General features: G+C 40.8%; 1 protein-coding gene across 1 annotated transcript; it reads right to left on the bottom strand.

The window, feature by feature from the left end:
- Positions 1 to 26,013: 26,013 nt before the first annotated feature.
- Positions 26,014 to 107,467, bottom strand: MOB3B (MOB kinase activator 3B; the record flags this gene model as incomplete). The annotated part of the gene is given in 9 exon segments (XM_082336228.1): positions 26,014 to 26,162; positions 28,604 to 28,672; positions 29,121 to 29,180; positions 30,120 to 30,203; positions 31,159 to 31,276; positions 43,001 to 43,108; positions 43,111 to 43,143; positions 69,586 to 69,788; positions 107,050 to 107,467. Coding segments are annotated over 9 exon segments (1,242 nt in total).
- Between the last annotated feature and the right edge of the window lie 9,619 nt (positions 107,468 to 117,086).

Raw genomic sequence — 117,086 nt, 5'->3', positions numbered from 1 at the left:
TACTGTCTGTTATCCAGTGCTGGAAAGCCTGATTTATGGCAGTAGGTGGCTTATAAAGGTTTTCACCTTAACCATTAGCAGGTTGTATGTTCTGCCTTCCATAGCACAATACATCTGATCCCATGTCCCCTCCTTCCCAAGTGTCTTCTATTTGTTTCTTTGCTGTCAAAAGCATAACACTACCAGTGTCAAACAGTTTTCCATTATTCCAAATACCCAACATCCTAACATTCTTTATACACCTCCACCTATTTACACCTGCTGACATCTATGCACAAGCTTACAGTATCACCACCCATTCCCCATGTTGTTTTTTGAAACCACAGCGTTAGTTTTCCCATATTTTCACACATAGTTATCAAGCTCATACTCATCACAAGTTTCTGGTTGTGAAAGAAATGAAGCATTTTAGACAAGTGGAGTTGGCCATGCTTTGAGGAACATGTGACGGAGAATGGCAGGTACACCGTGATTCTGTGATATCCCAGCTATACCGCGATGCTGTGAACTCTGCAAGATGGGGGAAGGGAACTGCAGAAAATAAGCAGAGGCCCAGATAAACAGCACAAGCAATTAAATTACAAGGGCATAGTTCAGCTGTGGCCAAACACAAGTTTTCCCTCTTGCTGCTAATTCCCTTCCTGTGCTGCTACACTACATTCCCTGCTCCCAACACACCATTTTGACTTTCCCCAAGTCACATGCTGGTCAGCCATTCCCACGTGCAAGGCAACTGGCTGGACACAGGGGAATGCCAATTAAACAACAGTTAGAACAAAGCAAGCCAAACTGTTCCAGGCTGTAAGTCAAAATCCTCAAATCAAGCCAACCTAGTGTGATGTTTCCTTATAATACTTCAGAGCTCTTTCACATATTCACTTAATAGCACAACATAAGACACAGGTGGTGATATTCCCACCGTAGGAGCTGATAGTTTCAGCAAGTCCCTCTGAAAACAGTGGAGGTCCAACCAGACCACACTAGCCTCTCACATCCCCAAAACATGAACTAAGCTTCCAGCTCCTGAAGATGCTGGGTCAGGTTTTACAGTAGCTAAGTCTATATCATAAATATATGTGGGAAAGAGAAAAGTATGCTTATGGCAGGCAGGAGCAGAGAGATGACAGAGATATGACTCAGTCACTGTTCCAATGATTAACTGCACCTATATTCACACCACCTTTCAGTTTTGGTGAAATTTCATTAATTCCAGCATCAGAAGACTGGTTTTTTTTGCTATTTTTACAAAAAATTATTTTGCTTATTGTACACAGTATTTTATCCGTTTGGTTTTAATAATTCAGTACTCAACTACAGGAAGTTAAGATGACAAGTCAGATGATGGAGTTCCTTAGATGGCCTATAGAGACTCAGAATTACCACTTTGATCACTGCTAATAGCTTGCTGGATGACTAACACAGGTTTCCATGCTAAGTAGAACACATTCTGCAGAGTAGACATTTATCTCTTTCCTTAAATTTACTCAAAGCCAAATAATAAAGGCAGTCTTCACTAAAAAGACCTACTTTCAAAGCTGGAACTATCCATGGGCAAGTCTATCCCCATTGTAAAGAACATGACAAAGACCCTTCTCCAAGCTGTAGCAGGGCCTGTATACAGGACTGTTCTATTAATATAGAAGTATTACCGATTTTTGAGTGAAGGAAAATCAGCTTCTTTTTTTTTTTGATAAAAAAATCCTGCAGATACAGGACAATAAATACAGAACGCTATTTCTAACTACAGCTATCACCTGTCAGTGTCTCAGAACAGGACACATCCCCCAGGTACCTAAATGCATAAGAAGCAGCTACAGTGATTTTTAACCTTCAATGCAGCTTTAGTCATGCAGTGTACTCATTCTTTGGGGCATATCTGTGAGAACTGAGAGATCTTTACACTACTGATCTTCTCTTACAGGGTCCTCAGTCAAGACAATTTTTCCTCACCACTCTCAGCTGTCTTTGACAAATCAGTGCAAAGCATAACTTCAGCTCAGAGCTAATGTTGTACAAAAAATGTGGCCCGTTCTTACATTTTCACTTCCTTCTGTCCTTCACACAAAAATAAGTGGCAACGGACTTGAAAATCCTCCTCTCTAAAGGCTGAATCCTATCTTAAGTGGGAGACAGGGAATTCCCTGTCTTAGAGTATAGTCCAATTTTAGCTGAAGCAGCGAACATATTTACTTCTTGAAATACTCTACCTTTTGGGAACACTTATAAGCCAGCTAAGTTTATTGGTTTTACAGTTCAAAAGCTTCCTACAGGCTCAACTTTTTTAACAGAGACCATCTTATTCTGCTCCAAAAGAGGTCATGTTCCTACCACCATGCAAATTATACTTTTCAGCTATACAGAGTAGTAAGGGTGATTACAGAAATAATACTCTTAACAGACCAGAAAAAAAGCATGGGCTTGCTATTTAACATAAGAATTTACTCTGTGCATCTTACTTGTATTTTGTGCATTTGTGTTTTCTCTTTCCTGTACATCTTAAGCTTCAGAAGTAGATACAGTCAAGTTGCCCCACTAGATTTTCCCATTGTCCTCTTTTTTACATCAGAAAAATAATTGGTATTGAAGCACTACAGAGCAGTGAGCCAAACTGAGGTTGATTCCCCCCCCCCCCAATCTTGTTCCTCCAAAGCCACAATAATCACCATTTTCGCCTTTTATTGTCCTCCTTGACCTTCCAAAGGATTAGTTCCATACAAGCAATTGCATCTTCCCTGGAATTATGACCATCAACTAGAGGAGAACAAAAAAAAAAATTAGAAGTGTCAGATTATGTATTTCTTTATAAAAGAATGGTAGCTTGGTTTATTAAGCTGAACAATTGTTGAGAATATTAAGACAACACTTGGTATTCAGACAGTTTTTGGTGCAACTTCTTGCTACCAGGATTCAAGGTAATAACCACATGCTTCTAGCAGTGCAGTACTGTCTGGCAATATTCAGTTTCTCACCACATCCTCCAGCTTCAGTATCCAATGGAGGCTGGATAAGTAACCTAGACTATCCAACATAATTGTCTTTGGAAAACCAGCCTCTCCAAGTCATGTACTTTCAAACCAGAAGTTGAAAGAGTAACAGATGACAAGTTGATTTTACAACTAGATGGTAAATTTCTACCCTGGTTAATTAAGGACAATCTACTTGCCCTGATCTACTGAAATGCTCCACAAAATCTGAACAGAATGGAGTTGAAGGATTTAAATTATATACTGTTATACATTTTTATTACATTTAGTCAAAGCTTAAAAAGTCAACAACTTACAAATTCACACAGGTTTTATACAATTCCCATAACTACAGAAAGTACAGTAGAAAGGTTTTAATGCATTCTGGCTGGAAAATAGTGGTAGTCATCCAAACAAGAAATGCATACAATCCTCTCATTAGTTGGCACTTAATGTAGGCATCAGAATACCCTTCCTAACACTGAGTCAACAGAAGAAAATGCTGGCTGCCAGGATAATGGTAGTTAACTACTGCAAGTTCTGAGCACTCCTTACTGAAAGCCAGAGCTGCATGTTGGGGCTTTCCTAGCAACTTTACATTAGGTGGAGAATAGACCTACTATATTCAGCCATCATCTTCATAAACAGAAATTTGACACAGGAACAAACTGTCACATTGAGTAATTTAAATATGTGTCCCTCAGTAAATCCTACATGAGCTGATCAAGGGAAATCTAAATCCTGTATGGTTTAAGTTATGTTAAACAAAGATACCATTTTGAGTACAGAAGTTTTAATAAAGGTACAGAAGATCTCAGATAAACAGCTTTGGGGCAGGAGCTGGTTATTCAGAAACCAAAAAAGTTGTGGAAGAAAAATCTGACAGCATACAGTTCAGCATTTTCATTTGAAGGTGGCAAAATCCCCTCCCCATTCTATGTTTCTGAGCTAGTGGCTCAAAAAGAAAAAGGTATTGCTTCTTTGCACTATAGCACTGCTCTGTCTACTGATTCCACAACTGCTTTGGGCAGCAGAGAACACCACAATGTACTAAGTTGATACTGGTGAGAAAAATAATTTTCTTAGATTTAATTGATGTTCCATTCCCCAATGTTCCATTCCCCAAAGAAGCAGAGGACTTAAGTGCTATCACAACAAAAGATGACTCAATAGTAAAAATACAAGCTTTAGCTGTCTCTTGTAAAACTTAAATGCCAGTGATTTGAGATCATTTTTCGTACGTAACAGCCTAGACTCAGAAGCAAAGATCTTCAGACATTTACACACATGTAGTTGCAATTCAGCTATCTACTGGCTTAAAGCAGTCTAGTATCTCCTTAAGTGTGGAAGCAGCTATACTTCCCTCTCAGGGAACACACAGTTTACACAGTCATGGTAGTCATATGCAACAGCATTAGTGTGTTAGATGAATGCTTTCACCAGTATATTTTATAAGAACTATCCCCACAATATCTATTTAGGTCGGACATATAAAGAGCTGTGGAAGCTAATGGAGAAGGGTCATAGCTTTTATCTGTGGCACAAAAGTTTATACCACATAGTAGACTCTACTATGTAAAGAATCAGAAGACAGCTGGTCATAACCTTGCAGGTTCTAGTTTTCTCCACTCCTAAATGTACCTTAAGAAATAAAACAGAACAGTTGGCAATAATCAAATAGAAACTATTTTGTCATTTGGCTAAGAAAATGGAGGTGATCCTCTGAGACTCCCCTCTACCCTTACTATCTTTTGTCAGAGAAAGTTCTAATTGTCATTTGCTTTCCAACCCATGAAGTAGTGCTCTGCCTTGCCGTTCCACCCTTCAGCTGCTGCTATTTTTAACTGCTCAAGGAAGTACAACCTGTATGAGACATGTTTTTCAAGTAGTCTGAAAAGGCTCAATTATTGAAACCATACTCATCTAGCTCTGTTATGTATCCTTCAATTTTTCAGTCGAATCAAGTATATGATGTATATACTGTAAGTCAAGCTACTGCAGCAGTTGCAGCTCTTGTAGCTTGGACACCAAAAATCCTGGAGTTGAGACCCTTTAAAATGCACTCCTAGTAAAATTCCAGTTTGAGATGGTCAAAAAAAAGGCAAAAAATCATTTAGATTTAGAGCAAGCTAAATCACCACAGACCTATTGCTTTCTGATAGCAAAAAGTGTTTCATTCTACTAATCCCCAGGTTTACAAAAAAAGCAAATCCAGACTCAAAGTTTATTATCTTTGTCTTGTACTAGCACAAAACTAACACAAACTAGCACAAAGCAGCAGCACAAACCAATATAAATATACGGAGTGGAAGTCATGCATTGGTTTTTTTTTTTTTCATTTTTTCTAGAAATGGCAGCTACCTAGCTCTATAGGTTAAGCTTGGATTTTAGCTCAGTGGTGATCAAGAAAGAACGATGAAATCTGAACTTAAGCAGAAGAGTCTGCTAAAGGCAGAGTTTTGGCTACCTGAGATAACCATCTTAAAGTCTGTAGAAATAACTTTTGACATTCCCCTTATTCCCAACACAGTGCTGTGCATCAGACTGTCAGAGCAAAGGAAGTCAGAGGACACTATAAGCTTTGAGATGCAGCATCCAGCTACTCCACCCGGTATCAAAGGCCATCGAGCTTTGCTCAGTGCGACCATTTATGTATTCCCTGGGCAATGAAGATATGTTAGCAGAATAGAATGTTATTTGTTTTCCAGAAGGCTTCACTGATAAAAGCAAATATTAATCTGCCCGTTGATTAGATACTCAATTTAATTTGTTCTAAGATCAGGTTAAAACCCGTAATTTAAAATGGCATGGTCAATGCAGAAATATCTGTTCAATGCAATGGTTTTTTAAGTATTACATGCACACCGTAGAATATATTTATTGATTTGTTTTTGACAGCCAGCCAAGAAATTTACTATAATTTTACTACTGAAAACCCCAGCTGAAGAGCTCTTGTATCAGCTTGAATAAGCATGTGAATCTTGAAATAGATGTTAGCCTCATCACACAACCTTCAGAATTTTAAGAATGCCCCTTCTACAAGTGAAAGAAACTGCAACACTTTTGTATGGCGAGCACTTCAACAAGCCAGCTGTACTGGGGGGAATAAGTGAGTGGCTGTGTGGTGCTTAATGCTGGCCAGGCTTAAACTACAACACCAACCATCCTATCCTGCAGGTATATCCTCTGCATTTATTATACTATTGAAGTAAAGGTATCCAAGACAAAGCTTTAAATGACAGCAACTGTATTACTACCTTTTCAGTTTTCTGGGTTATTCCTGTCTCCCATTTCATGATGCAATATACCAATTGCTTAACAAGAACCTGTGCTCTTACCATCATCTTGACAAATTCTCCTGAGGTAGTCAGCCATCAGACTTCTAAGTGCTCTTTTGTGAGGCAAACCTAGCCGATGAGGAAAAACTACTGACGTGTCCACTACTCTGTCATGAATCAGCTGGAAAAGAGCAGAGGCCACAGTAATGATTACACATCCAGTTACAGTCTTGCACCTCCTTTATTTATTACGGAAATCTCATCTAGCATCTAAACCATTTCCTTTCTCAATAATATGCCCAAACTAATCCTTGAGCCCTAAACGTTATGTCCTCTGTCCTGTGTTCCTCTATTCATTATAGAATGGCAAACTGTGTAGCAAGAACTGTGGAAAAATTGTGCTTCGCAGTGATTTCCATATGCTGTGTTGACACTTGTTCACTAGTTGTGTGTGTGTGTGTGTATATATATATATACACACACACACACAGTGAACATGATTAATTCTGTTTTTAGATAGCCAATACCATACTGCAAAGTCTCACTTGCTCATTTGCTTTGGCCTTTAGATATCACTAGCAGGGAAGCCTATCAAGGCTAAATTCTAATTCCTTCATTAGTAATAATCACAGAATAGTTCAGGTTGGATGGGACCTCTGGAAGTCATCTTGTCCAAACCCCCTGCTCAAGCAGGGCCACCTAGAGCCAGTTGCCTAGAAACATGTCCAGATAGCTTTTGAGCATCTCCAAGGTAGAAGGCTCCACATCCTCTCTGGACGACCTGTGACAGCGTTCAGTCACCCTCACAATGAAGAAGTGTTTTCTGATGTTCGGAGGGAACGTCCTGTGTTGCAGTCTGTGCCCACTGCCTCTTGTCCTGGCACTGGGCACCACAGGAAAGAGCCTGGCTCAGTCTTGTTCATACCCTTCCTTCAGGTATTTATATACATTGATAAGATCCCCCGGAGCCTTCCTGAGCAGATGGTTATGTTTCTTATGGGATATTGCTGTCTTTGATATTTAATAGCATAATCCATGCATGTCTGGTACCTAAGATAATTACCTGACAGCAACATAATTGTTTACAGAGATTCTAACAGCAATACCTTAGTACTACTTGAATTGTCACATCCTTTTATGCATTTGCCTGCCTGAGTTCAGCAAGATCAGAAAACATATAATTCTAGGTTTCTGTGAGTCCAGAAATAAAGACATTATTATTCAGTGGTGATGTATGGTTGCTAGAAGCACAGAACAGCAAAGCAGGAAGCCCAAATGTCAGAATCTTTACCATACTGTGTTTATATATACACATCTCTTCCTTCTCTGAATGTAGCATTATCTTCAATATTGCTATCATTTAACCATCAAGTACCTTTCATTCTTTTTTTCATACATGTTGATCTGCTGACAGGCAACGTTCTTTTCCTTTTTTGAAATTAATTAGAACACAGTAAACACAAGTAGTCACCTCTTAAAATTGGCTTCAAACAGGTTATTTTACCTTGAGAGCAAATAAGCCATTTTCTAAGCTGTGTCCAATTAAAATTGTATCTGCACTGAACAAGTTTAGCAGTATTGCCTGTACATCCCGAAGAGATGTTGTGGTATTCTTCAGATCATCCTCTGTGGCTCCAGAGAGTCTAAAGACAGATTTAGAAGAGCTTCATTAACAGAGACACTAAGAAATATCTAGAAGAACTAGGTTTACCGTGGTCATTCCCCAGCATCTCAAGTTAACACTAGCCAGCTTTAAAATCACATAATGCTGAAGTCAGCATAAGGGATTTTTTCATTCTCTTCCTTTTCACGTAGGTAGTGTAAGATAAACTAAGCTAGGTGATATTAACCTAGCTCTACCACTATAAGTGACTGAGGATGTTTTTTAAGCATGGACGAAAGACAGGGCTCTGAACAAATATTGCTGTTGAAGAAGTACAAACACATTACGCTGATCTTCCTCCAAGTTTTTTTACAGTGAGGCTCAAAACCTGTGTTTCTTCTCAAAGCAGTTGCAGGACTTCAAAGAACTAACAGGAATTGAAAATATGTCTTCCAGGTCTCAATGACAAAACCCAACAGGAAGACCAAATACAAGTGCTCTGCACTAAATACAGCCAAATATTGTTAAGCTGTACAGTCTGATGGCCTCAATGCATCGCTTAAGACTATACTGCTTTTCTGTGAGACAACATTTATAGATGAAATTTGCATTTGCTTCTATCCCCTTAGGGAATTTAGCAGGTTCTGGGAAGTTTAACTTGATTTTTTTGCAGGAAAGGGAGAAAAAGTCTTCAAATATGGAAAAAAGAAATTGAACTAGGCAAAGAGAAAAATCCTTCTTAATTGAGCCTGTAAGAACAAAAGCCTCATTCCTGATTGAAAGTCTTTGATTTATGTTACTAGGAATAGACATTTAAGAAAAGCATGTTTCTTCCTATACAGTTATCTGCCAATTTATTAAGTCTAATCCTGAAGTACTGTAGACTAATTCGCATACCTTGTATCGTAGTCTACAACTTTACCATCTGGTTTAACAAACGTATCATAGACAACCTGTAGCTTAGCATCGACCACTGTCACTCTAGTTAGTTCCAAGCCGTGGGTTGTATAACACTGAAGAAAAAAGTAAATTTAACAAGCATTTATGCAGCAATAACGTTTCCTTACATAATGTAAGTTGTACAGAAAGCAGAACTGGTTACCAATTCAACAAATCCAAATGATTTTGCTCACTGCATGTTCAACACTAAAGGTCTAGTCACGTAGAGTGACTCGTCAGACTGAAAGTCTAGTCATGCAGAGTGACTTGTCAGAGTTCCGCAGATCTCCGAGACATGAGTTCCAAACTACTACAGCTAGAAAATTGCTTCATAAACAGCAATACAGTTTTTTATTAACTGAACCAAACTTTTTAGGTTGCTCATACCGTCTCGCAGTCCAGAGCATATACACCATAGTTTCCATCAAAAGGTGGTGATTTAATTAATGTCTTCATGAAGCCTTCCAATTTCTCCCTTCTTCCATCATGAACATGAAACTGCAAAGTTTCCATTAGTATTTAAGTGCAAGTTTGTTAGATATATCTTACCCAAACTGCCAGACAATTTGTTTCTAACAGACTTGGAGCATATATATAATACTTCTTGTCAATATTTGGCACATAATTTACTAAATGCTAGGAAGTAAACACAAAAGGCTTATATCAAACTGTTCACAAAAAGCTATGACCCAGCTTTAAGTCAAAAGGACACAGAAAGCAAAACTCAGATACTGCATTACATAAACCTTTGAGAACATTATTCCTACCTTTGCAATCTGACATCCAGCAGACCCAACAATTCTATCACAACAGCTATAGTGTTTTTCCATGCCACCAGGAACTGCCAAAAAGAAAAGTTGAAAATTGAGCAGCTTTTGCAGCAACTAGCAGTGGCAAAAACAAATCAGTACCCTCACTCCTCCTCTCAAATTTATTTTCCATTTTCTCCTGAGACTGCACTATGGAAAGCAGCAAGTCCCACCTACAGGTCCCACCTATGCCGAGAAGACAAACTGTATATCATTCCCTCCTGAGACAAGGTTCTCATCAAAAAAAAGAAATACCAATGAATGGGAGAAAGTTATATAGTATGCTCTAGAAGGTTCTCCCTGAGGGAAATACTTAATGTAGCTTTTGAGTATTTAAGGCGTCTCTCAGAAAAGATGACAAGGTTCACTCAGAAGTCAGTGCAAGGCCACACAATCAACATTTTTCTACCTTCTTCCCACGTGGTTTTATTAACATCAGCTTTCCTAAAGTTATGGCATATTCAGCAGGCTTTAATAACTAGCCACATTCCCAAAGTACAGCAGAATATATCTCAGCTGAACCTTGTGCAAAAAAAGTTTCGTACTCTGATTTTTTTGAGTTTTTTTTAACAACTTTTAACAGTTTCCACAAAGATTGAATGTCAAGGATACCCACCTTTTTGTTCCAATACTCTACCAGAATGATAGTTGCATTCTTCTTCACGTGTATATCCTCCTGGAGAAGTAACAGCATACACTTCACCACACCTACAGCATACTCTTTTGAAACCTAAAAAAAATGATAACAGACTATATTTCCTAACTGGTTTGCCATAAAGTTAAAAAAATGCTTAATTGAAGTACAAAATAAGTTACATGAACAGTAATTGAGAGAGCAGAGTATCAATACATAAGCAGCCTCCCAAGATTAGCCATGTATTAAAAAAAAGTTCCTCTATAGCACTACAAGAAATTCAAGTTTACCTGCAACTTCTTCAATTACTATCTTGAAACAAAAATTAAAAAAGACCTATGAAGCTTCATGGTTTAGTTGTGAAAGTTTCAGAATTCACTTGTAGTCCCAGCACTAAATACAGAACACTGCTGTAATGTATAATTTTATACCCGTGTATTTTACTGTCCTGTGAACCACTGACTGAAATTCAATTTTGTTGCAGTCTAGTAGGCACTTACCATCATATCCAGCATTTTTTACAACCCCAGTAAGTACAGCACTACCATTTTTTTCAGGATTTGGTCGAGGGAAGTTATTTTCATTCAACTGTTCCTCAGTCAGAAGATAATCTTTTAGAAGTTCATACAGAGCACCACCTGTAAATGATAAAAAAACCAACCAAAAACGTAAAAGTAAACAAACCCAAAGCTTAAGCAATATTAGAGCAAATCTAAGTAGCACTTAAGTATCCTAGTACTTCCAAAATAAAACAAAACTGAAATTACAAGATGAGTACTATAGTTTACATGCAAAAAATACATGCTTGCACCTCAGAACAGTTAGAAACTATTAGAGGGGAAGCATTATTCAAAACAAAGACACTAAACAATATGGATGTTAATTCACTAGCCATCCCAGAAAGGCTAGGCATGCAATAGCAAAGAACATGCTCTTTTCAAACAAAAGTTCAATATTTTCCCCTTAAGAATGAGCCTTCAAATACAAATAGGGAATTGTGTTGGAAACCCTTGCAGTGGCTAACAGATAAAGCTTGACCAAGAACAGAGCAACATTTTCATGCTGAAATAAAGCCATTTATAGGTTAAAGGGGAGAAATGACATCTCCCTTTCCCTTTCTTTACCTTTCTCTTCCTCTGACTTTATGAATCCAGCACCACTGGAAGATCTGCTGTTACTAAGTTGCCCTGAATGTAAGAAAACATATTTTTAGCGTTTCTTCTCAATTTTAGATTTCCTGTTAATATTCTAAGCAAATACTTATAAATCAAAACACCAATTTATTTCAGTGACCTATTTCTACAAAAGGATTTAAATATGCAGAAATATCTTTAGTGAAGTTAAACTAAATAATCCTTTTAAGACATTTCTCTGATGTTCTTATTTCTACACTTACAACCCATTTAAAAAAAGTCTTCATTGAAAGCAAAACTACCATGATCTCTCAGCTTTTTGAGAGCCTTCACAGCAAAATTCAGGTACATTTTTTTACTGCCACAACGATCATAAACAGATTGCTCTTCTCTCAGGGCCTATATTTAAAAAAAAAGAAGAAGAGACTGAGTGTTAGTGGAATACTGTATGTTCTATAAAAAGCACTGCCATAACAGTGCATAAATGGTGCCTTCTAACTATCACTACAGCAACTACAATTCACAAGTTACAGCTATTAAGCAGAGGAAGAGAGAAAGCGGACAACTCATGAAGCTGAGAAATAACACAGTAGGAAGTTAAAGTGAAGGTAAAAGAAACATTACTTAGTAAGAATGAACAGTCAGGCATATGAAGGTATGCTGCATAATATAGAGAAGACACTGTAAATGGCAGAGTAGTAACATCTGATGTTTTACAAGCTTTCATTCAACGTATAATTAAATACACATACGGAGTCTTATCAGGACACCTCCATAAAGTCCTTTGATTTCCAGCATACAAGAAATTTAGATTACATAAAGGTTAAGCTCAGGATATTTGTGCCTGTCAGATCATATCTATTAGTTATAAGCCTGAGTAGCACTTGGTGTGGTGTAAACAGTAAATACAAGATGAAAGGCTCAAAATGATTGAGAGATTTATGACTGTTCTTTAAACATGTTTTCCTTCTGTCCTGAATAGATCTCAAAGTCATTATTACATTCCAGGAAGCCGCCAGTACTCACAAGATTTTTATTTTGCATTTGCAAAAGAAAGACTTTTCCTTTTTAATACTAAAACATGTCTTTTTGGAAGCTAATTAGCAGTGCCGAAGACAAATGTTTTTACTTGAAGAAAACTGAAACTGATTGATAACACTAGCAAGCTTGTGCACATTTTAACTTCTGCTTACTGAAAAGTCTGAAATATTTGTCTTAAAAAAATAATCAAAGAAAAAACCCCACCAACACTTTGTGCAAGATAAGACCTACTGACTTAATTCAGAAGAGGAACTTAAAGATCTACAAAACATTACAAACCTTGTCAATAGCTTCATTCACTGTGCCACAAATTTTGAAGCATTCTGCAAAAAAAACACTGACATATCGCTGTCTTGTCTCAAGTGGTACTTTGGATCCTGATTCTGGAACGGAGAGTCTTTTCTGAGTAGAAACCTTAAAAAAAAAAAAAAAACAAAAACACACCATACTAATGTGGTCAATATGTAACAAATATCCCAAGGAACTAAAACCAGCTCAGGCATTCTTTTGCCCATCCTTGGAGAAAATAAATAATCAAATATTGCTGAATAGCTATTCAGAAAACTGGAGTTGCAGTTCAGTTATGATTTAAGTCATGCGCTCCATCTGGCCTTTATTTCAGTCAGTACTTCACTCAGAGTGTAAACTAAGGACCCAATGAACTAGACTGTAAAAAAGAGTTTATTTTTAGGAACCTATAGCCTTTGTTAGACAATGCAATGTAGAGCTTTTGTTTAATCACAATGTGCTTATTTTAAGATCAAGCACATAAGTTAAAATCATCACATTCAAAAATCTGGTAGTAAGTTAGGTTAAACAGGGTCACACCCAAAAAGGTCCAAGCAGTTACAAAGATGATTTGTATGTATCAAACAAGGAGTAATATATCTATACCACATTTATTCACCAAGGAAGATCCTTTAAGAGCAGCATTTAAATATATGTGTTACTACCGAGGAGAAGGCAATTTTTGCACTAAGGGAACAAAGGCAATGTGTATCATTGACACAACCTAGTCTCACCATTATTGGGGCATGCAGTATTCTATTTAGGAAACAAGAAGGTACATATTGAAGATACAAAGCACGAAGGAATCAGTACTTCACATCCTAGAAAAATGTCAATAACCAAACTGACTGAAGCCATAACATTTGACACTTCTAATCAGAAAGCAAAACTCTGATCTTGTAATGTATCTGACCCCAGGAATTTTCAGTGACCTCTGCTTTAAAAAAAAAAAAAAAAAAGGCAAGGTTAGAGTACTTTTTCTGAGAAGAGAACCTGATGACACTCTGCCACTCAGAATTAAAAAGCAAAGTTGGTGCTAACAAACCAAAATACGCCTGCATTAATTTTTTGACAAGTTCCTTGAAAGCCCTTTAATTTATAAGGGTACCTCTGCTGAAGCCAAATAAAGACTTTCATCAGATATCATCTGTCACTATACATGGAAGGAAGTTTTAGGGGAAAATAACCAACACGCAAGCATGACCTGACTGAAAACAAACTAGTACTTAGTTCTCACAACCACTTTGATTAACAGTTCATACATTTAATTGCTTACATTTGTGTAGTGCTGGCTAGTACAATCAAGGAAAATGAAAATACAATTTGCATAGCAACTTGATTAAAGCACACAGGAAACAAAGTATTTTTTTTAAAAAAGCTATACTGGTAAGTCACATTACTGGGTTTACATTATAAAATAATGTTTGAAATTAATTGCAGTTTTTCCACTTCTGTTTCCATTCATGTATCCAAGTTCCACAGCAGTAACTCTACAGTACCTTGCATGGCACAAGAGTAGTCCTTTCGAATGAACTCATAGAAAGTCCACAGGGCATTGTTGCTACATTTCCTTCCAGTAGTATATGCAGTTGCCCACTGCTGGTTTCAATAGGCTGAACTTCAAGCAAATTCAAAGAGGCTGAAACACACAGAAGATACAGACTGAATCTAAACTCTAATGGTAAGCTTTATTATTTAAATTAAATTAATCTGGAACACAGGTATTTCACAGCTCCTTTGTTAAAGCAGGGGAGAAGTAAACTAATGCACGGAAGCAAACCTAGAATGTCAGAAAACACATTAAGACTTCATTTCTGCCAACAGATTTTATGCAACTTGTTCTCCCGTATTTTTGAGATCATATATCAGTTTGAAGATGTTAGAAAAAAGCAGCCACACAAGTCAAGTTAAAAGCTATTTTCAAGCTGTAATGGCTATGATTTTTAAACACCTACTTGCCTGCCCTCTGCGTCCCTTTGCCCTCCCCTGCAAAAAAGCATGATAGCAAGAAAAAAAGAAGAAAAAAAAATAAGGAAAACCACCATTCTGTCTTCATCTTCCAACGCAATCAGTAAGTGCCTTGAAGTATTGCTTTGCTTTTTTAAAGTCAGGAAAGACACAGATCTCAGAAATGAAAATTCGTCATGAGATTCTGGAGCCAAGGTATCAGCATTTGACTCGCCATTATCCTGCTTAACTTTACTTGCATCAGCACCTATTACACAGCAAGCCACATCTGTCCACCATGAGATACACTAATCCATTTTACTGTTATTCAGAAAGAATGCATACACTGGTAGAATGACTCAATTTTATGTGAAGATGTTTTATAGCATGTGTAATAAAGACACATGAATGAAACTAATAAGCAGTATTTTATTAATTTAATTGCTAGGTAGCTTACTTTGTAAGCGTATATTTAAAGTGACAGTAGAAGAACCGGAGGGGAAACACTGTAACTACTATCAAATGCTGAAAATAACTTCTACTCCAGGATTTTTTACACATGAAGGAGAATTTAAAGGAAGAACATACGATTTTTCACAAGATTTAACAAATTGTATCAGATGGTCTGAATGCTTCAGACTAGAAACTTAACAGTTGGTATCAGTAGTAAAAGGAAACTCACCAGATTTCTTTTTTTATTCTTTCAACTCATGTATCAAAAGACTTTCAACAAAACAAGTGTTTTTCAGGGTTTTTTGTCAAAACTGTATACACTCAAAGAACTTAGCACAAGGTACTTGTCCCCTACAGCTACCAAGACTTCAAATATAACCTTGTAGTTGGACAGGGCATCTACCTTCACAAGCTAAGTGCTCACCATCATTCAATTCACAGCTAGCATTCATCACAACAAAATGAACACATTCAAGCGATGCCTAACTGAAGCAAAACGAAGTTTAGTTTGTCAAAGCTACAGATCAAGCTGTCATACCCATTGGGCCAATGCTTTGAAACTGAGTAGCTGACAATCCAGATGCAGTTGTCTCCTGTTCAGAAGTTGTGGCAATAAAAGCTTGTCCCCTTTGAATTGCAGCTGCAAACTCCATTGCCTCCCAGTGTGCCTGCTGAATTTCTGCATCATCACCCTGCTGCCAAGGAGATGCTTTGAAAGGCACCGTTGCATTTTTCTCATGTACCTGAGAAGGACATACACAAAATGAGAGTTACCATTCAAGCAGTTCCAAATCACAGGAAGATGATGTTAAAGTTAACACATTGCTTCTTAAAACTGAATTTTGCTATCAGATTCAGAGCTCAGCATGCTGTACCTGGAAGAAAAACAGCAAGCTGAAAGAGCTCAGGGGTGGTAGAGCGGGCTTAAAGAATTATGCCTGCTATTAACATTGCCACCTAAAGCACTGTAAAAGCAGAGAAAGCAACAGCCACTTTGGGTTTCCAAGCACTGTATCTGTAATCTCACAGTACAAGCCTCCACTCCTAACTGACTTTTCAATATTCAGTAGCCTCAGCTGCCCTGGGCAGCAGCTTACTTCACCTGCATCAAGAACCAACTCTAAGTACCACAATATTTGCTACAACTTCCAATGGAAGAGTTGATGAGACATTTGTTGTAATTAATTTCAAAATATTTTTACAATTAGATTACATAACAGCCAACCTGAAGTTCAACATGAGTCTACAGATATGAAATAAAGCTATGTTGACCTTCAGCTTATTTAAAGATTACAACTCACATCAAATTTTGCCATGTATGCAATTTAAATATTAAAAGTAAGAACAGAGTATTCAGACAAACTTATGAAGCTCTAGTCTTCAGTAATATCCTTATGACCCACTCACTCCAATGTTTCAGGATATTCAGTCAAAAAAACTCACCAGGAAAATTACAATTCCATCAGTATTACACAGTTATTTTACATTCAGAACAGTTAAGGTACAGTGCTACATTCATTTACAAGAACAGGAGACTACTGAATACACAACTGCCTCTAAAACTGTGCTTATTGTAATAAAAGTAAAAATGGCTACCTCAAGGCAGCGAGTTGTTCAGAGCAATTTTCTACTTCAGAAAAAATACAGATAACTCATTGCCAAACTAGACAGTCATAAGTGTTCCTTATGACTTTGTCTACTAGTGTTGAAGGCTCAAATATTTAACCTTTACTAACACACATTTTTGAAAGAGTATTTGAACTTGATTATATATCACACCCCATACTCCTATGCTCAAAAAAAAATTCCAAGCACTAATAGGGAAACAAAATACCTGCTTATCAGCACCCTTCTTTTGTGCTTCTCTTTCAAACTCATCAAAAATTCTCCGACACTCCTCTAAAGGATCATCTGATTCAGAGAGCCCTGTGTCCTCCCCACTGGGTTCTGCTTCCTCAGCAGATGAACTCCACAGACCTACTTCACTTTCTTTCTTGTTTAAGTAAGAAGTTGTATATGGGTATGTATCTTCTAGGCTATTATTACCCCCATTTTCTTCTATGCTCTGACCTTCCTCTGTATTTATTATTTCCTTATAAGGTCTTTCAATTGTGGTTTCACCTTTTGACATGTGACCAGTACACAAGACAGACTGCGTTACTCTTCCGCTGCTCACACAGTCTTCATTAGTAGCATGCTCCTGAACAAATGTTTCAACCAGTATATTGGTTTCTGCATTCCCTTGCTTCAGAATTCCCTTCTGCATGTCCGCCTCAATAGAAGCAGTGGAAGATATAAGTTTCTCTGCAGTATAAGCAAGGGCACCTCTTTCCTCCAAAACATTCAATATATTAGTGTTTACATTAGGCAAATAAATCTCATTTGCTTTTGGAGAAATATTGCCTAGTTTTTCAGATTTATTTAAACCTTTGCCATTCTTCTGCAAAGTGATAATTTTCTCTGATTTTTCTTCTGCACACCCAAGAATGTCTGCTCCAGCGCTATCATGTAAATTTTCTGCACATACTACAGCAGCCAGTTCTTCGTCTGTGTTCCCACTTGTATAGTTCCTGCTTCTTCTTGGCTTTTTATTAACAGCTTGTGGTGGCACATCAATGACAAGATCACATTCATCATCAGATTCTTGAAGTTTTATTTCAAGTTTCACTGTGGAAGAGTTTCTTGACCTCTTTGTGAATACCTGTCTACTCCTAAATGAAGACATCTTTGAATTCCCATCCTGATTTTCACACGGAAATACTTCTGTTGGCTTACACTGCTGCTTAGCATTTTCATCCTCATTTGTTACAGATGACATAGAGAGACCTGCAAAATAATTTTGTAGAAAATTATATTCAAGAACAGTTGCTGGACAACTATAATCAACAATGTATTCTTGTAATTAAAAAACAACAGCCATTACCAGGAAACCGAAACGACATGCGTGTGCTAAAAAATGTACTACAATGGTTTCCTTAGGAGAAAGTATCTTACCTTAAGATCATTTCCAAGCGTTAAAGTGTTTATAATCATTTAATTGGGAAGACTGTACTGTGAGAGTTCCTTCTGTTCCTCAATTTCATTCTTGACTGAATGTACTGCTATTTTAATCCTTTTGGGTTTTTGTAAATTATCTGCCTCTCTTTCAGGAGTGACAGCTATGACCTTAAATTAAGTCATCCTAAACTGCAATCTACAGATTTCAGCTGAGGAAAAAGAAATAATCTATTCTATTAATTATGCACAAGACTACAAGTCTCATTATCCCACATACCCAGTAACATTTCAAGCCAGGCATATTTATAAAAGTCACATTTTGTTAGTGAATGGGATCCTTCCCAGGTTACTAAAAACCAAGTCATTTTGGCATTAACACAATAACAACACACTAAAACAGCGTGGTACCACAAAGCCTCACTTGTTATGGGTTAACCCTGCCTGGCAGCTGAGCCCCACACAGCCACTCTCTCACCTCCCCAGTGGGATGGGGCAGAGAATCATAAGGGCAAAAGCAAGAAAACTCATGGGTTGAGATAAAGACAGTTTAATAGGTAGAGCAAACCTGTGCACACAAGCAAAGCAAAATAAGGAATTAATGCACTACTTCCCATCAGCAGGCAGATGTTTAGCCACTTCCAGGAAAGCGGGGCTTCATTGTGCCTAACTATTCCTTCAAACGTCTCCCCTTTCTCCTTCTTTCCCCAGCTTTTATTGCCAAACCATCATACGGTTTGGAGTATCCCTTTGGTTAGCCTGGGTCAGCTGTCCCAGCTGTGTCCCTTCCCAACTTCTTGCCTATCCCCACACTACTAGCTGGCAGGGCAGCGTGAGAAACAGAGAAGCCCTTGAGGCTACGCAAACACTCTTCAGCAATAACTAAAACATAGGTGTGTTATCAGCATTGTTTTCATCAGAAACCCAAAACTTAGCATTATACAGAGCTACAAAGAAAACTTACTCCATTCCAGCCAAAACCAGTACACCTCTCTACCTCAAAGAAATACTCTGAGCCACTATGAGCTGGTACCTGTTCTTATCAGAAATAAAAATAGTCTGATAGAGGTAATGTATCCCCACCTTTTATATAGGAGAGATATCATTTAGACTATGTAGTAATCCATGTTAGAGGATTATTATTTGACTAACTAGAGCTTAAGCAAACCTTCAGGGTTCAAGCTCCTGCTAGAAATTGCAGAAGCCATTTAATGATGGATGTTGGTAACCTGAAAGGAAACACCTATGGACTCAGCCTTCGACAAGTCACATCATGCTGCACAGCTAAATCAGCAAGTGGAAGTCCGGAAGGGAATGACTCCATGCTGCTTTTTTTTTCTTCCCCCCGACTGCCACAGATCTTGGCAACCATCAAATTATCCCACTACTTTTTCCAGGCTGCAGTTCTTTACTCTCAAGCACAGAAATCTTTGAAAAAGAAATAAAACATTACCGTTCACAGGTAACTGTGAAAACCCAGGTACTTATTGTGGAAATGAAAGCTCCTGCTGCAAAGAAAGAGACTACATGCAGAGTGAGAACCTGTACTGTGACTGAAGTTTTGGCACTCCTGAGCTGTGAAGGCAGAAAATCAGTAGCATCTACTTAAAAAACAAAGACATGACAGGGTAACAGACACTTTGATGGCTCCCTGGATTACATACTTCTCAATCAACTCTTAAAACTATCAATGTAACCCACAGCAAACAATGTGGAAGAGACCAACCCAAGCTCAAGGTAATCAGAAAGCAGTTACTTGTTTTTAATTATAAGCTTTTCAAGTCCAGTTTGGAAGCAGGTTGCTTTTTTCATTAACATCGGCTGTTAGTATTGATAAGTTTTGTGGTTCCCATTTTAAAGTCATTTTAAAGTCCCATTTTAAAGTCATTTTAGTACTCTGCCCCTCGCTTTTCACACCCATTTGGCTTTATTGCCAACAGTTTGAACATGCTACTATTTCTGCCAATGAGATCTAGCTTACAGTTGCCTGAAAACACTTGGTCATAAGAGGAACATGACAAACATCAAAAAAAGCTAGTTACAAATCTTATTACTCATCACACTTAAGAAGAAAGTGGAGCACCATGGGAGAGCCATGCTGAAGTTTCAGTAGAAAATGCCAGTTATTCACTGGCAAGTGCCTTACAAAGATTAAAAGCAATTCATATCACAACTGCCACTCTTCATTACAACGGCTAAGGGTCACACACCACAAAGGAAAGGTGATACCCTCCTACCAAGAAAAAGAGAAGTCATCAGCTTTTATGATACTACCACACAGCAGTTTAGGCAATCCTCCCGAGTCAAGCTTCCTGAAGCCTAACCCCAGGCATAAACACCAGCTCATACTGCACACCTAGTATTGTCATCGCTGTTTGCCCAGGTGGGGGTATTTAATTAACATTTTGTTTTCTTCTAAGAGCAAGGACTGAACAAGACCGTAAAGACCTCCTATCGCGCCATTTCACTCTTCAGCCTCACACACGGCACGACAGCTCATTCTCAGACGGCAGGAACGCAGCCGTGCCCGCACCCCAGCGCCTCCCAGCAGCTGCCACCGCCGCCTCCGACGACGGCGTTGCCACCTGGAACGCACCCCCCCGTCCCCCCAGAGCTGGCGGGGCCCTGCTGCCTCAGCACGGCAGCCCCCGCCCGCCGCCCCTGAGGAGGCGCGGCAGGCCGGGCCAGGCCGGACCATCCTTCCCGCCATCCTCACCCTGGGAGCGGCCGGCGGCGGCAGGCGGCGGGGCGGATGAGGGCGGTTCCCCACGGCATGGCGCCTCGTGCCGGTACCGGCAACGCGGCCGCTGGCAGCCGCCGCCCGCGGGGCCGCGGAAGGGGCAGGGGCCGTCCCCGAAGCAGCGGGCGGGGCGCATCACCCACCCCCGGCGGCAGCAGCGACGGCGACGGGAAGGCGCGAAGGCAGCGCCTCAGCCCGCGGCCGCTCCCTTCACCGCTCCGCCGGCGGCGCGCGGGCCCAGCCGCCCAATGGGAGCGGAGGGGAGGGACGCCGAGGGGGCGGGGCTCACAGCCCACGGCCCCGCCCCTGCCGGGCGCTGCAGGTGGCGGGGTGGGGAAGGGCAGGCGCGGGCGCCGCTGCCGCCCTGCCCGGAGGGGACGCCGTCCGCGGCCGTTGGCGCTGGGAGCTGGCGAAGGCGGAGGGGCCCGGGGCCCGCCCACAGCCCTCACGGCGGGAACCCAGCCTGTGAGGAGACGTCTCGGCGAAGGGGATGAAGGCGTCAGTCAGCGTTTGCGGTGGCGGTGTGAGGAGCGAGCGTCCCGCTTCCACCGGGCACCAGCTGAGGGAAAAGGAAGGGGCTGCCGGGGGCGCCGTGCGGTTCAGCTGCCTCACACCCGCCTACTGAGAGGCCTCTCGGTCTCCGTGGGCTGTCATGACTGGATCCGCCTCATCCGGAGCGAGCAGCGCGGCCCCCAGCTCACCGCTGAGAGCAAACCTCAGGCTGAGTCGGCTTCATGGGTCCATCGGTCTCAGTGCTCCGCCTGCAGCAGAGGCCGGGAGCCGGGTGCCTCGGGAGCTGTAAAAACAGAGCAGGCACGCACGGGCCTTCCCTCGAGGCCTCTCCCTCGGGGGCTTGGTGAGCCTGCCTGTTGAGCAGCACGCGGTGCCTTCTCCAGTCTACTCACTACCCACTGCAAGGACGATGTCTGTTACGTACTTGGAACCTGGCTCCTGTGTGTTTCATTTGATGCTCCTTGCTTTTCTCACTGGAATGGACAGTCAGTTGCTATCTGTTTTATCTGTGGCACTCCATACTTAAAATAGACTCTCCCACCAACACATGCTCTTTACCAGCCTACTTTTATGTTGCTGTTGTGGAAGCAGTTCCATTCCTCCGATAATTCTTATCAACATACCTTGAAGCTTTGCTGGTTTTGTCTCTTGCTTTTAAGTGTAAGGGACCAGAATTGCACTCGGTGTTCACAATGTGAATTAACTGGGAATTTGTGGCACAGCACCGTCGTGTTTTATATGCTGTTCTATATTCTTTTCCTATTAGTTCTGGTAAGTTATTGACCCTGTCAACTCATACAGGTGGGTTGAGCTTGAGTACCACCCCTAAGGCAAAACTTTAATTTCAGATAGTCAAGGACAATTTCAAAACATGGAAAACATGAAAATAATAACAAGGAAAAGAATGACAAAACTAACTGAAAATGGACTGCTAATGTAACTCTCCCCTGCTGGCCAGTAACGTGGCTGGAGAAAGGAAATTTGCTCTGTCAGGTGCCGAAGAAGATAATAACTAAATACTAATACATAAGAAAGAATGAAGAAAAAGAAATCTTGCATTGCTGTCTTGTATTTCTGCATTGTGGGACAAATTATTTTCAAAACTTAAGTCTGTGCACAGGATCCTTAAACTTAATGGAAGGAGTCCATTGACCTGGCTTCAGAAGACCATGGCCAAGCAATTTTTCTAAATCGATTGCATTGCCTTGAAGACAATACATTTTGGCTGTAATCTGGAAACGTGGGTTTTCATGCTCCACTGTTTAAGATTTCTCTGTAGACCAGTCTCTACTTCTAACCTTGTGGTTCTCATTGCACTTTCCTTCCCCATGTTGGAGTAGTGTCAACTGAAGAATTGTTGCTACTGTCTGGGAGTGGCAAAGACAGGTATGATATTCTGGGTTTGGGGCAGAGCATTAAAAGCAGAGGAAAGAGAAAAATTGTGTTCTCTTAAGAGATCTACCAAGCGATTTTTTTTCTGTTAAAAATACCTGCCTTGCTGTTATTTGGGCTTGCGTGTTATTTTTTGTGTACAAACAGCATACAGGGCTATTATGTACACAAACATTCCAAAATCCACGTATGTTCATATAAGTGACAAAGTATTCTACAAGGGGTTGGCTGAAGTCTCACAATCTCTAGCCCTTGTTCTCATGGGAGACTTCAGCTTACCAGATATCTGCTGGAAATACAACACAGCAGAGAGAAAGCAGTCTCAGAGGTTCCTGGAGTGTGTGGGAGATAACTTGCTGACGCAGCTGGTGAGCAAGCCAACCAGGGGAGGTGCCCCAGTGGACCTGCTGTTTACAAACAGAGAAGGCCTGGTGGGCGATGTGGTGGTCGGAGGCCATCCTGGGCTCAGCGACCATGAAATGATAGAGTTTTCGATTCTTGGAGAAGTAAGGAAGGGGGTCAGCAAAACTGCTACCCTGAACTTTAGAAGGGCAGACTTTGGATTGCTTAGGAGTCTGGTTAACAGAGTCCCTTGGGAGGCAGTCCTGAAGGGCAAAGGAGCCCAGGAAGGCTGGATGTTATTCAAGAAGGAAGTCGTCAAGGTGCAGGAGCAGGCTGTCCTCATGTGCTGTAAGTCGAGCAAGCGGGGGAGAAGACCGGCCTGGCTGAACAGAGAGCTTTGGCTGGAACTCATGAAAAAAAGGAGAGCTTACCACCTTTGGAAGAAGGGGCAGACGACTCAGGAGGACTACAAGGATGTTGTGAGGTTATGCAGGCAGAAGATTAGAGAGGTGAAGGCCCAGCTAGAACTGAACTGGCCACCGCCATTAAAGAGAACAAAGAATGTTTTTACAAATATATCAACAACAAAAGGAGGGCCAGGGAGAATCTCCATCCTTCGTTGGATGCAGAGGGAAACATTGACATGAAGGATGAGGAGAAGGCTGAGGTACTTAATGCCTTCATTGCCTCAGTCTTTAATAGTCAGACTGGTCATCCTCAGGGTTTTCAGGCCCCTGAGCTGGGAGATGGAGATAATCCTATCAGATGGAGATGATCCTATCAGGCAGAATGAAGCCCCAGTTGTCGAAGATGTGGCAGTCACTGACCTGCTCCTCCACCCAAATGCTTACAAGTCCATGGGGCCAGACAGGATCCACCCGAGGATACTGATGGAGCTGGCAGAGGAGCTTGCCAAGCCAGTCTCCATTATTTATCAGCAGTCCTGGTGAACTGGGGAGGTCCCAGATGACTGGAAGTTAGCAAATGTGATGCCCCTCTACAAGAAGGGTTGGAAGGAGGATCTGGGGAACTACAGGCCTGTCAGCCTGACCTCGGTACCAGGAAGGGTCATGAGCAGATCATCTTGAGTGCCATTACGTGGCATGTGTGGGACAACCGGGGGATCAAGCTCAGCCAGCATGGGTTTATGAAAGGGAGGTCCTGCTTCACTAACCTGGTCTCCTTCTATGACAAGGTGACCCGCTTAGTGGACGAGGGGAAGGCTGTGGATGTTGTCTACCTGGACTTTAGTAAGGCCTTTGACACTGTCTCCCACAGCATTCTCCTGGAGAAGCTGGCTGCTCACGGCTTGGATAGGTGCACTCTGCGCTGGGTTAAAAGCTGGCTGGACGGCCGAGCCCAGAGAGGGGTGGTGAATGGAGTCAAATCCAGTTGGCGGCCGGTCACGAGTGGTGTTCCCCAGGGCTCAGTGTTGGGGCCAGTCCTGTTCAATATCTTCATTGATGATCTGGATGAGGGGACTGAGTGCATCCTCAGTAAGTTTGCAGATGACACCAAGCTGGGTGGAAGTGTTGATGTGCTGGAGGGTAGGAAGGCCCTACAGAGGGACCTGGACAGGCTGGATCATTGGGCCAGGGCCAACTGTAGGAGATTCAACAAGGCTAAGTACCAGGTCCTGCACTTGCTTCACAACAACCCCATGCAATGCTACAGGCTTGGGGAGGAGTGGTTGGAGAGCTGCCCGGTGGAAAAGGACCTGGGGGTGTTGGTTGACAGCTGCCTGAACATGAGCCATCAGTGTGCTCAGGTGGCCAAGAGGGCCAATGGCATCCTGGCTTGTATCAGGAATACTGGACCAGCAGGACCAGGGAGGTGATAGTGCCCCTGTACTGGGCACTGGTGAGGCCGCACCTCAAGTACTGTGTTCAGTTTTGGGCCCCTCACTACAAGAAGGACATTTTGGTGCTGGAGCGTGTCCAGAGGAGGGCAAGGAAGCTGGTGAAGGGTCTAGAGCACAAGTCTTATGAGGAGCAGCTGGGGGAACTGGGTTTGTTTAGCCTGGAGAAGAGGAGGCTGAGGGGCGACCTTATCACTCTCTACAAGTACCTGAAAGCAGGTTGTAGAGAGGTGGGGGTCGGTGTCTTCTCCCAAGTAACAAGTGATAGGATGAGAGGAAATGGCCTCAGGTTGCACCAGGAAAGGCTTAGATTGGATATTAGGAAAAATTACTTCACCAAAAGGGTTGTCAAGCATTGGAACAGGCTGCCCAGGGAAGTGGTTGAGTCTCCATCCCTGGAGGTATTTAAAAGATGGGTAGATGTGGTGCTTGAGGACATGCTTTAGTGGTGGACTTGGCAGTGCAAGGTTAACAGTTGGACTCAATGATCTTAAGGGTCTTTTCCAACCTTAACAATTCTATGATTCTATAACTTTCCCAAACAAAGGATATTTTAGAAAAAAAAGTTAGTTAATTTTTGCTCAGAACATCCTAATATAAAAAGTAATTCAGAGTAGTTCAGATATCCATTACTACATTCCTATTCAGTGCGTGCCACTAATGGTGGATTGCTTGACTTCATTTCAAGAAGTCGTTGTGTTTCAGCTGTTCCTTTTTAACTTGAGGAATAATATGGAGTTGTCTTCTGGCCATGGTTGTACCTCCTGACACTTGATTCTGAAGCAGTTAATGTTTGCATGCAAACCTTTGTGATCAAATTTTAATTACACATCACTGTATTATCAGAATGTAAAGTTTATTCTGTCCTGCCATGAAATTTCATGTTACAAATTTAGTGAATCAGAAGTACTATTTATATAAACATAGTTGCACATATACCAGCATCTCAGTTAGAGAGCTTTTCAGTCACTGTCAATGACATTCTGTTTAGCTCTGGTCTCCATTTAAGTCTTCATGCGAAGGAATACTGCTGAGACTTGATGCATGAGAAATGGGTGGTGTATCAGCTACAGAATTTATGACAGGTCATGTGTCTGATGCTGTTTTCTCACCCCACAGTCTGCTTTCTGCAGCTCTGGAAACTGAAGAATCAGGAACTCCCTTCAGAGGGTCAGAGTAAGATGCAGAGGCTGGTCTCTTGTTCATGTGAGCATCTGAATGTACAACAAAAATTCCTAAAACACAGAACAAAAATAATTATGTTATTCTAACCAGAGGAATCCAATATAAACTTAACAGATACCATTGAAGATGCGTAGTAAATTACTGAACTTTTCTTTTTTTTTAAGATTTGAACTGACAAAGGGGAGCATCTCAACTTACAAGGAAATGTTTAGTACATACACTCTTGGTAATAATATAATCTATTTTTTAATAATTTCTGCCTTCACTTTTCATTTGCAGGGGAAAAAGTAAGCAAATTAACTATATGTGTGCACAGCCTTTCTGAGCTTTTATCACATTTTTGCATACTCTTTAATCCTATGTTTGGAGTAGCACCTTACTTTACTATCCAAATAATAAAGCACAGTATGTGATTGGAAGACTTACCCTTTTTCCATAATGTACTTGATGAAAGCCATACAACAGCATATCATAAATATTAAGGAGCAGGCGAGAGTTGTACATGACACAGCAAGCATTACGTTTATTTTAAAACCTTCTCGGCTGGTTTCTTGAGCAGTGTTCCTTTGAAGCAAGTCAGCATTGTCTGACACTACAACAGTAAAGCACACCACACCGCTAGTATATACACTGGTCATGTCCTGGACAAATTGTCATATGTAGAAACGGATTATATCTATGTGATTTGCAAATAAAAACAAGCACTTCTTACTTAAAGGACTAGTTCTCTGAAAACCCAAATCCATTTAGTTGTTGATGAATTGGCCCAAAGCACATCTTCCAGTTTTTCTAGACGTGATTTGTATTCATCATAAAGAGTAATTCTGATAGAAGTTTAGCAGGTCCCAGGGACTGTGGAGATGCTACTACTCTGAGTTTATTAGGACCCATTTTTTCACCTATGAGGAGATAGGAGGGTCTTAAGCATCCGAGGAACCATCAATTCAACATGTTCCTAATTTACTGTGTGCAAAAGCCATCCAGACTGCTATACTGTATTCTTACTTGGCATTTCTCAGAAAAATATATTGCTTGGATGGTATCTGATGTCATTGAGATCAGGAACTTGATTATGTGCTCTTGTTTGATGATAAAAATATCTTTGATGCAATTAAAAAAATCCATTTCTTTTCCTCATTTCCATTTGTTATTTAAATACATAGCTAATTCTTTTGTTTCAAGAGAAACAAGTGGGATTATAAATAATTTGCAAGCAGTTGGTTGTTCTAGAAGGATTCAAAACAATTTGTGTGAGACTGCTATAACACACTTGATTGCGACATGGTTACTTCTCTTACCTGTGGAAAGGAATGAAACTCCAAGCTGTCTCCAGTGAGCTAGTCACTCTTGTCTTTTAATATTTTAATATTTTTTACTGCTTTTTGTAGCTATCTATATATCCTAGTTTTGCTATAGTTTGTATAAATCTAAAACCCCCTCAGTTTCTCCTAGATCTATTTAACTTTCCTAAGTGCAACTTGTTCTAATACGCAGTACCAATAATCAAATCTACTGCTTTTAGCACTATAGAGTTTTTAAATGGTGATTAATTCTCAGTCAAAAAAGGGTTCCGAACCAGTCATAAAGCTACTTTTACCTATCAAGGTGAAAGTCCCTGTTTGTGCACTTCTGTTACTTTCAGAGACATCCTTATTCATAAATTTGACTCTTGGATCTCAAAAATATAAGATATAGTAATACTCCAGTATTACACAAGGAAAACCTTACATTTAAGCAATAATTTTTTATTTCACCTTTTCTGACCCTATATACAAACTCACAAAAACCAGACAAACCTTTTAGGATAATTTCTTTCCTTACAGTTTGGTTTATAGAAATGCTTTTGCTTACTAGTGCTTTGTTAGAAAATAAAATGAGGTTCGCATATTTTTCCAGCTATTCCGAAATAGAAAAAAGCTAATTTATTTTGCCAGAGATGCAGAAAGCATACACTGCTGTGTCATTCATGAACCAATATGGATAAAAAACATACAATCTCAGAGGCCAAATTTTGCACACAAATGCATCTCTCCCATTCAGGTCAGTAGAAACTTAATTTCATCCATATATTTGTGAATATGTTTAACATTTTCCCTCAGTTGCAAAGTAGTAATAACATGTAACTGGAGGTAGGAGAACAAGAGATACACAAACTAAAGCATTCTTAAAGGTTTTAGGATAGAAGCATGTTTTCAGATTCAAAGTACTTATTTGCATAACTTTTTCTATAGCTTGCTAATACGGCCCATGCTGTTTCATTGTCTTGGGACTCTGGTTTGTTTACCTGCTAAGTGTGTGTCTCAAAGACAGGGTTTGCCTAACGATTTTTACTTCTATGATTCTCAGATGAAGATGTGACAAAGTTTCTTGATTTCAAGTTTCTTTTTCATTTCATTTTTGCCCACCAAATTTAGAATTGATGTTGTTCTTATACTGTTTAGTTAGAAGAATTGAACTTATATTTAATCTTTTGCTGAGTCCTCTACTGTACCATCCAAAGGTGGTTCTTCACTGTGGTTCTGTGTGACAGTGGTAAGGTAATGGGGTCCAAATCTGGATTCTGGAAAGAAAAAAGAACAGCTGCAAAGATTATTCGGCACATAAAGCAGAGAAAGAAAAATCAGAAAGTTCAACATCTGAGATGAAAGGGGAGGAGAGAAAGCATGCCTAGAAAACCTGATGCATTATTGTCAAAAGCCTAAAAGCTAGAAAAATCAGAAATTAATGTAGTTCACTAGCAAACATGATTGGAAAAGTGGCAAGAACTGCTTTATTTAGAAAAAAAAACCCTGTATGTTTTATTCTGTAGTACTTTGCAATTCTGCAGTGCTTAAAAAAATTGAGAACTTGAAATAGCTGTGTTATAAACTAACAAATAGCAAAACAGTATCTGCTCTTGAGGTCAGTGAAACTAGGAAAATCACGTCAGATCAGCATGTCAAAACACATTTTTTCAGTATGATGGTATAATACTTGAAACCTCAATGAAAATATCAATTAGCTGCTACCTGGTGCTTGCTCTTCCTGAGAGCTCTCCTGTTCCACTCCTTTGGTGGAGATGAATTTCACTGTAAGCAGTAATAATAAAGAAATGGAAGTTACACAGGGTGAATCTCTTAGAAGCAGAAACTAACGACTTACAAAAATCCCAATCTACATATAAATTTTAAGGCTGAGCTATTTTTGCAGAAGCATTTTCCAGATTCATATTTGAGTTTTGATGGCCATGTATGGAAGGCAATGTGTCATTTGTCCATGGTGTTCTGAATGGGTTAACAGTTTATATATGAAACAACCTTTTGTGCTTCTTGGCAGAGCTGATGAATGTAATAGCCAGCACCAGTATGTCACTTCCTATATACAGTTAGTCACTCAGCAAAAAAAAAATGTTACTATTATAGTCCATTTTCATAGTCCTCAATTGTTAAGTCTAAATTGTAACAGAAATATCTTAAAGGAATGATTCAGGCAGGACTGGAAAGAGAGTGTGTCCATCTGTACACAGTGCCATGTGTATTGACAGACACTGTGGCGTTACTTATTTTCTCTAATTAATTCAGATGTGGGCTCTCTTTAAATATGAACTGTCAGCTGTGTTGATGATCACAAAGGTCACCAGTGAGCAGTAGATAAGATAAGAGGATTCTTGAAACATAGTGAAATGAAGCAGGAACTAGTGGGATCTGATTACTCACGAGGCAAATTATGTCTATGAACGTATTTTGTTAAAAGGTGGGAGGGCAGCAGGACATTTGTTCTCCTTTCTCACCTGTCATTCTGTAACTTTGTTTAGTAGTTTGGAACTAATTTAGGATTTCTTCACCTAACCTCTCATTAATTTGTCTTGTTCTTAGAACAGTTGTATTGGTAACGAATGCAACACAAGATATAATTTGAGATGCATAGCTGCCTGATATGTGTGCCAGGCTCTTCTTTCTGCACCTTACTGCCACTTAAGCAGCTGTATATAGTTTCATACTGGTTAAGTGATATCTTCTGGTACTTACATTTCTCCTGCAAATTCTGCAGACTCTTCTTTAATAGATCCTCTCCATCATCAAGTTGGGACACAGGTGTCCTTGCAGAAATTTCTAAATGAATGCATATTAAGTTAAACTCCTATCTCTGTCATATAAGTCTGGCATTTTCCAAAGAGCACAATGGAAGTATTCACAAAAACAGTCACATGCAAGTGAGAGAGGTGGTTTTCAAACTACCTGGTTGTGCTTTAACTGATTAGTGGCTTATTAAATGCATTCATTTTTACAGGGAAACCAACCATTCGCTTCTTTGAAAATTTGAATTACACTATTCTGTAACTGCCTAAAGTGCAATTGAAATGAGTGTTCTGAAGGCCACATGTAATGTTTCTTCCTCTATTTTTCATACATAACCTTTTTTCTTTCCAGTCTACAACATGCTTATAAATGAATAGTACAAATTTTGAAGGTGCTCAATTCAAGGACTGAATGATGCAGTTCCTCTCTCCCATCTTCCCCTCCTGATGCATTAGAGGAAGAAACAATTAACTAAAATCTTTTCCTTACAGGGCTATTTTATAATTCCGTTCTTTAACATTATAATGCTCTGGTATTACAAATCTATGTATTTCAAATGTTGCCAGAAAAGGAGCCAAGCTGACTTCGTCCTTGAGATGTTCCATAGTCCGCTGTTTCCTCTGTCCCACCACAGACGGGCTTTTCATTTCTGTTCCATCTATAAGTACTAGGCATGCCATTGCGTGATCAAAGAACAGGGTTCTCTTTCAAGGACGTAGGTAACAGGATCCTAGATGCATTTATCCAGTCCTGTTACTACAAACTCCCCACTGAATTTGTGTGAATCTATAAGCCATTGAGTTGGTTTGTGTGGAGACAGCGACTCCATGAAACGGTATTATAATCAGGGATTGCAAACATTAAGTTCACATTCTGTAAAAGGGAGAATTCTACTTCACATAAAATTTTGAATACTTGATCCTGAAGTGACAGAATATCCATACTTTGCAACTTAATTTCATTTTACTAGTTTCTATACTCTTCTTACCAGGATTTTGTTCAACATTCGTGGTTTTTTCATCATCATCATCTTCTTCCTTCTCCTCTTCCAAATAATCTCCAGGTAGTGCTACTTTGGAGTAATCCAGAAAATACTTAGTTAATAACTGCTTAGTCAAATACATGTTTTTTTAAAAAACTGTATTTGCTGATGATTTGACAGGCTGCAAAATATGTTTGCTGCAACAAGTGACTAAAACCAGTTTAATAAATTGTAAGGCAATATTATTCACTTTTTTTGAAATGCTGTTATTATTTAATTAAGACCTCAATAGTCATACAATACTGTAATTCTAAATATGGCCTGTTTCCAACAGCCATGTACATACACTGACATTCAGGAACTGTCTCCTGCGTCAGGCTCCCACTTTACTCTAATCTGCAGCCTTCAGGGTACAGCATGCCAATCAGAATATTTCTCAGTCAGGACAAGAGTTATGTGTGCTAAGAAAATAATATTCTAGTCTTGGGCCTGGAGTGTAAGATAATGGCTGCAACAGTCAGGAAACCAACAGTCCTTTTTTTACCTTGTGAAACAATTTTTTTTCCCTTTCCCTCTGTGAAACAGTGAATCTGAGCTGGAGCCAGCCAGAAAATGGTAGAGAGTGTTTCAGTGTTACTATTTTGCAGTTCCTGATGACTGAACTCTGTCGTGTATCTGCAGGATTGACTGTCCCCACACCATTACAAAGCTCAGGGGCAAACCTTGTGCAATTCTCAATTCAACTCGTTTCTTTGTTCACAGCATTGTGAGCAGATGCTCTTCTCTCTGGTGTTATGAGCTCTAATGGTTGTGTTCTGACTGGATGCTCTGTGGTTGCTGGAGATGCTGGACAACCTCTATGCACTTTTGGCTCCTATGCGCTTTTGCACCTGCACACAGGCAGAACAAGTCAAACTGTAGAATGTTTTCAAAACAACAGTGCTACCACAGTGGAGGGGAATGGTCTTATTAAGCTCTCTGAGGAGAAACTTCATTTAACTAAAAAATAATGGAAGGAAGAAATACCTTCTGCCTTTTTTATATCTAGCAGAAGGTAAGATCTGTAATAATTTTTACTGGAATAAAGTTTTGATTAGAACATACCGTCAGGTGAAATAAACTTTCTGGTAGTCTCTGCGGAAGTTAGGAGGGATAAAAAGACAAGCAAAATGACTTGCATAGTGGAAACAGTGCTACTGCTCCAGATTATCCTGGTCTCTATGGCTGCTCTTCTTAGTCATGAGAAGTGGGATATGCCTTCAAAGGTGGGGCACTGTGACATCATTATCATGCTGAGAGCAGTCATAAGGCAGTTAGAGGACAAGGTAAGCCTGCCTGTCTAGAAAGTCCCAACAAATTACACTGGTGTAAAGAGGACACTTACTTAGGATAATACAATTATTCTTTACTCTTACAAATGGAGCTACAGAGGGCCCTATGGATGTAGAAGGACTGAACAGCTCCTCTCCCACGTAACTCCTCTCTGTTAAACCATGCTGTGGGTTCCTCAGGGGAGGAGATGCATTTAACACTGTCATTTGTAATAGATCCTATTTAAAAAAAAAAAAAAAAAAAAAAAAAAAAAGCCTTCTCCTGCTGAAGAGTCTTTATTGCAACATACATCCTGTGACCCGATCTACAAGCGTAAGATTCAACACAACTTTCAGTTCTCACCTATTATTTTTCCTTGACTGTAAGCTACAATGGTTTCAAATGCATGTTTCTGATTACAAAGTTTTTATCTAAACTCTTTAAAGACTTCATCGCTTCAAAATACAATGTTCTTTGTTTAGGTAATGCAAAATATAGGCTTCTAGTAATATCTGGCATGGTTCATTTTAAATGAAAAACCTAGGAAAGGTATCCTATTCTTGATCTGTAACACTTTGTCAGACTACCTGTGGGACTGCCACTGTGCCAGAGCCTTTTAAAGAAGCTTTAAGGCATGAGAATCATTCTAGCTTATGTGAACTGAAAAAAGGGTAAAAAAGATTCAAAGCACAAACCGCTAAGGTCTTACATAAGTAAGTGACATAGCTCCCTCTGCTGACTGCAGAAAGAAAAGTCAGGTTTTTAAAAGATAAGTGAAAAAAATATGCACTGAGAGGAAAGAGTGTTGCAGAACAGAAATATGAAGAAAAACCGAAGGCTGAGAACAATGTAATTATACTAGGATAATAGTCCATCGTTTGTAAATACTTATTTAATCAACAGTGACATAAGCTGTCTTACTGTTGACCCATGTTACTCACATAAGCAAGAATTTTGAAGTTGATGATAGAATAATTCAAAGATGAAAAGGAAGAGCATTTTTGGTGTGGCACATACAGATCCAGTCTGTACCTTTTGGCAGTTCAGTAAAATGGCTTTTGGCCGAGCAAAATGAACTGTGATCTTACAGCCATCGCCCTTCCTAGAGGCATTCAGTTTTCATTGTAACAGCCACTAGTTTTTCAAACAAATTCGGACATGAGCACTTGAACCCCTTTTGCTGTAAAACGTGACATGTTTTTTAACATCAGAGACAAGTGCATCTCTCTCTGGAGACAAAGAAAGGTTCAACCTCTGTCTGAGGTAGACTATATTCAAGTGGTAAATCCCTCACTACAGGGAGAGGAATAACGCAGAGGATACTTGCATGTGATAATTCCCTACACAGTCATTGCACATAGTCCACAGATCTGTCCACAAGGAATTTGAGTTAAACAGAATGGGAACCCTATGATTAAGCATAGCATAGTGGCACTAAAAATTAGGATTCGTATTCAAAGCAGCCTAGAAGTGGTTGATTGACTAGTTAATGAACAGGGACATAAAGCAACAATAAGAGCTACCAGGATGTTTGTGCTGCAAGACATGAACAAATGTGATTTTTGAGCAGAGAGGTTGAGTTAGCAGAACTGGACACATGGTAAAATGGAGGCAATGGAAAAAACCAGACATCTAAAACAACATTTTGGAAGATATTGGAGGGAGAGGACTGAGGTGAAGAAGTAGCAAGGAACTCTGGATGGCCATCAACAGTCTTTTACCCCAGGGTCCAATCATGTTGTATCACCAAACCGGAGGAGTACTCCTTATCCTTCTTGTATTGCTGCCATGAGGAGGATGAAACCTGAATGGAAGACAAAGAAGGTGATGATGAACATAGAGAAGTGGAAAAAAAGAGAAGGAAAAAAAAAAACCTTGCCAATGTTTAAACCAAAACCACTAGCTCCAAATTATTCTTCCCTTTTACACTGCAAGTTGCCTTGGAATCAGTGTGATGCTCTTTCAACACTTCAATTCAATGAGTGCAGCTAACAGAGGGAGCTCAGAGGTCCAGCAGCTTGCACAACCGTTTGTGCAGAAGGACCCGGGAATTCTGCTGAGAGGCATGCATCTGTGCTCAGTGACAGTGGTGATGCACCACCAGTCACAGTCCTGAGCACCCCCTGGAGCAACTGCTCCTGATCTTGACCTAGACGGGACTGCCATAGGAGGATGCAGGTCTCCAGGTGTGGGGCTGAATGCCGTGCAGAGGACCAGGGCCTTGCTGAGGCCAGGGTGGGGATGATGGTGCCCTTGCTCAGCCAGTGTGTGCTGTTGGAGGATCTCTGTTGCCATGTAAAGGAGCAGCAAGAGAAGGTCAACAGGCTGCATGGTCTCAGATCCATCAAGAAAGAGCTTCACTGGGTCATGTCCAAACAAGAGCCTGAACATCCAGCTGTCCCAAAGGAGGGGCAGGCAGAGTCTGTGCTTATCAAGCTGGGAAATGGAGACTCCCTTGATGGTGAAGGCTGGGAGCTGGTGACTTCTTGCACCAGGAGAACCACTCCTGCTCCACCTGTAGATCTTCAGCTACAGAGCAGGTTCAGTGTCCTAACAACATCTCCTCTCGGCTTGGAGCTGTGTCCGATGAAGCAGGCAAGCCAGCAGAGCCTGAGTCCTGCAGCAGCACCAGGAGGAAGTGTGAGAGACTCTCTGCCATCAGGACGGGTGCCCCATCTGCTGACCTGGCCTGTTGTAGGGGGGAGTTGCTCCTTGACAAGGGCTTGGACATTGTGGAGAGACTGCTGGTGCCTGTCCAGCCCCTGGGCTAGTATCCTCTATGTTCCTTCTCATGGGCACCAAGCGATGCTGCCAGGGAGGCCTGGAGTGTACCATCTGCAAATACATGGTAAAATATCTATATAAGCATCTTCATTGTTGTTTAAATTACTGACTTGCTGGAGAACACACATGGGCAATATTGCTATGCATCTGATCTGCCACAACTGAACCTAAAGTAACATGATTGTACTTCTTAGTGTAGTGTACTAATTATTACAGTAATGCTGTTGGAGTATTGAGGCCAGCCAAGCCAGAGTACCTGGCAAACAATGAATGACAGCATAGTAGTTACAAAGTGGATTCTGAGGCACTTTTTATTTTCTTGCAGAAGGTATTGATATCAAAAGTAGCAGACACATGATTTAGGTCTCTGCTTGAGGTAGCACAACAAGAGATTTAAATTGTCCCTTGATTAGGGATGCCCAAAATTCTTTTCAGAACTGACATTTGTTTATTTACATGGCCTAAACCACCTTCCAACTTTAACAACAGGACATGGAAATTATCCGGATTGGTTATGTAGGTGTTTTGCTTCCATACAGAGAAAATTAAGAGATATGTGTACATCTGTATTATACAGATAATCTAAAACAGGTTTAATTTCAGGATACTAGTTCTTAGCTGTCTTGCAATTGATCTACAACAACCTAACTGTCTTATTACTTGCTTTTCTCCTTTCACCATAGATCACAGATTCTCTTCCATTTTCATTTTTCAAGAATTAATTATACTGCCTGCCTTCTTAATGAATAAGCATTGCTCAAGGATCAAAGTTAATGAGATCTGTCTTATTAATTTCCTGTCATGGCCTTTGAAAATGCATTACTTTATACACATAAATATATATTCTATTTAGGACTATCTCTTCCTCTCTTTACCCTTGTTGAGTGCTCCAGAAGGGGACCAGTTGAGTGTTCACCTGAGCTGATAGTACCTCCTACCTGTTGAGGATGTTCTTTGGACAAATGATGTCATTTTCTATGATTTTCTTAGCTGGTATTTCCCAAAAACAAGTACCAGAGAAGGTACCTACAAAAAAACCCACAAACACACACACAAAAAAACCCCAACCAAAAATAAAAAAAAGAAGGAATCAAAAACCCAGAACACAGTATAATGTGAGTAACTTCATAGTAACCTATGAACTAATTTCTGCTCAGAAAACTCTTAGATCTACTTCATTCTGCCCATCAATCACAGAATTATATGTTTAGTTAAAATCTGCAAACATGGTATGTTGCATTTCACTTTGAAAGAAAATACAGCCTTTTCCATCTCAAAACTAAAAAGCTATATAGTGATTACACAGCAACTTTAAGCACTGGCAGCTCCTGTGCCATTTCTAGCATATTGATTCCTTGCAATATCTTTACTCTGAGCAGGATTTTAGGAATTTGCTTGTATGAACTTGGGTTTGACAACCAAGGAAAAGGCTTGATGACTTTAACCTACAGAAAGAACAAGATAAATGGATTTGGACATTTCCTCATTTTTTTCACATCACCCCAGGTTCAGAACAGAAGGGCAGAGGCAGTGCAGCACAGACACTTGAAAATAACAACAACAACAAGAACAAACCCCAAGAAAACCCAACTTGAAGTGCCTGATGTCTGGACGGTCAAAACAGCTACAGAAAATACATTCTGATTTAATTTTATTTAAATATAAAAGTACCTGGGCAACGGCTGAAATTTGTACTTTCACATAAGAATTAGAAGAATAGAAAAATTACTATTTCAGCATTTCCACTTGCAAAAAAGTAATCAGTAACGATTTCCAGCTGTTTCACTAGGAAAAGTTAAATACCATACTTATCTTTCTTTATGGTCTTTTATTCTTTTATTGGTTCAAACAAAAAGCTTTCTCCTTTACTCACTCGTGCTGCCGGTTGCTCTGCTCTGTACCTCTCTTGTGAAGGTGGCACATAACAAATCCTAGCTGGATCTAATAATGAGCCCCTGGCTGGGCCACAGACCCTCAGGGAACAGCCAACCTGTTAGAACAGTTAAGTGTTTTGAGTTAATGCATCAGGTCCACTTTGAATCCTGCAAAACACCTCCAAACTAAGACAGGAAAAGGCAATAAAGTTTAGTCCCATTTGTTATTCCAGTCTGTTAATGAGTGAACTGCTGCAGTAAGTCTTTTATACCACTTGCTTCATAGAGGTCAAACTTTCAGACCTTTGTTTGAATTCCAGTGAGAGTTTTGAGTTTCGTTATATTCTTGTTCCAGTAGTTTGATCGCTTTTCAGAGACCAGTTTGCATCATGACAACTTGTTGAAATGTGAGATCCCACAAATCAGAAGTGACAAATTGAACACATTGTGTTTCCCAGCACCTGAAGTGGCAGTGTCAAAAACAGCAGTACAGGCTGACCTTCGATGACATCACTCTTCAGGCCTGCAGAGTAAACCTATCAGGTTGTTTTGTTGTTGGTTTTTTTTTTTTTTTTTGTTAAGATATATTTCTCCTCTGCTGTACTTTGTATTTTGGAATTGTTTTTTCCAATGGGCTGGCATAAAGAATGATTCATGCAGGTTCATCCAATGAAATTTTGAACATTTCGGCTTGTGAAATGTTAGCCAATAGCAACAAAATGCTGTGTCAGACTAAAGTAGGAGCTTTACCACAGTTCCTGCTTATCTGCAGGGGCATTCAGGTTGTTTGAGATGGGAACGCTGACAGGCATTCAGGCACTCATCTATCAGTAAAATTCAATTTTCCATGGGTTATTTGGAACAGACATTTTGAGGGTCAGCCACACATCACAAAGCTCAGGATCATGCACCAGTGATGCATGAGTACCACTTATAAACTGAGCCTTTTGAGTCAACTCAGCCCCTTCCTTTAGCCTAACCTTCCTCCCATTTTTATAACTGCATGTCATGCCCAAGTAACTCAGAGCTAGAAAGGTAGGCTAGGCAAGTCTGATTTCACTGCCATGGATGATCAGGTTGGGAGTACATCACCAGCAGGTTCGCTGATTGGTGGGCTCCAAACACCACCACTAAAACAAAACAATACAGTGTCTGTGTAATTTTCTTTTCTTACACTGATTTTTTTTTTTCTGCTAGGAAAATCTAGCAAGGAACACTTAATGAAGGATATCCTGTCAGTGAAACCTGCTTACTAAGGAAACCAGCTCTGCTTCTTGGGCTACATGCACCAGCTCATAAATTTATTGTATACCACCCAGTTTGAGAAGGATAAATGCAATGTATTAGATGATTCAGATTTTGTTGTTTGTTTTTTTTTTTTCCTGAAGGGTTTGTCAACTAGTATATACCATTTCTCTCCTCATGCTTCATCACGCCATAGCTACTTAAAAATCAAGCAAGCAAGTAGGCAGATTAATTGGGCATATCATTAATATCGTTATTATGGTGGCAACTGAGAGGCCAGGTGACTTAATTCTTGGGCTTAAACTGTGCAGGTCTTACATTTGTGTCTCACTGAAACTACTGGCAAGTGTCAGGGTTACTAGACTGCACTGTTAGAGTATTTCTCTGATCATTTGCTAAGAGAAAGTCTCAGAAAGTCAAAACCGGTGGTAGTTTGTTTTTCTTTTTTCTGTTAACAGAGTATAAAGTGCATTTAGTTTACCAAGCACTTGTCTGTTGGGAGCAGAACAGAACAATTTGTGGAAACATCTGATGATTTTTACAGCTTGAGCCCAAGAAGGCCTGAAAGACTCAGGGACTGTGACTGCAATGCACTCCAGTGAAGCATGCTGGCACAAAGCTTGGACAGTCACTCACAGCTGACTTTAGACCTCTGCAGACTGAGGAGGTCTTCCAATCCTGGGCCTGAATTCTGCTGCTATCACTGCATCCACTGACTCTCTTTTCCCTCAGGAATATGGATGCCACTGGGTAGAAAACAAATTGTTTGATGATTTGTCGAAAATGACAGCACCACTGAGCTGTCTGGCTCAGTGTATGGCTACCAGCAATAAAGGATGCTGCTAAGTTCAGTGGGTTCCCAGCCATTTTGCTGTTTTGTTGCTCCATCCAGATGAAGGTGAGTGTGTTCAGCAAACTGCTTCCCTCGCTTGGTGATAGCGATACCACTTCTTAGAAGTCAGACTCTTGCTATGAACAGCAATGACACCTACAAGTACGGCCAGCTGATAGAAGGTGCCCATTTTAAGGCAGAAAGGAACATAAGTGCTTAACACTGACTAAACAAAAGTGTCCTGGTTTGCAGAGCTGACTAGTCTAACAAGATTTTGCAGTGCTCTAAGAGGACACCATGACACAATTCCTGCTGATACAATATAAATGTCAAATTTTAGAATGGTCTTTTTCTGCTTTTGTGTTGTTGTTGTGGTTTTTTTTCCGTTCGACCACTAGAATGTGATATAATTCACCTTACAGCAGGAGAGGGTCTTCATTTACTGTTTATGCAATGAGATGCCACCACCCCTCCTAACTACTGCTACCCCTTGTGCCATATTTATTAGTGAATGGTTAGTAATTACCTACAGTATGGCTTTTAGGGGTGCGAGTAATGTGTGGCTTTTACTCTGCTACTAATGATGTCAGAATGGCTCCACTTACCAAAATGCATTTGCAAGGCAGGTGACACCTTCAGATGGCCAGTCAATTTTTACTTGAATTGCTGTAATTGCTGTGACATATTAAATACAATACAAGGGCTGAGATCATGAGGTCCATCTGTTGTACGTCAGAACTATTTTTTTAATCAGGCAGATCTGTTTGTTTTTCACCGTGTTAGCTGCTGGGTTTGCCTCACTTTTATTTTATGCCAGCTCTGAGGACTATGAAGAGCAGTATGGGATAGAAAAGGGAGGCTGAATCCTGGTTTAGCATCATATTGTGCAGCAGCAGGCAATCATCATCCCAGTTCCAGTGGCAATGACACAGCTGAGACAACTTCTTCAGTGTAGCACAGTGTATGGGATGTAATAGCCAGTCTCACTTCTCCCCTGCTGCTTTGCTCCTCGGCTGACTCAGGAGGTGCCTTCCACTTGCTGTTCAGCTTTCATTGCTTTATGGAGTCAGGCTGGGGAAAAAGGAGGCATGCAGCAAAGCTGGAGAGAGAAGAGTTTATTGCAGCTCTTTCCCCTGAAAGCATAGGTCTTTTCTGGCCTAGACAGGGAACTTGACAATGGCAGACTGAGGAGCCTATACACACTGCTGTAATCACAGGCTCACCACAGCCAGGACTGGAGGCACTGCTGGAGGTTGCTCATCCAGCCCCATACTCAGAGCAGGGTCACTTTGAACAGGTTGGTCAGGGTTGTTCCCCGTTGGTTTGTTTAGTATCTCCACGGGCGGACACCCTACAGCCTCTCTAGGTAATCTGTTCTGGTGTTTCACCACCCTCACAGAGAAAAAGGTTTTCTTTATGTTTAATAGGAGTTTCTTGTACTTCAGTTTGTGTCCATTACTTCTGTCATTGGATCCCACTGAGAGGAGTCTGTCTGTCTCCTGCACTGACCTCATCAAATATCTGTACATATGGATTACACCCCCCATGGGCCTAATCCAGGCTAAACAGTCTCATCTCTTTCAGCCTCTCCTTGTGCGAGAGATGCTCCAGTCCATTCGTCATCCTCATGGCCCTTTTCTGCACTTGCTCTAGTCTGTGCTGTCTGTCGGACTGGTGAGCCCAGGACAGGACTCAGCACTCCAGGCATGTCTCATCAGGGCGGAGCACCAGAGAAGGATCAGCCCTTGACCTGCTGGTAACACTCCTTCTAACGCAGCCCAGGAGGCTGTTGGCCTTGTTTGCCATGAGGGCAGATTGCTGGGTCATGGTCAGCTTGGTGTCCACCAGGACCCCAAGGTCCTTCCCTGCCAAGCTGCTTTCCAGCTGGGTGGTCCCCTGCATATACTGATGCCTGGGGCTGTTCCTCCCCAAGTGCGGGATTTTGCATTTCCCTTTATTAAACTTCATGTTCCTGTTGGCCTTTTTCTCCAGCCTATTGAGGGCCCTCTGAATGGTGGCACAGCACTCTTGTGTATTGGTGTGCACATGCTACCCTGAGAACCTTCCTGCTACCCTTGCCATTGGGCTTCTTTCAGCTCTGCCAATTTTCTTAGCTTCCCTCAGCAGCTGTTTTCCAGTTACTCCATTAGTTCCAGCATCTCTAATCTTCAGCTCCTCCCCACCATCAGAGACACCCAAAGTCCAGCATCAGCTCTTCTTCTCCTGGGTGCTGTCTTTACATAGCTGGCAGTCATTCTTAAACCCTACAATCCTGCTCCCCTCAAGCTCCGTAACTGACTCATATTCAGTATACAGTGGCTTTATATATAATAATGCATATATATATGGTTATATATGTTTTAGGAATCAGGCCAAAGGACAAAGAGAACAGTCCAATAAGCTGTAAGTCCATATGCTGGAGATACTTTCTGTCATCCTATTAGACCTCCATTTCCTTCTGTGGCAGCCGAATTGTAACCAAGGCTCTTTAGTTCTGTGTTTAGGAGATGAAACTTTGCCTTGAAGTGGCTTGGTGGTACTTACATGTCCCTCCTGTCTTGGAGTTTCCCATCAGGAATGAGCTGAAGAACATGATGAAACCCATGAGTTACCTAAGCTTGATGAACTGACAGGCAAGAACTAGGAGGCCAGTTTAGCTAAACGAAAGCTACTTACATGACTAGTCTGATCCTACTGGTGTCGGTGAGAGGCTGGCCGGTTTTCATTAGCATGACGTTTGGTCAATTTTTCTTGGTGTCACATAAGTGCCAAGAGGGCTGAGGAAGTTGGTGCATTGGCAGTGATGGATCTCACTCACCTCTAAGTCCTGTGAGCCGGCCAGGAAATTCTACCCCACAGTATGAAAACCACATGCATTTTTCTTGCTGAAGAGTTAAATCCCAAACAAGTTCACAGCACTTCTGCAAGGTTATGTTTCTTTTATTCATATTTGGATTTCATCGCTTCATCCACTAGGAGTGACTTGAAAAGTAATCTTTCCTTTTCTTTTAATGACTACAACAGTTAGTGTGAGCCTCTCTTCCCATACAGTTGAACCACCATTTAATAACAAACAGAACTAAAAGAGCCTAAGACACATCTGACATCATTAAAAAAAATTAACATACCAAACAGCACTGGTGCATGGAGGAAAAGAAATCAATCACTTATTTCTTAGAAAGATGCATCCCCCTTAAAAATTACCAAAATAAAAAAACGTATTCTGTGGGGAAGAGCAGGGAGTGTACATACGTACACACTGATACTTCCACATCCATATCCCCACCCAAACACATGTATATATATATGCACACATGCACATACGTGCACATGCATGTATTAGACAGGACAAGTAATTTATTTTTTTCCCTGGGAGAATATTATTATAACTCTTTATTATATTATATCTGTCTTTAAAACAGGAAAACTTACTGAAACAGAAAAGAAACAGCTACTTTAGTAGCTCCAACTTATTTGGCTAAACCTTGAAAAACATTACTTCTCTATTTAGCATAAAATACATGAAAAATCAAGTTCAATCATTTTAGATTTAAATGTATACCACTACCAGGTTCTTATTATTGATTTGGCTGGCTTTGCCCTTGGAATAGTCTCCATAATTATTAAAAATGTCTTTAATTTCTTCCAATATATAGGAAAAAATGTCTGAACACTGACCACTTGTCTATACTGGGTGCCCCAGTGTTATCCCCTTTCTAAAGCACTTAAAGCATGTTATATAATAGCAAGCATATTCCTGTTTTATACATAGTGCATCCTGTTTTGCAGTGCTTGCAGGTACCTCCTGCTCTCTGCTGCTGCTCTTCTGAAAGGATAATGGAAAACCAGCCCTTGGTGGTCTCTCTTCAGAGGGCGTAGGCAAGAGGTATCCTTTCTGCAGGCACAGAGAGAGGTGAGAAAGCTACTTTTTGTAACAACATTGCCCTTACGGAAGCAAAGAGAAGATTAAAAGGCAGAAGGCCAGCTCTGAGACCTCACTCCTGGAAAATGTGAGAAACCTGAAGAACATGCAGGAAAGGTAAAAAGTGAAAGGAAGGAATGGCTTTTTGTGAGAGGGCTCCAGAATGTGTAATTTATTCAACCCGAAGTACAAAGGTGCTAAAAGACCCTTATAGTCTAATGTTAATAGAGAGTTGGTAATAGTGGCTCTCCGACTACAAAAGGTACTGTTCTCTGTGTCCTTTCCACAGAGCCCCAGGAATTTTCTTGCACATGATCACTGGGACAATGTTTACCCCTTAGGTTTCTGCATGTCTTGAGTAGTTGTCTGCACGTCCCCATAGAGTTACATGTTAACTGTTTTCCTCCACTCTCCCTGCCTTGTTCTTAATGAATCCATTGGTCCGAAGAATTAAATACCTTGCCTGGTATAAGTTTTGCTGCTTAGAGCTTGAGTTCTTGGAGAAAACTCAAGTTTTTGTAAGTACCCAACTTCTCTCAAATCTGATGGAAATCATCAATTTCACTGCTGTGTATCAGTAAAAAAGAAAACCCTTTGATAGACCCTGGGACTGCATCCTTCATAAAACATAATGGAGGTTGCACTAAGATTTGTTTCATGTTACATTTGTTACTACAGTGACACTAGTCTATGTTCACACTAAGTAGAAGTTCATTACAAAATCCCTTATTACAGAGACAGTCAATGAAAGCTATTAAGTCTTTAATCACTGAAGGCAATTTTGGTATCACAGGAACCTTTCACACTCTGAAGTAAAGCTGGATGTGGGCTCAGTCAGCTGAAGTGATCCCTCTTATAGTGCCTTGAAGCTTAACACTAACAGCATCTCTTAAGTACCAGACTAAAAAAAATTTGCTTTTTAGAAAAGAAAAACAAGATCTGATTGAAAGACTAAAAAGGTGACTAAAAAAAACCAAAACATCAAACATAAACAACAATGCCTTCCCCCTGCCAAATCCCAGAACCATAATAAACACTGGAATGATTAGGAACATACATAATTAAGATTAGGTATAAAGTTTTTCTCAGTAGGTGAAATGGGTGCCTCTGCATACAATCACATTTAAAATCAGTTCTCATTACATATCCTGAGGAATCACATAAATCAGGACCTGCAATTAACAACCAAAACACAATTCTGTCCAGATGTGGCCTCGAGCAAATTACTGATGAAGCTGGAATCCTTGAGCACGAGATCCAACAGGACGCTCCCCCTCTCTCCTCTATGGGAAGGGGTAATATGGTACTTTTATGTAGTGATGCCATGTTCCAGACATTATTCTTACTGGGATATCAAATACCAGGCATAGGAAAAGGAGAAATGGCCCATGGCATGAGATGGCCAGGCTGTGGCTGAATACCTCTGCAGTGGAAGCAACACTACCTCTTGGGAGATAGTCAGCTGAATGCCAAACCCTGCTGTTTGGAGGAAGTTTATTTCATCACCTAGCAAACTCCATGTTCTCCCCAGCAGAATAAGCAACCAAAACAAATACATTTTGCACTTCTTTGTGGCTGGTTCAGCTCCTGGGTTGTAATGGGCTTTTCCCATTACAGGAATTTTGGCCAGGTCAAACACAATCCTCTAGGGTTCAACTCTGCATTTCTCTCCTTTGCCTTGTACAGCGTGCTGTAGTAGAAAAGGAAACACAAGAGTTGATGAAAAACAGTTTTAGAAAAAGGAAAATACTCCAACAGAGAAGTTTTGCTTTCACAAGATTAATGCATTCACAAAGAAGTTATTAAAAAATAATTCAAAGTAACTGGGAACAAATTCTGCTTCATCTTCAGACCGAGCTACAGTGAATAGACTCAAACTAGCATATGATAAGTAGCATAATAAAATGAAAAATAAATTATTTTATGGACAAAATACCATGTTTTTCAATTTATATGATAAATTTGATCTTTATGCACAAAATTCCACACATTTGCATCTTCATTTTAATCTTTAAAATATAGCACTGCGGTACTGCCCAGCCATAAGAACACCAGATGGCAACTGACCACAGTGAAATTCAAGAGCACTGTATCAGCTGCAGCTCCATCTGCAACAGAGCAACAGCCCAGGCACTTCGGAGGAGTACAAGAAACGCTTTCGTAAGCAATCGATATTGTAATTCCAGGCAGTTGTCATCTACACATACCACGTACCTTCTTCCAAAGATGTAACATTTCTCATCTTCTTTAAAAGGAGGCAACTAAGGTCAGCAGTAGCTGTGGCTTTGAATTCCACAAGCTAGTTATATCCTGCGAAAGTGCCAGCAGGCCAGAAATTATCTGTGTGCGCATTCCAATCCCCAAAGAATTAACCTGATTGCAAAGACGATGGAAGGAGGTAGGAACACTTCAGTTCATCCCCTTGAAAGCAAAGGATAATGCTGCTTGCATAATTCTAAAGATGCAGAAAAGCCTCCACCTTAGCTACACTGAATGTTCACAGACAAAAGCCCTTTGTCCCAGCAAGGACGTGAGCATTTACAAGCCCTATTTTAAGCAAGCAAATCAGAATGTACCACAATATGAGCTAGAAAAGGTTTGCTGTTATTCTTTAGTGTCTGCTGCCCCTCTAATTTAAATGTTCCAATCACTGGATACTCTACGAGATTTGTTTCTGATACTGTCTCAGAAGATGTAAACATACCTAACTTGCTCACTTGAGGGGAAGGCAGCAACAGGGTTCAGCACTTACTCAGGAAGGAGTAATCCTTCACAATAACACAAATGTGCAAAATTCATTACAAGGCACAGAATATATAGGTGTGTTCCACTTGATTCCCATTTATCCAGCTGTATCTGTCTTGTGATCTCTCTGCTAAGTATTGCTTTCATTTTTTTTGTAGAAGAAAGCCTCTTATCAGGGCATATTTGGCATAGAAGACTTGATTTACTGCAATGGATCCTTCCAGGCTGTCCATACATGTGTTAGTTAAGTTGGACTGAGTACTGGAAAAAAATTTTGTGTTAGTCCAGTGTGGAAAGCAAGCCACACTGCTGGACACTGTTTAGACACAACAGAGGCCTTCACTTAGTCCCTCCTGCTCTAACCTTTATACTACTTATCTTTACTGTATCTTCCTCCCAGTTACTAAAATGACATTTCTTTCTCCCTGAAAAGATAAAATTTTAAGGTGAATGAGAGGGATCCTTTTTTAAGAAGATGGGAGTATATCATGACAGGACAGATTGGTGTACTTCATAGAGTACTTCAGGATAATGCTGACTATAGCTGGTTTTTATGCAATGTAGAGATACTAGGCAGATTTGTTGTCAGTCACAGTATGAAATCAAAGAAAAGACTTCAACACTGCAGAGCTATATCTGGATTCCTACTCATGTAATTGAAATCAGAAACTGTCCCATTGTCACCCAATTATGAGTCACAATGAAGCACAAACTGCCTGATCAGCTGAAGGACATAGCTGTGTTCCTGGAAACACAAGGCTCGCTGGCATTTGGGAATGGTGGCCAAGCCTTGGGTGGCCTGGTGAGGGGTGGGAGGCATTAAAGGCTAAAAGTCTTCTGTGATTCCAGACCATCTTAATATTCTGCTGCCTTAGGAAACAAAGCACATACCAAGAAACAAAAGAAAAAGAAAACAACATTGCAGCTAACAATACAGTTTCGTTTCCAAACAACTAATCTGGAGGTCAGCCCAGGGATCTGAATTTCAGTAAAGCCTTAGCAGCAGGAGAACAGTTTGTCATTGTTTGTGGCTGAAGAGGTTCTTATCCCTAACGAAGGAGCTAGAACTAACATGAAGTTGATTCTTCGTTTTCTCAATAATCCATGTTGCTCAGACGAGGTTCCTAGCAGCATATTCAGGGTTAAGAACACTGACAGTGGTGGGAAGCATTTGTGAAAGTAACTGTGGTTCCCAGCTTTCCTGCTTTCATGGATTAACAAGCAGGCTCAGTCCATGAGGGCTGTCACGTTCTTGAACTCTGCAATAAGAAGGAAATTGGACTCTGCTTTTCTTCAGCAGGTAACTTTTTAGTGACACATCCTGGCTGTCATCTCTTTCTGTAAAAGAAGAGGGAGAGATTAAAAAGCAAATGGCATTTGTTGTAAAGTGTGCACACACATCTTCCTAGTTAACATTACTGCATCTCTGCAAATTCATGTGGTTTTATATGCCACTGTGGTTCTGCTCCTCTCTGTCACTTTCAAGGACAATGAACATAAGTGGCAATTAGCATGCAGCATTTTGTCATTTTTGACAGCTTTAATACCCTACTAGTTCCCTAGCCATATCAGGTAAATGGTACTGCATCCCCCCAGAAAGAAATAAATCACCTGCAAAAGCAGGGAACCTTTTAACTTAATGTAAGAAAAAGGATTCCAATCATTGTCATTGAACCTGCAGCAAACAGGAAACACGGAGATACATTCTTGGCCTGGTTATTTCTGCCTACACATGGACACAAAGGCCACATGGACACAAATCCTCTTTAAGACTTGACCAGAGCTGTGGCATTTGTCTCTAGGATGGGGTCTCGGAGCATTCACAGACTCTGTTAGGAACTGGGGTTTGGGATCCATATAGCATTTTATTTGATCAGATTTACAGGCACTCTCATACAAACTCTGTGATAACTGACTCCCCAATTCTATAAAACTCTTCATATTTGTCAGCAGATTTTCTGGAAAGATGTATCAGATGGTCTGTCCAACAACCATCCACATAACACAGCATTAATGTGTGCCGTTTGCTGTCAAGGCTGAAAGGCTGTCGCATCTGAGGGTCACCATAGTTGTGCAGGTTGTCCCTTTAGCTCCTCTTTCATAGTGTCTCCAGACCGTACAGCATTTCCCTTGGACAATCTATTTAGATTTACCAAATTATCAGAAGTTTCTGAAAATCTTCTTAGCTGGCTTGAATAATTTCTTATAATTTATAAGATGATTAATATCCAATGTAAAGGGCCTCCTGACAGTCTTGTAACTGTACCTTACTCTATGCCTAACAGATAATTTCTCCACCTAGAATCCTATGCAGAATTGTAGGACTTTTTTCCCCTTCCAGAGCTTTAATTAGTTTTCATTGCCTGTAGATTCATAAACTATCCTGCATCACTTGTTATTTTGCTGTCATGCATGTAATAGAATGGAATGTTGTCATTTGCCGCTGTTATAAAGACAATGGGAATTAGTACAGTAATTTATACAGTAATGTGTGATCTCCACAGTGATCCATACAGTAATCTGAACTAGTAGTTGCTTCTTCTCTCATTTGGTAAAAGTGACAAAGGTGAATGTTCATGGAAAAATCTGTCCCTTTTTCTCCTTAAATGTTTTGTGGTGTTTTTTTGGGTTGTTTTTTTGTTTTTGTTTTTCTTTTAAACAGCTGCAATTAGGCTTATTTCTTCAGAGCAACAAACACCAAATGCAGAACTTAATATAATTCAGCACACTGTTGGACAGCTTCCTACTGTTTTATACATAAGCAGATACAAAATGCTTCTCCCTCTTCTTTCTTTGAGACATTAGAAAAAGCAACTATGCTAGGAAATACTGAAGAGCAGCATATAATTTACTACTACAGCAACACCATGATAACTAGCTCTGACCAAAGTAGGCATCTAGAAGCTGGTAAAATCCAGCAGCACTCCATTTGATCTGAAGCCCTCGGGAAGCTCTTCCCGGGGAGGGCAGGGCAGGGCAGGGCAGGGCAGGGGCCACAAGCCCTGACGTGGTTTGACACTAGGCAGAAGTAATTACTGACAGGGCCTGACACCACATCCAGAGCTGGTTTTCCCAGCCGAGGACACCAGGTGCTGCCCTGGCCGCTCCCCACCAGTCTGCACTCCGAGCTGCCTCTGCAGGGTGGTGCCAGGCTTGTGGTGCGAGGATTTTTGCTATGGGCCAAGGAGCGACACGCATTGCAGAGACTGCTCAGCACCTTCCTCAGCAAAATCTGTTGCAAGTAGAAAGGAGCTGAAACATGCTCAGGAAGGGAGTACTTGTTTCCAAAGTCTGTGTTTTCTTCCCAGATTTTAAATTATTCTTTTCTTTTCCTTGTCTGAAGATTAATTAGGTGCTAAAGCTTCTTGAGGCAGCCTTAATCTTTGCAGACCCCTAAAGTTACACATACTCAGTGTCCACACTTCCATACTGTACTACCAATAACCACTGATACAAAAATTCACGGATGCTTCTCTTCACAGTCTGAATCCCCCCAAGGGAGAAACGGAGTATTCGGAGAGTCCCTGAAATGAAACTCAATAGCAACGAAGTTACTATTAAGCAGGTATTCTTTATTGCAGCGCTGGGCAGCACTGGGGATTCTCCACCATGAGTGCTCCACCGATCTGGTGGACTTTCGGAGATTATACACTATAAAATCCTACATATTCACAGGATTTCCGAGAAATCATTTACATAAACATGAGATCTCCTGGAACTTATTAACATATGCAAATGTCCGATCCGCATGCGCAGTCGTCTCCCGTGGTGGTCTTCAGGGGTCTTCAGATGAAGGCTCGTAGTCTTCTTCACTGTGTTCGCTGATTGACCTTTGCTTCTGCGCAAACTCAGTCCTAGGATCACGTAAATGGTGTCCTTCAAGGCTGTTGTCATTCTTTTGTGACCTCCTATCTTCCATGTATTTGTTCTCCCAAGGCCCAGTTGTCTGGGATGGGATTATCCCGGAGCCCCCTTATCTTACAACCATTCTAACTACTCCCTAAATCACAAAGGCCTTTCTTTTGTTTAGCTAAGTGACTAAGATATTTAAATATACTCCTTGCCCCTAGGCTTTTCAGGAGGCATTTTGATGCAGTGGCTTTGTCTATCTTGGCTTTAACCCTTTCACACGGCTGATAGGTCTGCGAGGTAAAACACCACCTGCAGCAGCTGCTGCTGAACAACTGTTTGCAGTCAGACAGTAGCATCTTATCCTGTTAGAAAAGCAGTAAAGAGGGTATGTGGACAGTATCAGAGTCATTGTAAACTTGGCCACCCTCCTTCAGGAGCAGTGGGAGGCAGACTACCTCCCAAGAGAATAATAAAACATCATAAGCAACACATTCAACATGCAAAATGCATCTCCATTCTTACCTTAAAGAAAAAAACGCCATCAGAGGCAGGAGTTTAGACATGGGTAAATTTGTCCAGGCAACAGAGTAAGACCCTAGATTATCTATGCACAAGATGTAAACCAGAGGGCTTTAAACCAGTTTGCCATGTGAGTTTCTGAAATGTTTCAGCTACAGGCAGCCTGTGAATGTTTCACTGCTCAACAGTCATGAAGTGTGAACCTAGCGTGCCATTCCTAACTTTTCTGTTGAGGCAGAATTTATTTTTTACAGTAACACAAATTCTCCCCAAGCCTCTCCCTCCCTTCATTTCTGGATTTTTGTTTGGTTATACAGTTATATTCATGGTCCCTTACATCCACTGTCTTCCCCTAAATCCTATTTCCCCCACCCTGTCAAGAGAACATTGCTGCAAATGGCTCTGCAGTTTTCTCCCTGCTTCTACTTAACAGGCCTTCTGTTCCAACACCTGCTTGGCTTTGGTTTTGGAAATGCCCACCGAAGTTGTAAAGTCAGAAATATGTTAAAACTTACAAAACATCATCATCTCTGAGGCACAGAAACTTTTTCTATATTGACCTATATTGTCATGAGGGACACAGAAGTACAGACGTATGGTCACATTGCATTCCTGCATATATGTGCCTAAGCTTTTACTGATTTCAGCCAATGACAATGAACTAGATCTGCTGTTTAAAAAAAACCCAAACAACATGATCCTTATAACAGTGAATTGGTAGGTACATGCTTTGTGAGAATGACCTACTTCTAGTTGTTTTTTTTCTTAGAGGAATTCACAGTAGGGAAGAAAAACAAACAGGAAATGGTTTCTGAAAGAGACTGATATAATTATGAAGCTGGCAAAGAAAAAGTTAGCTTCATTCAAAATGCTGGTGAGAATGAGAGGAAGGGTCATACCCACAGCATCCAACCTTGGCCGGGCGGCAGCACGAGGCATGCTGTGTGCTGCTGAGCCTACTGCTGAGCCTTTTGTAGAGCAAACCGCTCCACCTTGCCAAACGCTCCCTCTGAGATACTTACCTTTAAAAACTAATCACCCGCTTTTCACAGAGTCTGCTGGAAAATCTCTCACTGATTCTGATGGGCACCAGGGAACTTAGCACACAGTCCCACTCCACTTAACTCAGCGGAGAAGTCCCCCTCAAACCTCATCAGAGACCTGGTTCCTTAGTTGTTCTGGTGGTGCACAGCCGTTAGGTAAGCACTGCCTTTAACACAAACTCAAAGTTGAGTCTTCTTCAGTGTTTCCTGAGTCTTCCTGGTTTTGTGCTTCTCTGAAACCTCACTGTTTGTTTTAATTTAGGAAAGGTGTAGAGGTTATGTTCTTGACTAATAATTATCAATTAAAAGCACATAAGGGTACTTCCCAAACATGGGAAATGACAACTAGCTATTGACTGACTCTTCTGAGAAGGCAAGAAATGCTGACTCTTTGGCTTAAGGTACTACCATATCCAGCCCCAGCTGGATATTAAATGAAGTATACAGGCCAGACAGACAAGTTAGAGAATCAGACCCAGAGACACAGACAGATACACGCAAACGTTTTAAAAGATATTTAAAACTTTCAAAGTCTTTCTGTGCTGACTGAACACCCAAAACACTGTTAACAGTTTAACTCTCCGTAACAGAGCTTTTGATACCAGATGTGCTTCCTCTGGAAAACAAATTACAAGACATTCCAGAGCATTATTCTGTATTGCTGCATTGAGACTTGTTTGTGCTCTCAATTTTGGATTACACAATTAACTCAAAAAACGAAAGCAGAAATAAATGCTCTTTGTCAAAGCCAAAATACAAAACAGAAAATAAAATCTGGACCCTATCTGTGTGTTGAATATGCCCACAGACCAGCCGCTGAGGAGAATTTAACACAGAACTAACTTCTAGGTAACTTAAAGAGAAACATTTGCTATTCTTGGTCAAGTCCTTAAAGTACTTCCTCGCTTGCTTGAGTTAATGCTAACAAGCCACTTTGTAAGCACCAGAAATCTGTCTGTTTCATTAGCATTTGTGATTCCATGGAAGGATGCATACCTCAATAGTTTTCAGGGAATACCAATATGATTTCCCAGAAGAAGGGAAAAAAGCAACACAGAGTCTTAAAAGGGTAATCAATCTTCATCTCTGATGGATGTCTTGTCCTCTCCCCTCCCTGCTGCTCTAACATGCATGTCAGATACATTCAGCACATAAAGCTATATCTATTTTAATTTCTGTTCATCAGTTCACCTTTAAATAAAGCAGGAAAAGAATGGAAAAAAATTGACATTTTACAGCATGCATGAGTAGCTGAAGAAATCTCTTTTTTAACAGCACAAGCCTACCTATGGGGAGATGCCCATCAAATCTGAATGGGTTACAAGAAGAATGAGTTCCCCAATAAAGAATCATGTTCTTCTAAGAAAATGGTATTTCTATGCTCGCGTGAGTCAAGTATGGAGTTGGCAAAACATAAGGCATAAAAAAACCAGACATCACCTTTGTACCAGTATTTAATGGAAGCAAGGGGTCTGCAGTCTGTCTTGTGCAAAAGCTGATGGGAAAGTGGGTGAAGTGACATGAGTAAATAGTATAAATATTAGTATTCTATAAGAACACAAAAAATTAATAAATGCAGTAATCACCTTCACTAAAACTAGGGCTGCTTTAAAGATTCAAATTCTCATTCAGTGCCTGTGTTCCACTCTCACTTCCAGTTCCCCAAACTGCAGCCAAGTGGGGCTTGCCACTCCCCCTCCTCACCTCCTCGTACTGCCAGCTGGCAAGCCTAAGGATGATGTGACAACAGCTGGTTTTAGCCCCTTGACAACTGTTTTAAACATGGTGAGGGTTTAAGATGTGGATACAAGTGTCTCAGCAGAGAAGTGGTTAGAGGAAATGTATTACCTCCTGACCGGCAGGGATAGCCTGCCCAGGGGTACCCAGCAGCTTGGAAGACCTGACCAAGTAGCTGACAGCAAGGAGATGCCAGGAGCGGACACCATGCCCAATTCAGTTGTCCCAACTTACTGACTTAGAGAAAAAAACCTTCCACGTGTAGCCTGTCACGTACTCATGTCTTCAAACACTGCAACCCCAAAAAAACCATTGCCCAGCCTTAACCATATTCTTATGGTTAAGGAACTTAATATCTGTGTAACAATCCTGTGAATAAATACATGATGTTGGGCAGGAAGGCAATACACAAACAACCCTTCTGATCTGTGGTCCATGATTACAAGGCTTTGCTGGAGCAGACATAAGCATCACTGGGACATACCTGTCTCCTCCCTGCTCTCACAGACAGAAAGGCAAGCCACACCCAAGGAGAAGCCCACATATACACAGAGAGGCTCAGTGACGTACCCATGGAGCCAGTTCACAGTCTTTTCGTTGTTCAAATCAGTATCACAGAATAAGCAGAAGAAGCAGCAAAAGGTTTAAAAGAACATTTTACATACTGTTCTTCAAAGCACAAATGGCTATGACTTCTGTGACTTTTTTTGTTGTTTTCTTCCCAGAGATTTCAACAATTGACAAATAATCATCATGTGGACAAAGCTCTTTGTATCCTGGTGACAAAAGAGGCCGTTTGCTATGGAATAGCACAGATCACGCAGTCTAAGATCCTGTGCTGCACAGCTAATCTATATTCAGACAGCTAATTGACCAGAATAGGAAGGTTGAAGCCAGATTTTTAACAGTTAAGTCATTTGCAAGACTCCTTTTTTCTGGCATTTTTAGTTAGAGCCATGCCTTGAATCTTCATTTAGAAAATGTTTTCTCCAAAGTTACTAAAAAAATATTTCCTCTACTTCTTTAGTTGCCCCTGTCTCTGTATACTGACAGCAAAAAACAACATGGCAATTGCTATCCAATGGGCATATTGATCATTTGGGTATTTCCTTTGTTAGGTTTCAGGATGTCTTCCACTTGAATGAGTCTCAATTATCATGATGTACAGGACTAAATTAATCTCTCCTACAATCTCTTTGGCTTCAGGGTAGTTATTTTGAGGCTAAGGCCTGATAATAATCCTAGCTGATTAATCCTAAATTTGTATGGTGATGTTTGCAGGACACAGATAATACTCCTGTCTGCAAATGTAATCCCTTATCACTGATGACAAAGGCATTTTATCAACTGACTGCAAGTGGGAACAGGATCAGGAAATTACACTGTGAAATGCACCTGTCAGTAGGGTTAGATCCAGGTAGATACACAGCATGAGTATTTGGGTAACCATATTAAAGGCATTGTATTCCAAGGAGGCACTTTCATCTTCTGTTTGTTTTTGTCTTCTGTAACAATAAAATAAAAGTCCTTCTGTGCTTGGTTTTAGTGTTTCTTACTCTATTAAATGGACTTTAAATGTGCTGCTTTTGGCACTGAGGTCATGAAGAGCGAATAAGCAAATAGTAACACTCTCTCTAGTATAAAATTTTGCAGAAAATTTGTGAAGACACGTTAGTTCTCTACTACGAATGACAATTTTGTTGCATATAGTAGGTAATTTACATAAATAATTTTATACACTAACATATCTATTTAAATGGGACAATAAATACATCTTTCCCTCTTTTTTTTACAAAACTGACAATTTCATGTGGCACTAGATTTTTTCTTTTGGCAATTAGAAAAATTGGACTTGCTGTTTCTCAGTTTTTTGGTTCGTGTGAGTTTAGAAAGAATACTAACAGCCCAGTCCAACATGCAATAAAACTAATACAGTCACTCAACAAGTACTGTTCAAATTAAGAAAATACATATTTTTAGTTAGGTAGAATAGCTTTCCTGAAGCTTGTTCTTAATAATGTCTTCACAATTGCCTTCTGATGCCAGTTAGACTACTGGATTAAGCTGTGAAGTGTTACAGAAAGGAAATTATAGATATTTTTCAAACAGTTACCCAAAATTTCAAGTTGTTTTGAGTTCTAGGAAATCTCAAGTTTTGCTGCTGTTGGGTTTCTTTAAGCAGTCTTTTATTTGTGAAGACTGATAACACTCAATCAGTGGATTGCCTCCTTGATTCAGTCTAGTAAGGGCAGCTGATCTACATTATTTGGAGAAGCACAGGATGTATCTAAACTGGGAAGATGTTATTTTTGTTGAAGAGGATGAACTGTAGTAGTTCTCTCCATAGTAGTAAGAACAGTTGAGATGCTAATGCAGATAGGATAAAAGCATTTCCAAAAGCATTACAGGAGCCACGGTGGAGGAGTTCCCCCCATACTTTTCGCAATGCTGGTGAAAAAGCTTTTTCCAGTCTCCACTTGCTGTTAATGTGCCTTCCACACACAGCACAGACAATCAAGGACACCTTTTGCTAATTGGTATAAGAACTAGTATAAATGGACCCATACAAAGTATAGATGGAAAAGCCTATTTGATTAAACTCTTAACGGTTTTGCCACTTTCTAATTCTACCTACAGCATATTCTCCAGGGTTTTTCCTTGGTGGGGCATGAACTGCAGCTCTGATTCACATCGGCTACAAGTTAGTAGAACAAGCAGAATAAGATATCACGTTGTGGTTACTAAGGAACAATTTTGGCTCTGATTCAGCTCAGAATTTAAAAACGGGCAAGTCCACGTGCAGGAAGCTCACATGTGAGTAGAGTAGATGAAACACTTATGTATCCATTATAAAGCAAAGACTTTCAAATGCCTTTTTTACACCTGACCTGGAACGGCCCCGGCATTTTTTGTGGTTTTGCGGCCACAATTGCCTTTTTCTACTTGTTTCTTTCCCTTTATTGCTTTAACCAAGCCAGCTACTCCCCACACATACTGAGCTAGCACAGAGCAACAACCTATTGACTAGGCAAGATTAACATTAACTCATCAGAAGCTCAAAATGAATTAAATAATTACAGAAAAGACTTTTTGTGTGTCACATCTTTTGTTTTATAGCAATCTCATAGGAGTTCACTGTAAAAAAAAAAAAAGACAGACGTGCAAGAGTATCGGATACTATTTTGCAGTTAGTTTCTGCTCTTTTAATGTTTTGCAAAATTGAAGACATTTGGAGGAGCAACCTTCTTCAAAAGTTTCCTGTTCTTGCCTTATTCTGGACTGTTAACTATAACTCTTTTTATCTTGTATTAATAGTCTCTTTGAAGTACAAATGTGGTGTTGTTTATTCCAAACTGTGAAATGCAGATTAATTTGGAGAAGCCCTTTTTATCCAACAGGCTATAATTTACATTCAACAGCTAAACTTTAAAACAGGACTTAGATGGTGTACTCCTCACCAGCAACAGAAACCTGTACTTAAGTACCCACAAAAGAGAGGTAATTGTGTGAAAGCATGAGACAGCAGAGTGGTTAATCCAGACCACCAAAAAGAACCACTCCAAAACCTCTGATGAGTCGATGACACACAGAAAATAGTCAGTAGCAAAGTCCTTCTGCCCTCTGTTCTCAGCAGTTTGTTCTGGGGTTCAGTGCAAGCAAAGCAGCTGATGTGATAAAAATAGTCATTAAAAACATGCATGCCAGAAATTATTTACTCAGAAACTGTGGCACTGCATTGCATCTTATGACTCTGCTTTCTTTGAACATCAAAGTTGAAAATCCTACTTTTCAGCAATGTTAAGTCCTAGAGTTCTCATCTCCCCCCTAATTTCTTGAGGAAATGGAGGAGATGGAAAAGATGGCATTTATTTAGCTACCACTGGTTTCTCTTTTGTTCAGTTAGTGATCAGATCAATTTGTTGAAAAATTCTCATCATCTGTACAACATAAAAGAAATCCTGTTGGATATTATCACCATATCTTGTTGAAGTGGAAAAACTGGACTGGGGGCAGGGAATTCTTGGTTTCTTCCTCTTTTTTTTTTTTTCCTTTTTTTTGAAGACGAAAAAAATACTTCTGGCTAGTTGGCAGCAGTGACAAGCCTTGCCTGAATGGGGACTCTTTTACTAAAGCAAACAACGAGGGGGGAAAAAAAGAAAGAAAATTATACCTACTTTAAAGCTGGCTCAATAAGTATTTATCTAATTTCGGATAATACCCGAGCAAACAGTAAGTCATCCTACCACTTTGTGATGAGTAACAGAATTTAAAGCAACTATAAGCAACAACCTTGTAGGAAAATGAAATTACTAGATAAATTAATATTGTGAATTGTATTCATGAACACACAAGTACCTGAATTTTGAACAGTTTTAGAATAGCTGTATGCCAATATTACATGCCTAAAGAGAGCCACTGAACACACACACACAGACACATTGGTAAATGACCTCTGACTCAGCTACCTGTATGTACACACATATTGGGTACTAGTTCTGAATCTACTGGCACATGTAATTGCTGGGAACAGTTTTCTACAAGGCACATGGTAAATATTTAGCAAATGAATTTTGCATTGAGAGAGGCTGATAGTCAATTCCATCTAGTAGAGGACATGGTGTGCAATTTTGTGGGAGAATAGACAAAAGCACGTCAGAGAAGGGATGGGAAAGCTAGGTGCCAGCTTCTCCAGAAGGAGCTATTTGGGTTGGGCTTGCCTGTTCTTATCAGAGTGGCAGGGGGTTGCCAGGTCTCCCTCTGAATGCCCTAATGTCAAGGCATGAGGAAAGCAGAAAGAAAAGCTTTTCATACAGAAGCTTCACTGATAGATTTTTGGGTCAGAATCTGTTAATGATAGATTAATTACAGAATGATCAGTTACCCTTCTGGAGCAGGAGCAGCATCTATGACTCTGAACAAGATTAAACCTTATATGTTCCCTGCCTAAAGCTTAAGCCATCCAGACAGTACACAGAACACACTGGGAAGTCTGGAAGCATAACAAGCCAGAGATATCTTTAAAACAATGTGTTAATATTATTGTCGTCTTGCTTCTTGTAAGTGCTATAATACAGGACACTTCAGAAGGATCTGAAGGGATGTACTTTGATGGCAATGAGCAGCAACATAAAAATAGAATTGGATAGCTATAAAAGATAGTGAAAACAAGAACACAGTGACTTTAATGAAATTAGTTCTCCTCTACTTTTGAGCTCAAATTGTCGTCTGCTAACTGGCAAATAATTTATATTTCACAGTCTATTGACTTATGGGTACTATCACTGCTTTCATGAAGATTGTAGATGGACATATGAAGAAAATGGACTGGAAAAGCACAAATTTTAATTTTCACCCTAAACATAAAAAATTAGCTAACCAGACAAAACAATAATTTAGAAAAAAATCAAGTGAATTAAGAAAGGTATACTTTTATTTTAAAATATATGCTTGAAATATTTGTCTGCAGAAGAAGTCTCATTTAATCATCTTGTTTAACTCAGTTGTGTTTCTCCTGAGTGTGCCCTTGTCAAAATGCCAATACTCTGCCATGTTTTATTAAGGCTGCTACTGCTGATTCTTCCGCTGTGAGCGCTGGATGGCGCTAGTGCCAGACGTGCTATGTTTATGGTATTTCTGCTATGTCTATGGCGTTTCTGGCAAAGAATTGTCTGATGAGTAAATATCTTTTGTGGTATAGACAAGATGCAGCAAAGCTGCTGATTATTTTGTGAAAAGATGTACTGTTTGTAGTAAATTGCATATGTAACAGCAGCTACTTGGGCCTCATGCACAGTAGTGACAGAGCTGGGGGACTGATATTTATGTTTTGCTATAACCCTGGCAAAGCAAAAAGCATAAAAGAGAAACTCTGAAGAGTTCACCTGAGCACCATCTGCCTACAGCACTTTTACTTAGCTCATTCTGGAACAGACAGGGAGCTTGGAGAAACTCGCGTGAAAACAGAGACTTCTTGATTTGGTATCCTGCCTTCTGTGTGACCCCTTAAACACCTGGCAGGACTAGCACTAACAACTGCTGCAAGCCCAAACTCCCACATGAAGCAGGGACACTCGCTCTTCCAGCACACAGTGCAGGACTACTCTTTTGGCTGTGTTTGTGCCATCGGAAGTGCAGGCTGCCACAAAAGCGACAGTTGTACCATCACATTTCCCCCAGCTCCATGTTTCCACCACCTGTCTTATGCCAATATTAGGCTGTGTGTAACTGCTCAGGAAAGTGTCCTGGCAAAAATTCCAGCTGTTCAAGGAGTTAGTCAATGGGACCCCCTGGGAAACTGCCCTCAGGGGCAAGGGAGCAGAACAGAGCTGGCAGATCTTTATGAACACTTCCCATAGAGTGCAAGAGCTCTCGATGCCCAGGTGTAAGAAATCCGAAAAGGAAGGCAAGAGACGGGCATGTATGAGTTGAGACCTGCTGGTCAAACTAAAGGGCAAGAAGGAAACACACAGGCAGTGGAAGCAGGGACAGGTATCCTGGGAAGAGTATAGAGATGCTGCCCTGTTGTGTAGGGATGGGGTGAGGAAGGTCAAGGCTCGGCTGTAGCTGAACTTGGCAAGGGATGCAAAGAATAATAATAAGGGCTTCTACAGGTATGTCAGCCAGAAAAGGAATGTCAAAGAAAGTGTACACCCCCTGATGAACATGACTGGCAAACTGGTAACAACAGATGAGAAGGCAGCTGAAGTACTCAACCATTTTTTGCCTCAGTCTTTACTGGTGACCTCTCTTCCCACACCTCTTGAGTGGATGGAGCACAAGGCAGGGACTGGGGGAGCAAAGTCCCTCCCACTGTAAGAGAAGATCAAGTTCGAGACCACCTGAGGAACCTGAACATTCCTAAGTCTATGGCACCAGACAAGATGCATCCCAGAGTCCTGAGGGAATTGGCTGATGTAGTTGCCATATCTCCATGATATTTGAAAAGTCATGGCAGTCAGGTGAAGTCCCTGGTGACTGGAAAAAGGGAAACATTGCACCCATTTTTAAAAAGGGTAGAAAGGAGGACCCTGAGAACTACTGACCTGCCAGCCTCACCTCTGTGCCTGGGAAGATCATGGAACAGGTCCTCCTAGAAGCTATGCTAAGGCACATGGAGGACAGGGAGGTGATTTGAGATGCCCAGCATAGATTCACCAAGGCCAAGTCCTGCCTGACCAACCTGGTGGCTGTCTATGATGGAGTGACTACGTTAGTGGACAAGGGAAGAGTTTTTGACAAGGTCTCCCACAACATCCTTCTCTTTAAATTGGAGAGATATGGATTTGATGGATGGACTGTTTGGTGAATAAGGAATTGGCTGGACAGTTGCATCCAGAGGGTAGTGGTCAATGGCTCAATGTCTGGATAGAAACCAGTGACGAGTGGTGTCCCTCAGGGGTCTGTATTGGGACCAGCAGTGTTCAATATCTTCGTCAATGACATAGCGTGATCGAGTGCACCCTCAGCAAGTTTGCAGCTGACATCAAGCTGACTGGTGTGGTTGACAGGCCTGAGGGATGGTATGCCACCCAGAGGGACTTGGACAAGCTCGAGAGGTGGGCCCATGTGAACATCATGAAGTTCAACAAGGCCAAGTACAGGGTCCTGCACCTGGGTTGGGGCAACCCCTGGTATCAACACAGGCTGGGGGATGAAGGGATGAAGAGCAACCATGAGGAGAAGGACTTGGGGGTACTGGTGGATGAAAAACTGGACATGAGCTGGCAATGTGCACTTGCACCCCAGAAAGCCAACCGTATCCTGGGCTGCATCAAAAGAAGCGTGGCCAGGAGGTCGAGGGAGGTGATTCTGCCCCTCTACTCTGCTCTGGTGAGACCCCACCTGCAGTACTGCATCCAGCTGTGGAGTCCTCAGCACAGGAAGGACATGGACCTGTTGGAGTGGGTCCAGAGGAGGGCCACAAAAATGATCAGAGGGATGGAGCACCTCTCCTCTGAGGACAGGCTGAGAGAGTTAGGGTTGTTCAGCCTGGAGAAGAGAAGGCTGCAGGGAGACCTTACTGCAGCCTTTCAATACTTAAAGGGGGCTTATAAGAAAGATGGGGACAGACTTTTTAGTAAGGCCCATAGAAATAGGACAAGGGGTAATGGTTTTAAACTAAAAGAAGGTAGATTCAGACTAGATATAAGGAAGAATTTTTTTATGGTGGTGGTGGTGAAACACTGGAACAGGTTACCTAGAGAAGTGCGAGATGCCCCATCCCAGGAAACATTCAAGGACAGGCTGGATGGGGTTCTGAGCAACCTGATCTAGTTGAAGATGTCCCTGTTTATTGCAGGTGGGTTTGGACTAGATGACCTTTAAAGGAACCTTCCAACCCAAACCATTCTATGATCCTATGATTCTATGAAAACCACCAGTTTTGGCTGAGCTGGTAGTCAGCTGATCCATCCCTGGATCTGACTATGGTAACAGAAAGGCGAGCTCTGACACAAGGAAGGAGGGAGGACTATCCAGTCAGCAATGACAGGAAGGGCAGTGTTACCTTTTCCAGTTTCAGACTGCATTCATCTTGGCTTAAAATGATTGTGGAACTATACCTTGAATGATTTTTTTTTGTAGTAGTAGATTATGGAAAATACAGTTTGAAAGGGCCAGAGATGGAAATAGTCTTTTCACAAACAATGCCACACATATTGCAGCACTTCTGACATCCTGGCTGTAAGTACAAAAATAACTCTTCCTTTTCCCCTTGTAGTTTTTGGTTGTTCTGCTAAACGTGCCTACAAACCTGTCAATAAATACATCCATGGAGTGCAGAGCACCCTACAGCAGCACACAAAGAAGCATATTGTGTAATACTAGTGTTGGTGGAAAAAAAACACATGAACATACCACCTGGGACTGCAGAGCTACATTTTTCTCTGAATTTTATGGGAATATCTGGAATAATTTCACTGACTGAAAAGAAAGTGCCTCAGAATCATGTCAGTGTCATCAGGGCATCAATGCAGCTCTGAATCATAAAATATAGGAAGGTAGAGTTATACTCATCACACAAACCTCAATATGTAATTTCCTGAACATGTTTAACTTTGAAATCTTCTGTCACCCAGACCCTAATAGCTTTTGCAAATTCTGCTTCCTAGGGGGAAAAAAGAGGAGGGGAAAAAAAAAAAAAAAAGAAAAAAACCCCAACCAACCAAATAGAGTTTAATGATTAGGTTAATGTATTAAACACTCATCTCTTTACTTAGTAGATTGCCTGGACAAGCATTAGAAATTCCATTCAGAAAGACAGTTTTCTATAGAGATCGGAAAAAACCCCACATTTAGACGGTTACTTTTAAGCAGCTCCAAATATTGGATGAAAATGTTATCAGAAGTCAATCATCCTATAAAGCCAATGGAAGTTTTTACACTGAGAATAGTGGAGAATAAGGCAAGAAAACCTTACTGTCTTTTCTTATGCTGCAGGTGAGCTCCATCCTCATGGAGGCACTTACCAGCTTCACCATTTTTATACACTCAGCCCCACTGACTGACACCACTTCCAGCCCCAATGCTATCCACTTGCTACTATGGCTGATTGTCTCTGGATCTAAATTAAATCAGTATTTTAACAGTTACCAGAACAGCACATGCAAATAATATCCTATTTTTCTTCATTCAAGTGTAATTATTACTTTCTATTCTCATAAACAAAATATTTACAAAAAATGACTTCTGAGAAAAAGGTCAAAGTTTTCACAGGATGGGACTTACAAAAAAAAGGACTTCTGGAGAATGAGCAAAGCAGATGGCCATATCCTGCTGTCTTTTACCCCTGTCCTCAGAGGGAAATTTCAGTGCTATCAATAGTTTCCAAAGTTATGTAAGAATCTGCTGGGAATCTGACTCGTTTGCAATATATTTTTGGGTATTTCTGAAAGAGCACAAAAGGTATTCTTTGCTCTGTAAGAGGACACTACATTGGTTAAACAGAAAAACATAAAAAAATGGCATATACTGGTATCTCTGGCAAACACATTTGTTCATTTGACAATTCCTAATAGCTGTGAGAGAAGCAAATGTACTCAAACCACGTGAATCATTTCTTCCTATTTGGCAGGGTCCTCCTTGCGCATCACTTCCCACTGCTCATTGGCACGATACGAATGCTTGACCTGCCCACCGTTCTATAACTGGGTAGCCATGGAGAGATGGAATATACTTGGGTTTGCCACTTAGATTTTTTATTAGAACACGAGTATCAGAGTACATATTGAATATACAAGCGCTGCACACATTCTTAGGCCCTCTATGACCTGGCACAGATTTGCACAGCAAAAGACTAAATATCCTTTTTTTGGGCCCTATCTGTCCTCTTTAGAGATATAATTTAAGGCTATGTTAATGACTAATGCTCAATAGTAAGAAAAAGAGCTAGGTCCACACCTCCCACAAGTTTAAAAAAAAAAAAATGCATTTCGGGAACCTTGTTCCTTCAAGTGAATTACACCATGCTCAAACCTCCAGATTTAACACTGAAATCTCACCACACTTTTAGGTGTGGTGTTTGTTTTTTTTTTTAACTTAACTTTGACAAGCACAAGGCACAGTGAAATATCAGGCAAACTAAAATGCATAGATTTAGAAATCAAAACAAAATATTGCAAATAAATTGTGCCGGGTCCTGCACTTGGGTCACAACAACCCCAGGCAATGCTACAGGCTTGAGGAAGAGTGGCTGGAGAGCTGCCTGGCAGAAAAGGACCTGGGGGTGCTGGTCAACAGCCAGCTGAATACGAGCCAGCAGTGTGCCCAGGTGGCCAAGAAGGCCAACAGCATCCTGGCTTGCATCAGGAATAGTGGACCAGCAGGACCAGGGAGGTGATCATCCTCCTGTACTTGGCACTGGTGAGGCCGCACCTGGAATCCTGTCTTCAGTTTTGGGTCCCTCACTACAAGAAAGACACTGAGATGCTGGAGCGTGTCCAAAGAAGGGCAACAAAGCTCGTGAAGGGTCTACAGCACAAGTCTTCTGAGGAGCAGCTGAGGGAACTGGGATTGTTTAGCCTGGAGAAAAGGAGGCTCAGGAGACACCTTATCGCTCCCTACAACCACCTGAAAGGAGGTTGTAGCGAGGTGGGGGTCGGTCTCTTCTGCCAAGTAGAAGCAATAGGACAAGAGGAAATGGCCTCAGGTTGTGCCAGGGGAGGTTTAGATTGGATATTAGGAAAAATTACTTCACTGAAAGGGTAGTCAGGCACTGGAACGGGCTGCCCAGGGAACTGGTTGAGTCCTTATCCCTGGAGGTATTTAAAAGATGTGGGGATGTGGTGCTTGGGGACATGGTTTAGTGGTGGACTTGGCCGTGCTAGGTTGACAGTTGGACTTGATCTTAAAGGTCTTTTCCAACCTAAACAATTCTATGATTCTATGAACACAGATCAATGCTGATAAGTTGGGAGCAGACTTGGCTGCATCACCAACTAACCATTACCTGACAAAATGCTTTGCACTGAGATTCAGTCAGAAATCTCTAAGGCCTCTGAATCAGAAGGCTCTTACATGACTGAAGGAGAAGTATAGCTGCTGGATTCTTTGCCTCTTTCTCTCTGTCTGACAGGCACCTTCTTTCCAGGGGGAAAAAAAATCCCACCTTGTGGTTTAATGCCTCTCTGGCATCAACTTTATTGCTTTTCAGAAGGTTTTGGTTTTTTCTTCTCCCTGCTCTTTCTAGAGGTCATGTTGCTGTAGCTGCACTGATCCTCAGGTTTCACGACAGGATCTGTGCCTGCTCCAGCTAAGCTTGGAGTGCAACACTAAACAGGCTCTGCAATTACCAAGCCAAGCCAGGCATCTTGAAGGTGGTCACCAGCTACTGCTAAAAAGACACTCCACCCCCTCACACTGAGAAATGGAAGGAGGAATTATTTTTCTTTGAAACAGTGTTATTTACACCAGAGAAACTTCTTCTGTGACCTGATGCTGCCACATCACTAGAAGACACTTTCAAGTGTCCTTATCCTTGTTCCCCTTTTAAGGAGGACCTGCTCTAATTGTAGCAGTACTTTATTCCTCGTTAGCCTTTCTTTTCTGAGATGGGAGTAATGGAAAGTGATGCATATCAGAGAAGGTACTTACCCCTCTTTAAGGGAAAATCAGATTTATGATGATTTATGCTGAGGTAAAGAAATAAAAAACTATTTGGAAGAGATTATGTTGCCTTGCATACAGCAGCCTGTGTTCCTTAAAAGTAAAAAAGGCTGATGAGTGACCTGTGCCAGCAAAATATATTAAAAATAGGTCTCGAGTTATATCTTAACTACAAAGAACTACACCTTTTGCAAGTGGGGATGGAGTACATGTTTGCATATATTGAGAACACTTTAACAGAGATGAGGTGTTCTATGAAGCAATTCTGAAGATATCCAAGCTACCCCCTGGGAGAGAAGGGGAACAAGGGTCTGGATCTGTAGTTCAGAGCCCAGTCTAACAGACTGCTAGTTTCATGTGAAGCCTACAGAGCTAGGAAGCATGACGGTGTGGTGTTTGCACACTTCCCATTTTCACCAGTGGAACTCCCAAAGCAACAACAAAGCAAATCAGTGAAGACCAAGTTAAGGAACACAGGAAGTTTTGGTCTTCCCATTCCCTTTGTCTGTGTCAAGGATCCAGCTTGCTGCTGAAGGTAGGAAGTTGAACTAGGAGCAAGCTCTACTCTTATTACAACTTTTATTTCATGGCATCAGAGTACTTTGCAAACACTACTGAATTCAGGTTCACAATACTTCTGTCAAATGCTAAATATTCTTATATTCCACGTGGGAAAACTCATCAAGAGAGCTATTACACAGAGACAGGCAAGAAATCCACAAAACTGGAAATAGAAAGCAAGGCTTTAACCAACAGATTGCATATGACTTACTTTGCAGAAGATGTTTTGTGCTGGGCATAACTGGCAGGATTTTGGTAGCAGAGGGCTACAGGGGTGACTTGTTGTGGCGGGAGGCCATGAACTGCCCTGTGCCAGTCACAGCTACTTCCAGCTGCCCCTGAAACGGCTGCGAATAACCCACCATGTACCAAAACTTCAACCAGTCAGAGAAGCACGTCGTGCTCACAGATATTTTAAAAAGCAGCAGCTGCTAAGAGGAGAGGACTCATGGCTGGTGGCACTGTTGGGGACGTGGCTGGAGACATACCCTTCGAAGGAAGTGCCCTGTGACAAAGCAGGCACACCCCTGAAGGGACTGTGGGTCATGGGCAACCCACACCAGAGCAGGGACACTGCGGAGGGACTGTGTCCCATGGTAAACCCATGCTGGAGTGGAGGAAAAAAAGTAGCAGTACACACATCCCCGGTCTCCTGCATTGCCCCTCACCTCACCAAAGGGATTAAGAGTAGCTGAGTGTAACGGGCAGCAAACCCAAGGTGAGTTGAGACCCAGAAGTGGGGAAGAGAAGTTTTCTACTGAATTAGAGCCTGTGGAAGAAAGGTTTTTCTTCACCAAGTGTTTTGTTTAATTGTCTTTTTTTCCTCAATACCCAGATCTGTAATCAGAAGTTTTGTTAACTGGCAATAAATTAAGTAAAATTCCCCAAACCAAGACTGTTTTGCTCATGATGCGCTTATAAAGTACTCTGGCATATTTCTTAAGTCCTGCATACTATGAAATCCATTGCTAGAGAAAAGGGATCACAGGAAGGAAGTAGAGGGGCATTACTCGCCATAGCCGGACTGCCATTTGAACAGTAAGTTACTGTGCTGAGGCAGCTGCATTAAGATTCTTACTAAAAAACACGTTTAGATAAAGTGTTTAAAGCACCCTATACACGCAGTTACCTACGTAGGGTGAGGGTGCGATAGAGGTAATTGGCACCAATCCACTAGACAGTTTTGGCCATGGGAACAGGCTTAGAAGTGAATTAAGGTGAACTACTGCCAGTGGTAAATAAAGCCGGTCACACAGGGAGCCAGCACAGAGCAGATGCCACATCTTAAAATGCAAACCTTAGTTTATTTCCTGATAGCCTCCCTGTGGAGGCACCCCTTAAAGGTCTTCTGAGGGCTCTCACAGTGCAGCCTGCCTTGTCTGCCTGTTAGCTGCAGGGAAGGGCAGATACGCTTCCAGACTTCTTTTCCCCCAAATTAACCAATTGGACATGCAGCTTTTTCCTCAGGACCACCTGCGGGGTCAGTGACTGTGCCAGCTTCCTTTTTTGTCCCCACATAAAACAGCTCTACGAAAGTCTCAGGGATCTGTCAAATTAACATAGTGATGGGGATAGGAAAAAGATATGCAGCTTTTTAAACTATAGTCCCCTCTTTGATTGCATAAAGGGCAAGCTATGTAACTCTCGAATGGGAGGGAGAACCCTGTTTGACTCATTTGCTTAATTTGATTTTATAGCTGCTGCACTGAGTTGCAAAAGGCTGATGAAATCTATTTTAAACAAAGAGCATAAGTCCTGCAAGCTAATATTACTATTCATCTACTGCCTGCTTCCCCAATTATTCTCCCTTCTTGAAGTTATGTTGATAAATCAGTTGCCTTCCTGTTTATTAAAGCATGTGGCAGTCTGTTTATTTAATCAGCTCTTGGCCTATTTTCTAATTAAGGGAGATAATGTGGGCTCATTTCCTGCCATGGTGAACCTGACAGGGCACAGGTTGTCCTCAAACACTGCATTAAAATTCAAGATTATTTGTAATATCTCCTTTTGTTTGGCAACTCCTTCCCTTCTCACTGGCCAGCTGAAGACGAAAATACAGACATATGGTTTTTTCTGCATTTCCACACTGCTGACACCCATCTAAGTCAAGGACAGGAAGATGGAAGCAGGTGGATCTTTATCTGTTTGCTGACATGGTGCCTCCCTGGTGCAGGTGAAACATTTTTCTGGGAGACCCTGCATCCCAGCAAAGTTAATAATACTGAATCATATGATGATCTTAAGGATAATTTTGTGAAGGGAGGGAATGCTGGAATGCAAGGCGAAAGCACACACCAGTTGGAGCACATTCCTAGCTTGCTCTGCTGCTGGACTTGGTCCGCCTCCTGCGCCACTCTGGCCCCAATCCTTCACCTGTCTGCTTAGTGAAGGAATATCGCTAACCACCAACTGCAGCATTAAATCATTTTTATGCTCTCTGTATTCCAAAGCAAGCAAGGATCTTGTAATAGCCTTAGGATTGCCTGTCTTCCTACCTCTGAGATATCCTGCCTTGTATCTTGCTTGTGACAGATCCTCAGCATTTAACACCTACAGCTGACCTAGGATCACTGGTCTGGCAGGGAAGTTCTCTTTTGCAGGGCCTCCTCCTATCCCTTAGGACACATTTAGAGGGCATATTAAGTTATCCTATCTAGAAAGAAACCATAGTTACATTGCAAGTTATCAATACATGCCATACACAGCGTCTTTCAGCGGGCCTTGTGAACTGCTGAAAACAAGACCATCCATTTTGTCTCACTTTACAGGCTCTCCTTCAATCAACATAAGCATATACATGTACTACACCTGCAACAGCTCCAATTCCTGCAGAAACACAGGCAAACATCACTTTGCCACACTTTCAGAAGTGTTTCATACCAACTATGCTATACACCTCCTTGCAATGTGCTTTTATGTGGAACAACTGAAAACTTGACATGGTCCTGGGCAGCCCTCTCTGGGTGACACTGCTTTGAGCAGGGATTTGGACTACATGATATCCATAGGTGCCAGGCAACCTCAGCTGTTCTGTGATTCTGTGGAAAAAAAAAAACCCAGTGGTTCTAGCACCTCATCAATAAGCTGTATGACACAGCTGTACGAAAATTTCCAAACTCTGACCCATGGAGAAAAGTTGCCCTGATCCCTTTTAAAGTTGGCTAAAAGCCCACAGTGAGGGTCTGTGCATAAACTGTGTTCAGAATTGAGCCTTACTTTTAGTTCTCTGCTTACACTTTTATTTTATTTGCATTTGCAAGCAATAGCAAAAGCGTTCCCATTTCTAAAGCCTTACTTTTGGAAACAATTAATCTAATTTTGATCTATTTCAGTCCAAAAGGAAGTGTCTGGTTTTGTTACACGGCTAATTGTCTGAACCTCTGTCTCACCTCATTTGTCTCACTTAGATCCAGAGTGTGTTCTGGATCTTACACACTCAATACCTTCACAAACACCTACTTAAAGATTAAAAAAAACCCAAACCAACAATTCACCTTTATATAGACAACTGTTCCCTTCACATGCATTCAAGTGACTGCCACGAGTACCATGCTGTTACTGACCAATGAAAAAAGACAGAATAAAACTATATATAAAATATATAGTACAGGAAGAAGCAGAAGACAAATTAACTTCTATTTTTGAATGGCAGTATTTCCCACCTTGTGTTTTTCCATACAAAATACATTGCATTTTTCTCTTTCTACTGAGCCTACTGAGCATCTCACAAATACTGCAGCAGATGGAATGGGTCCATGGACAGAGGCAAGAGTTCATCCCTTTAAATTGCTAGTGTTCAACCATGGACCTGATTCCCAGAGGAAACCCACTGCAACAGGCCTGGGAAAGGCTCAGTAAAGGGAGAAGGAAAATTTCCTAGAGCTTTCCCCCTGACCCCACACTTACCAAAGGCTCTAGTTCTTTGCGGTCTATGAGGTTGAGCTCTGTAACAAAGTAATAAAAATGCTTGTAACAGGTATTGACGTGGGCCTCAGCTCCCATAAGGATGATACGGTCGAAGTGATGGATGTAGACGTGAACAAACACCCGAAAAAGCCGGCAGAGTATCTTCTTGCAGATCTGAAGGAAGTTCTTTGGAAAGGGAACACCTGTGAACAGAGAAGGCAGGGTTGTTATAACCATCCAGTCATCCTCCCAAGACAACAGCTTTGCGGCAAAGCATGAGTTTGTAACTGCAACTAAGTTATGACTTCCTAGGCGTCCTTTCCAACCCAGAAGGTCACTTAATGCATACATTTATCTGACTGCTAGCACCAAAGATAACCAAATACTTAAGCAACTTTAACGTATCAGGACTGACAGGTACTGGTCCTTTTTCCTTGAATAATTTAATGGAGGAACATCCAGTATTGTAAGGTACAGAAATGTGATTTTCACTGCAGTGTACACTGTCCCATTAGCATCAATGGCTTTACATCCTGAGATGGCTGTTCCCCATACTGATACATAAACAGCTAGAAGTGACAGACACTCTCCTGCTCATCTTATTCAACAGTGGCATTTCATGGCATCAAATTTAATAACAAATTTGAAATAACTGACTGAAGGACAGACTCCTTTGCTTTCACCTTCCTCCCAGTTATGTGTACAAATCTGATTGCTCTTTTAATAGAAAAACTCCTGAAGAGACACAGGAACATCTCTTCCAAAATACCTTAGAAGTTATACCACTTTGCAGCTGGAGACTCCAAAGCAGCAGCAAAAGCAACACTTGCAAGTAAACAGCCAAGCATCCACAATGTGGCACCAATAATTCCTTCAAAATTGCCCTTCATTAAAGACTAATCTTGCATGGCATTGTGTACCACTGAGCTGCCCCAAAAAGCCAAATGGTTCATCTCATATGATTGTGCCTCAGACACGATGACTTTAGCGCCATGCTCAAAACTCTGCTGCTACTTTGGTTTGTTGCACATCCCCCTGATTTTTTATAGTTCATGTTTTAGTCATATTTGAACTACATAACCGTAGTTATTGCTTCTTTAAAAAAAAACCCTCACAGCTAAGCAGTTCCATACTACCTAAAAGCTCAGCTCACACTCTCAACAAGAAAAACATTTATTACTTGTAGAAAGAACATGGAGATATTAAATTAACACTGTTGCAAGCTTTCTAGTTTTCAAATTTTAGTCTCCTGTTAAATACCGCTCAGCCCTCATAAGAGTGGTGAATTAATGGACAAATTGCCCTGTTTCACTGAGGGAGACAGGAGGACATACAGTGAGAATCTCCATACTGAAAACAGATTTTTGATTACAGATTACATAAATTATCAACCGTGGTTGTAACCAGTCTGGGTCCCATCAAGAGAAACATGCACCTTGTTTTGGACTGCCTGGCCAAGGATGTACAAGGGTGTACCCATTCTGGATGTGAATACCGTTGTGCCTGTTAGCATGCGAGTAGGGAAGTACATCAGCATGGGGAAGTCTCCTGCTCAGTGTATCCCTGAACTGCCTCTACATTTGCCATCGCTGAGGTGCAGATAATGTGGGAAAGTGTCTTGTTTTTTTTTAGCCTGTACTGGGTTCATCAGAGGCAAATCCTTTTGATATAATTTCAAGCAGCTTTAGAGATGCAGTGTAGCCCTTCTTATTCCTGATGTACAAACCTGGGACCAGAGAAATAGCCGCATCTATCAAAGCACAACTACTTTATCTCCTTAAGAAATGTTTGCTTTTGGTTGTCACATCCATTCATCTCAATGCTAAAGCCAATATCGAGGGTCACAGAGGAGGAGGCCTAAATGCTCAAGCCATGAACTGAGACATCGCTAAACTACAGAAATGACAATATGTACAGATATCTTGGCAATATCTGAATCAAAACTCCAAGCAATTAGCCAAAAATGTGGATTATAACAAATGATTGTTGTTATTTCCAAGAGCAAAATAAACACAATCTATCAAAAACATAACAGAAACTCCAGTTAGTTGCTTATAAACCAGGGGATCACATTTCAGACAACAGAGCATGGCTAAATTCAGGAATGGTTAGAGCAGGACCCTGCTTTGCATTTTTGCAAAAGCTACCCAAACCAGAATTTTAAAAATATACCCAAGAAAATGTTAAGTCTTAAAAAAGGGGGAAGGGGAATAACTGGGACTTGTCACTGCAAGCTGGTTCACTGAACTGAGAGATGAGTTCTTGAAGGCACTATATTTTCTGATCCAGAACAGGCATGTCCCAAAATGGAGAATAATTAGTTTCATCTTCCACAGGCTGACATTTGATTGTTACTGAAGAATGTTACTGTAACGAAGAAACTCTTACTTCTGTATTAACTGACTAAAACAAGCTGAATAAACCAAGCTGACAAATCCTTTAACTTCTCTGCAGCCCATGTTCCCACTTAACAGTTACAGGCAGTAAGTGCAAAGGCCATACAGCACTGCTTCTGCTGCGAGGACTTTCATCTGACAGCATTTTAGATGTGTTAGGCAGTCAATTTGAGGACATATAAATAACACACAGAAAAAAAATAGCTGGTGAAAAACAGCCTAGGATGCTTAATAAACTTCCCACTGCTCCTTACATGCATTAAGTTTTCAGACAGGCTGTGTAGTTTCATTTGCCATTGTGGAACGTCTCCAATTTTGCAAAGCTCTTTCTGTTTCATTTACTCTTAAATAAACAGCGAAACATTGCTGCTATCACAGATTTATCACCCGAGTACAGCAGAATCCATAATGGCTCTCTGACTTCTCTCCCCTTCCTGCAAAACTGGTTTACAAACTGACACGGTATCCTAAATAGTTAAAAAGTGCCTCCTTGTACCACTGAAAGCAATTGGTCCTGTGCAGTGAGCTAGACTCCTCAGCCTTGGAGAGCCTGCCAGCCAGTCTGTCCCTGGAGTACAGAGGAGGCTCAAAGTCTAGTTCACCTCAAGGTACAGATGAGCATACGGAGGTGGCTGCAGCACTAGTTTAAACATACACTCTGCTGCTCTTTGTGTTCAAAATGAGACAAAAGAATGGTAGAAATGCAGGCTCGAAGAAAAAAAAATCTTATATAACAGAACAGATTCTGATCTCAGTTACAGTAGAATGAATCCAAAGTAATGCCATCAAAATTTAAAAAATCAGAATGAAATTATTCTAGATTTATATTCTGAGGTCAGAATTTGGCCTAATGTTTTGTTCCCACTGCAACTGCTATAGTTATAAATAAATCAACCACAGAACATAATCATCACAAGTGGCTCTTGGGAATGCACTAGCTTAGATTTAGATCTTTGACTTGTTAAGGAGTCTGTTCTGTCCTTCAGCTCAGCCACAGCAGCCTTTGCCTTCTCCCCTTCCAAGCCCTCATTCAACATGGAGTCCAGGTTTAATAATTCCCTTCCTGGAACTTTGTAGTTAAAAAATGAGAGGAAGAGAAAGAAAAAAAAAACCACCAAAAGTCCAAGTATTTATTTAAACTTTGGATTCTTTTAACAGTGAAAAAAATTTCCAAGAAGATGACTGTCTTACTATCTGTAAGGTGATACTGTAAAGAGACAGAATGTAAAACCACCAACTTAGATTGCTGAGTTATGGTTAGTAAAAGGCAAAGAAATACAAAGGTGACACTGAAATTTTTGAGCTAGCTGCTACTTGCTGAAAAAAGTGTTTCTGGATGAGTGAACTGGCAGCCTTGACTCATCTGTAGGCTGAGCCCCAGTGCCGCTGTATGAGAAGAAAGTAACAGAAGGGTCCTTCTTGTTAACCTGGTGTTCAAAACCCCAGAGCTCCCCATTATGTCCCAAGAATGTGCAAGCAGCTTTCAAACATCCCTGTCACACAGCAGACGCTCTTTAACTCAGGGTTATATATGCAATTGGGAAACAATTCAATGGGGGGTAGATAGGCACAGTATAACCAGTAACAAACATGGCCAGCATGACTGTACCCATACCTCTCTGGAGCGTGTGCCGTACTTGCCAGTGCTGTACTAACAGACGGTCTCCTCTTGCAGAAAAGCTTCACCTATATACCCTGGTGACAGATGCACCACAGCAGCACGGGGGATCAATCACGTCATTTCCCCTGCGACTCAACCTCTCAATAATCCCTTGACCTTTTTGCTTCTGTTGACTTGCTAGAAAAGGCTATTCCTAACATGAGCAGGACTCTTTACAACTTCCAAAACTCAACTTGCCCGATCCATTTATCAAGTTCTTTTCCATGCGAAAATGGAGGGATTTTCCCCTTCTTTTTGAAAACAACCTTATACCCACAGCTCTCTGTAGGCTATCAACTTCATTCCTTACATGTTCTTAATTTGCTATCAGGTGATATGCTACTGTGCTGGAGTGAGCATCCAGATCTAATCTGTCCATCACCAAATGGGACATACAGCACTGTGCTAACAAAGTCAGTCATGCCATTGATCTGCTGTCTTATTTCTTTGAGTGTTCCACATACATGACAACTGCAGTGTCATGGCCCTCCTCTCTTGACACGCACTCCCCAAAAGCAGTATTATGACTGCTATCTGCTCAAAAGCCTGGTCACAATAACATGGAAAAGTATGCTGATCATTTGTGCAGTGATCACCAGTAAGTTAATGGCCTGTTGGTTTAAAACACAGATGTTTTAATGCCATGATGAAGGTCCTCATTTAAACCCTGCTGATAGAAAACCTGTTCTTTGTATGATGCAAAAAAATGGTAGGATAAGACAGAGAAACTAAAAGTTAAAGAAACTAAATTAGGTGGGGATAAAGGAGGATAGTTAAAGGTCTGAGATGAATACAACAGGCAAAAAGTTGGTCACATTTGATATGTGACAGTCTTGAATCTTCTTACTTAAATATGTATCACAGCCTCCCCCAAAGTAGGTTGGTTGCACAGGTTAGAGAGGAAATGGAAGAAAAGTCATGATACAGTTTGTCTCTGTTGCCTGATTCATTATCTCCAGGCAAGAGTCAGAAAGTGTATGGTCCCAGAAAGCTGATGCTGAGGAACCAGAGAGAACAACCCAGACTGTTTGCCTGTAATGCTACATGTGGTTCTCCACTGGCTCACACTCTTGCCTGTAACATGCAATGAAAATGACTCCCCAGTGATCGTGATGCCAGACGCATGATCATTTTTGACCTTCTGTATTTGTGTGGTTTGAAGTCTTGCTTTACTCAAGGGAAGCTGGTAAGCCCTTTGGCAATTGTGCACAGAAATTTTGCTGCACATTTGAAAAACCTTTTACAGGCCATGGTTGTAATGAATTCTTTTTTAAAAATATACATGTGGGAAAAAAGAGAGACTCCCTTCTCCCTTGGCAAAAGGACTGACACTATACTATTGCAAACACAGCTTAAAAACATACCAACCTGGTAAAGTAAGAATTTTTTCCAGTTTTATAATAAGGAACAAGAAAACAGTGTTACCAGAAACTAACAATTTGGAGCAGGCACCTGAACCAAACCCCTCCTCCCTTCCTCCCTCCATGTTTTCCTTCTATCCCTGCCCCAAGTACAAAAATTTGCAAAAGATACCCTCACCTATTGCTGGAAGCTTTGCTGCAAAAACACCTATCCTGATCCAAGCAGATGTTTAGTGTTATCTCAGTGTGTTAGTCAAAGAACTGCCTGTCTCAAGGGCCAATGAAAACAATGTCAGTTTTGCTGGACTTTGTTCCTCACATAAATAAGCAGACAGCTGCAAAATATTAGGGATAAACTAGACTACCCTCCTTTCTGCTGTCATATCAGAGAGAGAAGAAGAAAGGAAAACACTTTTGAGATTATATGGCTTTCTAAGCAAAATTGTGTCCCTTTTTTTTTTTTTAAGCAGGACTACCTCTAACAGTGTTACTCTCGAGTAAATAAACCAGCAGGCAGGCCCACTGTCAGTTCTTCAACAAAGATACTCATGTGCTGTCCTGGAGAGAACTCTAAATGGAACAGGGTACAGATCAGAAAATTGTCTAAGGCTTTGCACTACTTGAACATCCACAACTGCTCTCCCTGCTGCTGTATATCAAGAAATGGGTGATGGCACTAAATTTTGCCATTTAATTAACAATTTCACCAGAAGAGGTGTCTTATAATGCAAATACTGTGAAACACCTAAGCATGAAAAGCACCTGAATTACTCTCCCTGAAATCAGACGACAGAGGAACCTACATCCTTGTGCTGCATAAGCCAGATCCCTTGAATTTTAAGGAAATTTACAATGGCTGTTCCTGACTACAACCTGACCTCCTCCCTGGTTACTTATTACTTCTGCTTCTGCTGCTACAGAGGAACAGAAGAGAAACACTGCAATGCCAGAGAGCAGAACACTCTTGCTTCCTTGTACCAAGCAAGGCTAGTTTTACCCCAGACAATAATCAGGCTGATAAACCCATTAGAATAGATCTGTAGGTCTTCAAACACTGAATGCCATAAAAATCTGCAGTCATGGTTATGTGACAGTGTAACTCATCTGCCCTGGAACATCCATCTTCACCATAGTAACAAAATTAGATTTGCTGGAGCACTGCATTTGAACAATTTTATGTGGCATTAATATATACATAGTCTGAAATAGGCTTGGAGATCCATTAGAATAATTTAGAGCTCTCCCTGCCTTAGCAGAAATTATAATACAGGTGACAAAATGCAGCCTCTTCTGGGACAGAAAATATAGCAGCCATTTGGCAGTATAAGAGCTTAGGATGGGAAAAGAGTTTATTAACCCCACGAGTGAATGTAAGGAAAAAGTATGTACGAACACTGGAGCCGAGCCAACATATCAATGGAAAAACTTTCCTCCCCACCCGGCAGAGGTTTGTTAATAGCTTTGTTCCTACAATACTTACCATGGCCTGACAATTTGTGGGTAATGACATGGTTTTGGCTTTCCATGCTGAGTGCACCACTAGCCAGCATGGCTTTTATTTTTGTTACTAGCTTCTGACATCTCCAGGAAACAAACATTCTTATTCCCCATTAATTTCACAGGGACACTGGAAGAAACGTGCTGTTCTAAGGGCCCCTCTCACGCTTACTGATGCAGCAAGATGCAGCAGGATGAAGCATTATCAGAAGCAGCAAGCTGCATGGTCTTGGAGATGCACTCAGAATCAGACAAAAGAGCCTCCTGTCCCCAAGACGCAGATGCTCCAGCACTTAACTGAAAAACAGAAGCCTTACATCTGCTGAAACTCGTGGCATGACATTAACAAGTGACTATAGTTGAAGGGCTAATATCACAAAATAAATGTTCATTCTTCAGTGCTAAATTCCTTTTCAGTGGGCCACTAGAAGAAACATTCCGGCAGTTCTAACACCTCAGATCACTGTTCTTGTGTCTCCTAATGCAAGTAATTTTCTGGCCCTTTGATATCTGTGCTGACTTAGGAATCTTGTTTGTGTATAAGAATATCCTCATATTGACAGTTCCTTGAAGAGGTGATTTAGAAGTTTTAAATAAGATTTTTCCCTCCAGTAAAATGTAGCTCTTTCATGAGACAGGGAAAGACAATTACATAGCAGCATGCAATGGAAGTTTAGTTGAAGATCAGAAGTTCTGATCCAGAAAACTAAGACCAAAAACCGCATGCACAGAATCCTGGTCCTTGACTTTGCTTAAGTTAATCCTGATTTAAAACAGTGCAGACTGGAATAAAATCCAGCGTCCTGGGAGCGAATTCTGCAGGCTGACCAGCAAGAGCCAGTCAGGGCTTTTAAACCTGCTTTTACATGTTTAACTATTTTTGCTTTTATAACATTGGATCTGAGGGTAACACAACAGATACTTTTCACTATGTTTTTACAACTGTTAAAGGTCTGTAAAATTGAATGAAGCCCTCAGCTGAAGAAAAAAGAGCCAAGCAACCCCCTCCCAGCACACTTAAGCACTCTCAAACATCAGCGAGCTAAGCCAGATTCACTCTTCAGAAGTCTATAACTGCAACCTGAGCTACTCTGTCTTCAGTTGCTGCCAGTCCATGCCCTTGCCCAATGGAGGGCTTCCCCAAGCACCCGAAGTTTTGCTTCCCTTGTTTTCTCAGAACTGCCTTACTGGAAGAAGTCAGTCCCTCCCTCCCATGTAAACACTAACTGATGTTCAAACGCTAAACCAGATACCCAGCTTTCCTCTGAGGAACGCTCAGCACATGCCTGGTGTGCACTGGTTGCATCAGGTTCAGTACCAAAGGCAGTGGTGACTGCTTTCATTTCGGAGCACAGCCAGAGAAGGTAGTGTCTGTCTTTTATATACCACTCAGGTTTTTTGGCAGTATTTCCAGAGCTAAGGACATTCAAATCTGATTCTAATGTTTTGCAGGGAAGTATGTTGATCAATAGAAAACTAATGAATCTGGGCAGCTGCACTCTTCGTGCCATCTTGAAGACACTGTGCTGAAAGGAAGAGAAGACTTGCAATGTCAGAAGGCAGCAGAAGACAGAGCATGACTCTGTAGCCCAGTGGGTAAAGTCCTGCTCCTGGAAGTGCTCCTGCATTTTGCAGTAACATAGTCATCTCATAAAAGCAAATCCATTTCAAATCATTCTGGAACAGGAACCGGAGTACACGAGACTTTATACTCACAGATGACAGCACTTTCCAAGAGTTTTCAGGGTATGTCAGCAGGCACGCGCTCACACACAAATCCACACATGCAAACACACCCACACACAATCATACTGTGAAGCTTGCCTAAAAGCTATCATTGACTGACAGGTTTTGGATCCAGTGTAATTCCAAAACAGGAACTAAAGTCATATAAAGAGGATTTGAATATTTTGATTGCATATGCCTCTAGAAGACTGTCTTTACTATTAAAGTATAGGCCAATGATGTTTGGATTTACAAGGCACTCAAAACCTACTATTGCCCACAAAGGAGCTGCTGTCATTTAAACAGATTCTTCCAGTATGTCATGAATAGATCAGATCTGTCTCTTCTGCTGCCTAGGGCTCCATCTGGTACCTAGAAATCAAAAGAAGCTTTACCACTAATTTCACTGAAAATAAGTCTGGAAAATCAATGAGCAAGAGCATTCTGTTTCTTTTAAAGTATCATGAAGCTAAGCAGCATAATATTATTTTAATGTCAATAGCAAAGAACAATTACAGAAACAATTTCAAAAGTTGCATTAACTTGACCTTAACCAACTACTTTTGCACAATTCATACACTAATAAAAATTTTGAATGAAAATAAGTCAATAAAAATCGAATGCACTACAGGACCAAAAGTTTTCAAAGAGAACAAATAAAAGGAATATTTTAAAACATAACAAGCCAAAATGAGTTGATTTGCTCTATTATAAAATTCAGCTGAGAAAGGGAGACACCCTGATTTTACTAAAGTAAAATTTTCTCTTTAACAGATCTTTTACAGGGTTAATACACTCTGAATCCTTCCCTAACTCAGCATCCATCATCCAGTTCCCACTCACCAAAGCTTGGAATATCAAAGATTTTTGACATCCTCGAACACTACTTTTAGAAGAAACACCTCAGGCCCCACTAGTCATGGGCAACACCATCTTATCAATAGACCTTTTAACTATTACATAAAGAACATTTCTACATTGCAACAGCTTCAGCAGCATAAACTCTTCTTTGGGTCTTGAAAACTGCCTGTAAACATTTTCTGTTATTCCATTTAATGCCTACTGAATGTCACAGAACTGAAAGGAAAATAAGGCAAAGACTATTTTAGCTTAATATCTTTTTCTAGAAGCCAGAAGCCAGTTCGGCAGGAATTTCTTTTATTTCATTCACAAGAACAAGAAAACATGCATTAGGCCTTAATTTTCATAAATGAAAAGCTTAAACAAATTCAAACACAGAATCATAAAATGTTTCTTTAGGGTGCCTGTTTTCCATACAAATTAATAAAATACTTTTTTATGTATGCCAGAAAAACTGTATATACCACACCTCAGATGCACAACGGATACCATTTCCACTTCTGCCTTTCCTTGCACCTTATATCTGAAATTGGAATATTGGTCAGATCCCCACATTGTTTTTATTATGCAGGGACAATGTAACTGAGGATGGGATTTACAGGGATTTTTTGTTGTTTTTAGCACAGCTTTAGAAACCTACAGTAAGACTAAGTGCACTTATACTAGCAAGGATGATTGCTCCACTTCAGTAATAGAGCTAAACATACACTTTTAAGTTGCTTGCTGAACAGACTGATTTATTTATATGTTTAACATTAATCATCTGAGGATATCTTAATGTTTAATGTTTTAATGTCTATATGTTTTTATCTATAGGTTTAACTTAAGTTTACGTGATCTCTGCCACTGCTCACACTGTAACTAACATAGCCTGAAAGCTAAGACACTGAAGGACAGATAAATCTTGTGTGTAAAACCTGACAGAGAACTGGCAGCTTTATGTATCTGGACACCTAAAATTTGCTGCCGTAAAGCAGGACGATGGGTGAATGTGGTCTTGGCTCAGCAATTACCCTTAAGCACCCTTAAAGAGGAGGCACACAGTAGCACAGGTGCTAGTTGCCACCTCTTTTGTACTTGCTTGCTTTGAGTCTGGGTGTTCAGGCCCTGAGAACCAATGAACTCTGTAAGATGCAGAATCTCAGTGCTGCCAAAGACAAATTAACTACTAGCACCTGGAGTGAAGTCAGCCATGCATTACTGAAAAAGTGACTACCAAAAAACTGGGTGGGGATCTTCAACTACAGACCCATTTTTCTGATACATGGTTAACAGCGGAGTTCTGACAGGTCAGCGTGCTGGCAGGCAAGGACAGACTTTCAAAAGGGTTTTGCATATCAGTAAGGTGCTGGGCTCAAGCTGGCTCTTCCATGGAACAAAAAACATGAATTACTTGAATTACCTCCTGCTTACTCACAAGAAACCTGTTTATATTTTTGATTTCTACAATCCTGAGCACAGCGTCAATACTAGTCTCTTAAATCCTCCTCTCACCCTCAGGATGTCCAGTTCAGTATGTCTTAAAATATTGGATCTTCACGCGAATGAATAGGCCAACCTGCCAACTTAACGTTTAGTGATGTTCCAGGAAGCTGGATGTTATGGAAATAATGCTTAATGGGGTGCAATTTGTTATGAGTATTCTGGAGAACTCCACCTGTGACAGAACATACAGAGAGGCTCTAGAGTTTACATGCTGAAGGCATCGTGCCTTTTTCTTTCCTCCTGTCTCAGAGATCAACGCAGCAGCAGTTGTGCTTCTGCTGACAGCAGCAGCTTAACGTGACCATGGAAGCGGGACCGTTCAAAGAACAATGGCAATAAACTCATACATTTTCACAGCAAGGAGTTCATTGCTATTAACTGTAATGAGATAAAACTGATGGTCTGCAAAGACCCAAGTACTTGATTTTCTCTTCATGGATCACATAGTTCCATCAGGACAAGAGCAAAACACTGAGCAAAACATTTAATTTTTAACAATGGCAAAGTATGCACTGTTGGTGCACTGCAAGAGGCTACTGCATGAGAAGTGGTAGCATGGGAAAGGACCTAGTGATGTGTTGTTACACGTCTACAGTTTCAATACAATGCCTTCATCTGCAAATACAGATAGGCTCACTGAAGCTCAAAAGTAGATTTCTACAAACACTAACTAAATAATTGTGAAGTTAGACAATATATTGTTTAGGCAAGTGGTTATTTGTGCATGCCCTGAGATCCAGCAGGTTCATCTATTGTATTTAAGAACTAAGTCATGACTCTGAGGAAAAGAGAAAGTATTGAGGAGGCTCTGCAGCCCACCACTCAGATACAGCATGGATCTGTGCTGGAAAATACAACGACATTCTGAGAAAAATTATTATAGACTGTGTTAAAAAAACTCCGGCGACAACCATGCTATATTGAGAGTAAAAACCCAGACAGAATACAAGTGGTAAGAAGAAAGACATGGCTGTTACACTCCATTTGGCCATAACAGACGGATACTACAGTGCAGTGTTGTTCAATATGCAGGGCACAGAACTTCACATACTAATTTCTGCATCGTCATACTTTCTGGCTATATCAGGGTTAGGAATCCACTCATTGTTTCCCAGAAATGTCACCTTTTGTATTAACAAAAAATGAGTAAATGTGAAAAAATGTTCAACAGCAGCACTGCATCAGAATGGACAGTCCATCATTATAAATTCTAGTGGGGTTTCTAAATTTCTGCTTATGGAAACTGAGTTAAGTTTACCATGAATCCAATGGATACAACAGCATTGCTTTCCACAGACTTGAGGTCATTGTTAGTCCGTTTATTTTTCCCCTGAAAGCATCACCATGATTAGAGTCTTCCACTCCTGCTCCTGATTCAGAACACTTTTTCAGTGGCACTATTCCCAAGACCATGTGCTTTCCAGTCTCGGGGCATAGTCAACATGTTCCAAACATTGTGAAGGCTGAAAGACATTAAAAAATGACTGACTTTGTGCCAAGACCTCTCCAAGGGCTTAGGAGATCATGCTGCCTTAGGGAGTACAGGGAACTCTTATGGCACCATCACAAGTGTTCTTACACGGACATTTTTTCTTGCAGCACTTAAGCTCCTGGAATCATTTGGGTATGTGAAAAATTGGGCTCGTTTTATATACATGTATACACAAAATCTTTTAATATCTCTTCCAAAAGTAAATGCAAGGCTTGAGCCTTCTTGATTCTGCAGAAAAAAGTTTGAAACATGAACACTAAAGACAGAATGCAGAAGACTAAACAAAATAAATTCATTTAAAAATCTGGTCTTTTTCAGTTATTAAGACAGACTGAAGGTTCAGTCAAAAGATGCCTTTTAAGTTGTGTTTGTTTGCATACAAGATGACTGAAGAGCATGCAGAAACATCACACTGACCCCATTGTGTGTTCATTCATTCAAAATTTTCTAAGGATGGTCCTTTACAAAAAATTTTGCTACCGTTTTAGAGCTCCTCCAGACCATCATTGAGCATTGCTGCTACTGTGGAGTTAACAACCAAGCAAATGGAAGGGAAAAAAAAAAATATTAAAAAAGAAAGCTCTCCCTGAGTAGAGATCATGAATCAGTATGTATAGTCTGTAATACTTTCGCTTCCTTCCTAGCAGTAAACTTCAGGTTAAAATACAGGCTGCATCAATCCCTGAATCTGAGATGTTTGTGGCACCCTGCCAATTCAAAAAATCTGTTTACAGCACAGATGTTTTCAGGATGCACTACTAAGCACTAAGAGCAGCTGCAGTATCTCTGCTGAACTTTATGGTACAAAAAGGAGAACATGCAGCAGCTCTAGAAATAGTAAAGAGAGAAACCCAAGTGCAAAATATGTAGCCTTGTTAGTCAGCATACAGATCAGCCTTCCAGATCCACTTACCATTAAATTACTGTTTTCAGTTAAATTTAAGCTGTTCCAACTGAGAACGCACAATTAAAACCTCCTCTTTAATTTTTCTGACAAAACCTCTGTGTGACAAAGGAGGACAATTTCTGCCATTCTGATTTGCAATCGCTTTAGAAATCCCATAGTTTGGGGGGAAAGTGGAGATAACAGGACCTCCGAAGGTAACTTCCCTAAACTATTCTTTGAGTATGCGATTCCATTAAAGCATCACATTTCTGTTGTCAGAAAGCTCAGGGGGTCAATAAAAATAAAAAACACATAGCGTAAGGACAGCTGATGGCAAGGCTCCCTAATACTACCATTGCCCATTTTGGTCTTTGCTCTTGGGGTCAGTTCTTACCTGAAGAGGGGTGGATATAAGCACAGGCTTAATATTAAATATAGAAGGCAGGGCTTTGTGGAATCCCAGAGTTACATCCCACCTGCTTTGTGCCTTCTTTCCTTTCCCATTCTGTCTTTTGCTCTACTTCCTTTATATTTTTCTCATGTTAACACCAAAATATTGCCTCATGCAAGTAGTGGATTGCAAAGCTCTCTTTATTTCTGCCAGCCTCTAATGCTGGCCCTTCTCCTCCTCTTGATGTCTTATATAAAAGAAAATTTTCTAGAGTCAAATTATTATTCTAACAGTCTGATTTGGTTTTGATGCCTTACCAAATTTCTTCATTAGTTTGATTATTTTTGTGAATTTTCTTATGGGTGTAAATTTATTTAGCACTTTTGTTTGCCCACAACTTATTGTTCTCTTATGTGATGAGAAAACTCTGTACATCTTATTCTGACAAAAACCAGAAAAAACTAACAAACAGTATTTTTTCTTAGACACTTTTGGGTCTGGTTTATATACTTTGAATTTGAGGACTGGCAAAACTGTAACTGATTTAATGAGGTTATGCTTACCCTTCTAACCCTCACAATGAGATAGAAACAAGAAGTGCATATTGAAATTGCCATGAAGTTTTAACTTCTTTCTACTACAATATACTGAAAATCAAGGGTTTCTCACTTCTGGGCCATTCATGTAGATAAATGCACACTGCTCAGAACTGGAAAGGAAAACAATGAGGTTGCTCCATCACAGTATTTGCAGAAAGGACAATTGTAGTTCCCCACAAAAATACAAGCCCCAGGAAGAAATGGAAAAATTATTGTGCATGGAGACTTTCTGCATAAAGCTTTACAAAGACTCCCTTTTGCATGCTGCATCAAATGCCTAAGGACAGTTCTTTCTGCTGCAACGACAAAATTAGTATGCATGGAAGCCCAGGAAAATTATGGCCAGAATTCCCTATGATTCCTGGGACTTGTCCAAGCACCAAAAAAACCCCCATCCTGTGGTTATTATTGCTGGTCCTTTATAGTGGCAAAATGTGCTGCCTGATTGAATACTTCAAAGGAGCAAGGTGTACTTCAAGAATTCCAAAGCATTCTTAAACAAGTTGGTTGCTTTGTTCCTGTAAAACTAGAGGAGCTGCTGCACTATGTGATGGCTGCTAAACACCTACCCTTGTAAAGTGGTAAAGCTTCTTAAAATAATGAGGTGACACAACATGAGGTGACAAGTACAAGTTATATGGGATGCCCTAGTGTAACAAACATTTCTCACTGCAGTGTTACAAAATTTCTTATCTTTCTATTACTTGCCTTGAAAATCTAAGATGAGTATTAGTAACAAAGCTAGTAAGAGAGGGGGGGGGAAAAGCCTGTTGCACTCAGTGCTCAATGTAGCACTACATTAGTAACTCAAAAGATCTTACTACACTGCCAAACATAATGGAGATTTTCAGCCTACCATCCACAGATATGTCTGTCTTCTCTGAAACTTACAGCTCAGACACACAGACCATGGGCCACAGCAAATCAACTAGCTGTTACCACTTCAGCCTGTCACCCCGCTCCCTTGACATACTTTGCTATTATTATGATATGTATGTCTGATATACTTCTAAAAGTTAAATCAGAGCTGGTTTACTGTAATGTGCTGAAAAGTGCAGCAGTTTGGGTACTGGTTCACAAGCAGGTCACAAGGCACTCTGTGTCAGAAGCACACAATGGACAACTCAGAACAGGAGCAGCTTGCGGTATGTTGCATCCATTTGTTTCTACCTGCTTGTCCAAGCCAAATTGGATGTAGAGGCGAATACATTACATCCAAAGGACTTAATGAAGAATAAGCAATTTACTTCATAAGTAACAGGAAAACAACTGTTCTGCTTCAGGCCAGTATGCTATATATGATGCTTTCTCCTAACACCCTTCTTGCCTTTCATCACTTTCTGCTCAAGCAATCTGGTGAGCCTACTGTAGGTTGTCTATTCGGTAGCCTGCAATGGATCTCTTTTCAAACTGCTCTCCAGCTACCCCTTAAATCTGTCTGTAGTTCTTCCACTTACAGCTTCCTTTGACACGGTGCTCCACAGTCTGCCAGCCACTGTGTTTCTTGTATGCCTCACTCTCACTGGTGAGTTCTTGGGTTGGAAGAGGCAGTAAACAGGCAAACCCTGCCTGCAATACTCGTACCATATCCTGCTCATCAGCTCGCCTCTTTTCTATGGAGATGTGTCTAAGTCAACTCCTCTTTTCTTAATTCAGAGGCGTTTCTATACCTTTGCTCATCCTCATTGCCCTCTCTGAAACTTTTCCAGTTTTAACATTACATTCTCTGTGATGAGAGAACTGCAAAGAGGTGTGGGAGAAGCAGGGATTTACACAGTTGCATAACTATGCTTTTTGTTTTGCTCCCAATTTATTTCCTAGTAATTCTTACCATTTGGTTGGCACTGAACTGTCTTTCTTAATCTGCATGGTAACAGTCACCTCAGAGATGACCATTTTACACAGAAACCAGGATGGTTGTCCCACATGCATCACTTCTTACTTTTCTACACTGAATTATATCTGCTTTTTTATTGCTCAGTTACTGTCTTACAGTATTGCCTTCGGCAGTCCTTCAAAGTCAGTTCCTGTCCTGTTACCATGAATAACTTCATAACATCAGCAAATGTTATCACCTCGTTGCTCACTCTTTTTTCCAGCTTACCTATGACTGTGTTAAACAATTGAAGTCCCAGCATGTCAGGCTGCAGAACTCCACTGTTGACCTGCTTCAGTTCCACAATGGAAGAATTTGACTATTTACTCTTACCCTTTGCTTCCTTTTCTAGCCAATATTTTATGCATTTATCACCTGCAATCTCAACATTGCAAAGCAGCTTTTAGTATGCAAACATCATAATTGTATTACAATCAAGAGACCACTTTTTTCAAGGGGATTCATAAAAACTGGATAAAGAACAAGGGCTAGACAGGGAAAACCCTTTATATACAGTGTTCTTCAATTGTGTTGGTTCTTAAAAGAAAACAGAAAAACCCTCTATGTATTAGGAGGTAAACTGAGACAGCTTATGTGACAAGGCACTGGAAGTGAGTCAAAGCACATCAAGTCACCCTGAAACAAATTTTCCAGGGAAAGAGAAACTAATGTCCACAAGAAAATGACTTTATGATGATGGGTCTACTGAAAATAGACATAGTTTTTTGAAACCCTTTCTGTTGGCCACAGCCATACCCATGTTATCATGACCCGTTATCCAGACTGTTGTCAAAATGTAGTCCTACAGTTGGGAAAGGCTCACATGAACAAAATACACGGTGTGAGGAGAGGGAGATGAATACACACACAAAAGGTAATCAAGGAGATGGACTTCATTAATAAAAATAATGTTTGGGCCAATTGATTCAAGAGACAAAACAAAACACCAGCAAGGCAGATCAACAGGGTAACACGGAATACCTAAGTCCTAAAGTAAAGCAACAGTAGGAAAGTTAGTTGTCCCATTCCGTGCAGCAACACCTCATTAACCGGAATGGTTAGATCTTTCTGGGAAGAAAAGACCAGTTTTGGTTGCCACTGAAGCTGGAGTAAAATCTACTTCAGCTGTCTCTGGCTTGCTGTTTCTTATTCTGTTAGCTCACCCACTAATAATCCCTTGGCCTGCTTGACTTTCTTAGGCAGTTATTCATAGTCAGTCAACTATGTCATTTTAACCATTTTCTGCTATTTCAACTTAGTGCACAGGTGTATGGCATCACTGAGGACTAATCTGGTGCCCTCAGTGTGTAAGACTTTTGTAAACAGCTCCTCCCACTTTCCAGCTCACAGAAAACTCTTACAACTTTCCTACTGCTTTTTACTTTATTCTTCAGGCAGTAAAGTTTCACCACACTGCTGGAAGCTCATGCTAAGTATGGCCTTAGGTTCAGAGATTGTCCATTGCCCTGAATCACATGCTGCCTCTTATACATTCCGAGCATCCAGAAAGCAAGCTTCTGTCAAAGAATGTCTCATTTCTGGCATTCACACACTGACATGCTCAAATCATTAATAATTTCTGAGATTTTAAAAGCTACTCCAAGCTCTTCTTTTTCCTTTGAGACCATCAAAGCTAAAAGTAAGCATTCAGAGAGATTTGCGCTTCTGCTTCAAAAAAATTTTTAAGAAAAAAAAAACCAATTCAAAATGCAGATGATATTCAAAAACAACTGAGATATATAAATTGGAAGGTTTGTGGCTGTCTCTCTTGGGAAAACCATGTTAGTAACAAGGCAGTGTGTGGAGTTCAAATGTGGTACGCAGATGGAAAGTTTAATAGGTATCTCTAAGTACCATTAAATAATTTTACAGCTTGTCCCTAGCCAACAAGGGGAAGCGGGCATTAAAGATGTCATGCTAAGAAAGAACCATCTGCCAAAGCCAGCAGAGGCTGGCTGGTTGAATTAGTGGCTGGAGTCTGCAGCTGAGAGTCCTCACACTCATTTCTTTGTCTGTCTCAGTGACCAGGAATTAACAATAGAAAGTTTAAAAAAGAAAGCAGTGTCCATTTTGCTCAGCAAAGGGTATTGGAAGTTCACACGGGAAGACAAACTATTTGCCTTTTTGGGATCATATTCTGACAAATAGGTTATAAGTCAAAACTTCAGTCCCAGGGGAACAGGATTGGTGGTGGAAGTTCACAGCTTTGAATTCCTATCTGGGTGATTAAATCTAGACCAGATGAATGTAGACATTATAGAGGAAAATGCTGGGGACACGTAGCACCAAACAGAGCCAAAATATAAACAAGAGAAAGACATTGTTCACTGCCATTTTATTCAAGAAGAAAAATATTATGAAAATCAAAATACAGTTTTATATGAATTTTCATTATAATTACTGAAGGAAAAAAAAGTCAAATTAATCTGTAACTAGTAAGCCTGATCTTCAATATCCTATACTTTTTGTAATCAGCCACGCTACTGTGAAGACAATTTTCAGTTTTAAATCATTAAAACTTTATCTGTCATTTGATTCATAGTCTATGTTTCCATCCTGTCTTTTTCTCTTTGCGTACAAGACACTGGTCTATCATCCAAGAAATATTTTCTGAACAAGTAAGGGTGTGTAACTAGCTACATTCCGGGAGGTTTTATAGATACTAATTCTGCTTGCCGCACCTTCTGTTGTCCCTCCCCAGAGAGTCACCTGCCAGTGTCTCCCAGCACTGCTCCCAGCACTTCTGAATCACTGTCAGCTACGCCATCACACGGGGTTTTGAAAGAGGGGGGCTGCCATCCACCGGTTACATCAAGGAACATTTTGGCAGGGTCTCTTTCAGGCTAATTTGCCATCTATGGTTATATCACAAAATTCCATTTAAAAGGTAGTTATAAGCACATCGGAAATTGTAATACTTGTTCTAAGTGACCACATTAATAAACATTGGTGGATATGACTGGAAGACTGCAATGGAGGGATGCGGGCTTTTAAGGAAGGAGGGGCAGGGAAGGCGAGGAGGAGAGCGACCTGCTGTGTGAGAGCATTTGGAATGCAAAGAGCTCTGCCTTGGGACAGGCCAGGAGTCAGTCAAGAGCTTCTGCATCAAGATTAGCAGGCAGACCAATATGGGCACTGTTGTGGTGGGTATCTGCTATAGACTGCCTGCTCGGAAAAAGAAGTAGATAAGGCCTTCTGCAAACAAGTGGAAGAACATTCACAGGCTCTGGTCCTCAACGGGATCTTTAACACCCCCCCAATATCCACTGGAAGGACAGTCCAGCAGGGCTCAAGCAATCTAAGAGAGTTCTGAGTGCACTGCAGCATCCTGGCACAAGTAGTGGAGGAGCCAACAAGGAAAGATGCTCTGCTGGACCTGATACTTACTGAAGAAGGAAGAACTGGTGGGGGACGTGAAAGTCAGAGGCAGCCTTGGATGCAGTGACCATGAGATGGTGGAGGTCAGGATCCTAAGAGGAGATACCAGGGCAAAATCAAGACCACAGCCCTGGATTACAAGAAAGTCCATGGGATACAATCCTGGAGAGAAGAGGGGTCCAGTAGGGCTGGCTGATAATCAAGGATCACCTCCTCTGAGCTCAAGAAAGGTCTGTCCTGACAAGTGGGAAATCAAGCAAATGTTGCAGGAGGCCTGCATGAATGAGCAAGTTGCTCCTAACTGGAGTTTAATCTGGCAAGGTATGTGAACAGCAACAATACAGAATTTTACAAATACATAAACAGCAAAAGAAAAACTAGGGAAAATGTGGGTCTGCTGCTGAATGGGGCATGGGAACTGGTGACAAATGATACAGAAAAGGACAAGGTACTCAATGCCTTCTTGGGCTCAGTCTTTACTAGTAAGATCGGCCTTCAGAAGTCCAAGGCCCCTGAGACCAGAGGGAAATTGTGGAAAAAGGAATTACCCTCAGTGGAGGAGGGCTAGGATAGGGAAAAGTTAAACAAACTGGACATACATAAGTCCATGGGGCCTAAAGGGATGCACCCACAAGTGCTGAGGGAACTGTCTGTCACTACAAGGCCACTCTCAATTACCTTTGAAAGGTCATGGTGACTGGGGGACGTTCCTGGCAACTGGGAGAAAGCAAATATCACTCCTATCTTCAAGAAGGGCAAATGGGAAGATGTGGGGAACTCCAGGCGAGTCAGCCTTACCTTGGTCCCTGGGAAGGTGTTGGGAGAAAATCCTCCTGGAGGGCATTTCCAAATACATGAAGGACAAGAAGCTGATTGAGAGTAGTCAGCATGGATTCACAAGGAGAAAACTCACTTGTCCAACCTGATGGCCTTTACGATGAGGTCACTAGCTAGGCAGACAATGGGGAGAGCAGTTGATGTTCTTTACCTTGACTCCAGTGAAGCCACTGTATCGCATAATGTCATCATAGACAAGCTGACAAAGTATGGGTTAGATAAGCAGACAATAATGTGGATTGAAAACGGGCTGAACTACTGGGCGCAGAGGGTTATTATCAGCAGCACAAAGTCCAGTTGGATGCAAGGCACTAGCTGTGTACCTCGGGGCTTAATACAGGGGCCAATACTGTTCAGTATTTTCATTTATGATCTGGATGATGGGTCAGAGTGCACCCTCAGGAAGTTTGCAGATGATACAAAACTGGGAGGAGTGGCTGATACACCAGATGAGTGTGCCGCTGTTCAGTGAAACCTCTACAGGCTGGAAAAATAGGCTGAGAGGAATCTCATGAAGTTCAACAAGGGTAAATGCGCAGTCCGGCACCCGGGGATGAACAACCCAGGGACCAGTACACTCTGGGGGCTGAGTGGCTGGAAAGGAGCTTTGCTGAGAAGGACCTTTGGGTTCTGGCAGACCAAGCTGACTGTGAGCCAACAATACACCCTCATGGCAAAAAAGGGCAACAGTATCCTGGAATCCAGGAATATCATTGGCAGCAGGTCAAAAGAGGTGACCTTTCCCTCTACTCGGCCCTGGTTAGGCCGCACCTGGAGTGCTGGGTCCAGTTCTGTGCTCCCCAGTGGAAGAAAGACACGGACTTAACTGAACTGAGTCCAGCGCAGTGCCACAAAGATGATGAAGGGACTGGAACATCTCTCATATGAGGAAAGGCTGAGAGGTAGGACTCTTCACTCTGGAGAAGACTCAGGGGATCTTACCTGTTTGTATGAATACCTGATGGGAGGGAATGAAGATGAGGGGGAAGACTCTTCTCTGTAGTGCCCACTGACAGGACAAGAGGCAACGGGCACAAATTAAAAGACATTAAATACCATCTGACCACAAGAAAACACTTTTTTGCTATGAGAATAGTCAAACACTGCCACAGATTGCCCAGAATGGTTGTGGAGTCTCCATCCATGGACTGGACAATGTGCTCTACATGGCACTGCTTTGAGCAGGGAGGTTGGACTAGATGATCTCAAGACGTCTCTTCTAGCCTAAATTATTCTGTGATTCTGTAATTCTGTCCAGTACAGCTCCAAGTGCCAGGATCAGTCCAGAGTGCTCACTGTCCTACCATGCTGCACTCACGGCCTTTAAGGAACACCTTTACACTGAAGCTGCTAGGGAACTATTTAAACATGACCACATTAAGAGGTGAGGAGACCTCTTCCCATCTGCCAACCAGAAGCTGTACTGGAGTTGTACTGTACAACTCTCATCTGGAGTTGTAATCCAACAGTTGTAGGAATACTTTGACAGAGTAACTTATGGTACCAGTCCTAAACCAAACAGTACTGAATATAGGCATCCTGACAGGTTCAGAGAGCAATTCCTTCCCCAAGAGCAGGAGAGGAATGCATGTACACTTCCACTTTAGACCAACAGCACAGCCTGGAGACTGGGAACAGATTCAGGGGTGCAGATAACTTAGGTACGTGCTCAACAAGGTTTTCGTGTTCCTCAGTGAAGGTAGAATATGACTCTGACACTGGACAGTTTGTTTTCTCATTGCTGGAAGAAGAGTGAAAGTTAGTTATCACTGGAAAAGTTTGTAAATGTCTAGTAGTCTGAGACCAGAAATTTAGCAGGTGACAGTTTACATCATCACAATATGTAACATGTAACAAGACTGAAAAGGAGTTGCTCACTTTGAAAATGTAAGACTCCAAAAGCCAAGCTATTAGAAAAAATGGGGATTCTGAATTCTCTGAAGGAACAGTGCTTTCATGAGACCTCTAACTGCATGTGTTGCCTCCATAGCTACACATCCTCACGATGTTGAAAGGCAGGTACAGTTCATTAGCTGTTGCTATTTCAGCCGACCTTTTGTGGGTTTGATTGCAGGACAAAGCAAGAGATGAAATAGCTTTTAAAGGTGGCTCTAATTTTTTGCAGGATCTCTGCAGCTGGCTGGCACAGAACTCTTTGCCAAAGCAGAAATCCAGTTTTGTTTTCTCATGCTACATTGCCCCTAAACTGGGTTTGGTGCACTACAGTGGTATTCGTGTATGTCTGAGGATTCCCACCTGTTGGAGAAGTTATCCCAGACCTTTAGGACAGCTTTGGCTAAGCAGTGAATACAGACTGCAGCTGGTGAAAAGAACTGGGCTTTTTTATCTGTTTCTTTATTTTGGCCTACACACTCTGAACTACTTCCAGTGACAGCAATTATTAGCTTAATGCTCCCAGTTATGCTATATAGAATCAGTCTGCTTTAGAAAGCTTTTATAAAAGATTCAGATTTTAGATTCAGAAATCTCACTGCAAGTCAATGACATTTGTCAGAGCCTCAGTCTGTTCCCTCCATATTTGCAAAACCCAACCTGATGATAAAAAGTCAGGGGAAATTGTACTATCAACAAAACAAGATTCTGATACAACAAACACATCTTTTGCAAATTATCCCTATAAAAACTCACATAAAGAAAAGCCTGCTCAAAAAATCAAGGAAGGTGTCATTGTCACCAGCATTTACTCTGAGAATGGACAGTTTTTAAAATTTTATTTAAAGAGGAACTGTTAAGAAATTTTTTAAATGGAATGAAAAGAAGTTTTGTGTGTGTTAGCAGCTGAGCCCTCACAATAGGAGACATGTTAGGATAAGCTTGGGCAGATGACAGGAGAGATAACAAGGAAATCCTTCATTTTAGCTGAAGGCTACATTCCATGTGACAATTTTTTCATCTTGAATATTTACATCATCACTTGCTTTACTGTAAAGCTTCTCAGCTAATGTGCAAGCAGCTGCAGCTTCGAAATGAAGTCCTCAGTGTCCTGCAACCCAGTTGTCTGCAGGAGGCATAGACTATGCAAAACTAAAACTTTATCACAATCCTGGTGGCAAATGTCCACATGAGTGAATAACATTGATTTCTTTGCATCAGTAAGCTTCAGTTCTGTGTTTTTTCCTCTCTTTTGCTGCTGTTGGTTTCTCAGAAGGCAATTAAATTACTGTATCATTTTTTTTTTAGTTTATTGACAGCTGTTGCTGTGCCTTGGGACAGTTACAGATGTTTCTGATCTCTGCAGCAAAAATATATACTGTTAAGTTAACTGATAATCAACTAGCTCAAGTTACAAGACAACCTGAATACTAAAATGAGCACTGATTTTTATTCAAAAATTCTGGGTCTGGATGTAATGGCTACTGTGACATAAAGAGTTTTTAAAATATGCCTGTCCACAGACAATTTATAAAGTATTTAAAAGAACTGCAGGTGTAAATGAAAGACAAAATGGGCATAAAGTTTTAGATCCCTTATTTTCACTTCAAAGGAGAACAGAAGGATGTATTTTTGGCCCAAACCTTCCAACTGCTCTTTTCTTCACCAGGAAAATTCTCAATGCAGCCCCAACCAGTAGAAAACTGAAATGAGCAGAATAGAGAGTCACCATGAAATGGCAGTGGGACTGCCATTTGTGAGATCTTCATTCTTGACAGAATCCCCTGGATCAAAGGATGTTCTGACACCTCTGAGACAATCTCTACCATGTGGATTGCTGGAAGCTGGGAAATAGCACCTTCCCCTTTTCTTACACTCTTCTCCCCTGGACATCCTCTATTGGGCTGGATGGACCCTTGCTTTGAACTTCACAGCCTTTCTTCTGCAAACCATGTGCTCAAAAGCCATGGATCTGGAACCAAATATTTAAAAGACAGTAATCTTGCAGGTCCTGAGTAAACAAACACATAGGCAGAACCTTTCCCTGTTTGATCTGCAATCCAGAAACTCTGTCAAGCATTCTCCTGGAGGGCTAGCAATGCATGGGACTGGAGTCTTTCTAAAGTTTTTCAGTTTTCATTTCCTTTACTCCAAATGCATACACAAAGCTAGGTATTTAGGAACAGATCAAGAGCGTTCTTGGAATCACTGACACGACCTGTTTCTGGATCCACTGATGAACCCCTGTGTAATCCAAGATAAATCACTTCTACTCAGAATTTCCTATCTGAATAGCTACTCGTACATTATGTAGACTACTTTGATTACCTGAGCTTTGGTCTCTTATTTGACAAATGAAATAGTAACATTTACCTTGCTTTTTACAGCTCTTCAACAATTAGATCTTTAAAAAAAAATACCAAAACCAAGCCATAGAACTCCAAGAGAAAGGCAGCCATGGTATGCAACTAATTTTAAAGGACATAAATTCTAAACAGATGTATTGTTTTAATGCCCAAATATTCACTGGCACTTTTCTGAAAGGTCTGTTATCATCTAGCATGTGGTTTGGAAGTGTCTCCGTTGCTAAATATTACAGCTTCAAGCTTTAGGGTTTTGTCTATTAGAGGGCTGAGTTCTTTCTATTAAGGCTGATTAGAGCTGATACTGTACAAACAATAATTACCATTATTTCACCATGCTAATGTTGACAGTATACCTCTATTGGTAAACTATAATGTTTCTCAGTTCAGCTGAACATGCACTTCTTAAAAGAAAAGGTACTTCTTTCCATATCCAGATGAGAGTTCTGTCTTCCAAAGACAAGCTGTTCATTGTCCTCTCTTTCCCCTTCCAACTATTAACAGACTTTAATTATTCCCTTCTTGATCATCTCTGATTCCAGATGTCTCGGCAACCTTCCTTTTGTTTCTCATGAGTCAAAGCACCACTGATTCATGTTATGAGAAGGAAATACAAGTTTCCACTGTATATTTTCAGGCATATGAAAGGGCACAGCCCCCCTGGTGTTCCTCAGACATGTGACTCACTGAGATGGAAAGAAGAAAAAAAATCCTCTGTGTCAGCACTGTCGGTAAAGCCTGCTTCACCCCGTACTGTGTTGCTGAGATGCTCTGAGCATTTGTCAGGTCTTTTCTAATCTCTGACTTCACTGTAAGTGGATTTTTTTGCTCAGTCATACAAAACAGTCACCCACCAGGTACCACGGCCTACATTTACCCCCTATTCCAAGGATTCTAAGCATGGCTCAGAGGATTTTCTAAGTAAAGCATAACTTTTGAAAAGGGAGACTCAGGAAACACCACAGAGATCTGTGTTTTAGGAAATTCCTATATCCGTTTGCATGTGGAGGCACCAACTACTGTGATGCATCATCTGCTGGAGAGTGTCTTGTGCCAGTCTTCAGGGAAAATGGAACAATTTAGACCTTGGCTTTGTGGTTTTCTCTATTTGAATACAATTCTTCGAGGATAAATGTGTAATCATAAGACTTTAGGTCTTGTACGAGCAGTGTCAAACACTGAAAATTATTTGATATTTCCACAGTCCATATGCTGCACGTGTGAGTTTTTTGGCACAGTGCCTACTATAGCCAAAGATTTTTTACTGTAAGAGTTGTTCATCCCTGTGATACAGAGCTTACAATTCAACCCAAGAATGGCTGTCTGGCTGCAGAGCCTTTCTCTGGGGACCCTGTCGTTAATATGAGTTACAGCATAACAACAGTCTGGCATCTCACAGTGCACTGCTTAGGCACATGGAAGCTACATTAACCACCAATGGGTAAGAAGGGAAGTTTGTTGCTCTAATCAAGACAGCTTATGCGGTTCTGTCCATGTGGCTGGTAGAAGGTAAGACTGAAGATAACTATTTCATATTACTTCTGTGACTCATCATGTCTCTTTGCAGAACAAGCGCTTGCCCTGTCACAACTACATTGATAAGATTGGCCTTCATCGTTTGGCTTCAAATGCCAAAAGGCATATGGAGGATGCACGTTTTGTTTCCTGTTTCACTGCAAACAGTTCTTGGACTGCGTTGGCTGATGGGTTCCTGTCAAAACTGTCCAGCTTACGAGAAAACAAAGACAAACAATTATGCCAGCAGCTACATATGCTAAGAGGAGAATGAAAGAGAACATCAATGAAATTCCAGCTTCTGTTGTGTATCTGTGCAACTCCAACAGTCAAATAATAAGTAGATTTTTGTGGGGGTAACAGCACTGCGTAGAGGTACCTTCAAGGCAGATGGGAGACTTGATGGAGTTCTAGTGCTTAAAACCCATGAATGTTGGTTCACGTCACATGTACAGCCACAGGACAGTTGTTTTAGGAGCAAGCAAGGAAGTCACATAGAAAGACAAGCTTGCATGCACCACTGGACTGAAAAACACAGCTCACCATTATCAAGGAAAAAAACCCCTTCATTCACTACCTACAGACATGCCTTGTATTGGTTGTATTTATAGAAGTGTTTGCATTGCAGCTGTGGAACATCAGCAGCCAGTACTTAATGACTTCTGCTTGGATTTCTCCAGAACGTCAACAGAGGTATATAAAAGCATTTTATCCCTGCTTGGATAGACCCATAGAAGCACAGAGAGGAACAACCTACCAAAGATTTTAATTTTTGTTTTAGCTTTCCTAACGTCACGCAGGCCCCCAGCATGTAACAGTTGGCAGTGTTGGAATCAGAGCACACATACACTCTATTGAAGCATGGGGCATAAGCTGACAAGTATCCATTTTTGTTGTGTTGTTCAAGTGTTTTCAGTTACGCTATTTTCTGCCACTCAGTGTGGATCTATACACACAAATACACTTCAAAATCTTCTTGTGTGCTGCTTACTTTTTGAAGTTTCCATTAGCAAGGATATTGCAGAAAATATATTGGGAGTATTACAGCACAATTGGCTAATATGAACAATTCTATGTTCAAAATCAATTTTTGACAGGAAAACAATTATCCATTTAAAAATGCCTTGCTCATTACAGAAAGATAAAATGAAGAAACATGTTTTATAGCAATATAGCTAACTAATATTTGTGTACAGTCCCAAACCATTTAATGGAGTATTTCTTGCTTTACCACTGTTGGGTGCTAGCTGGCATCAGCAGCAGACACAAAGCAATGAGGTATATTACATGATGGTGAGACAAGGTCAAGTAAGGACCATTCTTGTTATACATGTTCTGATCAAAGATCTACATGACCCTCAGTACACAAGTATCAGTAAAACCAAGACGGATGCTTTATATTACCACTAAGTATGACTACTAAGCAAAATAACTGTATTGGCTTGAACACGGAGGAATTCTGATAACTGGTGTTCATACCAGTTCATATCATATTAGATTCACACCTATGTAATAAAACAGGGTTTAATCCATTAATTTTAAGATCACTGAATGTGAAGTGGTTGAATTACACTGTCTAATATATAACTAGAGAGTTACACATAAACCCAAAGTTTTTGCTGGTACTCTCCAGTGTTTTTTATTAAAAAAAAACAAAAAAAAACAAACAAAAAAATGTCCTTAAAAAATGTCCTTAAAAAAAAAAAAAATGTCCTTAATGGTGCAAAGACTGGCCTCTGCTTTTTTCTTCTCCTCTACCTCCTAATCAACCTTATATGTTTGTATTCAGGGTTGCACCAACTTCCATTTTTCAAAAAAAAAGGAGCCTGTTGTCCTTCCTACTTTATGCCTGTTATCTGTTAAGGTACCAGGCCTCTCATCGTCCTTAAGAATCAGTACAGTAGAAGGACTACAGCTACCTTCTTCAAGATCACATCAGAGTCAAGATTTCAAGTTGTTTTTTTCAAGGTACTGAATAGCTCAGACACCAACTATTGACAGTCTCCTGCATGAGGGACTACACTGGCCCACATACCACAGAAATGGTGAACCCAACATCCACAAAGTTAAAGGGGAGCCACTCTGAGACTTTGAAATAAACTCCCTTCAGAACCACCATCATCATCCCCAGCGTTCACTTTTTTGGTATGGCCTTTTCCAACGTAAACACATGCAAACGCACTGATGAAGAAAAGATAAACCATAAGATGCAGCCATGTAGACAAAGACTGTTCATGTCATGTGCAGCACTACCAGTGAGAGTTCAGCTGAAGACAGTGGTCAAACTAATCTGGTGCAGAAAAATCAGTTCTAGCAGGAGACGTGCTAAACAGCTTTTCTCTGGGCATAATTTTTCTTCCCATAATCTCTTGCTGACTTTTGTTTCTCCAAGCATGTAGGCTCCTCAAGGCAGAGAACTTCTGCATAACTAGGCACAGAAATGTACTACTACAGTTGTCTTTAATGGTAAGCACACAAGTGACTTAATCACGGTTATAAATAATACTGATAAGAAAGTTTGATGGTTTTCTCTGCAGCAATATCAGGATGAACACTGTGCTTACAAATGGTTTAGATTATCTAAATATGTTATTCTTGCTATTGTGTTTAAAGAGTACAGAATCATAGAATCATTTAGGTTGGAAAAGACCTTTAAGATCATCAAGTCCAACTGTTAACCTATCACTGCCAAGTCCACCACTAAAGCATGTCCCTACATACCACATCGACCCGTCTTTTAAATTCCTCCAGGGATGGGGACTCAACCACTTCCCTGGGCAACCTGTTCCAATGCTTGACAACCCTTTTGGTGAAGTAATTTTTCCTAATATCCAATCTAAGTGTTTCCTGGTGCAACTTAAGGCCATTTCCTCTCATCCTATCACTTGTTACTTGGGAGAAGACACCGACCCCCACCTCGCTACAGCCTCCTGTCAGGCAGTTGTACAGAGCAATAAGGTCTCCCCTCAGCCTCCTCTTCTCCAAGCTAAACAGTCCCAGCTCCCTCAGCCGCTCCTCATAAGACTTGTGCTCCAGACCCTTCACCACCTTCGTTGCCCTTCTCTGGACACGCTACAGCACCAAAATGTCCTTCTTGTAGTGAGGGGCCCAAAACTGAACACAGGATTCCAGGTGTGGCCTCACCAGTGCCAAGTACAGGGGGATGATCACCTCCCTGGTCCTGCTGGCCACACTGTTTTGATATAAAGGCTCATACACAGCTTTTATCAACACAAGGGGATTTTAACCATGTATTTTTTAAGTACATATTTGACTTTCCTTCAAAAAATATCTATAAAAGACATGAGGACCTCATTTAAAAGAAACTAGCGAGTTTTTTCCTGTTAAGGTTTCCAATTTTGCTCTATTTGCATGCTCTCTGTGAATTTAGAAGGCCAAAATTCTATTTGAAAGAAGGTGGCCAAACTTAAAGGCAGTTTTGGTGCATATACTTCTGGCTGAAGTGAAGACCTTGCCCTTGCTTTAGGCTTTCCAGAAGTTCCCTTAGAACCACACTACTGTAGCACTCCAGCTGTTCCACAGTGAAGTTAAACTGAGATTGTCCTTTAAAGAGGACTAAATTATTTTATTTTCATACCTCTATGACCACACTTTATTCTGATGATTGCTACCATATGTCTGGGGCAGCTGAAGACCCCACTGACCTAAGTCTCTTCCCTTGGCTAGATTTTGCATAAAACATGTACCCAGCACTGTACCTCAAAAGTACCAGCGTTGTCCTCAAAAGATTGACCTTAAGGATGAAAATACTTTGTGGGAGTAGGGACTACCATCCACTAAGAAAGCTGACACTTGTGAATCTTATTTCATTTATATTCCAAAAAATGAACCAGCAGTCATTATGATCTGTAAATGCTACTCCTACACATATTCTGCTTTGCAGCATATCAGGCAAAGTCTGTTTTATAAGGTTTCAAATAAGGAGCTATTCTCCTTGTTCATCAGGGAAATTAATGCACACAACACTATAGAATGCAGACTACTCAGTTTGCATAAACCCACTTTCCAGGGCAAAGCATGTTCAAGGTATCGAATTCCCCACACTTTTGAGCTGGGCACAAGCTCAGCCCCAGTATGCCATAGAATTAACACGCGGTAGACATCAGCCGTGCCGTGAAGGTAGCTCAAGAGAAGAGGTCACAAGCTCAGTTAGGGTAGAAGCTGTGGTTGTGGAATTGCAGATCCTCCAAGAGACTAATTCAAGTAACGTCACACAGCATATGCAATCACAATGTGCTGGAGAGCTAAATTCCTCGAGAACAAGGGACCTGGCAGCTACAGGACAGACCACTCCAGTTCCCAGTTGGGACACCACTTCTTTCTTCCTCCCAAAACAGTATCAGAGTGAGCATAGAAACCTTTCAGCCTTTGCAGAGCCAGCTAACACATCCTTCTCCCCAGGAGCTTTCCCTCCACCATTCAAACTACTGCTTAAGTTTTGTTTTGGGTTTTTTTCTGGTTTGTTTGTTTGTTTGTTTGTTTGTTTTGTTAAGTTTCTGTAGCATGGAGAATGGAAAAAGAGATCTGCTGAGACCTGCAGTCTCTCTATGTGTTAGTAAAAGTGCTGTTTAGCCCTTAACGATTGTCAGAATACAGAAAACCTGGCATATGAGGCATCAGCCTTCTAATATGCATTCTCCAGGTGAGGCAGCATTCCTTCATCCCAGCAGTGCCAAATCCTTCTCATCAGAAAGCAGATTATGCTAAAGAATTTGCACTTATTTTCCACTGCACGTATTTTCTATTATTATTAGAACTAGACTGAAGAATGGTTTAATTTATATGTCTGAGCTGGAAGCAGACCTATATGTTCCTCAAATGGCCCATCTAGCATCAGATCAAGAGGGTACACTGGGGAAGACAGCTGGGGAGGGTAGCTTTGGGAGCAGTCACCTGTCAGTCAACAATGATTGGGCTTGAGGATTGTCTTGACTACTCCTAAGCTTCAGTCCCTATTCTTGTATAAGCGGAATGCCTAGACTAATCAAGGTATTTTAGATAACAGACAAAAATAGGGATTCAAATTGCTCCAAAGTACAATCAGTCAGCAAGAAAGTAATGCAATGCTAAGAAGGCCAGATAGATACCTACCTAGTAAACTGCATCACTCGCCATATAGATGGGGCCAACACAATTTTTATCAAACTTGTTTGATGGTACTCTTGAAGTGTACTAGGTTGTGGGTTGACTCATCTGCCAGCTTAGTTTATATAGAAGCATCTGTTAGATCCTGAACCACAGGAACAGGAAGAAGGGGGAGGAAGCTCTGACATATAATCTAGTTGTAAAATATCTACCTGATATTTTCCAGGCACACATATTTGAAGACACCAAACTTTCTAAAAGGACAGTTGTGCTGCTGCTGTAACTTTGCTGTAACATACATACATTCATAGAATTCACAATGCTTAAAGAATAAAGGAAAGCTACAGCCATACAATAGTCTATGTCTTGCAGAATTTTCTTTATTTCATTTGCTCAAGAGATTAACTCAAAGCTCTTGGCAACCACATCCACGTGCTGAAGGAGGGACCAAGGAAGGGCAGTTAACAGTGAAAAGAAGATAAGCATTACAAAATAAAATTCTTCTTTAGCCCAAATCCAGCACTGGTCTGACAGGTATAAAGATCAAGCAGAAAGGATTGTTTGGAATTTACAACAGTCTTCAGCTGGTAGCCTACAGCTATATGCATCCACCACTTCTGGACTGAATGATCAGTTAACAGTAGTGATCTGACTCCTCCCTTCCGCTGCTGCCAAAGCTTTGTCTTAAAATAAAAGAACAAAACCAGCTGTAGAGATTGTACATTTTTTATTGCAGGGTGAGTGTGCATGAAGCAATGGCGGTTCCTAGATGGTGCAATTACAATGGCTGCAAAGAATGAAGAAAAAGTATACACAGCAAATGCCCGCAGACATCACTTTGCCCACACCATAGGCATCTCCTCACACTTTGGAAGAGCAATAAGACAGGGACAGTTGTAAGACAAAGTCAATGATGTCAGACACTCTCCCCACATTTCTACAGCTGTATTGTGAAGAGCCTTTGCTCAGTAAAAGTAGTTGAGGAGTTTCTGTTCACACCCACCAGTCAGCTGCTCCCCATCCCCTGCAGAAAAGTGCCCCAAGTGGTAACTATTATTACTGGCTAGAGAACCAGAAAAATTCTACCACACTATTAGTAAAAAAACATTGAAAAAGTTTCAGTCTTGATTTAGTGGTTGTTCTGAATCACATCCATGAGAGCCCTCCAGAGTCTTGGTCTGCTTTTGTAGATGCATTACGGTGACATATTGGGCTCCTTTTCTGGAAGTAGCATCACACACATGCTCTGTGCAAAAACTCTGAAGCTGCCAGCTACCAAAATTTACAAGTTAAGCATGGACCAGACAGTGTATTTCTAAAGATACATTAATTTTTCGGCCAAAGTCCTAGGCTTTAAACACTTTAAAAGTATGTTTTCATTTTGATCAGCCATAACTAGGCTATTTGATTACAGTAACTTAATAACCTTTGAAATCCTCCTCTACAAAAACTCTCATAGCTTAAAAGTGATTTTGTACTTCCATTAAATGCGAAATTGCAGCTTCTTAAACTGCTTAATCAGTTTCTAATCAATTTAGCTCTTGTTCCTGAAGCAGCCTGTCAGTGCTGAAATTAGAATTAAGAATCAGGATAATTCAAGCTGACACAGATTTTGAGAGGTCTGCATCCCAGCTTTCTGCTTTATATAGCCATCAGATCAGATCAGATCAGGTTCCTTAGGGCTTTATCCAGCCTGATCTTGAAAACTCGGAAGGATGGAGACAGCACAGCGTCTCTGGGGCCCCTCTCAACTGCTTTACTGTCCTCATTGAGTAAACTTTTTCATTGTCAAATCAGAAAAGAAGTTCATGTTCTTGTTTATTTTAGCAGAACTCTCTGTCTGTCTTCTGGCTGTCTTCTCATTTCAAACTATAGACCTGATGAAGAAATCACATGGTGACGTTCTCTGGCCTGTGTTATGCTGGAGGTCAGATTAGAATAAATGAAATAATCTCCTGTGGCCTTAAATATCTGGATATCTTTCCCAGCAACTCTTACAACAGAAAAAAACATTACATTCACTGAAAATCCAAACAAGACAGAATTACTCCCAATTACAGCTGCAATGATGAGGAGAAAAAAATCTAAGCAACTGAATTTGTCTTGTTTGGGAATCAGGGCCTGAAGGGAGCACAGCAGTAGAGAGCTGCTTGCTTTCTTAGCTCCTTTTCTGACACTGCCCAAACACATATGGTGAAAGCTGACAATTGCAGTTCACCAAAAACTGCGGCTGTCGCAAGGATCTGCTGCTTCCTGCTCCAAATGATTTCTTCAGCCTGTTTACCAAAAAGCACAGAGATGAAAAAAGTACAGGGTTTGGGGGGGAAGGTACTTTTGAGGCTACGGAGTGTTTAGGTTGTCCGTATGAGCCTGGGAAATATATCCCTTGAAAGGTGTTTAAAAAGCGAGACTACTAGGTGCCTGGAAGAACAACTAGTATTTACTGAGGAAAAAGAGTTTACCTTACAGCTAAATAAAACTCCAGCACACTATAAAATTTCATGCTGGGGACTAATATGGATAAGTTAAACAGAGTGGCCTGAGCAGGCATACAGAGTGAACTCTCCTCCGCTCTGTTCCTGCATTCCCATTCAGTGAGGGCTGAGACAGGTCAGGGTGTATCTGTGGTTACATACAGAACTTGTTTCCAGAACTGTCAGCCTCTCCCATGCCTTAAATCCACTCAAAATGGATAAAGGAAAATTAGAATAATGGAAATGAGAAGGAGGACATAATCATGTCTAAAATCCTTTACAGGCTGTGAGGCCATTTTACAAAGACAGTCCTTAAAGCTTTCCTATACAAAGAAGTGGTCCTAATATTCAGCACCTGTTTTTGTCACCTGCACACAATTCTTGACAGCTCTTCTGTTCCCATACCAGCCCCCTTTTCTCCTGCCAGCCAGTTTAGTATTAGTAGGAGAGTGGCTGGAGGAAGAGGATCTTTACCAGCAAATTAATAGACCAGAATGATTGGAGAAAGCAGAGAAGAAACAGCACCAGACCACAGGAAGTACAGAGACTGGTGCGTGGCCAGAGGTCATCATGCCAATGTAAACACCAAAAGGGTTAAATATAACATTCATAGCAATTTATAACTCAACTGCATGGAACACCAATACCACAAAAAAAAAAAAAAAAAAAAAGCCCACCAAACCTGCCTATCCCTATCCTGAAATGATTTTCCTTGAAAGTAGCTCCTCAATGAAAGCTGCGCTTAATCACAGTTCTTGAAATCCCTTTTTAGATAGTTTGCATGAGACGTGTTAAATGAAAGAAGACCAGTTTAATAGGATTAAGCTAAGGAAAATATGTTCAAGTTTCTGTGGACAGCTCCTATGAATCCCACTCTCTCTCTTCACCAAACTCATTTGCTAATGGAAAGGTCAGCCCGAATCCCATCCACTGGACATACACTTTTTCCAGAACAATTCTCTGCAGACCATATGCTACAAAGACTCAAAGACATAAATTAATCTCTTTAAGTTACAGCCACTCAATGCTTTAAAACTGTTGTACTATTAGTAAGGACATACCTAAGCCTGTTTTGTTTTCACATCTCAGCATATCATCTTTCAAGATCTATTTCAACTGCTTTGAAGAATGAACAATCATCATTTTCACTGTCATTAATTTCTCTGAATGAAAACAGAGGTTTGCATCAATACGAAGCCTATGGTGCATCTCACCAAAGGCTGCTGAACAGGTAGGAACAAAGAGTACCCAATACAGTAACAAAGCTTCTCTCTCTGATCAATTGTGAAAAGCAAAACATGTAATATACATGACTGCATTTCATTCAACAGCTTCATAACCAGTACTCAGACAGGCTGGCAGATATTATCATCTCCATTTTACAGACAGGGGATTGATGTGCAAAGAAATTAGAAAGATTCCCTTAAAAGAAAAGTAACTTACCCAGGAACAAACCCCAACTTCCCTTTGACTGTTCTGTGTGCCTAAGAGGGGACTTGCTGCAAGAAGAGGCACCAAATTCAATGCAGTGTGCATCTGTTTCTGAATTGTAAGATCTAAGGCCTCCTAAGCAATTTTTATCAACAGTTTCACACCACAAATTGGTGAATCAACAAGATAATAAGAAGTGTGCAGGTGGCCACTATGGTATCTGCAATAAAGGCTCAAAAGGAGGGGAGAGCGGAATATGGATGCAAGTGCTGCTCTGTGGAATAATGCTCCAAAGGGTATCTATAAAATCTCTTTATGGGACTGTCCAGTCATCTCGGTCTGTAACACAACCATGGCACAGTCCACCAGTCCATGAAGGCTCAAGCAGACTTTTTCCCTTCCTTTGGGTCAATTCAGAGTGAGATGGATATTTTTCAGAGATATCAAGCATTCCTGTTCTGACTTGTATGAGAGTCCAGCTCCATTCTAGAGACCACAGGTCTTTCCCCTTCCTCAGTTTCTTCAGATTTGATTTAATCTACAACAGCAGGAGCTGCTGGGAGGAGAAAAACAGTAGATTGAGGGTGTTTATTGATTCCATTCTTAGGCTTATAATAGGTAAGCCTTCAAGATAAAAGTTCCTCCAGATGTATCTTACTACAAACACAAGGGAGGAGCATCTAGGGCTGAAAGCTTGTGTGTTATACATTATTTGTTGGCTAGGTAAAGCCCATCAGCATGCCAGTGTGTTACCTGCCCCACATGCTTGCAGACCGACCATATTTTCTGCATTTGCAAACTGCAAGAGCACAGACTAGTATTGGAATACAGTGGAAACTTGGTGTAACAAAAGCTTGCAGAAATACCAATGGAAGCAAAATCACATATTTCACTGCACCTTCCACTCACCTTCAATTCTAAAAATCATTCACCCTGAAGAAACATAAAACAACAAACGCTTGAGAAATCAAACCCATTTTCCACTACACAAAATATATGGTACTGCTTCCTTTGAAATCCTCCTTCATCTTGCTGTGCTGGCAAAGTCCAGATTAAAAGATATAGTTACTGCCTTCTTTCTACCTGTTAGTGTAGAAAACAAAACTGATAGAAACTGGGAAACAAAGCACGAGTTTGTCCAGACAAGTAGCTGTCAAGTCCAAGAATAAGGTATTTCAAAGGTCAGGAAATACTGACAGATGCAACCTCTTGATGTTATCATCTTCCAATTAGCCACAGGCCCTAGCTGCATATAAACTGCAAAATATTCAGCTGAACTAATTTTAACATCTGAGCATTGTTCTTGCTTGTTACTCATCTGGGCCAAGTACTTATATATAACATCTCACATTTCTTACAGCAAGCTCCCAGCTTTCCCACTTACAAGAAGTGAATCAGGACTCATTAACAAAAACTGCTAAAAATTACGTAAGTACATTGACATCTCTAAGGTATAACATCCGGTCTTTTCTTATTGCTTGCAGCCACAGCTAAAGATATAGGCTGTCTACCCTACACAATGCACTCTTCTGCAAAGTCCTCCTCGTCCAGAGGGAACTATTCCAGCAAAGATACTGTCACCTACTTGCTCCACTCTTCAGGAAAACTAACTATAGTATTATAAAAGGAAAATTGTGCTGCCCTTAACAGCTCTCTCATCTGGGCTGTCTGGTTAAACCATAGCGAAGTCTGTTAGTTATATCTATAGTCTTAGAAACAGTAATTTTGAGAATAATTCACTTGCCAATTCATCAGTTTTGGACAGGAAGTCAGGAGAGGGTGGGAGGGCAGAGTTCACTGCATTCATGACTCTCCACTGCCTTGTACTCATAGCTGTACACACTTCGAAGGGAGGATACCACTCTAATTAGGCTTTTCTTTCCATCCATTCTGTATCTGCCTAAATCACTAGGCAAAGTGCAAAGCAATGCAAACTTGATTAGCTTTCAACAAGCTAATAATGCAATGCTGACCACCCTTAGCGATTAACCTGAGATGCTTACCAGGGACAAATGGCTAGAATGCAAACATTTTAGGCTAACAAACCCCACCATATCTAGCAGCCACAGTTAACATTTAATACATTTCACACTATTCCTGCAAGACACCCTCGTCCTCCCCACCTGCTGTTTAAAGGCTTGAATTTCACAATCCCTAAAAATGAGGGTGGGAAGATAACATGCTTAGTACACAGAATGAAAGGCAGTTTATGCTTTAGGACTTCTGTCTTGCACTTACCTACACTTGTAGGAAATATATCCTCATTGTTGATTTGCACCTCGATCCAGTCCATGAGAAGATTCATATATTGGGGTGCTGGCAACGCTGTGGGCTTCTTGTACTTCATGTCGTCCTGCCACCGGTACTCATACTTAGGGCCTCCAGACATCACTGGGCAGGTCCTCTCTGTGCAGAACTCACAGATAGTTCCATAAATGAGGTTGATCCTATTGAAGAAGTCAACAACATGGACAGCCACCCAGTCATTTTGGTCTTCTCCACTGGGCAACTGCACAGCCGCTTTCAAGTCCACGCCTGAGTTCAGAGAGGCCTGCGCTCGTTTATGAAGTTCAAACCTCTGGGTTCCAGGTTCAAACTTGCGTTTTGGGCGGAAAGTCTTATCTTTATTAAAGACTTGCTTGAGTGCTATGGACATGTCTGCTTATCTGCTCTGCAGCAGCTGGCAGAAAAGCACGGCTGAGATTTAATGCAGGTACCTGAAAAGAGTTGCTCCCTATCACAGGTTGTCCAGGCCCTGTTCTTTTTCTCAGAGAAGCTCGTATCAACTTCAGGGCAGTCTACTAACTCTTCCTCTTGAAAGTCTTTCTGAAAGGCTTCATGTCCCTAAAGAGATGGAAACAAATATACATTAGCGTTAAGCTCAAGTCTGGCCCTGTCAGTTTGTTACTGTTTACCATCATTTTATAGTAATTATGAGCTGAAAAGCAAATATATAACAAGCTAGCCTTAAAAATTGGGCAACTCCTAACCTGATAAACATTTAAGAGGAAGAAAAAAAAAAAAGCCTCATTTTTTAAAGTATTAAGGAATTAATTTCTCTGTCCTTTTTAAATATCTACCCAAATAGAGGCTCTTAAGTTATCCTAAAGATGGTGTCGTGGTTTAACCCCAGCCAGCAACTATGCACCACACAGCCACTCACTCACTCCCCGCCGAGTGGGGTGGGGGAGAGAATTGGAAGGGTGAAAGTCAGAAAACTCGTGGGTTGAGATAAGAACAGTTTAATAATTGAAGTAAAATGAAATAGAATGGTGGTGGTGGTAGTAGTAGTAGTAGTAGTAGTAATAATAATAATAATAATAATAATAATAATAATAATAATAATAATAATAATAATAATAATATACAATAATAATATACAAAGCAAGTGATACACGACACAATTGCTTACCACCCACTGACTGATGCCCAGCCTGTTCCTGAGCAGCGATCACTTCCCCCCAGCCAGCTCGCCCCAGTTTATATACTGAGCATGATGTCATATGGTACGGAATAGCCCTTTGGCCAGTGTGGGTCAGCTGTCCTGGCTGTGCCCCCTCCCAGCTTCTTGTGCGCCGGGCAGAACATGGGAAGCTGAAAAGTCCTTGACTGGTGTAAGCACTACTTAGCAACAACTAAAACATCAGTGTGTTATCAACATTATTCTCCTCCTAAATCCAAAACACAGCACTATACCAGCTACTAAGAAGAAAATTAACTCTATCCCAGCTGAAACCAGGACAGATGGGAATTCAACAAATGTTGTATAATCTTCCCATCTTTAGGTAATTTTTAAATGAACCTTTTCATTGTGCTGCATTTTTACAGTGACTGCATACCATACATAATGCATGTATAAACTTAGTAGACAAAATACTATGTTAAAATTTGGAAGTCTTATCTAATTGCTCCTAAAGTGACCAATCGTGCCTCTAAGCACTTGAGATAGCTTCAGGGCTCTTCTCTGTAGGAAAAAAATTCCCAAGCAAGATTTTTCCATATCTGTTCTCTATTTTTAATTGTGCAAATCTCATAAAACCTAGTTAGAGTGAAACCTACAGTATTGCACAGAAATAATTCCTGTTTCTCACAGAACTGTACAGAGATTGTTATTTTTCTTGACCCATCTTCAGGAATTTGGTACTGGCCTTAATTTTCTATTGGATTGTGTAGAATGATAAGAAAGCAATGGTGAAGTTGACACTTTCTTTATAGCTCTATCCATCTTTACAGGGGAATATTTGGCGTCCTTCTTACAAAAGAAGAGCATAGACTTTGTATTGTTCCATCTAACCTACTCTGGCAACAAAGAATGGTTTTAACAGCCAGTCTGACTGAAAAAATAAATTATTGCATTAGAGCCTTGTTTGTTCTTACATATACGTGCAGAAGAGTATTATCATCAGTAAATGTAGGCAATTAGTAGGTGATAGGGTAGATAGGGGCTATCTCAGACTTTTGTTCTAGTAGTGAAGGTCTTATGATTAAAGACAGAGAATAAACATTTCATGCTGTGCATTATTTAAATTAAATAACACAATATGTTGTAAATTTGCACAGCACTACAAAAATCCTACCCTATCAGTGGCTGATGAATTCTCATCATGGGATTATGTATGCTCCACTGTTTCCCTTAACAGAAATCATGTCCACGAAAATGTTACTAGGTTGTGTGTGGAAAGCACTAAATTCTTCTGAAGACAGTTGCACAAAGTTTCGCTGAGGGGCAGAAAGGAAGAGAAAAAGGTGCTTCTTTTTTCTTAAGCACCACAAGAAAGCACCACATACCTAAGCAAAAAGAAAGCTGGTGTGCTAGACCCCGTCCCCACACAATAGAACATAAATGCCATAAAAAATCCTCTCCCAAATAGCTGAAAGATTAGCATCCAGCCAATTTGCCAGCAAGCAGCAGCGAAACAAAACCAGCAGAGAAGTGCTTGTTTTTCCTTTTGCTGATGGCACGATGGAGGATACTCCAATCGTAAGTTAACAGTCATTCTTTCTGTGCCAGCAAAATATGAGAAGTTCAGGGATGAAGTCCCGGGAGACTATTGTCGTATCTGGCGTGCCCCTTGGAGTAAGGCTCAAATACAGAGATCCTGAGTGTTCAAATCCAGAGATCCTGAAACCTGACAAAAGTTGGGGAAAGAAGACTTTAAACAAAACTAGCCTTGGAACAATTTAGTTAAGTGTCATTGGCAGGAAATGAAGGCACTTTAAAGAGACAACTCTGCTCTACAGTTTGTTAGTAAGATGCATAACCTCCAGCCCTCAAAGGCTCTGTGGGAGTCAGCTGTTTATTTAAAAGCCTTTCAAAGTATAGGCGAGTACTGCTGCACAGACTGAGCTTGTGACTGACACACTTGGAGATGGCATGGAGCCAATGTCCTAGTTTGCAATAATAAGGATGTTAGCTCCAGAGTTTTACAGCTCAGGTAACTACTTTTTTCCCACTTTAATATAACTGGTGCTCTTATGTGGCTACTTTGACTCCCTTCCTCACCTGTAAACATTCACCTGGACATGCAAGGAGTTCTTACTTAAAACAACAAGCTGAGCACCAAATAAAACTCATCTTCAAAAGACACATTTTGAAGCACAGTACTCACTGCTGTTAAACATCTTCCAAGAAAAACAGAAGACACCATATTTTATAAGCTATTTTCTACCAAATATGCAAACATAATTAATCACATTAAACATGTACTCTTTCCCACTCCTCTCCATACATTCAATAAGTTTGCATAAAACCAATTAACACAGAGAAAAAACAACCAAAACATTCAGCAAACAACTCATTATCTCAGGTCTTCTGTGTACCAGGAGTCACATGTTTAAATTGTCTGTGGAAGCACACACACATCATGGTCAAATTCAACCCAAAGACTTATCCAAAAGATTACTCTACTATGCAGCCAGATCAAACTACTCTTTAACCCACCAGGGCAAAATCAAAACAAACAAGAACTTCCTATACATCTCCTGTCTGGAGAGTCTTCTGTTCAGCATCTTGCAATAAAAGCTAAGGCTCTTTCTCTTGCATCTTTCTATCACTTCACACAATACAAAACTACATCCTGTCTTCGCAAAGCCGGACTGTAGAAATCAAACTCACTGTTTAACTTCTCTTAGAGACTTAACTCTGCTGAGAGCTGATTTTTTTCTCTCTCTTAAAATGTGACTGAAGGCCATGCAAAGCCAGGGGATGGACAGACTTGCTTTCTCATGCATTTTCATGTGCAAGAATACAAAATAGAAAAATGTATGACCTGAATTTCACAGAAATACTGTGGTGAATCAGCGCTCTGAAACATTTTTTTGCATCCTGCTTCCTGAGGATATCTGCTATCTAATTAACCCTTGCGTTCACTCAAAAGCTAACAGAAATGAACAAAGAAATAAAAAACAATTTTGAGACTTGCCTCCTGACTTCTGAAACAGACTGCTTTCCTGCAGGTTACACAGCTGCCCTTACTCCCCCCACTCAAGCAACCAGCTCGGTTAGGGTTTTCTAAACAAAACAAACAGCATCACCATTTCTTCCCTGGAACGAAGAAGCTTTCACTTCACTCATGAGAGACAGAAGAACAGGCTCACCTGATTTTCAGCAGAGATGAAACACAGACACTTTAGGTTTGTATTCTTCAGATGCTGAAGCTAATGGGAAGCTCCAGTCAGAGTCTGTGGGCTCTAAATGCATCTTTAATGCTTAGGCAATAAAGTGGCAGTAGTTAATGGCGGGATGGCCACTCCTCTGTTTTGGACTGAATCACTAAGCCATTGCAGGAAGTCATTCACCAGTAGACTTCCAACACGTTGCTGCACTGCGTTTGAATCAACAATCAGTGACGAGAGGTTTGTCATTCCATCCCAGATCACATACTGTCATTTAAAACTTTGTAGTGCTGGAGTTACAAAGCAAACCTATTGCTTCAAAATCGCATAGCATTAGCAAACAGAAAACTCATCAGATAACCTCAACAACAAATGGTGAGCAAAACCTCCTGATTTTTAAAGCACTGAGAAACTAACTTGGTTAACCAGCCACCACTTGCACTTCCATGACAATTTTCATCTGACAAGAATGAGAAATGTTCCCAGTTTCATTATCTCAGTTGGTCTTGGGAGAGGTACTTCAGAGATGAAACACTCTGAACAATGCTGCAGTATTCGTTAGACTGGATCACAACTCCTTGAAATCTGTGGTACAGTAGCACCCACCCTCCTTCCACGTAAAATTAAATTTGACTGTTGCTAACTGATATTTTACAGTCTCCTCTCGTACCATGGTAATGCTAGCAGAACTGCTCCTGACTTATACCTGTGTCAAAGGAGACAGAAACCAGCTTCTGATCTTTTATGACAGGTCCTAAGTACACAATGGGGCACAAAGAATGGCATTGTAGCTCATAGTGTTTGGTTTGATGTCATACAGAACCAGTGTTCTGGCTGCTCTTATGAATTAGACGCTTAATATGTGTCTGTCCTGGTATGAGCAGCTCAGATAGATAGACTCCTTCCAACACTTCAGCTTCTCTTCTTTCTTTTTGGAGCAATGTATTTCTGAAGATGTGTGACAGTCACCAACAGCTTTTCCTGAGGGACTATTCCATGGCATCAATAACGCAGTTGGGTGAATTTCCTTGCTGGCAGAGCCCTGACTGAGGATGGTAACCACAGATTTGGAGATGATGTCAGAACAGAAAACCAAACCCTCACGAACTTCATCCATGGCGTCAGCACCACAGTAATCAATGCTATGCCCAGCCTTATGTAGAAACATGCACATATAGGGACAGCAATTCAGTCTAAATATCAGGTATACCAAGTCAACATGTGGAAATAATAAACCAGTCCTGCCCATGCAGATACCACTAAAAAAACCACCCACAACAAACCACACAGTGATCACCATCATGTCTGAGTCACTGCTGAGTTAAAAACATACTATATCGTTTCGTCATATACTTTCTATTAAATCACAGATAATAAGAATGTTACATGTTTATAAACACACACCTTTCATCACAGCACTCTAGTGAGCATTATGCAAGCTTTGAAGGTCTGCTGGGAAGGTAGCTCGTGTAATTCCCATTTTATTAATCAAGAAAGTGAGGAGACATGACTTCTCCAGCATCAAACACACAGTAAGATGTCTATCCAGCAAGACACTGTCTGAAAACCAACCCTGCATCAGCTGATTTTTACATTTTTCTTTCCAAAATCTAAGTCTCCATTTTGAGCACCTGTATAGTCTGATCCAAAGCCAGCTGAAGCCTGTAGGAAAGCACACATTTTATCCAAATTCCGTTCAGCTCAACATTTTGTAGACTTCTCATGTTTGGCTTCATACTTCACTAACCATGCAAGGGGCCATTTTACTATGGCTACATCAGACAACTGGGGCAGCATATACATTATATGGAGTCACATACACACACTATGCTCCTTTCTGATTGAGCAAACATACACTTTTTCTACTTTTAGGGTCTTGTTTGAGAGCCAGTATTATACTATACAATGAACAGTTTCTCTGTTTAACACAGTGAAGTATGAAGATTATTCAGTAAGGAAAGGCCTGTCCTGAAATCTGAAAACACCTTTCCTATTTACAAAGTAAAAATCAGCCAAGTGACTAGGAACAATAATATTCCATGTATCTTATTTACATACTTAAATTTGTGCAGTTCAGCTAAGTTTTACCTGAAATCACAAGGAAAAAAAAAATGTTGTGCAATTATTTGTATTCCTAGTGAAAACTTCATGATATGAGAAGACATTCTTCATGGGCAAAAAACCCTCCCCTTACTAACTTATAATGTACACAAGAAGATTAAAATTTGCCTTATGGTTGTGCCAGAGTTGAAAGGGAAAGGAAAAAGGATCAAAGCAAATTTAGGTTACTGAGAAAATGTCTCTTAAAAGCAGCATACACAAACACAGAAACCAGGTTCTGAGGGTCAGTGTACCTTTTCCTACATTCCATGCTATCCTCAACAATCTTGCAAGTTCCATAAGGACTAAGCTCCCAGAATTAAGGGTGCCTGATTATTACTGTAAGACTTAGAAGAAGTGTACACAGCTATGTGTAAACAGTGTCTCAGTTTCCCAGGTGCTGGCTTGGATAGCTTCTCCATGGTTCTACAGTGAAAGTTTTAATGTAGAACCATCACTATTAAGAACAATAATGTCCTGCTGCAGCCTTTGTCCATGGTTTCTGTGTTATTTACATGAAACCTAGAGCATGTCAATTAATACACAAAATAACAATAGTAAATGGTAGCATCCAGTGAAGGGAAGCTTGCTGATGCTTCAGAACCAGAATTTGCTTTTGTTTATTGTGGTAGAAGTCCCAGAAACTTTAGGAAAAAAAAAACAGAATTTGGCTTAAAGTCCTCCCCAGGAAAGGATTCCTGGTGTTTCTCCAAGTTCCTCCCTTTCCTCTAAAGCTACTAGAATTATCTTACACGAATCCGTATGCGATAACCACAATAACAACACTGCAGCCTCAAGGTACTCAGGTGGAAAGCGCTGACTGCAAAGAAGCCTTCCCACAGTCAGAAACACTTCCCACATATAGCAACATCCATTCATATGACATGCAGTAACTAGCCTTTGTTTTGTCTGTGCATAGGAAAAAAAGGAGCAAGTGATTTCATGAGACTAATAAAAGCCACAATTGTAAAAAAAAAACACATAAAACAGCATAAATAGTATTTTCATAATCAAAGTGTCGAGGCTCAATGGACTAAATATAAATGGCCTTTGATTCTTTTCTTGGTTAGACTAATAACCACTCCACCCCATTTCTAAAGTAAAAGATGGAAAGGGAAAGCAAAATAACTGTCTATAAAACCGGGTGCTTTAAAAATGAATGCAGTTATGTAACATGTGACAAACAATAACTAAATTGGATCAGCTTCTGCCTGAAAATCTCTAAGTTATGCTAATATTATAGCAACACTTGACAAAGGGAATAAAATGATGCTTTATGATTCTGCCAAAATGGAGAGATTTTCATAAGAGATAAAATTGAAAAATAATAAATGGCTAAAGAACAGGGTCAGTCCCTCTGTTGTGACTGAGTAGCAATGGCTTGGGCAGGCATCACGGGATAAAACATGTTTGCAGTCCTTTTTAGACAAATGCCATTAATCATATTATCATCATATTTGCCACGAGCATATTTCTGAGGCGATGCTAGGTAGAATTATTGCATTTTGGTATCCCAACGCTTTAATTACAACCATTTAATTCTACTTCTCTCAACAGATTTCCCTTCTATACAGACTACAAAAAGGAGAAGTCCCTCTTTCCTTTTAGAAAAATTGTTTGTACAAAACAATTAGTAGTTGACCTAAACAGCAGTTATTTCTATGATGAAGTACATCAGCTGTTTGACAGCAGCAGAATCAGATACAACTGCTCAAATCTTAGGTGATAAGTGCTGTTTATTAATGCAAATGAAGCATGCTTTTCACCATAGGGATAAATGTGTTTTAACAGAGGACTCACCTCTCAACCAGTATCATTCTAGTGCCTTTCACAGCTATTAAATGTAATTACACCTCATCTGAAGTTCTGGAAAGGTACACTGATCACCATGAAGACACTGCGCATACCCTGGCACTTACTTCTTCACTGCTATTTCATATTGTAACAGCATCCACGGCAATCCAGTCAGGAACACGACCTTACTGTAGCATAGAGTTTAAGGTGAACCAAAATAGGTATCTCTCAGAACTACAGTAAAGAAACTGCAAAAAACACATGGTTTAAATTACACTGAAGTTCAGCCTCTGTTCCTCTGTCATCCAGGAATTTAAGGTCTTGACCCTCTACAGACTGATAGTCATGCAGGGGTACGTATGGCTACAATTTTTTTCTGAGAAGTCACTCCTGCCTCACCTCCTCCCCTTTCATGTTCCTGCCTTCTTGCCATCTCCCCTATGATAACTGGCCCAGGTGTTAATATATCCCCTTGCAGGGAGCTGTATGAGACTAAGACATAAACTGCAAGAATTAAACAAACCACCAATTCTTCATCCCAGTCTATTTCTTTGATCCCCTGCTTGGCCACACAGCACAGGGAGGAGGACAGCATAAGGAAAGGTCTGTGTGGAAGGCAGAGGATGAGACTGATGGAATAGAAAACCCGTGGGAGTGCTTTTTCAGCCATGGCCACTTTAGTGAATCACAGTGTTTGTCATGATCATTTCAGACCTCCCAAACCTTCAAAGCAGGTGTGGAACTCCCTTTAGCTCAGGCAACTACCAAGGCTGAAGTTTGACAGAGGGACAGATCACAGTGAAGCATGCAGTTCTGACAGTCCCTTTGAATGCAGGTTTTTGTTACACACCCAGGTTCTTCCAGTTCTCTCCCTGGTTCACAGGCTTATACTGGTCTGAGCTGTGGCTAGCACATGTGCAAGCTCAGTCACTAAACCACATTCTCTGTAAGTACACAAATGGCCTCTGCTTTCAGTTATCAAGCCATTGTGACCTGCTACGTCCTTCCACCACTAATAAAGTGAAGCCTTTATGAGTGCATGTGCCTTGTTTTACCAGCTGCTGTTACAATCATATCTCTTGTAACCAGTTACCATACTGGTGGATTGGGTAGTTTGGCTTACTTACTGCGATAGGAGTAGCAATAGAACCAGCTCACTAACCCTGCTTCTGCCAAAATCTTTCAGTCTCTGTGGATGGAGTCCTTGCCGCAACAGTGTATGGTTGTTACACTTCTGCAGCATGCTTACTGCAGCATTTGCTGCAACAGAAAACTGCTATCCTTCATTCCTTTAAAAACAATATACAGAGGACAGGTGAAAGGAGCAAGAAAATTTTAATGGCCTGGAAGAAGAAGAGGAAATACAAATTAAATTACATGGTGATTCTCTGTGCTAATACACATTTGTCTCCTCCAGCTTGTTTCATTTCTGACTCCAACCTGTTTCTGAAGATGAAATTTTGACTATGCTGCAGTCAGTGGGAGCTCTGATACTGACTTCAACAGAGCTAAAATTTTACTTTTACACTCCAAACGCTGTCCTTTCACAAGACAATAAGAACTCCTTATTAAACTATGGTTGAACTTCACAAATCTCTTTCTTGTGTTCAGCTTAATTCACTCCTAAATCTACATTTTGTCTTTTAAAATCATAGAATCATATAATCATAGAATGCTTTGGGATGGAAGGGACCTTTAAAGGTCATCTAGTCCATCCCCCCTGCAATTGGCAGGGACATCTACAACCAGATCAGGTTGCTCAGAGA

The sequence above is a fragment of the Platalea leucorodia genome, assembly GCF_965183815.1.
Source record: "Platalea leucorodia genome assembly, chromosome: Z".
Classification (NCBI taxonomy): Eukaryota; Metazoa; Chordata; class Aves; order Pelecaniformes; family Threskiornithidae; genus Platalea; species Platalea leucorodia.
This window is presented reverse-complemented; position numbering and strand designations above follow the sequence as displayed.